The sequence below is a fragment of the Gorilla gorilla genome, chromosome 9, assembly GCF_029281585.2.
Source record: "Gorilla gorilla gorilla isolate KB3781 chromosome 9, NHGRI_mGorGor1-v2.1_pri, whole genome shotgun sequence".
Lineage (NCBI taxonomy): Eukaryota > Metazoa > Chordata > Mammalia > Primates > Hominidae > Gorilla > Gorilla gorilla.
The window spans coordinates 120,071,273-120,214,734 of NC_073233.2; the positions used below are offsets into that span (position 1 = coordinate 120,071,273).

Here is a 143,462-nt window from a genome sequence, read left to right on the forward strand (position 1 = left end):
CCATTAAAAATAATAACAGCAATCATGATAATAAGGAGGAGGAGATAAACACAGTGGACAACTCTACATTTTACCAAGTAAGGACACTAAAAATGTAAGAATTTTTAATCTTTTTATTTCATAAAACTTATCTCACCTGTGGCCCCAAAATTAGGAAGGACATGGTATCAGAATAAAGCACAGTCACTTTAAAGTGAATATATTTGACTTGATGAAAACTTTATACTGCTCAAGAGTCTGAAACAATAAAAATTAAGGCAAACTAAAACTTCATTCCTTTTCCTTTCATTTTACCACAGAGGGTAAAAATTCAACACAGATTGCTATTGTTCTGGGACAGTGTTTGAGACTCCTTACTTCGCCATAGTTATCTAGGCTAGTATTATGTGGCCTATATTTCACAATATTAGCAACTCAGATTAAACACATTGAGCGCTTATTTTCTAGGAACTTATTTAAAACAACTGGCTTCTTCACAAACAGCAAATAAATATACGCACACAGAATACTTCCAAGGCTTGATGATAACTAACATTTAATCAAGCAAAAGGAAAAAAAAAAAACCTTAGTAATGTATGTAAATGTTAAATATAGTTCTCTAAGATGTAAGATTTTGTACCTGGAGCTTATGGATGTGTGTTATTGACCTTTGTGTTATGAGGTAATTTGCTTTTTTTTTTCTTCCACATCCACTAACTGGGCATAAGCTTGGAATGTATATCTTTGAAATTGCAGGTCAAAGCCTTCCCATTAAAGCACCCGATGAGGCAAAGCTACAATTATGTGAGCCATGTGTGTTATGCAACACTTTTTGATAGCTGTGGCCAATTAGACTTAACTTATTGACACACCCGGGGAAGAATTTTCTAAGAAGGTGTGATTCTGAAAGTTTGGTTGCACCAAAGAGGAAGAGGGGGCAGTAACTGAGGCTCTGGATCTAAAAGCCTTGCTTGTGGACCAGGGGAACACGTGATTAAAGCCTTCCTGCAAACAGAGCATCTGCAAACGCGGTTTAAAACCCTTCCTGCAAACAAACCAAGTAAATTTTACTCGAAAAGAGGCCGTGGATGTGCTATTTTGTGTTCCTTTGCTGAGATTCTAAGCTGCTGGGACACACCCCGGCCTTGCTTTGGCAAGTCTTCCTTGTTCTTTCTTGACCAGTTTCAGATTTTTTCCTGATTCAAACACACACACAGTGGCAGGGAGAGATTTTTGTTTCACGAGTATTCCAAGTGGAGGGGAAAAAGCGGGAGAAAACCGGGAAAAAGCTGCCTTTCCGTGGGGCCTGGCTCTGGGAAGCTGCGGTGGGGAAGTGGGGAGGGTGGGGGGGGGTGGGGGGAGGGGTGGGAGAGCTGTCACGTGACTCGTGCGGGGGCTGCTGGGAGTGCGGCGCGCTTCCCACCTCCACCGGCGAAGTCCGAGCACCCCGCGCCCGGCGTCTTCACTCCCTCGCGTTCGCTGACGAGGAAGGTCCCCATACCGCGAAGTACATTGGCCTTGGGGTGGGGCTGGAGGGATGGGCGCCTGTGAGAATGTGACGGACTGTGACACAAGGAAGGGTGCGAGGATGGAAGCTTCCTCTGAGGGGCTCTAGTGAGGCGGAAACAACAGTAGGGAGGAAGTGGGGAGGGGCGGCGGGAAATGAGGGAAAATGGAGGCGAAATGGCCTGAGGGGCTAGGATCGCGTTGAGAAGAGGGAGAAGACTAGAAGGAGACAGCTGCATGGGGCAGAGGGGACAGTGCTTAGTAACAGCCAGGTCACTAAGCCTAAGATGGCAGAGCCAGGGCAGTGGTCAGTGTTTGGCACACGACGAAGACCAGCCCGTCCACCAGGCCTGGATCTGTTGAGGCCTTGAGCCATGACAGGAAAACGAACTTATTTTTGCAGAAACAGTTAACTTGATTATAAGTTTTCATTTGACATAGGTGCACAGTGTTACTTGGGGAGAGAAGAGAAGGGGGTGAAGGGGAAAGGGAAAATTAGAAGGGGAAGGGAGGAGAGAAAAATCTGCCTGTTGGCTTCTCTGAAGTATTTTCCAACTCCCAAGGCAAAGTTAGCACTGCCATGCATGTGTAGTATTTTCTAGATACTATTAATACTATTACAGCACGTAAACTTACATACTATAAAGGTACCGGCAGGAATGGAGACGTACGATACAGAATTTACTTAACAAGCATCTTTCATATTTGTTGTTGCTCTTTCTGTCTTCTATATATGCATATTTTATAGGACTAATCAAACAGATGTGTTAGTTACCCAAATCAGCATCGTTTCTCAAAAACAACAAAGTCAATTGATAACTTGAATATGGACAGGGCTCCCCTCATCTCAAAGACACAGAGACTATACCCTTCCAGGTTTCAACATTTGGACTCCTAGGGAAAATGCCTTCCGAATTTACGGAAAAGTAAAAGTAAAATTTGAAGCTACTTTAAAGTAAGGTTGGACAGTGGGAATAACCTCAGACTCGAAGAGTGAGATCTTGGTTCTAGTTTAGCTCAGTTTTACTGGTGTCACTTGATCCACCATCACTGTCCCTGTTTTCTCACTTGTAAAAAGTGAGATTGAATTAGATGAGCTGTAAGACCTGTTTAAACATTAAGATTTTGTGAAGATAGAAGAATCCTTTTTTTTTTTTTTTTAGGTGGAGTCTCGCTCTGTTGCCCAGGCTGGAGTGCAATGGCACAATCTCGGCTCACTGCAACCTCCCTCTCCTGGGTTCAAGCGATTCTCTCGCCTCAGCTTCCCAAGTAGCTGGGATTACAGGCGCCTGCCACCACGCCCGGCTAATGTTTGAATTTTTAGTAGACACAGGGTTTCACCATGCTGGCCAGGCTGGTCTCGAACTCCCGACCTCAGGTGATCTTCCTGCCTCAGCTTCCCAAAGTGCTGGGATTACAGCCGTGAGCCAGTGCGCCCGGCCGAAGATAGAAGAATCTTAACTGAGCCAGTCCTGAAACAAGGCAGAATTGCCAGAGAGACTCATTTGGCTAAGTACATAGAGAGGAGTAGTTGAAAATGATGGGACTAGTAGGCTTGCACCAGATAATACAGGACCTTGAAGTCCATATCATGGAATTTCAACTTATTCTGGAACAATGAAAGTTTTTGAGTTAAAGGAATGCGGTAATCAAAGTTTTGAAAGATTACCCAAATAGCAGTTGATAGAATGATTTAGAGGAGGGAGAAATTGAGTTTAGGAAAGTGACAGATAATGACAGTCTAAATTAACATCAGCAGTAGAAGTGGGAAAAAGGGAAGGATTCCAGAGAGCTTGTAGCATGGAGTTTGTACCTAAATCTGGCATTGTTCTAAGCTTTGTAGCTGGTGCCTTCGGAATATGATGGCAAATCACCTTGTAAAGCCCGATAATAGAAATTGCAAGAGGCCAAGAGAATTGGAGGTAAGCTGTATGCCTATGGAGCCTTAATCTTTTATTCTGTTTTACATACTACTCAAATTTCTTCCCTTTAAGAAAGCTCTATAGATAAGTGGAATTTAATGTATTCGTATGCCCAGAGCTAGGATTGTCCTACAACATAGGAGGAACTATGTTGATTCCAGTTGCTTTTTCACTAAGTATAGGCCTCCAAGAAACTATTGGGAGATTTCTTTTTGGTAGCTTGAGATCTAGAGACAGAAGTGAGTCTGTGCCTTTATGATCCATAGGATTTTACGTAATTATTTTGCTGTGATAAGTAAGATAACTAGGTACTATAGTTACTGATCTTTTTAAAGAGCACAGTATCCTGTCTTTTACTACTGCCCCCACCAATTGACCTTTTGCATTTGGGGCATGATTCGCTCCCTTGAAGATTATATTATTTAGCAAAATTTCGCAAGCATTTGGCTACTGTCTAAATTACAGTTTAGCTTCATTGCTATGAAAACATCTACTGGTTCAAGATACCAGACGCTTTTTCAACAGGAGTTTAAAACCACATTTAAAGTCTAATTTAAGGCTGGGAGCATTGGCTCGTGTCTGTAATCCTAGTGCTTTGGGAGGCTGAGGCAGGAGTATCGTTTGAGGCTAAGAGTTTCAGATCAGCCTGGGCAACACTGCAATACATTGTCTCTGAAAACAAAACAAAACAAAACAAAATTAGCTGGGCATGGTGGAATGTGCCTGTAGTCCTAGCTACTCAGGAGTCTGAGACAGGAGGATCACTTGAATCTAGGAGGCTACAGTGAGCTAAGATTGTGTCACTACACTGGCCTAGGTGACAGAGCGAGAACTTGTCACAAAAACAAACAAATGAAAAGCAAATTCTAGTTGAAAACCAAAATAAAATTTAATATATTGAGCAAGGTGTTTCTTGGGCCTGTAAATTTCCTTAATAATAAAAACTCAAATGACTAAGTCATATGCTTTCTAGCATGTTTGCCTTTTTCTGAAAAATGTTTTATTTGCTTTTTCTTAATAAACAAAATGTATATGTCCTGAAGATCTTATTGACTGTACCTGTTTTCTTTATTTTGTCCTGTTAGTCTTCAGTGCCAGATAGTCCACAGCTGTCCTCTCTTGGAAAATCAGATTCATCTTTCTCTGAAATTTCCGGACTATTTTATAAAGATGAAGCCTTGGAGAAAGATTTAAATGGTGATGTATAAAATGTTTATATTTCTAAACATCAGTCTTATAATGCAGAAGGTTTGTTATATTTTATAACTTACATGATTTTTCTTGAACAGATGTGAGCAAGGAAATTAATCTAATGTTGTCTACCTATGCAAAGCTTTTAAGGCAAGTACTTATAGTATATTCTCTGGGGTCTTTATGTTAGTTTTCTTCTGGAAACTCTGTATTGGGAAGTTTAATTCTGTGGCTGCCAAACCTCTCCAGTAATTAAAACTTTGGAATTTTTTATTCTACCTCAGTCCCTTATAATAGATTAGTTGGTTATTTTCAGGGAATAGCGTCAACTTTTCCACTAAAAATCCTTTCTTTTTTACTCTTGCCAAGCTAATACTAGACTGTATATATCTTGGTCTGTAATTAGATGACATTACATTTTAAATTTTATGTAAATACCTCTTTGAGAAAAATGTTTGATGAAATTAATGATAACAGACTGATATTAAAGATAAATATTTATGTCATAGAGAGTCAGCCTTTCGTATCCATGAATTCTGAATCTGTGGATTCAATCAACCACACATTGAAAATATTTGGAAAAAAAGGGTGGTTGTGTCTGTACTGAACATGTACAGACATTTTTTTCTTGTCATTATTTTTCAAACAATACAGTATAACAACTTTACATAGCATTTACATGGTATTGGTCTTATAAGTAATCAAGAGATAATTTAAATTATATGGCAGAATGTTCTTAGGTTATATGCAAATACTATGGCATTTTATATAAGGGACTTGAATATCTATGAGGGATGTTCCTTTGGTATCTGTGGGGGATTCTGGAACCAATACCCCATGGATACTGAGGGATGACTGCATTTATATTTTACCTATATCTATTTTAAGACCAAATTTAAATACTTTATTAGCCTAATATGTTTTATAAAGTGTTTTTTTTTACACTGCCGGACAGTCATTATACTTGGATAGTGGTTTGTGTGGCTGTAAAAATAATGTATGTAATTGAATATTAGTGTTATAATGTGTAAGATACACTTCCTGTTGTGTCAGGAGACCTTTTTGAGTAGTCAAAAATATTTGTGGGACTAATTTTTTTTTCTGAAGAGTATTAGTAAATTAATGAAGTTTTGTGGCACATAAAGCCATTTAAATGAAATAGTTAACAAATATTGTGTAATGAAGAACAACATAATGATGTTGTTTATATCTACTTAGTTTAATACACAACTTTTTTTCCTATTAGTGAGAGAGCAGCAGTAGATGCATCTTACATTGATGAGATAGATGAACTCTTCAAAGAAGCCAATGCTATTGAAAACTTTCTAATACAAAAAAGAGAGTTCCTGCGACAGAGGTTTACAGTGATTGCAAACACATTACACAGATAAAATATATACTTGAAATAAGCTGAGAATTTAAACCTATTATTGTTATAATGAAAGAATGACATTTATGCTTTGAAAGCTCTCGAGTTGTTAAAGAAAATGTACATCTCGAATAGAGAAGGGGAAACTCCTTGAATTTCTAGGTTTAAAAAGGAACTTTTAAATTCCTTAATGTTAATATTAATGTTCATGTTAATGTCCTAAGCTGGCCATTAACATGAACTACATCACTTTTCTTTTGAGGGTCAAATATTTAGTGCATTTTATAGAAGTGTAAATTATTTAAATCTTATGTGGATTCTTTTATTTTTTCCTTAAACTTCTTAGTGTTTCTTAAACTTCTAAAAAAGGATTCAGTTAATTTATAATGTTTAATAATATTATACTTTTAGAATATTTTGTTTAAATATCAGATAGTTTTGGAGATAATTTTGAAATTTTTTTTATGGTCAGGATTATAAAAGAAGATTAAAACCTTAGAGGTGATTTTTCCAGTTTCTTAGAATATAATGACATAACTGTGTGCTATTTCCATTTGATTACTTTCACTATTAGTTATTATGTATGACTAATAAAAGCTCTTGGCTTAAAATTATTTTCTTGTGGTAAAAGTAGTAAAATAAAAACCAGAAATTACTCACCAGAACCTTGTATGAGTTGGCTTTTTTACACATCAACCACATCAACATGTGCAGTTAATGAATTATATTTAGAAACATTAGCAGCAGTGTGGTATGGGATAAAGATTAGTGATCCAAAAGTAAATAGATTGGCTTAAACAACAAGATGACTTTGGGAGGTCACTTCAATTGTATTATAATTGAGAAATTGAATTTGGACTGGAGGATCTATGCTACTCGTCTAGCTAAAAAAATTATCCCTTTAATGTGAAGTACTACTATGATTTTACTGAAAACTTTCTATATTATATATTACTATATGGGATAGCTATATTAACCAGATTTTTAAACAAAATAGCACCCATTTTTCAATCATATAGGCAGTTCAGTTTATTACATGTATATTTTTCCAATATAAGCAGTCAGAAAATTGCAAATAGTACTACAGGGAATTGTTATTCCTAAGGGAGACTGCACATTTGCCTTGCTGCCTTCTAAACTCTAAAATAAAATCTCATTTTATCACATTACTATTTTAAGGCATAAACACCACATGATGTAAATACTCATATAAGAAAAGATGACAAAAGTGAAATAAAATAATACTTGCTAAAGAAAATTGGTTAAGTGGAAAAAATTATTGGGTTGATAGAGGTGGTGGCACAGAATAGGTTGGAGGTCAACAAAGTAATTATTAGAAATGAATTTTTTTCTTTTTTGCCACGTGCAGTGGCTCCCATTTCTAATCCTAGCTACTTGAGAGACTGAAGTGGGAGGATGGCTTGAGCCCAGGAGTCTGAAGCTGCCGTGAGCTATGATTGCATCACTGCACTCTAGCCTGGGTGACAGAGTGACACTCTCTCTAAAAAAAGAAGGAAAGGAAATTTTTTCAATTTTTTCTTTCTTTCCTTTGTTTTTTTTTTTTTTTTGAGACAGAATCTTGCTCTGTTGCCTAGGCTGAAGTGCAGTGGTGCGATCTTGGCTCACTACAACCTTTGCCTCTTGGGTTCAAGTGATTCTCCTGCCTCGGCCTTCTGAGTAGCTGGGATTACAGGTGCCTGCCACCACACCCGGCTAATTTTTGTATTTTTAATAGAGACGGGGTTTCGCCATGTTGGCCAGGCTGGTCTCGACCTCCTGACCTCAGGTGACCCACCCACCTCAGCCTCCCAAAATGCTGAGATTACAGGCATGAGCCACTGCGCCCGGCCAAAAGGACATTTTTTAAAACTAAATACAACAAGAAGATTTGTGAGTTAATATGACATGTCATCTGGATTTCGACCTACCATCATTAAGAAATGTTCTTTTTCTAAGCATTTATTACTAATATGAAAAATAAGGCCGACAGATTGTTTCAGGCTAGATTTCATAATATACTTGTTATATCCTGATGGTATCACCATTGTTTAACATCTAGTTCTTCCCTTTGCAGGTTCAGAAAATTGATTTGATCATTTCATTTGATATGATTAAGACTGGAGAACTGATTTTAAGTCACAATGTGTTTACTGTTCAGCACTGTTCAGAATTGTTATACCTTGTAGTATAAAGGTGCCTGAAAGCCTAATCATGAAGGCTTATTTTTTAAATCAAATTTGGATGGCTTTGGTACCATCCACGTAGACAAGAGTAATTATCTTGGCCAGGCATGGTGGCTCACACCTGTAATCCCAGCAGTTTGAAAGGCTGAGGCAGGCAAATCACTTGAGGTCAAGAATTCGAGACCAGCCTGGCCAACATGGCAAAACCCTGTCTCTAATAAAAATTAAAAAAAGTAGCCGGGTATGGTGGCATACACCTGTAGTCCCAGCTACTCAGGAGGCTGAGATAGGAGAATCACTTGAACCCGGGACGCAGAGGTTGCAGTGAACCCAGATTGTGCCACTCTACTCCAGCCTGGGTGACAGAGTGAGACTCTGTCTCAAAAAATAATAATAATTATTATTATCTCACAACTGGAGAAATGCTATTGCGGGAATACTATTGCCCTTTAATTTACACTTGTAATGTTACTCTTTACTATTTCAATAAAATATCACAAATTTATAAGTTATTTTTCATTGATTACTAATCAAAATATATACCGAACCATCTTCGTACTCTGCTATATGTATTAAGACACTCCCTTCTGACAATTTTAACCACGTCTTTCTTGAAATACAATTTTGCTAGGAAAACATGATATGTTAATGTTAAAAGCAACTCTGTGGCAGTGCTGTGGGAGTTACTAGAAGACCTTTTGGTAAGGGAGTCAGAGAGGTAGATTTTAAATTGGATTTTTGAAAAGGAAAGGGGATATTTCAGGCAGGGAAAAAGTTTCTTCAGTGGCACAGAAGAACAAACATATCATGGTATGTTAGTCACTTTGCTGGGATGATAATTCATGAAGGGGAATAGTGTATGGTCTAAACTCCTGGAGAGCAGGGACAATCTTGTTTCTTGGTATTCTTACTTTGTAGCACAGTATTTGCTACATTGGTGCTAAAAATGTTAAATTAATAAAGTCATATACATTTTAAGGGCATACTTTCACTCATGCTAGATTGTCAGAAAATGTTCTGTAAAATTAATGAATAGAAAAGAAAAGGAAGGATGAAGTGATTTAAAGGCAGAGAAAAAGGAAATTGTTGCCAGATTGTAGCGTCCTCTAGTGGCAGTCTAAATTCGGACTTTATTCTGTGTCAGAATCTTCCAGAAGAGGAGTGGCATAAAAAAATTGATGCTGTGCATCAGGATAAACGGACTTAACTGTAGTGTGAGAACAGGTATGAAAAAGAAAAGTTTAGGGAGGGGGAGACCACTATTGGTGGTCTAATTTTAATATTTCAAACAGCTGCGTATTATAGATAGGGTGTTTGGACGGTTGTCATGGAAATAAGCCCCGCCCCTTAAGCTGCGTCCTCTCTTTGACCTGTCAGTGAGGGAGGGACAGTCCAGGCAGTTCTGTGCGTGTTCACTGTTTAGTAGTACTCAAAACTGCCAGTGTGAGAGGATTTGGAAATCACGGGATCTGCTCAATACAAAAATGTTTTTTCGAGTCTTTCTCCATTTTATCAGGAGTCATTCTGCCACTGCAGTGGATTTCCTTCCTGTGATAGTGCACCGGCTCCCAGGTAGAGGGTTTGCCCCTTTCTCTTCCTCATCCTCCTCTTCTTGCCAGTCTGCGCTTAGAATTCTGTGCCTCTTTCCTGAAGATTGCTGGGAGCTTCTGAAGCTTTGTGTCCTGTGTGGCTCAGATGAGATAGCAATTCCGCAGAGTCCTGGAAGTTAAAGAAGGCTGAGTTAGGACTGTTTCCTCATGGTCAGGGAAACAGCCTTCACATTTGTATATTTTATGCAATATTTAAGGCAGGATTCAGGGACTTGGTATTCTTTGGGATTTGCAATAAGAAGAATATTCAATATTTAGGCTTTTCTAAATTGAAAAATCACTGCCACACGTTCTAATGTAATTGTTTGGTTTCTCTATTTGCATTTTGCGGGGACTGCCTTAAAACTCATTTATGTTTTATAGCCTTCTATTATAGTTACCATTGTTACATGATTTTATGTATAGAAATTGGCTGATCTAGAGCTTTCAGAAATCATACTAATATGCACTATAAATTTTAAAATTACTTAATGTAGTAATTTAATGTTTGCAGTATGCAAGGGAATGTATTACGTACTGGAAGGAGAGGGGAGACAAACACCAGACCCTGCACTCAAGGAGTACTGGTAGTATCATTTATCATACAAGAGAGATAAGATAAGGTCCATATGAGAGCTATAAACAGATGCTGTGAGTTCAGACTAAGGAGAATCAGTTCTTGCTGTAGGTAAGGGGAATGCTGTGTTTATAAAGCAAATGACATGGCAACTGGATCTTGAAGGATGAGTTAGGTGAGTAAATTTCATCTGAAGGAGTTGGGAAATATCCTAGATGAAGAAAATTGATTGGGGGGGGGGGGGAAATTAAACATTCTATTTTGACATGTTGAAAGTCACCTGCAAGAAGTAATTGATGAAATTAAGAGACTAGATGAGATTGCCAAGGGAGAGTGCTGAGATTAAAGATCCAAGGTAGGACTTTAGGAACATTCATGAAGTGGTAAGGGGGATAAGGAGCCCATAAAGGGAATTAACATTTGGAAAGCATCCACTATCTTTATATTTGATTATGACAACAGACATAAACAGGAAGTATTAACCTCCTTTTATTTCCATTTTATCATGGAAAAACCTGAGGCTCAGAGACATTAAGTAACTTGCCCAAGGTTGTCAGCTAATAAGTAATAAAACTAGCAGAATGCAGAGAGTAGTTATAGGGCAGCAGGAAAGTTAGAATAGGACAATGTCTCAGAAGCTATGAATAGAAAGGAGTTTAAGAAAGTGTTAATGTCAAATTCTATGGAAACTTTGAAGAGCATGTAGCAGATTACCAACAGCATGCAATAGAGTATACAACATATAGACATGTAAATATTTTTTACAATGTAAAATGCTTTAAATTCGTGTATCTCTACTTAGACAAATGCCCAATCAGGCCATTCAATTTACTTAAAAAAGTAAGATGAGTAAAATTACATACCTGACCTTAGGGAATTTATTTTAATCTGAGAATAAGATAAATACGCATAATGTTAATAAAAGTAGAGTAACATAAATACCTGAGAGTTTCCTTCTCTATCTTTTCAAAGCATCCTCTTTGTACTTCTGATACTGTAGTTCCCAGATTTTAGTATGCTTAAGAATACCTGCTTGTCCTTCCCCAGAGATTCTGATTTATTAGGACCAGAATGGAGTCCAGGAAACTGCATTTTAGCAGTAACACCAGGTATTTCTGTTGCAAGTAGTCCTCATACCAGACTCTGAGAAACAATGCTGAAATAAAACACAGTGTCAGTGATCTGTTTACTAGGCAGTCAGTTCTTTTATTTCAGGATTCTAATGCTTTTTATCCTCAGCAGTACCAAGTACTTTGTCAAATGAATAAAATAAAGAAGATATTACACCTTATTGGACTGATCATTAAAAGCTATGTAAATATAATAATAGCATTTTTTGAGTATTCTGTTCTAAAAGCTTTACATAAACTAACTCATTTATTACTTATAGCCTTAGAAGTAATATGAATTATCATCATCACCATCTTAGAAAAGAGGAAACAGACCACAGAGAGGTGATAAGTGTCTTTCTCAAGCCTTGTTATTTAGGAGAGGGCATATTTGAAACCAACCAGTCTGGAGCCAGGTAGAGCCCCAGCTCACACCCTTAAATATTACACTGTGCTGCCTCTTAAGGGAAGTACTGTAACACTGGAGATAGACCTTGACCAGTTAATGGAATTTGCTTTTTTTTTTTTTTTTTTGAGACGAAGTTTCGCTCTTGTTGCCCAGGCTGGAGTGCAGTGCTGCGATCTCGGCTCACTGCAACCTTTGTCTCCTGGGTTCAAGCGATTCTCCTGCCTCAGCTCCTGAGTAGCTGGGATTACAGGGGTCAGCCACCACACCCGGCTATTTTTTTTTTTTTGTATTTTTAGTAGAGATGGCCTTTCATTATGTTGGCCAGACCGGTCTCGAACTCCTGACCTCAGGTGATCCACCTGCCTTGGCCTTCCAAAGTGCTGGGATTACAGACTTGAACCACCGTGCCCCACTGGAATTTTCTTAGAACTAGAGAAAAGGACGTTGGGAAAGACATTCAGGGTGAAAGAGAATTTTATGTGAAAAATCAGTAAAGAATTAGGTTTGACTCATTTGTTACATGTCATATAGGGGAGTAGAATGTCTCGTGTGCTTCAAGCTGATTTTTTGAAAGATTTGAAAGAAATGGGATAGTAACAACTTGCTAAAAGAATGCAAATCTCACTTCTTAAGAGTAATAGTGTCCCTATATGTTAGCTCATTTTTCTAGCCTAGATTTCTGAATCACTCTTAAACTTTTATGAGATAAAGAATTCTATTTTATAGCACTTAATTATTTATTTGACCACCCCTCTATGTTAGGCAGTACTGCCTTGTGAACACTCAGTAATGTTAAAATAATAGGGAAAATTTCAGTTCCTTATTATACAACTATGATTTTTACTTCTTGTGCCTTTTGCACTTTAGGTAATTTCGGACTGGATATCACTGCATAATTTAATTTTTGACACCCTTCTACTGGAAAATGCCTTGTATTTTCATGTATATGCCATTAAAATAAAAGGAATTAAATTTAAGATCTTATTAAATTCACAGGAATCGCTATGAAATCTTTGGAATCACATTCTGGTATATCTAAATTACTGGGGTCAATATAATTGGATAATATTGAATGGTGGTCATTTTTATAACAACGAGGTTGCTCTTAGCACATCTGGGGTTGGCATGTAGATTTATTCTTGTAAAAAGACAGGCATTGTTCAACTATGAGAAATGATAAAAATAGTAATTGAAGTCCTAAGTTAGTTCTTAGGCAGATTAGTACTACAAAAAATAGAAGAATTGTTGTGGGTTGAAAATGGAGAACCAAAGCGTTGATAGTCTAGGAATGAGGAAGGAGAGGGAAGAAATTTGGAGACTGTATTTGGTGTTAGGTTTATGTTTCCCTCAAGCTGCCAGTTGATAAGATTATTGTCTGTGGGAAACAGGCAAGTTTGTAGAAGATTTGGTAAAATATTTTTTGTGCTTTTGGTTTCCTCTGCACAGTTTTCAAAAGGTACATGGGAAATACTCCTCAGAAAAAAGCCGTCTTTGGGCAGTGTCGGGGTCTGCCATGTGTTGCACCACTGCTGACCACAGTGGAAGAGGCTCCACGGGGCATCTCTGCTCGAGTCTGGGGACATTTTCCTAAGTGGCTCAATGGCTCTCTACTTCGAATTGGACCTGGGAAATTCGAGTTTGGGAAGGATAAGTAAGTCTTGATTTTGGAGAACAACTTGGATTTCTTGGCATGGGCTGGTTCTGTGGAATATGCATTAATATCTGCTTCCTCTGTGAGGTTAATATTGCCATTCCATCCCTTTGATTACAGATAAAGAAACTGTAGCCTAGAAGAGAAAAAAGGAGACTTTTTAAACAAAATGTCCTGCTTTTTCTGCTCTGTAGACTATTGTAAATTTGAAGCCCTCTGTGGTTTGTACCAAAAGAAGAGAGGTGTCAGAAGCTGTCAGTGTGGTGACTGAGCTGTTTCCCCACAAGTTCCTGAAGGAAGGGCAATGACTCCTCATACCACTCTCTCCCTCACCCAGCACTTGCCAGACACATGGTCTCTTTCAGTTCCTCAAACTGGGCACAGTTGTATCTTCTCAGCAACTTAGCATTAGTTCTGTCACCTATGTTCCCTAATCTTCCCAAGACTGGTCTTTTCATTCAGATGTCAACTCAAATCTCATGTCGTTTGAGCCTTTCCTGATCTCCCAACATAAAAATGCCAGCACAGTCATCCCTCAGTATTCACAGGGAATTGGTTAGAGGACCCCCTAAATACCAGAATCCAAGTATGCTGAAGTCCCTTATATAAAATGCTTTTATTTGCTTTTAACCTACATATGTCCTCCCATTATCTTTTAAATCATCTCTAGATTACTCTATAATACTTAATACAATGCTTACACATACTTCATTCCCATGGATTTGTCTTAGTACTCAGCAAATTCAAGTTTTGCTTTGCAGAACTTTGTGGCATTTTTTTCCCACAATATTTTTGACTCAAGAGATTGGTTGAATCCACAGATGTGGAATATATGGATATGGAGGGCTGACTGTATTAATTACAATTACCTGTTTTAATTCTCTACACAGTGTTATCAGTGTCTGGTATTTTTTATTTGTTATTTGAGTGTTAAGCTCTGTTCCCCTACTAGAATGTAATTTGATGAGGGTAGAGACTTTTTCTAGTTCATCCTGTCTCCCCACTACCTGTAACAGTGGTCTGCACCTAAATAGCATTCAATAAATCAATGCCAATAAATGAAAAACCCAGGCAGGCTGAGGAGCCTAGAAGCAGGGTGGGAAGGAGGACTGGCTGAGCCCTGGGTGTGGGACAGAGTGCATGTGTGTGGTGTGTCCCCAAGGGCAGAAAGATGGCGAAGGGAGGCGAATCCAAGTGGGTGGAGGGGGGGAAGGGCGGGAGGAGAAAAAGGTGGGAGGAGGACCAGGTGGGAGGGTGGCGGCCCACTTAGGACCCAGTGGGGGCAGCGCGATGAGGCGGATGACCCTGATCCTGAACGGCAGCCCCAAGAACGGAAAGGTGGTTGTTGTATATGGAACTTTATCTGATTTGCTTTCTGTGGCCAGCAGTAAACTCGGCATAAAAGCCACCAGTGTGTATAATGGGAAAGGTGGACTGATTGATGATATTGCTTTGAACAGAGATGATGATGTTTTGTTTGTTTGTGAAGGAGAGCCATTTATTGATCCTCAGACAGATTCTAAGCCTCCTGAAGGATTGTTAGGATTCCACACAGACTGGCTGACATTAAATGTTGGAGGGCGGTACTTTACAACTACACGGAGCACTTTAGTGAATAAAGAACCTGACAGTATGCTGGCCCACATGTTTAAGGACAAAGGTGTCTGGTGAAGTAAGCAAGATGATAGAAGAGCTTTCTTAATTGACCGAAGTCCTGAGTACTTTGAACCCATTTTGAACTACTTGCATCGTGGACAGCTCATTGTAAATGATAGCATTAATTTATTAGGTGTGTTAGAAGAAGCAAGATTTTTTGGTATTGACTCATTGAACACCTAAAAGTGGCAATAAAGAATTCTCAACCACCGGAGGATCATTCACCAGTATCCCAAAAGGAACTTGTCTGATTTTTACTAGCAACTCCAACCAAGTCAGAACTGTGATGCCAGGGTTTGAACTTCAGTGGTGCCGATCTTTCTTGTTTGGACCTTCGATACATTCACTTCAAAATGGCCAATTTAAGCCGCTGTAATCTTGCACATGCAAATCTTTGCTGTTCAAATCTTGAACGAGCTCATCTCTCTGCATCAGTGCTTGACTGTGCAAATATCCAGGGAGTCAAGATGCTCTGTTCTAGGCAACCTACAGAATGGGAGAAAATTTTTGCAATCTACCCATCTGACAAAGGGCTAATATCCAGAATCTACAAAGAACTTAAACAAATTTACAAGAAAAAAATCAAACAACCCCATCAAAAAGTGGGCGAAGGATACGAATAGATACTTCTCAAAAGAAGACATTTATGTAGCCAGACACATGAAAAAATGCTCATCATCACTGGCCATCAGAGAAATGCAAATCAAAACCACAATGAGATATCATCTCACACCAGTTAGAATGGCGATCATTAAAAAGTCAGGAAACAACAGGTGCTGGAGAGGATGTGGAGAAATAGGAACACTTTTACACTGTTAGTGGGACTGTAAACTAGTTCAACCATTGTGGAAGACAGTGTGGCGATTCCTCAAGGATCTAGAACTAGAAATACCATTTGACCCAGCCATCCCATTTCTGGGCATATACCCAAAGGATTATAAATCATGCTGCTATAAAGACACATGCACACCTATGTTTATTGCGGCACTATTCACAATAGCAAAGTCTTGGAACCAACCCAAATGTCCATCAATGATAGACTGGATTAAGAAAATGTGGCACATATACACCATGGAATACTATGCAGCCATAAAAAAGGATGAGTTCATGTCCTTTGCAGGGACATGGATGAAGCTGGAAACCATCATTCTGAGCAAACTATCACAAGGACAGAAAACCAAATACTGCATGTTCTCACTCATAGGTGGGAAGTGAACAATGAGAACACTTGGACACAGGATGGGGAACATCACACACCGGGGGGCCTGTCATGGGGTGGGGGGAGCACGGACGGATAGCATTAGGAGATATACCTAATGTAAATGATGAGTTGATGGGTGCAGCACACCAACATGGTACATGTGTACATATGTAACAAACCTGCACGTTGTGCACATGTACCCTAGAACTTAAAATATATATATATATAAGAAAAGATGCTCTGTTCTAATGCAGAAGGAGCATCCCTGAAACTGTGTAATTTTGAGGATCCTTCTGGTCTTAAAGCCAATTTAGAAGGTGTTAATCTGAAAGGTGTAGATATGGAAGGAAGTCAGATGACAGGAATTAACCTGAGAGTGGCTACATTAAAAAATGCAAAGTTGAAGAACTGTAACCTCAGAGGAGCGACTCTGGCAGGAACTGATTTAGAGAACTGTGATCTGTGTGGGTGTGATCTTCAAGAAGCCAACCTGAGAGGGTCCAACATGAAGGGAGCTATATTTGAAGAGATGCTAACAGTACTATACATGTCACAAAGTGTCAGATGAGAAATTTTAGGGACTGGAGGAAGATCTACAAGATGAAAATATTTTCCTTATCACTTTTCTTTCTCCATCCACTCAGTTGTCTAGAAGAAATAACACTATAAGGAAATTTTAAAAAAACATTTAGAGGATTATGCTTGTTCTCAGCGGTGCATAATGGAAAAAACTGACTTTTTTCCATCTTCTGATTTTTAACAGAAAAGCACTCATTTAATAGATATAGGGAAACTAGATATTGCTGCTTTTTGAACGGGGTAGGAGGGTTTACCTAGTTTTATGACCAGGAATAGTATCTATTATATTTGCTTTTAAATAGGCATGATGTGGAAATACCATCTTGGTTTGAGATGCATTGGAGGATTTTAATTTATGGAAAGCACAACATATGCAATTATATTTATTGAATACCTAGATGCAGTATGGATATTTAAATTGTTAAAACTTTATGAAAACTTGGTAAAGGTTGTTTAGGTTTACAAATAGCTTTAGTGATTCCTCCCCTCTTTAAATACCTGTCACACTGTATGAATATGGTGAGATCAGACTCCCTAAGACTCTTTTCAGGTTCATTTTTACAATGTTTACTTTTTAGGACAAAACAGTAGCTAAATTAAAGTAATATCCAGTTCTTACTGATTGAAACAGAGTGGAAAGAAAGACATTGTTGTACATCACTGTCATTCCAAAGGTACAGTAGAACTCTGGATGGAGGAAGAACTTACCTATCACTACAACACTTACAAATGAGAATTTCTCAGAATTTCATTCTAGGCAAGTTCCACTGAACACCAGACCAAGCAATTCTGTCTGTTTACACTATTAGCCTAGTTTTCTCATACAATCATCACAAGCATAGGAAGATACTTCAAAACCAAAAAACCAAAGTGCATCATTAATATTCATTTAATTCAAATACCAAATAGTTTACATAGGGCCAGCTTAGAAATAGATACTAAATCCAGAGCTACTGCAATCAAAGCTTATATGAATGAATATGGTAGAGTTGTCTGCTAAAAGGCAATGTAATATAATTGCAGCTAGAACCCTACAGTGGGGAATGAGGAATTTTTTTTTTTTTTTTGAGACAGAGTCTCGCTGTGTCGCCCAGGCTGGAGTGCAGTGGTGCGACCTCGGCTCACTGCAAGCTCTGCCTCCCAGGTTCACATCGTTCTCCTGCCTCAGCCTCCCGAGTAGCTGGGACTACAGGCGCCCACCACCACGCCTGGCTAATTTTTTTGTATTTTTAGTAGAGACGGGGTTTCACCGTGTTAGCCAGGATGGTCTCGATCTCCTGACCTCGTGATCAGCCTGCCTTGGCCTCCCAAAGGGCTGAGATTACAGGCATGAGCCACTGCGCCTGGCCTGGGAATGAGGAATTTTAAACACACATTTGATTACAGCCACCAAAAAATATATATAAAGTAAAAATAAAGGCATTTGGCTGGTCAAAGATGTAATACCAATCAGTCAGCACCTGTGATTCTTTTACTTATATTTTTTGTTTTTTTTTTTTAAACAAATTTTAGCCCAATTTTCTTGAGTCATTATCTTTCTGCAGCAGCAGAGGAAGGGCCTGTACCTCCCTACCAATGACCTGGTGTCCTTATTTCTACCCCAAGTGCAGGGATATTAGCTGTGTCCAAATGGGTTCTGAATTCTACAGACTCATCAACATGAGGCAAGGAATCATTGAAAACCACCTGTGTCTCCTTTGGGGGAATGACATATCTTTAGTATTTATGTAGCTTATTCTTCTGTATCTACATATGCAAAGCTTTCCTTAACAGTAAAGGGTACATATGCATAGTGGGAGGAGATCAGACCTTTACAAGTAAAGGAAAGCAACTTCAGAAATGAATTATTTTCTTTGCTTTATTATTTTTACCAAGACAGAGAAGTATTGTATTGAGAAATAATCTATTTTCATAATCAATATGTGCCTAAATTATATTTAAATCATTTCACTCTGTACTATATTTTCAGGAATTATAGAATGTATTATTCATTCACTTAAAGGTACTTCTGTAGAAATAACCTAAAACTGCAGAACAGTCTGAAAGATCTAAACATGGTGTGCTTAGAAACTGCAGATTTTAGATCTAATGTATACTGCATTAATAAACGATATAAAGTGTTGAAAAAAATGAAAAACCAATAGCTCTTCAGTCTAAATTTCTCTCATTGTCTACTAGGGATGTGAAGCTATGTGACAAAACCTCTATGGCCAGGAAGGAATCTGCTTTGTTTTAAACATTTTTAAATATTAGAAACAATTTATTATGAAAGTTTTACCCATAAAAACTTTTTAAAATATAGAAGAGAGAGGCTAGGGGAAGCATGTACCACCTGACACATCCTTTATTAGCACTTTGATGTATTTCCTGCCAGTTTTCATCACTATTTCTACGGATTTGTTTTAAACAATTACAGTTGTATGTAGTATTTTTTGCCCCACTTTAATAAAACTTCACACTATCGTAAGCCTTTTTATCCATGTTGCTACCAAGTCTGAACGATCATTATTTTTAATGGCTAGATGAGTTCCAGGAATTATTGTTTTTTAAAAAAATATTGTGGTAAAATATAGACAACATACAATTTACCATCTTAACCACTTTTATATATAGAATTCAATGGCATTAAGTAGATTCATACGATTGTGCTACCATCCATCCACAGAATTCATTTTACCTTGCAAAACTGAAACCTTGTATCCACTGAACACTAGTTTCCCATTCTTCCCTTCCTCTAACCCCTGGCAACCACCATTCTAGTTTCTGTCTGGTAAATCATCATGCCCTTTCCTCTGGGCCTGGTTGGAATTTGATCATGGTCCTTCTGTGCCTCTCATGGTCTGTTGTTGGAAACAGACCAAGAATTAGGGATGTTTAAAAAAGATTATGAGGCAAAGAGAAGTAGAAGAGAAGGAGGGCAAAGGGGAGAAGGAGGAGAAACTTCTAATCCAGCTCCCAGAGAATAAACAGCCTCTTACAGAGGGTATATGGTATTTCACCTGCTGCAGAAGGAGACGCTGCAGTATATTGTTCAAACCAAGTAGCAGAACCACTCAGGGCCCAGGCTTGCCCCACAGGCCTCCTTGAAGATAAGCATCTTTGTGGGAGAAGTGGATGGCATGGCTGGCCCTCACAAGTGTCTACTTTGTCCTCAAATCAGTTTCTTGAGAGCCAGTGGTGGGCATTTATAGCAGGAACAAGGTCTTGCCTTCCCCTTGGACAGATATCTTTAGGTCAAAAGGAGATAGACACTCAGTGTAGTGGTTGACTCCCCAGATAGGACCTACAGGGAGAGGCAGTAACCTAGGGAAGGGCAGTGTAACCCTTCACCTGTGGATAAGAATAGCCCTGCTCACTTGTGAATCTCTTATCACTCTGTTAGATGCCATTTAACAGATCCATGTCAGCATGCAGACACAGTGATGACATGCCAAAGGTCTATCTTCAATTAAATTTTTTTCATCAATGATTTAATTGAAGACATACTAGTTTTTAAAGTTATGTGAAGGCTGGGTGTGGTTGATCACACCTATAATCCCAGTGCTTTGGGAGGCCAAGGCAGGGGGATGGCTTGAGGCCAGGAGTTCAAGGCTAGCCTGGGCAACATAGCAAGACTCCATCTCTACCAAAAACAAAAATTAAACAGAAGTAAAAAGAATAAAGTTACATGAATCTGGGCAGAATACTAAATAGCGTCAGCACCTTTAGTCTCTACCATTCTCTAGACAGGATTTCAGGATCCATAGTCTAGGCTCCCAGTTCCTGGACTATCGCCACTGTAATGATTGTCCCCCTCCACGCCACTTCGACAAGGCCACATACTAAGGCCACACTTGGAACTTACTCTACAGAATTTCTCCACCCCTGAAATCTTGAACTCTGAAACTTTACTCTGCTCAAAACCCCAGTTTTCATAGTCCTACATTCCCATTAAACTTACTTTTTTCATTCCATCAAGTTCTCCTTTCCTTCCTGTCCTCTACCTTCTTAAGGCTTGTCCACCGTCTCTTAATTTCTTCTCCCTGGCCCAGACTTTACCGTCAGTCACTTCAAGCACTTTCAACACCATGCTCACTTCCTTTGCCCTGGTGGTCACTGCCTCTCCTCTGATTATTTTCAGTCCTAGATTAGCCCATCCTTAGTTTCCCCTGCTCATGGCCCAGTCCTGTGGAGTAGGTCTAGAGCAAATCATACAACCTTGCTGATTGATTCAATTATAAAATGATGATTTCCAGTCCTAGCTGAGTGCTTGGTGCTGCCAGGAATCTTTAGCAGTCAGTGTTCTTTCCATCTTCTCACAGGGTCTGCCGCAAGTCTCTGACCCTTTCCTGAAGCCTCCTTCATTCTCCCCGTCCCTTTCACCCTCAGCAGATAAACTGGCCTACTTCATAGGAAGGAATGACTTGAGGGACAGCTGCATTTGAACTCCTTCAGCTTCCCTCTTCCCACCTCCGCACTTCCCCACACTCCTGATCAGAGGACGCAGCTCTTTTCCTCTTCTCTGAAACTTTGATGCATCATGATCCCTCCCATTTCCTCATCTGCCAAATAACTCTTAGAGCTCACCTTACCTTTTGGGATGCTGTAGAGCCCAGGATTTAGTGTCATCACTGAATTCAAACCCTTGTTCGGTCACTGAGCAGCCCTGCAACTGTGCGCATATTCCTCTGAACCTTGGTTTCCACGTCTGTAAAATGGGAAAAATATTTCCTCGCAGGGTCAACGTGAAGGGAAAATACATGTATAAGGGATGTAGCAAAGTGCTTAGCACAATACCTGGCATGTAGTAAGTGCTTGGTAGATGGCAGTTATCTCATTGGCAAACTTATCTAGATACTCTCAAACATGGATCTCCCACCCCGCCCCCAGCTCTTGGGCTCTAGACCTGTGTTTTGCCAACTGGCTGTGGAACATCTGTACTCTGGTGTTCTACAAATAGTTCAGACTCTCTCAAAACCGAGCCATTGACTTTTCCCCAGTGCTTGTTCTTCATGTCTTCTCCATCCCAGTTAAAGCATCACCAGCCAGCCAGTCATTCGGGTCCAACATTTTGGACCCTCTCTTTGTCGCTGCCTACATCCTATCAGTCATCTCTGACTTGTTTCTGGAGTTTGTCCTTTGCTCACTGGTGCTGCTTCAGTTTAGGTGCTTATCTTCTCTTGCTTGAATTATTGCCTGGGCTCCTCGTTGGCTTCTTCAATCTGCATGCTGTTCTTTGTATTCCAGGATGCCGGTCACACAGTTTCACTCTCCTGTTTCACAACTTCACACTTTCCTGTTGAAGGTCATTAAGCCTTAGTCTCAGTGCTGGTGGTCGTGGGCAGACCTGTTTCTCCAACATTATCACCTGCTCCGCCCACATGCTACCCCCTCAACTGGCTGTTCCTCTAAGATACTATATGTCTTCTGACCCTTCCTCCTTCCATCACCTCTGCCCTTGTCCTCTCTGCAATTGGCAGACATCCGTAAAGAACCAGCCAAATGTCTCCTTCCCTCTTGACCTTTCCCTGATTCCCCCAGCTTTCCATCCTATTGCTCCTTCTCTGCATAAATAGCTTTTTTTTTTTAAAGTTTCTCCCTTGTAGCAGCAATCACTTTGTATCCATTATTTATGTGCCTGTAAGTGCTGACCTTGGCACAATGCCTGGCAGATAGTAGGGACTCAAGAAGATGTTGACTTGAATAAATGAATGCATGGAATGTCAGGATCTCTTGAGACACAATCTAACTCGGTGAAATATATTAAGTAGCAAAAATTCTTGAAATTATTGTAAGTTTTTTTGAAAAATGCTACCAAAGTAGACAAACCATTAGTTAACATGATCAAGAAGAAAAAAGGAAAAGGCACAAACATACAAAGTATGAAATGACAATGGAGAAGAAATAATTGAAGCAGAAAAAAATTAATTACAAGAGACTTTGAAGGCCTTTATGCAAATACATTTGAAAGCCTTGATAAAATGGATAATTCTATAGGGAAAGCAGATTACCAAAATTGATGGAGGCCAGGTGTGGTGGCTCATGCCTGTAATCCCAGCACTTTGGGAGCTCAAGGCAGGATAACCTCAGCACTTTGGGAGGGTGAGGCAGGAGGATTGCTTGAGGAAAGGAATTCGAGACCAGTCTGGGCAGCCTAGCCAGACCTTGTCTCTACAAAAATAAAAATAAAAAGAATTAAACAAAATTGATAGAGAGGGAAGTTTTTTTTTTTTTTTTTTTGAGACAGAGTCTCACTCTGTCGCCCAGGTTGGAGTGCAGTGGCACGATCTCGGCTCACTGCAAGCTCCGCCTCCCGGGTTCACGCCATTCTCCTGTGTCAGCCTCCCAAGTAGCTGGGACTACAGGCACCTGCCACCACGCCTGGTTAAATTTTTTTGTATTTTTAGTAGGAGTTTCACCGTGTTAACCAGGATGGTCTTGATCTCCTGACCTTGTGATCTGCCTGCCTCGGCCTCCCAAAGTGCTGGGATTACAGGCGTAAGCCACAGCACCTGGCCTCAGAGAGGGAAGTTTTAAGTAGACCAGTTTCTTTAGAAGAAATAGGAACCTTATTAAGGAAATGTTTCTCAAAAAAATTACCAGGCCCAGATTATTTCACAGATGAATTCTACCAAACCTTCAAATGTGAGATAGTCCCAATACTTTATAAATTATTTCAGAGCATCAAAAATGAAGGAAACTTCCCTATTGTTTTTATAAAGGAAGCATCATATTAATATCTAAATATGACAAAGATCATGGAAAAAAGTAAACTGCAGACTAATATTATTTACGAATATCCACGATAAAGTACAAAATAGGCCAAATATCGTGGCTGACACCTGTAATCCCAGCACTTTGGGATGCTGAGGCAGGAGGATTTCTTGAGGCCAGGAGCTTGAGATTAGCCTGGGCAACACAGTGAGACTCCATCTTTACAAAAAAATTAAAAAGTAGCCAAGTGTGGGGGCGTGTCCCTGTAGTCCCAGCTACTTGGGAGGCTGAGGCGGGAGGATCACTTCAGCCCAGAATTGAGGATGCAGTGAGCTATGACAGTGCCACTGCACTCCAGCCTGGGCCACAGAACAAGACCCTGTCTCTTAAAAAAAAAGTACAAAATATATAATACTAATATAACACTAATAAATACTTTGTTAAGAAACAGAATTCAATACCACATTAAAAAATAAAATTAACTTTGATCAGGTGGGATTAATTTCAAGAATACAAGTTAGGCTTATTATTAGTAAATTCATTAATACAATATAAATACACCATATCAGTAAGTTCCAGGAAAAATAATCACAGAATTATCTCCATAGATGTTGAAAAAGCTTTTGTGAAAATTTAACATCCATTCTTCCTAAAAATTGCTTAAGAAAATAGGGTTTGGCTGGGCACAGTGGCTCACGCCTGTAATCCCAGTACTTTGGGAGGCCAAGGTCGGTGGATCACAAGGTCAGGAGATCGAGACCATCCTGGCTAACATGGTGAAACCCCATATCTACTAAAAATACAAAAAATTAGCTGGGTGTGGTGGCACGTGCCTGTGATCCCAGCTACTCAGGAGGCTGAGGCAGGAGAATTGCTTGAACCCGGGAGGCAGAGGTTGCAGTGAGCTGAGATCGTGCCACTGCACTCCAGCCTGGGGCGACAGAGTGAGACTCTGTCTCAAAAAAAAAAAAAAAAAAAAAAAGAAAAGAAAACAGGATTTGTAGGATTTGTTGGATAGTTGCTAAATATGATTTTATATGCATGTATTTCTTAATATATATCTCTTGGTATATGTATATAATATATATTATAAATATCTTATGTATCTCTATCTATTATATCTTGGTGCTACAAGCAGTAATACTACATTGGAAAATATACCAGTATTTTCTTCAAGTCCAGAAACAGGAAAGGATGGTCAGTATCTTCACTACTGTTCAACATTGTACCAGATGTAAGCAATGCAATTAGATGAAAGACATTGACCGGAGACACAAGGACTAGTAAAGTAAAATTATCTCTTTATGCAAATGATATAATATTACTATTATATCATATTACTATAATGTATTAATCCTGGAAAACCATAGAGGATCAATGATAAAACTAAATTTAACAATAAAAGATAAGGTCATAGGATGTAAAATTAACACACTGAAATAATACCCTTCATATATGCAAACAATAATCAGAGAACATAATGGTAGGGAAACTTCATTTACAATTGCAACAAAGAAGATTAAATACTTAGCAATGAATTTAGAAATATGCAAACTTTAAAACACTCTTGGAAGACAAATTCAAACAAATGTAAAGACCATCCCCTGTTCTTGAATAGAGTGATTCAACATCATAGAGATGTCTCAGTTCTCCTGAATCAATTTATAAATCTAATACAATCTTAATAAAAATTCCAACAAGCTGTTTAAGAAAGTTGGACCAATTGATACTAAAGTTCATATAGCACAATAAATATGTAAGAATTGACAAGAAAACAAAAAAATTTTTTTCAGAGGGAGCAACTAGCCCTACCAGATATTAAAATACACCATGACACCTTTACAATTAAAACATTGTGATATTGGTGCAAGAATAGACCAATAGATGAATGACATAGAATAGAAAGACCAGAAGTAAACCCAGGAACTTAGGGAAATTTAGGTATCTGATAATAGTGGCATCTCAAATCATTGGGTTAAAGAAGGACTTTTTCTTTTTTCTTTCCTGCAATTTAAAAAATTCTGGTAAAATACATATAACATAAAATTTACCATCCTAACCATTTTTAAGACAACAGTTAAGTAGTGTTAAGTATATTCATCTCGTCATGAAACAGATCTTTAGAACTTTTTCAATTTGTGAAATTGAATCTCTATACTCATTAAGCAGCAACTCTTTATTTCTCCTTCCTGCTTCCTCCTGTTAACCACCATTCTACTTTCTGTTTTTATGAACTTGACTACTTTAAATACCTTATATGAGTGGATTAACAAGTGGAATCATACAGCATTTGTCTTTTTACGACTGGCATATTTCATATCGCATAATGTCCTCAATGGTTCATTCATGTTGTAACATGTGACAGGATTTCCTTTGTTTTAAAGGATAAGTAATATTCCAGTATATGTTTGGGGAGGAAAAATTTCCCCTCTTACCTCTTAGGGTCTCCAGCTGAACCCAATAATTAAACTGATTAACATGTGTTAATCAGTTAATCAATGTGTTAAGCATATGAAAGAAGAGACCATATAATAAACCATTTAAAAAGCGAAGCCACAAACTTTTCCTTACAGTTTTTAATGTTTAACTATTTAAGTAGATCATTTCTAGTGTAATCATATGGACAAAAATGATTAGGAAGGACAGTTATCTTATTTGTCTACTTTAGCATAATCTTGATAAAGCTGAAAAATTGTAAAGTAAATGGAAACTTTAATACATACAAGATATGAAGATAACTATTTCTAAAAGCTTAGGAACTCGTTCTTTTTCTTTCTTTCTTTCTTTTTTTTATGAGACGGGGTTTTGCCATGTTGCCCAGGCTGGTCTCAAGCAATCCACCTGCCTCAGCCTCCTAAATTGCTGGGATTACAGATGTGAGCCACTGTGCCCGGCCTGGAGCTCATTCTGATTTGTTAAACATCAGGCATCCCATATCCTCTCATGCTATTCTCTTAGCCGTGGAGTAAAGATTAGAATTTTCTTAGGATTCACCACAATAGGGGTTTTCTAAAATGTGAGGTTTTTTTTTGTTTTTTTTTTTTGACAGGGGTAAGGGTCAGGAGAATGTAAATTATTCTTTTTTTTTTTTTTTTGAGACAGAGTCTCCCTCTGTCGCCCAGGCTGAAGTGCAGTGGCGCGATCTCGGCTCACTGCAATCTCCGCCTCCCGGGTTCACGCCATTCTCCTGCCTTAGCCTCCCGAGTAGCTGGGACTACAGGCGCGTGCCACCATGCCCAGTTAATTTTTTGTGTTTTTTAGTAGAGATGGGATTTCACCACGTTAGCCAGGATGGTCTCGATCTCCTGACCTCGTGATCCACCCACCTTGGCCTCCCAAAGTGCTGGGATTACAGGCGTGAGCCACCGCGCCCAGCCTATTCTTTCCTTTTATACCTAGGATATACCCAAAATGCTATCCTCCCACAATTTCAAGTTCTCTGACTAATCAGGTTGTGCTGGGAACCTGTCCCATTTCCTTATCTTTATATTTGAAATGAAGATCTATCACTCTGTCCCTCATTTTTATCTCATGTTTTCTTACTAATATTTATTTATTTTCTCCTGTTTGAAGGTACAATCATTGGTTTGATGGGATGGCGCTGCTTCACCAGTTCAGAATGGCAAAGGGCACAGTGACATACAGGAGCAAGTTTCTACAGAGTGATACATATAAGGCCAACAGTGCTAAAAACCGAATTGTGATCTCAGAATTTGGCACACTGGCTCTCCCGGATCCATGCAAGAATGTTTTTGAACGTTTCATGTCCAGGTTTGAGCTGCCTGGTAAAGCTGCAGGTGATAGTGATGATTATTTAAACTATTATGATATATAACCATCTATACAAACATAAATCTTGAAAATAGATTTTTTTGTGTATGTGAGAGGATGTTGAAACTGCTTTCTCCCTTTGAGTGTGTGCTTAGCATCGGCTACAGTAAGCTGTGGTACTTAAATAACTCTAGGGTTTGGTTTCAGCCATGACTGACAACACTAATGTCAACTATGTGCGGTACAAGGGTGATTACTACCTCTGCACTGAGACCAACTTTATGAATAAAGTGGACATTGAAACTCTGGAAAAAACAGAAAAGGTAAAGTACAGGAAAAAAAAATGAATAAAATAGATCCTAACATTTCTTTCCATTTGAAATACTTTTTAGAGTAGTATATATCAAGAAGAAATTGAAGCCTTAACTACACAAAAAGAAAGTTATTCATGATGCAGGTCACCTTTAATCTCTGGCCTGATGGCTTCTGGGTTGGTTTTCCTTAAATATAATTCTAAACTCCTTCCTTAGTCCTAATATCTGAAGGCTAGGGTAAAGGAGAAATAGAATAGTACTGATCTACTTTGGCTAGTTGGGGTGTTCTTCCTAGCTATGGTTAGTATTGGACTGGAGGTTGTCTATACCTGTATTTCCTTCACATAACATATTAATTAAAAAGAAAATTTTAGACTAGATTTTTAATTTTAATTCTTATGCTTCTTTTGAATTTTCCTGTGATATTAGGCAAATTTATTCAGGGTGGTTTTGTTGTTAGTAGTGGTGATGTGTTTTTGTTTGTTGTTTTAATCTTGATTTCTTTTTTTTAGTGGGAAAAATAATTTTTATTTCTCAGAGGCAAGAAATTAGGGCTTACATTGCAGTTTTCATATCATATTTTTAAAAACATTAGATATTTCTACTATTTATGCATGTGAATAGAGATCTGCCCATTAAAAATCTCCAGTGGTCTCAAATTTGCAGGTAGATTGGAGCAAGTTTATTGCTGTGAATGGAGCAACTGCACATCCTCATTATGACCCGGATGGAACAGCATACAATATGGGGAACTCCTATGGGCCATATGGTAAAGTTGCAACAAAGGTCTTTTTAGAAATAATTGAGACCAGGCACGGTGTGTATATAAAGATGAATACTACAGGTTTGTTTTTTACTGGCACAAGTAGAGAGAGGGTGCTCTGGACACCTCTACACCCAGCTCTCTCTCCTCTTTATTACTTGATCTCAGATAAGGAGGATTCTTCAACGCTGTTATAGGAAACAGCAAACATCCTTCTAAGTAAAATATTTCAGCAAAATGGATCCATGAACCCAGCAGTTTTTGGTCCATCTATCTTATCTTGATCATTAAAAAAAACCAATTTTATAATAAATTAACTCTGTTAACCAAGTAGATAACTTTGTAACTCATTCATAATATGACAGATACTATTTCACCATTCTAAACTACATTTTTTTTTTTTTTTTGAGATGGAGTCTTGCTCTGTTGCCAGGCAGGAGTGCAGTGGCGCAATCTCGGCTCACTGCAACCTCTGCCTCCCAGGTTCAAGCGATTCTCCTGCCTCAGCCACTGGAGTAGCTGGGACTACAGGTGTCCTCCGCCATGCCTGGCTAATTTTTGTGTTTTTAGTAGAGACGAGGTTTCACCATGTTGGCCGGGATGGTCTTGGTCTCCTGACCTTGTGATCTGCCCGCCTAGGCCTCCCAAAGTGCTGGGATTACAGGCGTGAGTCACCGTGCCTGGCCAATTACACTTTTTTTTTTTTTTTTTTCCGAAGGCTCGCTCTGTTGCCCAGGCTGGAATGCCGTGGCACGATCTCAGCTCACTGCAACCTCCACCTCCCAGATTCAAGTGATTCTCCTGCCTCAGTCTCCTGAGTAGCTGGGATTACAGGTGCTTGCCACCATGCCCGGCTAATTTTTGTATTTTTAGTAGAGACGGGGTTTCAGCCATGTTGGTCAGGCTGGTCTTGAACTCCTGACCTCAAGTGATCCGTCTGCCTCGGTCTCCCAAAGTGCTGGGATTTCAGGCGCGAGCCACTGCGCCTGGTCTGAATTACATATTCTAAAATTAAAGTAACTAGATCTGTGATTTTTCAACCTTTAATGTGCCTAACAATAATCTGGAATGTAGATAGAATCATCTGGATTTCATTCATCTTCAGGGATTCTGGTTTAGTAGAACTGAAAAGGGGCCAAGAATTTGCATTTTAACATGGTCTCTGGGTTATCTTGGTGCAAGTGGCCCCTGGATCTCACTGATTAACCCAGCCACCAATCATGAGAGCCTGTGCTTGTTACTTTGCCTCAGTTTGCTCCTTGTACAAACTCCTGGAGAGTCTCCCAGAGTTCAGCTGACAGTATTGGGCAGGTCCAATCTTTCTGGACATTCCTCTGCTGGGTGTTTCCTGGGTGTCTGTTTGTCTTACCTAATGTCTTCAAGACTTGCAGTTAGAACAGTTCATTAACTAATGTGTTTAAATTCCGTGAATTGAGTAATCCAGTTGTTGAGACAGGAAATTCATCTCTTTATCTTCTCCTAATCCCAACGAACACTGAATCTACTTTTTTTTTTTCTTCACTTGATTGTTTGGTTCAGTGAGAAGTTTATGAACTGGAACTCAATGTGCAGGCAACTGCAGGGAGCTCGACTACTTGATAGACATTTGGGGGAAGCTTAGTGATTCTCATTGTAATACAGTAAAATGCTTGCTAGTAATTGCTACCTTTAGGAAGTAAAAAGCTTTGGTTTTAGCTTTTCTAGATATTTTTTAAAGGCTTTTTAAAATTTATAAAAATCCTGTAAACATTAATCAATCCAGTCGGTTTTTAATACTTATTTAAAATATGTTCTTCAGACTAATATTAGAGACAATAATAGAGTACTCTTGGACTATAGAGCTTGTCTAATATTTCTTTCATCACTGTACAAAGCATGATGTTTTGTATATAGTGGGTTCTCAAAACATATCTATATCCCCAACCTGGACCTCCGAAGTATTTTATATCCAATTGCTTACTCAGCATTCTTCCTAGGATGTCTAATAGGCATTACAAAATTAACTTGTCAAAAACCAGACTCCTGATATTTTCCTCTAAACTACCACCACCATCTCCTCCTTTCCTCCTCCTCCTCCTCCTTCTCTCTCTTCCTTGTTCTCCTTCCTTTCCTTCCTTTCCTTCCTTCCCTTCCCTTCCCTTCCCTTCTTTCCCTCCCTCCCTCATTGCTCTTTCTTCTTCCTTCTTCTTCTTTTTCTTTCTTCGATTAGAGATGGGGTCTTGCTATGTCGCTTAGGCTGGACTTGAACTCCTGGGCTCAAGACATCCTCCCAAGCAGCTGGACTATAGGCATGCACCATTGTGCCTGGCTTATTTCTTTCTCTCCTTAAGATGAGTCTTCCCCATCTCAGGAAATACTAACTCCATCTTTCCAGTTGCTAAGGACAATAACTGTGGAATCATCCTTTACATTTATCTCTTACATCAGTTGATCAAAAAGTAATTTCAGGGTCAGGTGCAGTGGCTTATGCTTATAATTCCAGAACTTTGGGAGGCCAAGGCGGGTGTATTGCTTGAGATCACGAGTTGAGACCAGCCTGGACAATATAGCAAGACCTCATCTCTACAAAAAATACAAAAATTAGCCAGGCATAGTGGCATGTGCCTGTGGTCCCAGCTACTCAGGAGGATGAGGTGGGAGGATCACTTGAGACCAGAAGGTTGAGGCTGCAGTGAGTCGTGACTGCACCACTGCACTCCAGCCTGAGTGACAGAGTAAGACCCTGTCTCAAAAAAAAAAAAAAAAAAAGAAGTAATTTCAGCAATGCCTTCAAAATATATCAAAAATCCAACCACTTCACACCACCTCCATGGCCACCACTCTACTTTGAGTCACTATCCCTTCTCACTTGAATGACTGCAATAGCCCCTCAACTAGTTGCCCTGATTCTGCCCTTGCCCCACTTCAGTTTCTTTTCAGCACTGTAACACCAGAGTTACCAGAGTTATCCTTTTAACCCACACCCACTTCTCTGAGCTTACCTCCTAGACTCTCCTTTTCGCTTGTCATGATAGGGCCACACTGGCCTCCTAGCTGATACTTAAACACTCCAATCATGCTCCTGGCTGAGAACTTTTGCATTTGCTCTTCCCTCCACCTGGAATGCATTTCTCCCAGATATCCTCAAGGCTTTCTTCCTCACCTCGTTTAGGTCTTTACTCAGACATGACCCACTTAGTGAAGCTTTTCCAGACCAGCATATTTAAAGTTGCAAACACTAGCCCCTACTCGTCATATGATCACTCCTGATCCTTATTCCTTGGCTTATTTTCCATTATAGTTCTCATTGTCATCTGATACATTGTATTTTTACTTATTATATGATTTAAAAGAAAAACAATAAGGCAAAATAAGAGATTTTGTCTGACCACAGTGGCTCACACCTGTAATCGCAGCACTTTGGGAAGATGAGGTGGGAGGATTGCTTGAGACCAGGAGTTCGAGGCTGCAATGAGCTATGATCACACCACTGTACTCCAGACTGGGTGATAGTGCAAGGCCCTGTCTCTAAAAAAAATGAAGAAGAAGCTGGTGGAGGAAGCGGGGGGATTTTTGTCTATTTTGCATATTTCTGTATACAAGTGCCTAGAATATAGTACTAAGAACACTCAGAATGGTGTCTGGAATATAGTAGGTGCTCAAAAAGTAGTAGTTGCAGAATAAATAAATAAAGAACTGTACTGGAAAGCAGATAAACAAGCAGAAAATTGTATACAATGAGATATGTGCTATGACTACGAGGATGTAATGAGGACATACAATAGGGGCACCAAGTGCCTTTGGGGTGGGGAGGAGTCAGGGAAGACTACTTGAGGAGTGGATATCTGAGTTGATTCTTGAAGAGCCAGTAAGCAATAGCCAGATGAATGATTGCATGAAAGAATGTTGATGAGAAAGGATGGGATGGAACCCAGAGTGACCCTAGGGGTCCAGAGGGTTGGAGGGAAGGAGTTGGACATGAGTGCAAATGGAGACTGTAGTTGTTGGAATAGGGGAACGGAGTAAAGGAACAGAATTTGAGGATATTCCTGGCTGCTATCTTTTTTTTTTTTTTTTTTTTGAGTTTAAGAACTTCAACTCTATGACCTGTCTATTCACCATACATATGAGACAGGTCCATTATAATCCTTACCTCGTTATATAATAGCTCTTTTTTATTATTATACTTTAAGTTCTGGGGTACATGTGCAGAACGTGCAGGTTTGTTACATAGGTATACACATGCCATGGTGGTTTGCTGCACCCATCAACCTGTCATCTACATTAGGTATTTCTCTTAATGCTATCCCTCCCCTAGCTCCCCACCCCCTGAAAGGCCCTGGTGTGTGACGTTCTCCTCCCAGTGTCCATGTGTTCTCATTGTTCAACTCCCACTTATGAGTGAGAACATGCGGTGTTTGGTTTTCTGTCCTTGTGTTAGTTTGCTGAGAATGATGGTTTCCAGCATCATCCATGTCCCTGCAAAGGACATGAACTCATCCTTTTTTATGGCTGCATAGTATTCCATAGTGTATATGTGGCAGATTTTCTTTGTCCAGTCTATCATTGATGGGCATTTGAGTTGATTGCAAGTCTTTGCTATTGTGAACAGTGCTTGGCTGCTATCTTAATGTTTCCTACGAATTAGAGATGAAGTTAGCATTATAGTACAATGAATCATTGGTTGATCACTTTGGATGTGCTGTTTCAAAACCTTAGCTAATTATTTTCATAGAGCTAACATTTTTAAGATCCAGATCTTTGTTTGAAATAACCCTTCAGGAAATAAAAGTGTCACTCATATTGCATAAATCTCTTAATTGCTTTTGGCAAGTCCACAAGTGCAAAGGTTGTCTTTTAATCTGGAATATATGTAAAACAGGTAAGATAGGACTTTTCATTTTTCAGGTTTCTCCTATAAGGTTATTCGGGTTCCTCCAGAGAAGGTGGACCTTGGGGAGACAATCCATGGAGCCCAGGTGATATGTTCTATTGCTTCTACAGAGAAAGGGAAACCTTCTTACTACCATAGCTTTGGTGAGTCCAGAGATAAGGCAAATTTCAGTGGGCTCTGCCTTGATGTTGCTGTAGCAGAAGGACTAGTTTGGCAAATGTTATGTTAATAGTTTATCACGCTATGGTGATAATGAGACCAAGGTTGCATTTTGATGCCAGGTAAGGTTATTCTGTTTAGTCACATACTCCTGACCCTAGCCAGCTGACTGCTTGAAAAGATATACTGTAGTTGCTTTAGTATAAGCAATTACTAAAAAATTAATTGATATAATTTAAAATTTTAGGCAACCTTAAAGCCCACAAATAGTAATCATACATGAAAATGTTGTCTTGACTATATTTTTTGGGGAAATTCATATTCTATATAGGTTGATTCAGCTTTTACTCAGAATATTTATTTTCTGTACTTTAAATCATTATAGCCAAACTGCTTCTAGATTCTTACCCCCAGTATAAGCAGGAAAAGGATTAAAGGATACATGTAAAGATCATAAAGGACACTTTAATACTATACTTTTTTACTTTGTTCCTAAACCAAATAATTTAAAAAGAAAAGAAAAGGAAAAAAAGATAAAAAGCAAGCTGAGAACATGCAACCCAAGCTATTCTAAGCAGTTCCCTTTTTTATAAAGGAACAGGAAATATGTATAGTAAAGCTGGGAGACAGTAAACATGTATTTCTGGCTGGCATTTGTTTAGGGCATCAGTAACGTGTCCAGGCATTCAGACAAGTCCCCATAACTGGCACATTTCAGACAACTCTAGTTTGCCAAATAACATTTTTATTGTTTGCTGGAACCTTTTAGGAATGACAAGGAACTATATAATTTTCATTGAACAACCTCTAAAGATGAACCTGTGGAAAATTGCCACTTCTAAAATTCGGGGAAAGGCCTTTTCAGATGGGATAAGCTGGGAACCCCAGTGTAATACGCGGTTTCATGTGGTGGAAAAACGCACTGGACAGGTGGAGTATTTTGAGTATATTTATCATGAAAATTGTTGGAAACAAAGGCAAATTTCCATATAGTTGATTTTTTTTAATCTTCCCTGGTTAAAAGTGCGTAAGACACTTTTAATCAAGGATATTACCTTCTTCTATAGGTTGAGCTAGCTACTTATTAATTAGTACGATGGATTTTGCATATTAGAGAATTATAGGAAATGATTTTATCTTTTTAATGATCTGATTCAATTAAAATGGCATCCAGGAAACTCTCTTAGCATGGATTTTTTCCATATCATAATAGTTGCTAAAGAGGGTGTTGTTCGTGCAGAAATCTTCTGTAATTTTTGCAGTAATACTTTAATTAGTTGATTCTCTGGCTTCTTTTTTCTTTTTTTTTGAGATTTTTTTTTAGATGGAGTCTTGCTCTATCACTAGGCTGGAGTGCAGTGGCGAGATCTCAGCTCACTGCAACCTCCACCTCCCGGGTTCAAGTGAGTCTCCTGCCTCAGCCTCCCGAGTAGCTGGGACTACAGGTGTGTGCCACCACACCCAGCTAATTTTTTTCTATTTTTAGTAGAGACAGGGTTTCACCATATTGGCCAGGATGGTCTCGATCTCTTGACCTCGTGATCCACCCGCCTCAGCCTCCCAAAGTGCTGGGATTACAGGCGTGAGCCACTGCGTCCGGCCCAATTCTCTGGCTTCTTAATATGTGACTATGACAATCCTACTAAAGTCCAAGCATGTTGGTTGAATATCTTTTTATACTCTTGATTCGTAATGCTATTATATTTGCCTACTTTTTACCTCTCTAAAGAGATAGTATCTTAAATTTACTCTATCTGGATCTCATTACAAAAAAAAATTTAGTAATGACTGCACCTTAAAAAAAATTAGTCTTTGAATTTATCATCAGTGTACTGAGTAGCAATATTTTCTATTTAACCATGCAATTAGAGTCCAAGATTTACATATCACTCAAAACATTGGGCTATATTTCATGAGGGATTTTAAGTTCGTTATAACAATTGATTGGTCTATATCAAATAGCCCCAGTTCATTGTTTAAGCAAGCAATGTTTAAATCAAAGCATATTTGCTTCTACATTCTGTATTCTACTTTTATATATACTGGACCTGCCACTTCAGAGGGGAAAATCCTTCTAATTTTCTTATTTTGAACTTTTTGGACCTGTTTCCTAAAGGAAAGGGAAAAAGAAGAAAACTAAAAAAAATTTTTTTCATTGTTTGTGTTTTCCCCTGCAGCTCCTTCCAGGGAGATACTACAGCAAACCTTTTGTTACATTTCATCAAATCAATGCCTTTGAGGACCAGGGCTGTGTTATAATTGATTTGTGCTGTCAAGATAATGGAAGAACCCTAGAAGTTTACCAGTTACAGAATCTCAGGAAGGCTGGGGAAGGGCTTGATCAGGTAAACATTAGAATTTGTCAAGAGTCATCAAAATAATTTTGAACTCCAAGATCTGGCTTTGGCTTTGGAATTACATGTTTCTCTCTCTCTCTCTCTTTTTTCTTTTGAGACCGATCCTCGCTGTGTCACCCAGGCTGGAGTGCAATGGTGCAATCTCGGCTCACTGCAACCTCTACCTCCCAGGTTCAAGAGATTCTTGTGCCTCAGCCTCCCGGGTAGCTGGGATTATAGGCACGCACCACCATGCCCTGCTAATTTTTAATTTTTTTGTAGAGATGGGTTTCACCATGTTGGCCAGCTTGTCTCGAACTCCTGACCTCAAGTGATCTGCCTGCTTCAGCCTCCCAAAGTCTTGGGATTACAGGCATGAGACACCATGCCTCACCTGGGAATTACATGTTTCTCTTGTCTCCTTGTGGCAAATAATGAGAGAGAGTAGTTTTAAAGCATTGAAGACATAGCTTCATCATTTATTTAATATTAAAAATAATTTGAAATAGCTTATTTAATACCTAATAAGTAAGAAACATGGCAAAGAGAGCCAAGACATGTGTTTAAAAGCATATGTGGCTGGGCACGGTGGCTCACGCCTGTAATCCCAGCAGTTTGGGAGGCTGAGGCAGGCAGATCACTTGAGCTCAGGAATTTGAGACCAGCCTGGACAACCAAAATGGTGAAACCTCGTCTCTACTAAAAATGCAAAAATTAGCCAGATGTGGTGGTGGGCGCCTGTAATCCCAGCTACTTGGGAGCCTCAGGCAGGAGTATCACTTGAACCCAGGAGGTGGAGGTTGCAGTGAACCAAGATCGCACCACTGCACCCCAGCCTGTGCAACACAGTAAGACTCCATCTCCAAAAAAAAAAAAAAGCATATGTGATAGTTCCTATTTCCTTATTACACTTAAGCACCAAAGTTTGCTAGAAGGAATAGCAAAGTAGACCGTCAATCAGTCCACCTAGTTGAAGGGATTCACTTTTTCCTGATGCTGAATCCAAGGTAAAGTTTTTCCTTGAATTATGTAATATACATTGTTTCTAGCTGTAGCTTTATTTTTTAGCTATAATCGTCTTTTTAAATGTTTGTAAAATAGTACTTAATTAAGTTTACTTATGCCTTACTAAGCTTACTTATAGCTTTATGGTAGGTCTTGACATCTGTGGTTGTTTATCTCTTTTCTGTTTTAAGATTGCCTGGGTTTTTCATGGCCTTTTGCATGTCTATAAATTTTAGAATCCATTTATCAGGTTTTGTTTTTGTTCTTGTTTTAAAAATAAAATTCATTGTATATATTTGAAGTTTACAACATGATGTTATGGGATACATGTAAATATTAAAATGGTTAGTATAGTGAGGCAGATTAACATATCTATCATCTCACATGTTACTTTTTTGTGTGACAAGAGCAGTTAAAATCTACTTGTTTAACAAAAATCTCTGATAGAATACAATCTTATTAACTTTATTTCTTACGTTTGTACATTAGACCTCTAGACTTGTTCGTACTACATATCTACTGTTTGGTATCCTTTGAGCTACATCTTGTCTTTGCCTTCCCCTCCCCTCTGGTGGTAACCACTGTTTCATTGTCTTTCTCTGTGTATTTGAGATTTTCTTTAAAAAATTCCACATAAAAATGAGATCATGCAATTTTTTTTTCTTTTCTTTTTTTTTGAGACGGAGTCTCACTCTGCCACTCAGGCTGGAGTGCAGTGGCGCGATCTCGGCTTACTGCAACCTCTGCTCCCGGGTTCAAGTGATTCTCCTACCTCAGCCTCCCGAGTAGCTGGGACTACAGGCACACACCAACATGTCTGGCTAATTTTTGTATTTTTAGTAGAGACCAGGTTTCACCATGTTGGCCAGGCTGGTCTCTAACTCTTGACTTCAGGTGATCTGCCTGCGTTGGCCTCCCAAAGTGCTGGGATTATAGGCATGAGCCACAGCGCCCTGCCTCATAGAATATTTTTCTTTCTGTGTCTGGATGTTTCACTTAACATAATGTCTTCCAGGTCCATCCATGTTGCAGCAGACGTCAGGATCTCCTTTTCTAAGATTGAATAATACTCCATTGTGTGTATATATCACATTTTCTTTATCCATTCATCTGTCAATGGGTATTTAGGTTGTTTCTGTTTCTTGACTGTTATGAATAATGCTGCAATGAACGTAAGAATGCAGCTATTTTCATGAGGTGGTGATTTCATCTCATTTGAGTATATGCCCAGGAGAGGGATTGCCGGGTCATATGTTGTACAGTTGACCCTGAACAACATGGATTCGAACTGCATGGGTCCTTATATGCAAATTTTCTTCTACCTCTCCACCCCTGAGATAGCAAGACCAACCCCTCTTCTTCCTCCCCCTCAGACTACTCAATGTGAAGACAATGAGAATGAAGACCTTTATGATGATCTACTACCACTTAATGAATAGTAAATATATTTGCTCTTCCTTATGACTTTTAGTAGCATTTTATTTTATTTTTTTTGAGGCAGAGTTTTGCTCTTGTTGCCCAGACTGTAGTGCAATGGCGTGATCTCGTCTCACTGCAACCTCCGCCTCCTCGGTTCAAGCAATTCTCCAGCCTCAGCCTCCCGAGTAGCTGGGATTACAGGCATCTGCCACCATGCCCGTTGTATTTTTAGTAGAGATGGGGTTTTGTCATATTGGCCAGGCTGCTCTCGAACTCCTGACCTCAGATGATCTGCCCACCTTGGCCTCCCAAAGTGCTGGGATTACAGGCTTGGGCCACCACACCCGGCCTTTAATAACATTTTCTTATTTTCTTTTTTCTGGTTTGCTTTATTGTAAGAATACAGTATATAATACATATGAAATACAAAATATGTGTTAATTAACTGTATGTTATTGGTAAGGCTTCCAGTCAACAATAGTTTATTAGTAGTTAAATTTTTGAGTAGTCAAAAGTTATGTGTGGATTTTCGACTACGTAGGGGGTTGGCACCTCTACCCCGCTCCGTGTTGTTCAAGGGTCATCTGTATTTTTTATTTCTTTAGGAACTCCTATACTGTTTTTCATAATGGCTGTACCAATTTATATTCCCACCAACAATGTACTAGAGTTCCCTTTCTTCTACACCCTTGCCAACATTTGTTATCTCTTGTCTTTTTGATAATAGCCATCCGTATGAGTGTGAGGTTTTATATAGTGGTTATAGTGGTTTTAATTTGTATTTCCCTTATGGTTAGTGATGTTGAGCACCTTTTTATATACCTATTGGACTTTCAAATTTTATTTTATTTTTTATTTTATTCTTTTAGGGACAGGATCTCACTCTGTTGCCCAGGCTGGGCGCAGTGGCATGATCATAGCTCACTGAAGCCTCAAACTCCTGGGAACACGTGATCCTCCTGCCTCAGCCTCCCAAGTAGCTGGGACTACAGGTGCGTGGCACCACACTCAGCTAATATTTTAAAAACTTTTTTGTAGAGACAGGGTCTTATTATGCTGCCAAGGCTGCTGTCAAACTCCTGGGCACGCATGATCCTCCTGCCTCAGCCTCCCAAATAGCTGGGATTACAGGTGAATGGCACCACACTCAGCTAATATTTTTAAAACTTTTTTGTAGAGACAGGGGCCTTGTTATGTTGCCAAGGCTTTTCTCAAACTTCTGGGCTCAAGTGATCCTCCTGCCTCAGCCTCCCAAAGTGCTGGGATTACAAGTGTGAACTACCACACCTGGCCTCTATTTTTGGAGAAATGACTGTTCAGGTCCATTGCCCATTTTTTATTTTTAATTAATTAATTTATTTATTTTTAACTTTTAATTAAAAAGTAAACTTTAATATTAAAAATGCAAACTTGGGGAAGACAGAAAAGATCACACACAAGGCTGTCACTTCACACTTGGAAGGTTGCACAGTGGCCAGGCAGAGGCGCTCCTCACATCCCAGACAGGCAGCAGCTGGGCAGAGGCGCTCCTCACTTCTCAGACAGGGCGGGGGCCGGGCAGAGGCGCTCCTCACATCCCAGACAATGCGGGGGCCAGGAAGAGGCGCTCCTCACTTCCCAGACTGGGCGGCAGCTGTGCAGAGGCGCTCCTCACTTCCCAGACAGGGCAGCAGCCGGGCAGAGGCGCTCCTCACTTGCCAGAGGGTGGGCGGCTGGGCAGAGGCACTCCTGGGGCGGCAGGGGCGGCAGCTGGGCAGAGGCGCTCCTCAGTTCCCAGACGGTGGGCGGCCGGGCAGAGGCGCTCCTCACTTCCCAGATGGGGCAGCGGCTGGCTTTTCCCATTTTTTAATTGGGTTATTTGTTTTTCTGGTATTGAGTTGTAAGAGTTCTTTATAAATTTTAAGGCCGGGTGTGGTGGCTCACGCCTGTAATCCCAGCACTTTGGGAGGCCAAGGTGGGAGGATTGCTTGAGCCCAGCAGTTCAAGATCAGCCTGGGCAAGATGGCAAGACCTCATCTCTACAAAAAAATTTAAAAATATACAAATTTTGAGTATTAATTCCTTATTAGATATGTGGTTGCAATTTTTTTCCCCAGCCCACAGGTCGCCTTTTCGTTTTGTTGATTGTTTCCTTTGCTGTGCAGAAACTTTTAAATTTGATGTCAACTTGTCAGTTTTTGCAAGGAAAAAACCTGATACAATATTGCAACTGTAGATCAATTTGGAGATAACTGACAGCTTTACAATATTGAGTCTTCCAATCCATGAACATGGAATATCCATCCATTTGTTTGGGTCTTTTAAAATTTCTCTCAGTAAAGTTATAGTTTTCAGTATAAAGATATTACATTTCTTTTTGTGTGTTTTGAAATTATTGTAAATGGTATCTTTTAAGCTTTCATTTTCTGTTTGTTGCTCTTTATAGAAATGCAATTGATTTTGTATATTATCTTCATATGCAGAGATCTTGCTAAATTTACTTATTAGTTCAAATAGTTGATCCACAGATTATTTTGGATTTTCTATGTGCACAGTCATGTTACCTGAAAATAATGACAGCTTTCTTTCTAATACTTAGGGCTTTATTTCTTTTTCTCGCCTTACTGTACCAGCTAGGACTTTGAGTTGAATAGAAGTGCAAGATAGTGAATAGAAGTTGAATAGGTAGTGTTGAAAAATGTTTAATAATTCATTATTAAATATAAAATTGCTATAGGTATTTTTCTAGCTATCTTTATCAGATTATCCTAATAGTGCCTTTTAATGAATAAACATTCTTAACTTAATATGGCCCAGTATACAGTCTTTTCCTTTATGACTTATATGTTGTACATCTTGTTTTAGACATCTTCTCATGGCAAGGTAATGAAAATATTATCCTATGTTATCTTCTAGAGAAGTCAAGTATCTGTATATGCATTATTCTGTTTCTGGACTGTATATTCTGTTCCATTGTTTCTACTTATGATTACTTGTGCACTGCATTAAAAAAGTCTTAAGGTTTAGTGTCAAGTTATCCTAATATTTTTCTTTTGAAAAGAGTGTCATGGCCATCCCTGGCCCTTCACGTTTTTGTATAAATTTTAGAATCAGCTGTTAGTTCCCCACACAAAAATATGGTCACATTTTAATTCTATTTGCCCTGAACCAATGTATCAATTTGAGAGAGGACTAACCTCTTTACACAATGTTGAGTCTTCCAGTACGTGAACACAATATATCTTTCCATTTATTTGAGACTTCTTTAATTTCTTTCAATGTTTATAGTTTTCTGGTTACAGATTTTCTGCATCTTTTGTTAGATTTATTCCTAGGTTTTTTTTTACATTATTTTAAATGTTGTTTATTTTTTGCTTTCATTTTATGTTAGTGTTGCTATATAGCAATTTTTTTTTTGAGACAGGGTGACAGTCTCACTCTGTCACCAAGGCTGGAGTGCAGTGGTGTGATCTCAGCTCACTGCAACCTCTGCCTCCTGGGTTCAAGCAATCCTCCCACCTCAGCTTCCCGAGTAGCTGGGACTACAGGCACGTGCCACCATTCCTGGCTAATTTTCATATTTTTTTGGTAGAGATGGGGTTTCACCATGTTGGCCAGGCTGGTCTTGAACTCCTGACCTCAAGTGATCCACCCACCTTGGCCTCCCAAAGTGCTGGGATTACAGGAATGAGTCACCGCACCTGGCCGGCAATTGATTTTTGTTTGTTGATTTTATATTCACTAATATAGTAATTACACTTACAAATTCTAATAATTATAGATTCTTTTAGATTTTTACATCTATAATATCATATGCAAGTAATGATAGTTCGTTTTCTAACTCTACATGTAAGCTGTATATTGGCTTTTTTTTTTTTGTCTTATTTCACTGGATCTTCAGTACAGTGTTGAATATAAGTGATGATAATGGCACCCTTAACTTGTTCCCAATCTGAGAGGCAAAGCTTGCAGCATTTTACCATTAAGCATGCTGTGGCTGTAGATTAAAAAAATATAATAGAAACTGTCCCTTCTCAGGGGTCATGATGGGCAGCAAGATGCATCTGCTAGCAGGGTCGTTCAGGTAGTCAAGCCACATGCTCCATTAATAAGCTTCCCTGCTGGAAGAGACAATCCTAAACCCAATGTACCAGAAGCTTTGAGATCAGCAGGGCAACCATCTCATGATTCTGCAATTTCCCAGCATTCTAAGGGAAGTAAATTACTGGATTTATGGATGTACCAGACACTGCAGAAGTAATGAAAACATTACCTCAGAAATATAGAAGTAAACTTGTGTCTCAAGAAGAAATTGAATTTGTCCATTGTGGAGATCCAGAATAATCACTGTGGCTGCTGTTTGTCATCAGACAAAAGAATTACCTTTACAATAAAGGACTTCCAAAAAAAAAAATAGACTGTTTTTTAGAGCAATTTTACTTTTAAAGAAAAATCAAGCAGAAAGTATGGAGAGTTTCCATATTTCCCTCTCCTGCTAATGGTACATTTGTTACAACTGATGAATCAATGTAGGAGTGTTACATTATTACTAACTAAAGTCCATACTTTACATGATGGTTAGGTCTGTGTTGTACAGTTCTACCGGTTTTGAAAAATGCATAATGTCATGTATCTACCAATATCGTACAGAATAGTTCACTGCCCTGAAAATCTCCCTGTGCTCCACCTATTCGTCCCTTCCCCTTTCCTCCTCTCAGCCCCTGGAAACCACTGATCTTTTCACTATTTCTGTAGTTTTGACTTTTCCAGAATGTCACATAGTTGGAATCATACAGTATGTAGACTTTTCAGACTGACTTTTTTCACTTAGCAATATGCATTTAAGGTTACTCTGTGTCTTTTGTGGCTTGAGAACTCATTTCTTTTTGTCGCTGCAATGTGTACCACAGTTGTGTATTCATTCATTTATTGAAGGACATCTTGGTTGGTTCCAATTCTTGGCAATTATGAATAAAGCTGTTATAAATATTTGTTAGCAGGTTTTGTGTGGACATCTTTTTAAAAAGATACATTTTATTAGATTAGGAGAGTTCCCTTTTACTCCTAGTTTACTGAGATTTTTTGTCATGAATGGATGTTGGACTTTATCAACTGTTTTTTTTTCTGCACTATTGAGATAATCATATAACGTTTATCCTTTATTCTGTGAACATGGTGAAGTACATTGACTGATTCTTTAAAAAATGTTCATAACAGCCATTGATTGATTTTTGAATGTTAAGCTACCCTTCCATTCCTGAAGTAAATTCCAATTGGTCGCATTTTATTTGCTTTTAAATATATTGCAGGATTTGCTTTGTTACTATTTTGTTTAGAATTCTTTGTATCTATGTTCATGAATAAAATTGCCCTTTAATTTTTTTATTTTCTATAATGTTCTTACTAGGTTTTGGTTTTGTGTTTTTTCTAGTCTCATACAATGAGTTGGGAATTGTTCTCTGTTTTCCTTCTTTCTGGATGATATTGTATAGGATTGATATTATTTCTTAAATATTTGGAATAATTCAACAGTAAAGCCTTCCAGGCTTGAAAATTTCCTTATAGGCAGATCTACAGTTCTGGAATATTGATTTGGTTCTCTTTTCCAATTTATAGTTCTCTACCACAATTCTCAGTTTAAAATAATTTCCTTAAACATATTTAGAATAGTTAAAGTCTGATGACTATTATCTGAATCTTCTGTGATTCTGTTTCTGTTATCTGTTGTTTATTTTGGTTTTTAATCATGTTGCCTTGTCTTTTCATGTGCTGGTTATTTTCTTTCATTTGCAGAATATTGTGTTTTAAAAATTGTGGAAATATTTTGAGACACAAGATGATGTTATTTTCCTCTAGAGAAGAATTTCACTTGCTTATATAATTTGAAGCAGGATTCAGTCCATGCAAGAGCTGGACTATTTCTTGTTTATTCTTATTCATAGGGTACAGACCTATGAGGTCCCAACCCAAAGGACTAGAGGTTTACTAGGCCTTCCTCTTCTTGGAAAATCGTAAATTCAAACTTTTGTCACTCTAGCCCTTAAAACTATTGAAAAGCCCTTCTCTTTAAGGTTAAGGGGTAAGCGAGTTGCTATGGCTATACCCTTATCAAAAAGTAGCGTGAAGGATCCTTGTGGTGATGGATCTGTTCTGTATCTTGAGTGGGGTGGTGGGTACATGAATTTACACATGATAAAATAGCATAGAACTAAATACACGCACACACACACACACACACACACACACACGAATGCATGTTAAACTAGAATAAGGTTGGTGGATTGTATCAATGTAAATTTCCCAGTTGTGATATTATATTATAATTATGCAAGACATTCCCACTGGCAAAAAAGGATGATGAATATATGGGAAATCTCTGTATTATTTCTTTTTTTATGGTGTAGAAAGTATATATATATAACATTAAATTTACCATTTTAACCATTTTAGGTGTTCAATTCAGTGGCATTAAGTAAATTCACAATGTTGTGCAACATCACCACTATCCATTTCCAGAACATTTTCATCATCTCAAACAGAAACTCTGTACCCATTAAACAATAATTCCCTGTTCCCCCCACCTCCAGTCCCTGGTAACCTCTATTCTACTTTCTGTTTCTATGAATTTGCCTATTTTAGGTACTTCATGTAAGTGGGATCATACAATACTTGTCCTTTTGTGTCTGGCTTATTTCACTTAGCATAGTGTTTTCAAAGTTCATCTATGTTGTAGCATGTATCAGAATTGCATTCCCTTTTAAGGTTAAATAATATTCGATTGTATACACACACACACACACACACACTATATTTGTTCATCTGTTGATGGATACTTGGGTTGTTTCCATCTTTGGAGTATTATGAATAATGCTGCTATGAACATTGGCATACAAATATCCAAGTTCCTTTTTTTAGTTCTTTTAGGTATATATCTAGAAGTGGAATTGCTAGATCATGTAATTCTGTGTTTAACTTTTTGAGGAGCCACCAAACTGTTTTTCTACGGTGGTCACAGCATTTTTCTACCATCAGCAATGCACAAGAGTTCCAGTTCTTCACGTTTTTACCAACATTTGTTATTTTCTGGGTTTTAAAAAAATAATAACCATCCTAATGGGTGTGAAGTGATATCTCATTGTGGTTTTGATTTGCATTTTCCTAATGACTAATGATGTTGAGCATATGTTTAAGTAGTTAGGGGAAAACTTGCCCCAGTATCTAGTTGGTTTCTGTGGGTTTCCTTTTCATCCCAAACCTGGCCCCTTTGTTCTTCACTGTCTTTTTAGCTCACCAATGCCTTCAGGCATCTGTTTTAAACATTTTGTCCATAATTTCTAGTTGTTTTCAATGGGGTAGTTGATCCATATGATGTAATCTACCATTATTTGAAGTGTCTTTTGGGTTAGCTATGGTTTTGCAAGAGAAAACAATTGTAAATATAATTAAAAGTCATTTTTAAAAAGTTGGTAACTTCTGAAGCCATGGTGACCTTTTGTTAAAAAAAAAGCTAATAACTCTTTATGAATCTTAAGAATAGCACTAAATCTTTACTCACTAAAAATATTTCTGCATGCTACAGAGATCATATAGACTAGGTATATGGGAGGAAATGGTGCAGTTTGTTCTCCATCCTACAGTATTTCAGGAGAGGAAAATGGGCTTAAAGCACTTACTGTCAGGAAAAACACACTTACTTTATTTGGGTCTCCTGCTTAAACATCATCTCTACGGAGAAGCTGTGTTGGGAGTTCCCAGGATCACCCCTAGGTTTGATAATTCATTAGGAGGATTCATAAGACTCAAAATAGGTCAGGTGAGGTAGCTCACGCCTGTAATTCCAGCACTTTGGGAGCCCAAGGCAGGAGGACTGCTTGAGCCCAGGAGTTCGAGACAAGCCTGGGCAACATAGTGAGATCCCATCTTTATTAAAAATTTTTAAAAAGACTCTATATAGTCATACTCATGACTCATGATTACAGTAAAAGGATACAAAGCAAAATAAGCAAAAGGAAAAGGCACATGAGATGAAGTCTAGAGGAAACCAGGTACATGCTTCCAAGAGTCCTTTCCCAGTAGAGTCACAATGGACATGCTTAATTCCTCCAGGAACTAGTGACAATATGTGTAAAATGTCTGCCAAGGAAACACACCCAAGCCTGCTTGTCCAGGGTTTTTATTGAGGATGAATCATATAAGCATAAAACCCCTACATGATGACCCTCAGTTACTGATGTTCCAGATCCTCAAGGGAATGGAGGTGTTCATTATAAGTCACATTGTTAGCATAAACTATCTGGACAAACTACTGCAGAGTCACTTAAGGACTGGCACATGCAAGAACACTCTTAGACAGAACATCCCAAGAGCTCAGTTCCCAGCAACCAGCCCAAGGTCAGTCATGAAAACAAGTCTTTCTTGAAATAGTGCAGGGTTTGAGCAACCCAGGCCTACTAAGTTGATCCTTTTCCACACAGAGGTCTACCTGATCAAATCTGAAGAAGGAAAGCACCCTTTGTTACTCTCTAGTTTCTTACTCTTTGTTATATAATCATTTGTTTATTTGATGCTAATTAAATAACACTTTTTTTTTTTTTTGTGACGGAGTTTCACTCTTGTTGCCCAGGCTGGAGTGCAATGGCATGATCTCGGCTCACCGCAACCTCCACCTTCCAGGTTCAAGCGATTCTCCTGCCCCAGCCTCCCGAGTAGCTGGGATTAGAGGCATGCGCCACCATGCCCGGCTAATTTTGTATTTTTAGTAAAGACAGGGTTTCTCCATGTTGGTCAGGCTGGTCTTGAACTCTAGACCTCAGGTGATCCGCCTGCCTTGGCCTCCCAAAGTACTGGGATTACAGGAATGAGCCACCGCACCTGGCCACAAATATTTTATAATTTTTAAATTTCTTTATTATCATTCCTTCACTAGAATATAAATTATATGAGGCCAAAGACTTTGCTTTATTCGTGACTGTATCTCCAGTGTCTAAAACTGCTTGGGCTATAGTAGGTACTCAACAAATATTAAGTAGATGAATGAATGGAAATTATCATTTATTTAAATATTTAGGAATGCCAATGATGTTGACTGGATCTAAATTATTGGGACATAATGTTACCATATGAATGACAATTTTCATTGCTTTCTTCTTCCCAAACAGGTCCATAATTCAGCAGCCAAATCTTTCCCTCGAAGGTTTGTTTTGCCTTTAAATGTCAGTTTGAATGCCCCTGAGGGAGACAACCTGAGTCCATTGTCCTATACTTCAGCCAGTGCTGTGAAACAGGCTGATGGAACGGTATGCTATGAACAGATATTGGACTGAGACTTTGAACTTTAATGGTGTTACTTTATTCTTTAGCTGTTTTCCAAAATGTTTGGTACCCAATAACTTTTATAACATTCATCCGAGCAGGGTAAGGTCATGTAACATCGCTTGCACAAGAATTGCAGAAACAGTGGGAATGAACACAGTGTTTATCTATCCTTCCTGTGCTTTGAAACAGAGATATGGAACTGTCTAATGGTTGTGGAATGTCTATTCATTTGAGCTTGGCATTAGCAATCCCCACCTTTTATTTTTTATTTATTTTTATTTTTTGAGATGGAGTCTCGCTCTGGCGCCCAGACTGGAGTGTAGTGGTGCCATCTCGGCTCACTGCAGCCTCTGCCTCCTGGGTTCAAGCAATTCTCCTGCCTCAGCCTCTCGAGTAGCTGGGATTACAGGCACCTGTCACCACGCCCAGCTAATGTATTTGTATTTTTAGTTGAGATGGGGTTTTGCCATGTTGGCCAGGCTAGTCTCGAACTCCTGACCTCAGGTAATCCGCCCGCTTTAGCCTCCCAAAGTGCTGGGATTACAGGCTTGAGCCACCGCGTCCAGCCGCAATCCCCACCTTTTAGATAATATGTGCTTAGCACAGGCCTATCATTGTGTAGCTGTCAATGCCTTAGCTTTAGAAGAATAAAAAGCATATCTCCACCTCCTATGTCATTTGATAGCTTATTAATAAAACTTGATAATCATTATGCATCCACACATATGATGGAAAGAGGAACAATATTAAAAAATGACATAGAACCTCAGTTCCCAAGCCCTGTCACAAACCTTTATAGGGTATGAGGCTCCTCACTGACCTACATAAGAGGAAAATAAGAATTAAGCAACCACTACAAATCCTTTTGAAATCTCTTTTAGATCTGGTGCTCTCATGAAAATCTACATCAGGAGGACCTAGAAAAGGAAGGAGGCATTGAATTTCCTCAGATCTACTATGATCGATTCAGTGGCAAAAAGTATCATTTCTTTTATGGCTGTGGCTTTCGGCATTTAGTGGGGGATTCTCTGATCAAGGTTGATGTGGTGAATAAGACACTGAAGGTGATGAAAAACTCTTTCTTTTTTGAACTTTTCAGAGACCCGTTCTTCCCTTTGAATTAGTTTGTTTTATTTAAAGTAGCTCTTAAGATTCTTCAGTATTTAAGCAGCTGAGCCATTTTCTTTGAGAACTATGAAATCATCTAAGTTAGGGGTATGTTCCTTCCTTCTAGGGAATCCAAATTGACCCCAGGCCCAGCAAAATAATTCTATGTTTGATTTTGATGTTATTTTGGGAGCAATTGTGGGGTTAGGGTTGTTGGGACACCTATATTTAAAGTTGATGGCAAATTATAGTTACACAAATTGTGTTTGATGGTGATGGAATCTGGGACTGCAAAGACTCCCTCTCTTTCTCCCATATTCAACTCAGTAGGCCTGATTCTTTTACTTTTGGAATATTCTATTGACAGCCTGTGTTAGTCTGTTCTGTGTTGTTATAAAGAAATCCCCGAGGCTGGATAATTTATAAAGAAAAGAGGTTTAGGCCGGGTGTGGTGGCTCACACCTGTCATCTCAGCACTTTGGGAGGTGGAGGGGGATGGATCACAAGGTCAGGAGATCAAGACCATCCTGGCCAACACGGTGAAACCCTGTCTCTACTAAAAATACAAAAATTAGCTGGGCGTGGTGGCACATGCCTGTAATCCCAGCTAATTGGGAGGCTGAGCCAGGAGAATCACTTGAACCTGGGAGGTAGAGGTTGCAGTGAGCTGAAATTGCGCCACTGCACTCCAGCCTGGCAACAGTGCGAGATTCCGTCTCAAAAAACAAAACAAAACAAAACAAAAAAAAAAAAAAAAGGAGAAAGAAAAGAGGCTTATTTGGCTCATAGTTCTGTGGGATGTACCAGCATGGTACCAGCATCTGCTCAGCTTCTGATGAGGCCTCAGAAAGCTTAGAATCATGGCAGAAGGCAAAGAGGGAGCCTCATGTCACATGGTGAGAGAGTAGGAGCAACACAGAGAGGAGGAGGTGCCATGCTCCTTTAAAACAACTACCTCTCAGACGAACTAATAGAGCGAGAGCTCACTTATCACCAAGGGGATGGTGCTAAGCTATTCATGAGGCAGTGGCCCCCATCACCCAGCACTTCCCAGTAGGCCCCACCTTCAGCACTGGGCTCAGCACTTCAGCATGAGCTTTGGAGGGGACACACATCCAAACTACATCACAGCCAAATTCATGCTTGGAGTGACAAAAGCCATAGAAAGCTCCCTACTTACTACTTGCCTTTTATCAAATGCTTTTTTTGGGACTTGCAGGTTTGGAGAGAAGATGGCTTTTATCCCTCAGAACCTGTTTTTGTTCCAGCACCAGGAACCAATGAAGAAGATGGTGGGGTTATTCTTTCTGTGGTGATCACTCCCAACCAGGTAAATATATTTCCCTATCACCAGTCAGAAAGAAAAGTAGCACTGAGTCATCTGATAAATCAAGGATGCACACTCATCTGTCGATAGTTTACTTTGATTCCTTTTCCCTTCTCTTCCCCTCCTTATTATTTACATACCCTTTTATCTCAATCCATATTTTATTGTTTTAAAGTTCTGTTTGGAAGACCATAATAACAATTTGTATTTGCAAAGGAATTTGTTATTTACGAACTACTTACACATATTTAGTTATCAAAACAACTTTGTGGGATACCATTTTATACATGTGGAATTTGTAAAGTAAAGAAGTTGAAGTAGACTTGCATCAGATCTCCTGGTGGTAAAGCCAGTATTTAAATCCAAGTCTTTTGACTTCCAGTCTAATGTTTATATCATCATGTGTGCTGCCAATTTCAATGAACTGACCTCCAAGTCCAATGTCATCAGTCCTGGTCCAGTGTCCCAATAACACTATGCACTATCTGACTTCTTGTCTAGGGCAATCTTATGGCAAATAGGTTCACTTTGAGTATCAACTTTGATTAATTATTAGTGGCTGCCTGGGGTGCAGGGCTCTGAGGCCTTTTAAGGGTTCAGTAAGAAAGGCTGTGATCAATTAGCGATATCTGCCATGGGCTTTAGGAGGACTTTGTCCTCATGCCATGCACTTGCCATTCCTGGAATTAGATTTGGCAGATCTCAATCTGCCTTGCAATGCTGGCCTTTGAACTGCTCCAAAGTAACACAAAATGGAGGCATTTCTAACTTGGAAGAAAGAGTTTCTGTCTTTTAGAAGATTGGAAAGGCGCAAGCAAAAATATTAAATTCAAAGAAATTCTGTGAAGGTGATTGATAGAAACAACTTAATTTCTTTGCTGTAGGTATGAACTTCTTTAGCCATGATATCCTTTCCAGTCCAGTTCAGCAACTGAGGAAACAATTTGTGAGTGTATAGGTGAGGCACTGTGCTAGGTTCTGGGGAGAGATATGAAGATGTGTAAGACATGGTCTTGCTCTTTCTCTCTCTCTCTCTCTTTTCTTTTCTTTTCTTTTCTTTTTTTTTTAAAGACAGGGTCTCGCTCCGTCACCCAGGTTGGAGTGCAGTGGCACAATCTCAGCCCACTGCAACCTCTGCCTCCCAGGCTCAAGCGATCCTCCTGCCTCAGCCTCTGAGTAGCTGGTACTACAGCTGTGCACCACCACGCCTGGTTAATTTTTGTATTTTTTATAGAGATGGGGTTTTGCCATGTTGCCGAGGCTGGTCTTCAACCATGATCTCAAGCAATCCACCCACCTCGGCCTCCCAAAGTGCTAGGATTACAGGTGTGAGCCACTGTGCCTGACCAACATGTTCTCTCCATTAGGAATTTTACAGCTTAGTGGAGGAGACAGGCAAATTTTTGATGAAAAAAAGATAATTTTCAATATTGTCTTTTCTTTTCTAGAATGAAAACAATTTTCTCCTAGTTTTGGATGCCAAGAACTTTGAAGAGCTGGGCCGAGCAGAGGTACCTGTGCAGATGCCTTATGGGTTCCATGGTACCTTCATACCCATCTGATGGGACAACCACAAGGTCTGGAAACTAGGTTTAAAATAAGTGTGCACTTGGACATAAAGACTGGAGAAATAAACACTGAGGACTTCAAAAAGGGGGCAAGGAGGAAGAGGGGCAGGGGTTAAAAAGCTACCTATTGAATACTATGTTCCCTATTTGGGTGATGGGTTCGTTAGAAGTCCAAACCTCAGCAGCACACAATATACTCATGTAACAAGCCTGCACATGTACCCCAGAATCTAAAATAAAAATAAAAAGAAAAAACAAAGAATGTACTCTATACAAAAGACAGAGCATAAAGGGCACCGTACCTCCCAAACCAATGTCCCAAATAGACATTTAGTTTAAAAATTTCTGTTAAAAACAGAATTCACTATTTCCTTGCCACTGCCAAGTCACGCCATGGCAGAGGCTCGAGTGCATACAAGCTTCAGTTTTACCCTTAATACACCATCATGACCAATGGAGGCATTGCTGCTGGAGGTGTCATGGCCATTAACACTACTTTATAAGAGGTGCGGAAGACTGCCCTCACTCATCATGGCCTAGCATGTGCAATTTGTGAAGCTGCCAAAGCGTTAGACAAGCACCAAGCCCACTTTTGTCTGCCTGCACCCAACTGCAATGAGCCTATGTATGTCAAGTTGGTGGAGTCCCATGGTGCTGAACACCAACTCACCCTAATTAAGGTTGATGACAACAAGAAACCAGGGGAATGGGTAGGCCTCTGTAAAACTGAGAGGGAAACCCCCGAAAAGTGGTTGGCTACAGTTGTGCAGTAGTTAAGGACTAGGTCAAAGAATCTTAAGTCAAGGATGTCATCGAAGAGTATTTCAAATGTAAGAAATGAACAAATAAAACTTTGGCACTCATGTTTCTTAAGAAAAAACACCACAAAGCAGAATTCATAATATAACTATGGTTATATATATATATTTTTTAGGGCTTTTACTTGAAATAATTAAGAAAGTATTGATACAATCTTTTGAAGAGGGTTTTAAATTTCATTTATTGGATATATCTTCCTCTAGGTAATAATAAGAATACACGAAAGAAAAATTCATGTATTTTGGTCATTACTGCAAGAATTAAAGAAAGAGGAAAGAAACATGAAAGGTGGCTTGCCAGTTAAGACAGGTTTATTTTAGAAAAAACAAACCCGAGAGGAGCCTTTTGGCTGAGTTAGATTAGAGGCACACTTTTTTACAGACTAAGAGTTTTTAAGGATTCAGGGTGGGAGAGTTTATTAGAGGCTTGGACTGCTTCTGTGTTTCTTTGTTGTGTTTATTTGGGAGGGAGAGTTGTGTGTTTGTTCCCATACATATTTTTTCACAGCTGCAGGCATACCCCCCAAAGTCTGCTTTTAGCTTCCCTATCTTAGTGCACCTGAAGGGAGAGGAATGTCCTTATTAAGGCCCACTGTTTCACTGGGGCCCATTATATGAGGGTGAAATTTGGCAGTTACCCAAGAGACTTTCCCCCTACTTCCCTCTGTGCCCGTGCTGTTTTATTTGTGTTTTACTGTCTGCTTTTTCTGTTTGCTTGTAGTTAGAAGAGAAGTGATTTCCTTGAAATGCATGAGGCTAGAAAGGGAGCTGGAACTTAAAGTGGCGGTTTGTCCAAAATAAAGATGCTCCTGCTCTGTCAATTACCATCATCGGATAGGTGGATGACAGAGGTCCTAGGAGAAGAAATACAAATGATCATAGATAGTAGACTTTGAATATAAATCTGAAAAGCACCTTGTTCTTTCCATCACAGTCTGCCTGTTACCATTGGTCCTAAGGTACTCAGAAGACAGGAAGCTGGCTATATCCTGCATGGAGGCTTCTTCTAAACTGTTTTTTTCTCTGCTGTCCACAGCAGATGCTACTGCAATTGCACAACCCTCCTATGGACCACCCACTACCCCCACCCCACCCTCAGCTCGGCTTTGGGAGCTTATTTTGAGGAACATCACTGAAATCAGGCATTTATTCTAATCTCTACGTGTATAGTTCTCACGGATGGATGACAAGCCAGTAGTGCTTCATTTAATTGGACAGCAGGTGGCACTAGAGACCATATAATCTTCACATTTCTAAACCCTGCCTGTTCTTACGAACAGCCGTAGGCAGGCAAGGTCTGTCACTTAAACGACACTCTTGCCAACACCCCCAAAATCCCTTGTTCCCTTTTCCTTCAGTTACACTCCCTTCCTTCCACTGAACTCCATTCCAGGACCAGTTAAACTGTTTATGCTCCTTCTACATGGTGAATGCTCTGGAGAAGACCCCCAGACATACAATATGTGGCACCTGTGAACTCATGGTTAGGCTCTCTGCACCGTCCTGGACTAACATAGTTTCCTGTCTAATTTTCCTTAAGAGTCACTTCAAACTTCACAGACCCCATCTTCTTTAGTAATGTGTTCCATACATGCAAATGCCATGAGTGGAGCTTTGCACTATGGCAATAAAGTAAAAGGGCTGAGTTCCATGTCTGGGTTTGTGAGATGCAGAACACAGCAGCAGGTTTAGAATGGCAAGAAGATGCCTAAACAGAACTAATACAGCAGAGGCAGGAGCAAAGAGCCTCAGGTAACCATGAGAGTGTAAGTCCCCCCGTGTTTCCTTTCACAGAAGTCCCTGAAAAGGCATTCATTGTACTTCCTCAGACAAAACATGGAGATTTGATTGATCTTCCTAGATCTGAAGGGTGAAGGAGACTCTGGATGACCTCTGGCAAGTCCATAGATCTGTCACATCTTTCCTCTGTTTATAAATCTCTATCTTAATACACAGGGAATGAAGTTCAGACATATGAAGGATAGCAGTATAATCATAAGATTTTGACCTAAGGATACCTGAATTCTGCCTTGGCTCTGCTCTGCTCTCTGTTTCTTGAAGGAGAACACAAAAAAGGATCAGTGGCATGTTATAATCTAGGCACATATGCCTGGTAATCCAAGGGAGAAAGTTCTGGTAAAATTGAGTGAGCATATGACCAAGGCCCAAAGCATAGGCTGGGCCTCTTCCTCTGCCTAAGCCCAACTCTTACCACTAGCCAGTGTTTGAGGATTCAAGGAAAGGGAGTAAGTGGTGCACAATTGAGGGGAAAAGGAAGAGGCAAATGGGCAGGTTGGGTCCTCCATAGGAGGCAAGCAGTAGAAAAACATATGAACCAGCCAGCTAGGCCTCCTTGGGGCAGGGTGGGAGTAGGGGAGAGCTTTGGCTTGATTTTTTTTTTTTCCTCTGAGCATAGCTCTGGAGAGTAAGCAACACCATGTGTGGTACTTTTAACACATTGTAGGCCTGCCTGTGAGTCAACAAGGCCCAACCAGTGCCTGGAAATGTGATTTAAGCAGATGAAAATTCCCTTTTTGTGGGGAGCTAGAAGGGAGATAAGGGGGTGAAACCTCCTTTCCTTTATACTTAAATGACATTCAAGGCTTTTCAATAATTTGGTCCCCAATCAATGTTTCCAATCTTACCTCTCACCTATCTCCCCATTGTAGCCAAGAGCTCATCAATATGCAGTAAACAAGCTGTACTTTTCCACATTTCCTTTGCTTACATTCTCTTCCTGGAATTCCCTTATCTACCTGGTGAATCTTAAAATCCAGCTCAAAAGTCATCTCTTCTTTGAAGCCTTCTTTTACTTCCCGAGGGAGAATTAGTGTTTTTTTTTTTTTTTTTCAGTTTGTCATGATTTATTTCTGTGTTTAGCTCCCTCACTAGCTTGAACTGTATGAGGACAGGAAACGTGTTTATTACTCATACTGCGCCCCTGGCACTTAGCAGTGCACTTGGCATTCATTAGATGTTAAATAAACACTTTTTTTTTAAACTTAATAAGTGAATGAGGACCGGAAGGTGATAGATATGGGGCCTACCTTTCCAGTATATGTCCATTGGAGTACCGTATGGGATCTTTTTTTTGGGGGGGGGGGTTGGGGGTATTTATTAAGTGATGCTTTAGTCTCAGTCTCTGCCAGCAACTGGGGTGTGGGTTGACTCCACTCGCCCCAGGATTTCCCAGACTTGCTGTTTTAGAGGAGAGAGGCAGGAAGCCAACTATCCTCTAAGCCCCAGCTTGGGAAGCTAGGCTAGTACTGGGGTGGGGGCAGCAGAGCTGAGACCCTCCACCCCCAGCCCCCAGCCTGTGCTGTCCTCCCAGCCTGAGGGGGAGGAGCTGAGGCAATTTTGGCCGCAGCCTCCCACACACAGCCCTGCCCTTGGTGCGCCATTCACTGCCCTGAGTTATTCATGATCTCTGCTCCCACATATTCACCTTGACACTCCAAAAGCCAGCCCCACACCCAGCCCCTTCAGGTCTTTAGTCCTGGGGAGAGCAAAAGGAGGGACAGGGGCCCTTTGACTGAGCAGCTTCAAGGGGCCTCTCCTTTCTGTTACCCACTGAATGCCAGCCCCTTGTCTTCAGCCCTCCCTTAGATAGGAAGGAGGGTGGTGGCCTCAGACTGCACCCCCTTTCTTCTTCTTCTCTTCCTGGCATCCCATTCTGTCCCAGCACAGCAGCCAAGAGCACAAAGCACAGCACCTGTGAGGCTGGTGGGCACAGGAGCCCGTGCTGGCACAGGCCAGACTGCCTGCAGCCCTAGGTGGGGCCTGCTCCTACCCTAGAAGCTAGACAGAGGGAGACAGAAAGCAGAAGTGGGGCAATGGGATGTGCGGCCCCTGTGGCAGGAGGAGGAGCACACGAACCCTGACCCTGCTTCTTGGTGCAGGCCACTCCAGGCCTTGCTTCTGTAAGAGACTCTGTGGCTGGCTCCAGAGCTGCCTGGCCCCCATAAAGGGGGCTGAAAGGAGGATGGGTGGTCCTTGAGGAGGGGAAGGGTCTGCAGAGAATCACTCAGACACCAGGTATTACCCAGCTATTCCCCCAAGACCTGGAGGGTCCAAACTCCTGGCCCCAACCACCTGCATCTTGGGTGAGGAAGAAGGGCCTCTTCTGCTGTTCCTTCCCCTCAGAGATCCAAGAACCCACTCCAGTGAAATGCAGGTACCCATGCCTGCCACCTGCCCCTGGAGACAGCAGGGGAGTTGAGGCAGGAAGGCTGGCCAGGGGCCCTTATGGGATCTTTTAGTAGAAGCTAGCCTTCTGAGACAACGCAGCCAAGTACAAGCCAGTAAATGTTGCAAGAGTGAAGGGAGAACTATACCTAAATGGCTGTTGATCTCAAAGCACTGAAAGCTAAGTTAAGAGGAATGTTATTTGCTTATTGGTTAGTGTGTTAGTCTGCTAGGGCTGCCATAACAAAGTGCCACAGAGGTCTTAACAGAAATGAATTGTCTCACAATTCTGGAAGCTAGAAGTCTGAAATCAAAGTTGTTTTTTTCCTTCTGAGGGCTTTGGAGAAAGATCTGTTCCAGTTCCCTCTCCTGGGCTTGGAGATGGTGTTGTCTGTGTCTTCACATGATCTTCCCTCTGTATGTGTCAGTTTTTGAGTCCAAGTTTCCCCTTTCTACAAGAACATTAGTCATGTTGGATTAGGTCCCATCCTAAACACCTCATCTCAATATGTGTGCAACAATCCTATTTCCAAACAGGTTAAACTTCAACTTTGCAAATGCAGTGAAATATTTTACTAAAACAAACAAGTATTATTAATAAAAATAATTTTGCAGAAATTTCTCTTACTCTTTCACTTTATTTTGATTATTTAAGCTGGTTTTGGAATGAGCAACTATTTGTGTAACCACTGACTGTTAGAGAGTATTTATCACTGAGGCAGTCCATACCTGGGAAATAATGTTTCTGTTCTGAGTGATCTCGCAATAGTAATTCACTTATCTGTGGCTGTATTTTCTTATCTGTAAAGTGAAAGTATTGAACTAAACAGTCTCTATCTCGAAAATCTCTAAATGTTATTTGAAGTTTTTTCTTTACAGTACAATGGGGTAGATGAGACAAACATCTGAAAATGTATGGAGAGTGTTTGCTAAATAACCTGTTAGTAGTTTAATGCAGAACAAACAGAATATATAGCTGTAAATAGGAGATATTTGAGGGAAATCACCATTTGAGCTTATTTCTATCGCCCCCATGATTTTATCTTTCTTTTTACAGGAAACTTTTCCAAGTCTGTTATTAATCAGTGACTTGCCCTGCTTTTCATCATATACAGTGATGATTTTTCTCATATAGAGTGGAGCTGTCCTCTCCAGTACCTGGAACAATGCCAGCCACATAGTAGATGCCCAATAAATATTTAGTGAAAGAGTGAATGGAAGCAAGAGGTGACATGATTCTGGGAACTGTGTGTAGTTTGGTTACTCTTGTGAGTAGATGTGAGGAAACAAGATCCTTTCACTCTCAATGTGTCTACACTGGCAGAAGAATTGCTAATATGTGTTTAGGGGTGTCTGTATTCACACTATGCCAACCCAGAGTAATAAATGGGTCCATACATGCTTGTGGATAAGAATGGCTTTAGAATTTCCCTTAGTAAGAATCATTACACAACAGTCCAAAGGACTGTTGTCACGTGGTCCTATTTGTGCTCTCAAATTCTTGCTCTTTAAAAATTTTTTTTAAAGAAACCGTATTAATCCTAAGCAAAAAGAACAAAGCTGGAGGCATCACTCTACCTGACTTCAAACTATACTACAAGGCTACAGTAACAAAAACAGCATGGTATGGGTACCAAAACAGATATATACACCAACGGAACACAACAGAGGCCTCAGAAATAACACCACACATCTACAACCATCTGATCTTAGACAAACCTGATAAAAACAAGAAATGGGGAAAGGATTCCCTATTAAATAAATGGTGCTGGGAAAACTGGCTAGCCATATGTAGAAAGCTGAAACTGGATCCCTTCCTTACACCTTACACAAAAATTAACTCAAGATGGATTAAAGACTTAAATATCAGACCGAAAACCATAAAAACCCTAGAAGAAAGCCTAGGCAATGCCATTCAGGACATAGGCATGGGCAAGGACTTCATGACTACAACACCAAAAGCAATGGCAACAAAAGCCAAAATAGACAAATGGGATCTAATTAAACTAAAGAGCTTCTGTACGGCAAAAGAATCTACCATCAGAGTGAACAGGCAACCTACAGAATGGGAGAAAATTTTTGCAATCTACCCATCTGACAAAGGGCTAATATCCAGAATCTACAAAGAACTTAAACAAATTTATAAGAAAAAAAATCAAACAACCCCATCAAAAAGTGGGCAAAGCATATGAACAGACACTTCTCAAAAGAAGACATTTCTGCAGCCAACAGACACATGAAAAAATGCTCATCATCACTGGCCATCAGAGAAATGCCAGTCAAAACCACAATGAGATACCATTTCACACCAGTTAGAATGGCGATCATTAAAAAGTCGGGAAACAACAGATGTTGGAGAGGATGTGGAGAAATAGGAATGCTCTTACACTGTTGGTGGGAGTGTAAATGAGTTCAACCATTGTGGAAGACAGTGTGACGATTCCTCAAGGATCTAGAACTAGAAATATCATTTGACCCAGCCATCCCATTACTGGGTATATACCCAAAGGATTATAAATCATGCTACTATAAAGACACATGCACCTGTATGTTTATTGTGGCACTATTCACAATTGCAAAGACTTGGAACCAATCCAAATGTCCATCAATGATAGACTGGATTAAGAAAATGTGGCACATGTACACCATGGACTACTACGCAGCCATAAAAACGATGAATTCATGTCCTTTGCAGGGACATGGATGAAGCTGGAAACCATCATTCTCAGCAAACTATCACAAGGACAGAAAACCAAACACTGCATGTTCTCACCCATAGGTGGGAATCAAACAATGAGAACACATGGACACAGGGTGAGGAACATCACACACCGGTGCCTGTCAGGGAGTAGGGGGCTGGGGGAGGGATAGCATTAGGAGAAATACCTAATGTAAATGACGAGTTGATGGGTGCAGCAAACCAACATAACACATGTATACCTATGTAACAAACCTGCACGTTGTGCACATGTACCCTAGAACTTAAAGTATAATAATAATTAAAAAAAAAAAGAAAAAAGAAAAAAAGAAACGAGGGTCTTGCTCTATTGCCCAGGTTGGACTCCTGGGCTGAAGTGATCCCTCTCCTTCTCAATAGCTGGTGCTACAGGAGTGCGTCACCATGCCCGCCTGGCTCAATTCCTGCTCCTTTTGGTCTATAAAGCGGACTGTGGCCCTGGGGTTCATCCGATTGAGTCACCAGTCACTGGAGCTTTACAGGAGAGAGTGGGAGAGGAGGCTCAGAGAGGTCACTCAGGACCCAAAGTGTGCCCAGACGGGCCCTAACTACGTGGCGTGACCTCAGGCGGGGCAAACAGATCAAGGACACAGGGTCCCCACCCACCCTGACCACTCCAGGGTATGCTTAGGTATCCCAACTCTTGCTCTCCGAAGAGATTCAGATAGCGAGAGACACCCTTAACTGTCTCCCGAGGCCGGGATTGGCCAGAGCGGAAGCGGAGACGCACTTCCTAGGGGCGCGTCTGGCACGCACTGCGCAGCCGCGGTGGGAGGAGGCACCGGCCGCGCGGCGGGAGGAGGTGGCGGCCGAGCAGCGCAGACAGCGCCGGGAAGATGAGCACGGCAGGTGGTGGCCGTCGCTGCCAGGCACAAGTGTCCCGCCGCATCTCCTTCAGCGCGAGCCACCGATTGTACAGGTAGGGTGTGCACACAGGTACAGCGGCGGGCGGCGGGCGGTGGGCGCTGGGCGCCGGGTCCCGGAACGTCACCGGGGCGGGGACGGCGGGCGTGCTGACGTCGGGCCCGGGAGGGGCGCGGGGGCTGCTGGGGCGACGCGCGCTGGTCGGCTTCGCGGGGTTTCGGACGGCCTCCAGCATCCTGATGGGGGCTGGAGTGTCCCCAGCCCTGGAGGGGTGGGGGAGCTTGATGGTTAACGGAGCCGACTGCGGAGGGCGATGGCCCACGTCTGGGTGCGGGGCCCACACCCGGTTCTGCGACTCGAAGAAACGTCTCTGCCCCTAGGAGTCCCTTGGTGTAGACCACAGGGTTGCTGTGAAACTCAGCAGTGTTAAACTCGCCTATGTTACACAGTACCTGGCGCGGCGTAGACACCCAGTGAATGTTAGCTAATCTTGTATGCCAGGAGCATTGGCGACCATATCTAATGTAATTACAAGGCAAATTTTAGCCCCTTTTTTACCAAAGACGGAATGAACCCAGTCCCTGGTGGTCTAGTGGCTAGGAGAAAAAAAAAAAAAAAAATGAGCCCAGACGTTCAGTTTCCGAAGCAGCATAGTTGGGATTTGAATCCCGATCATACATACTGCTTGCATGCACTGACGAGTTGATTTTGAGGAATTTTACCACGCACTAACAAGCTCCACCCTCTGGCCCTCTGTATCGTCGTCTGTGAAATGAGGATGACCATTGCTATCTAACAGGATTCATCCCTCCATTCGCTAAACCAGGGTTTGTTTCGTGCTTGTCAGGGCTTGTGCTAGGTAACGGATGCATCAGGGATCTTGTATGGGGTTTCCAATCTGGCCTATTTTGTGGAGGGTACACTGATAAAATTTTGTGCAAAAGACTTTAGCACTCTAAATACAAGAAGTGGCTGAGCAGGAGAAAGTGGGGGTGTGTTATTCCATTTTGCATTGCCACAAAGGAATACTGAGACTGGTATTTTATAAAGAAAGGAGGTTTATTTGGTTCTGCAGGCTGTACAAGAAGCATGGCACCAGCATCTGCTTCTGTTGAGGCCTCAGGGACCTTGCACTCATGGTGGAAGGCGAAGGGCAAGCAAGCAGGCAACTCACAGGGCAAGTGAGGGAGCAAGAGAGAGGAGAGGAGGTGCCAGGCTCTTTTTAACAACCAGCTCACCCATTAACTAATAGAGTGAGAACTCACTCATTGCTTCAGGGAGGGCACCAAGCCATTCATAAGGGATCCACTTCCATGAGCCAAACATCTCCCACTAGGCCCCATCTCCAACATTGGGGATCACATTTCGACATGACATTTGGAGGGGACAAACATCCAAACTACATTGGGGGGAATAATAAAGAGGATCTCAAAGAAAAAGGGGTTGTATAATAAGAAGCGTAAACACCTGAGGGTGGTAAGGCCTCATAGACGATGCAAAATTGAATGGATGGGTATAAGTATAAACATTCATTAAGCAATTTGTTTTCTGTCTGAGACGACAGCCAAAGATTGTAATTTTAAAAATTCACCTGCTTTGAATATTCCTCAACAGATTGGTAAAGTTCTCATGAGGCAGTAGTTGAGACATAGTATAAAGCAAGATTGCTAAATAGGAGACTTACCAGGTCATGTAATTTTTTAAAATTATTTTTTCTGGATGAGTAGTTTAGCTTCTGAGAGAAATGAGATGGTAAGCCACTTTGCGGATCACCATCTATGTTTATCATTATATGCTGTTATTTCATTCAGCACTTGCCTGTTACATTGTAGGCACTCAGTAATGTTGAATTGAAAAGTGGAAGGCCCATGAGCAGATCAGTTGCTGTGGAACAAGGGGGTTGAAGTTAAGGTTTGTTTGTGCTAATTTGTATGGTACAGTCTTCTAATTAGGGAATATGCCATGGTTTCTGACATATACATAAGTAATACAATCAACATGATTTCTGACTCTCCCTTTGGTGAGCTAAAGTAATAAATTGGGAAACTTTTCAAAGATCAGAGCAAATAATAAATATAAGGAACAGAGAAGGGGGTTTGAATGTGATACTTGTGTCATGCTGACTTTTTTTTTTTTTTTTTGGTCAGTAAATTTCTAAGTGATGAAGAAAACTTGAAACTGTTTGGGAAATGCAACAATCCAAATGGCCATGGGCACAATTATAAAGGTGAGAGAAAAACTGATGACATTTCAGCCCTTCAATAAGGATGAAAGAGTATTCAGCAAATGTAGACATAAAGAATGGGAAAACTTAGGGACACAGTGTGAATGCTTTGAGCCTTGAATGAGAAGTTAAATGGGAGTTCGGAATGAAAGGATCTGTTGTCTTGGTTGGGTGTGTGTTAAGTTTTACCTTGCAATGTCAACTCTTACAAACAGTCCAAAACAATGAATGGTTTAAAGCATTTTTGTTTGTCCTAGAGTACACAATAAATTTCTTCCTGATTAGGTATGGCCGAGGCTAATGTTAAAATTAGATTTTATTCTTTGAGTAAATAATGACTGACAAAAGGGGAATGTTGCCTAGGAATGTAATGTATGGCAGAAAAATAGGTTTGGTCTAAAGCTTTGCCAGCAGTGTTCCAAGAAAGTAGGTAATTTGTTCAAGGATAAGAGACTTGATTCTTTGAGGTACAGCCTGCCTTAAAAAACAGGTACGTAAGTCGTAGAGTATAAAACAGTATGTGTGTGGTGGCATAAAAAAAAACCAGACAAGGTGTCAGGAGATTAGGATTACTGGTTTAGCTACAGCCTCTTCCTTAATCTATGGTATCTCAGTCTCAGTGTACTCACTTATCATGTAATATCTAATGGTATTTGTACAGAAATAAAATACATAAATTCATAAAAGTTATTAATGTGTAAAGCACTGATAAAGTTTTTTGTTGTTGTTGTTGTTGTTTTTTTTGAGATGGAGTTCCGCTCTTTTTGCCCAGGCTGGAATGCAATGGCGTGATCTCCCGTCACTACAACCTCCACCTCCCGGGTTCGAGCGATTCTCCAGCCTCAGCCTCCCGAGTAGCTGAGATTACAGGCGCCCGCCACCATTCCTGGCTAATTTTTGTATTTTTAGTAGAGATGGGGTTTCACCATGTTGGCCAGGCTGCTCTCAAACTCCAGACCTCAGGTGATCTGCCCGCCTTGGCCTCCCGAAGTGCTGGGATTACAGGCTTGAGCCACCACGCCTGGCCAAGATTTTTCAAATGCTTCTCACAAGCACTTTTTAATTTAGAAAGCATTACTTTAGACTTTGTATACATTCATGTGAGTAAGGGGACAAGAATTTAAGGCCCAGTAGTATTGCTTGTTCAGAAAGGTACTGCTCAGTATTGGACCAGCTTGCTGTGTAGCTGGACACCTGCAAGACATTTTCTACTTCTACAGGCAGAGATTGAGCAGCATCTTGATGCTCCCTAGTGCGTTAACATAAGCAGAATTTACACCCTTTTCAGCCTTGGTTGAGTGCCTCTGCTTAGCCAACATTCCTGCTAAGCTCCTTTGTCTTGATTGTGTCTTGCTTTGGTTGCTAAAAAAAAATCTTAACTAAAATAACAGATGTTTTGGGGTAAATATTTAAGTATAGCTTTTGGGGACAGATCTAATAATTTATGTTGCCAACTTGTGCTTGTATGTTGCTAACTTGTGCTTGGATGTTGATCTGTTGAAAGTCATGCTGTTTTTTTTGTATTTTGTTTTCTTTCCATAGTTGTGGTGACAGTACATGGAGAGGTATGTGCAGAAAATATTTGTGTGGTTTTTGCAGATTGCTGGGCTCTCTTTCAGCCAGTGTGGTGGATTCTGTGTTGAAAACTGTTCCAGTCAGTATTGCTTCATTGTTGGCCCTTGTATATGTGTGTGTGGTGAGCTGCCGCCATTCCAGGCCTCTCCTCTACCAAAGTGTTGTCTTTAATATGCTGTATGTGGACAGGTAGAAGGGCTATACAATGAAAAGGATGTTTGAAGTACATGGTGCTTCCATGCTGAGGTCAATGATTATCTCTGGGATGAAGGCGAATGTGCAAATGTGGGCACAGTCTCTGCACATTGTATTGCCTTTAATAATTTGCCAGCCGTTTAATATGGAGAGCCTATCACAGTAATATTCACCTTTGTTTATTCTTTAGATTGACCCTGCTACGGGAATGGTTATGAATCTGGCTGATCTCAAAAAATATATGGAGGTAATGGCATGTTGGGTGCTTATTATGTGCTATTCCCTAAGTGTAATATTTGATGGCCCCCTATCTACCTCCCCAACCAGTTATCTCCTAAGGTTCCATGACTTTGTGAATAGAACTGGATGTGGGTGTTGGGGAATAGTTGGAAGAACTGTTCGCATGGCCTCTAAAGGTGTTTTGGTGACTTAACGGAAATTAGTCACAGTTGTGTTACAGCGATGGGAGGAAATATAACATGCTCACCTTGTATTCCTTGTTGGAATATCCTGATTTCCTTCAGTTAACAAATTCTCCATTTCTTTTAAGACATAGCTTTCTCCTTGAGACTTACTTTCTTTTTTTTTTTTTTTTAATAGGCACAGAACCAATGCAAACTTTCCTTTTGGTAGAGGTAGGGGTCTCACTATGTTGTTCAGGCTGGTCTCAAACGCCTCCTGCCTTGACCTCCCAAAGTGCTGGAATTACAGGCATGAGCTACTGCTCCTGGCCTTCTCCTTGGAGCTTTCTCTTCCCTCTCTGAATATTCCTTGTACCTTTGATCATAGATTTAGACACCACACCGTGTTGTTCATTCTAGCTTTATTATAAACTCACCAGAGCAGTACATCATACAGATAACACACAAGGTGTTCAATGAAGAACTTAACTGATTGTGTCATTATAGAATTCCTGCACTGTAAGAGACTTTGGAGATTATTCAGACCAACTTCTTCAACCCATAGATTAAGATTGAGAGATGCTGAACAGTTAACTGACTTGCCCCAGGTCATATGGCTAGTCATTTGCAAAGCTGGGAGTAGATTTCTTTCCTTCCAGCTGTTTTATTATGCTGTCATTTCACTTGCAGCTTAGGTTTGCTCTGAACTTTGACATTTGCTTTATTAAAATGATGTTATTAGTAATGATTACTTCTTTCACATTAGTTATTCACATATTCAACACATTTCTCTACTTTGCATCAGTTTTTGAGCTAAGTATACAAAGATGAGTGAGATGTAGCCCACAGAGTGTATACATTACTTTTTCTAGGAGGTGAAGAATATTGTTAAATAACTGTTGATTTAATAAATGAGTAGAAGAATGAGTGAATGAAGAAACAGCAGTATGCTCAAAATACTTTAGGAAAGTTATACAGATAGGGCCAGCATGCATTTATGGGGCAGGGGTCGGGGGGCAGGCGGGGAGAGAGAGAGAGGGAGACAGAGACAGGAGAAGAGGAGGGGGAGGGGAGAAGAGGGGAGGGGAAAGAAAGAAAAAGAAAAAGAAAGGAAAAGAAAAGAAAAGAAAGAAAAGAACAGCAACATGAAAGGCCTCAGCATATGACTAAATACTGGAGGAGGGCTTCTCTATGCTGTTTTCTGCTTTTGTATGCCTGAAGGACACCACACACTTTCATCAGTAAAAGTGGCTCATCATGGCATGTAGAGTAAAGTTAGAGCTCTACCGTGGGGGGAGGATTGCTTGAGACCAGGAGTTCAAGGCTGCAGTGATCTATGATTGTGCCACTTGCACTCCAGCCTGGGTGACAGAGACCCTGTCTCTAAAAACAAAACAAAAGAAAACAAAAAGCCCTGCATAAGAGGCTTTAATGGAGAAATTGGCACTGGAACTGGGATTGAAGATGAAGCAAGGATGCCTGTTTTCTTGTTATTCATGTGGAACATCCCTTCATTGGATATATTTCAACAACTGTTTGATCTAGGACTTACTCTTTTTGTATGATTCTAGTTTTTCTCAAGAAATGATTGCTGTTACTGTTATTAATGTACCCTTCTTCAAACTACATCCTATGGAAAATTACATTTTTTTCACAGATGCTTAGATTTTTTGCAATAGCTAAAAGCAAAAACCTAGAAAGAATGAGGCAATTTAATCCTTGCTGATGATGAGGAAAAACCTTATGTTAATATACACGAGCATTAGGGAGTAATAGTCTTTACATATATATTTTTTTCCTTCTATGAGCCCAAGATCATTCTTAAATTATTCCTCATAGCAAAAATTTAGAACTACTTACATAATTTCAGTCTAGATCTGCTTTATAAAATGTGGTAGTCACTGGATCTTTGTCCTTATGATATTGTGGCATTGTTCCGTAGGTGTGACAGTGTTATGGAAAAATATTTGTGCTAACTGTTTGGACAGGATTCACAAAGTGTTAAACTGAATTCTGAATTACAATGGCTTGTGTTGCGAGAAAGCTCCAGGAATTCTCTGCTTTTTGGTTTCTCACCTCTTTTTATTCAGTAACAAGGATTCCTAATCATTACCGACAGCTGGGCCTGACTTTATTTTACAACTTGAAATTTTGTAAAGTTGCCTTGTAAGACTCAAATCTAGTACTTACAAATATTTAGTTAGTGGCTAAGTGATAAGGTGAGGTTTAGAGGCATAAGTGGAACAATTTGGAATTTGAGTCGTAAATGGAGTCAATGATATTTTCCCTTGGTTTTGTCTCTAGGAGGCGATTATGCAGCCCCTTGATCATAAGAATCTGGATATGGATGTGCCATACTTTGCAGATGTGGTGAGGTGGGTGGCACTGTATCTTGCCTTATGTGGATTGTAAAACAAGAATTGATTTGAATACTTTGATTGTTGTGTGATTTCTGAAGTTTTAATTTAATGAAATCTTTCGAAACTAGAATTTCTATTTTCTGTAAATATTAAACATGAAATTTTATTGTTTGCATTTTGAATTTTTTTTGTTTTTGTTTTTTTTTTCCTATAGCACGACTGAAAATGTAGCTGTTTATATCTGGGACAACCTCCAGAAAGTTCTTCCTGTAGGAGTTCTTTATAAAGTAAAAGTATACGAAACTGACAATAATATTGTGGTTTATAAAGGAGAATAGCTATTGGGGTTAGCATTGCACAAAGCCCAATTTCTTTCTGTGTTTGAAAAAGATTTTGATGCCCTTGGAATATTAAGAGGTCAACACGTGATTGTTGTACGTACACATTGTGCTCTGGAGTGCCTATTTATTGAAATCATTGTAAGACCTGTTATAAATTTAAGTCTATTTAAAACTAAACTTGTAGTGTACATCCTGAAAATCATTTAGAGTCTTTTATTTATAAATTAAAAATCACTTCATTTTCACAAAATGTTTTGGTGTGGGATTATTTGAAAGCAAAAGAAATCTAATTTTGTTTTCTCCATTACCTCATTTTTAGTATTAATTTTTACTTGGTGTAATATACATGGTTAAAATGCTTATGTGACTTCGAGTAGGTGATCTTAAAGAAATAAAATTCAAGTGACCACAAAGTCTGGAGACAATATATATATATATATTTAATAGATTGAACTCTCTTGATTACTACTTGTTGGGTGTGCTGAAGGCATAAGTGGATTCAGTGGAAATTAGACACACAAATCATGTGAGGCATCTGTTGTGGATACACGTACAAAGATTGATGGAAATGCTGCTTTAGAGCACATCGTTCATTACAATTTTGCACAGCGTATTGAACTATGAATTGCTAGTGAGGAACAACACATTAAACATATCATGGAATATCAGTAAATTATTCAGTATACTCATCTGAATTTCTGAACCTGATGGGCACTTGAATAATTTCAACTCAGAAGACTGCAGAATAATCATATTTTAAACTCTAAAAAATAGTCAGCATAAAAAGGATCAACTACTATATAAAATATTTCCTGTATATAGTTTTTCCTAATTGATCCCATTTTGTTCTGATTATTAAACTTACTATATGCTTGGCATTCTTCTCTGGGATCTTTTCCTCATGACTAAATCCACAAGAAAGTATTTGCTTACTTTGCACAGAAGACTGTTCTGTGTTCTTGTTTGTTTTCTAAATGTCTTAAATGCAGGGTTCTGATTTTCTCTCCACATAGCAACTAGTATCCAATGAATTCCCAGAATGTTGTTGCCTGAAAATAGTAAAAGGACTTTTGCAGTGATTACTATTCTAGAAAAACTTGCAAAGAGTAGTCTTTTCTAGTGATTGCAGAAATATAAAGTTTGACAGTAATGCAAATGGCCACTGAATTATATTTGAATGTATTTTAGTTATCAAACAATTTGAATGTTCTCTATGTAGAATGTTTTGTATTGATTACTTGAAAGGCAGATAGCTGTTATTTATTAAGACACTTTATGTTTTAATTCACACAAATACCCTGCAAGGTAGGTATTCTCATTCTTTAGGTAAGATAATTAAAGTTGAGAGAGTTTAAGCTATTTGCTTTAGATCATTCAGCAAATAAATTGCAAACTGGATGTTTAACATTCAGGGTCTTTCTGACTCCAAAACACAGACTCTGAAAAGGGACAATTTGAATATTTCCAGATTTTTTGAGAGTCTGATCTTACTTATTTGTTATTCAATTTAAATTTTTTTTTTTGAGACTGAGTCTTGCTCTGTCACCAGGCTGGAGTGCAGTGGCACGATCTCGGCTCACTGCAACCTCCGCCTCCCAGGTTCAAGCAATTCCCCTGCCTCAGCCTCCTGAGTAGCTGGGGCTACAGGCACGCGCCACCATGCCCTGCTGATTTTTTGTATTATAGTAGAGATGGGGTTTCACTATGTTGGCCAGGATGGTCTCGATCTCCTGACCTCGTGATCCACCTGTCTCGGCCTCCCAAAGTGCTAGGATTACAGGTGTGAGCCACTGTGCCCGGCCAAAAATCTTATTTTTGACTGGATTCAGACTGAGAAGTAGAGGCTTGCAGTGAGGACGGTCTGTGTCTCTTGGCAATCTGTTCCTGGTGTTTTCTTTAGCCTCCTTCGTTCTCTTGGCCAAAAGTTTAGCATATTCTGGAGCCTCTTCCTTATTTTTCTTAATATACTGTTTCTTCAGAGTAATATGCTGGCATTTGTGCTGCAGGACACGTGGAGGAACAAGATGCTGAATCTTGGGTGCTTTGGTCCTAGGTTTCTTACCTTCTTTGTTTAAGTGCTTGCTTACGACATACTGGCAGACATCATCTTCTTGAGAGAGATTGAAAAGTTTGCTCATTCTTCTAGATCTTGGACCCCAAGAGATGAGACACCATAGGATCAGCTCAGGAATCTCCTTCTCTCCTTTTTTAACAATAACCAATTTGAGAACACTCAGATTGGCATCCACAATGCACGCCTGAACAGATTATTGTTTTCTTTCTCCAGTTCTCCCTGGTCTATAACAGGAATGCCCCTTACCCAGCAGCAGGCAGATACGGCCATGGGTCAAGACATCCTGCTTCATGAGGAAACCTTGTTCCCACCACTGATTCAGACTGCGTAACCCTTCCAGTGTTTACCCAGAGCGTCAGCAGCAACTTCTGTGGCCATACGCTTCTCATAAACAGCAAGGTTTGCTTTATATCTTGAAATTTTACCCATTCAGTATTCGTTCCCTCTTTTCTCCTGAGTTCCAAACCACCTTTCTCCCTACCCCATCACTGAAGCATCTTGAAGCAGCCGATCGTCTCTGAGGTGCCATGAAAAAGAGGCCTGACTTCTGCTTTCATTTTTCATTTCTATTTTCATTTATTTATTTTTTGAGACAGCATCTCACTCTGTCGCCCAGGCTAGAGTGCAGTGGTGCAATTTCAGCTGACTGCAACCTCTGCTTCCTGGATTCAAGTGATTCTCGTGCCTCAGCCTCCTGAGTAGCTGGGACTAGAGGAGCACGCCACCACCCCTGGCTAATTTTTGTATTTTTTGGGAGAGACAGGATTTCACCATGTTGGCCAGGCTGGTCTTGAACTCCTGACCTCAAGTGATCCACCTACCTCGGCCTCCCAAAGTGCTGGGATTACAGGCGTGAGCCACTGTGCCCTGCCACATTTTTTTTTTAATGCAGAATTTTGCAGATCTGATACCATATTAGAAAACATTTTTCAGAGTAACATTAACACTCCAGGTACTTGTTCATGAGTTGCTTCAAGAGAACTTTTGTTCCTATATGCCAAATGAGTAAATATTCTTAATGTAGGGAAGGAAAAAAATCATTATGGGGTGATGAGGTGTGGAGAAGCTTAGTGGAGGAATGGTACCTTCAGTGATGGGGTAGGGAGAGTGGTGGTTTGGAACTTAGGAGGAAAGAGGGAATGAATACTGAATGGGTAGAATTTCATTAGTACAGTTACTAGGGTGGGAATATACAAAATATATTTGGGTTATAGTGAATATATTGATCTTAGTAGAGTGGTAGTGAGGTGTGAGAGTGTAATGAGAAATGAACTTGGAAATACAGGTTGGGGACAGCCTGGAGGGCCTTGAATGTCAATCATTCTTTATCTTTTGAGGAATAGCAAGCTATTTGTTTTTTAAAGAAGATAACCAGGTGGACAAAGGAAAGTGAGGAAGCTATTTGCAAAGCTGTTGCAGGAATCTAGACGTGAAATGTTGGGTGCCTGGACCATGGGGGTGGCAGTGGAAATAGATGGAAGAAGGAGAATCGAGCTAATTGTGCAGTGCCCATTGTGGTGTCAGGCATTTTGCTAAATACTTCTTATATGACCTCATTTCATCCCCATAACCACCCTGCTGGGTAAATGTATTAGTTATCTACTGCTGCATAACAAATTACTCCCAAACATAGTGGCTTAAAACAGCACACATTTATTATCTCAGTTCTGCACACCAGAAGGCCACCTCTGGCTCAGAGTCACTCATAAGACTGCAGTCACCTCAGGGCTTGACCAGGAAGGATTCGCCTCCCAGCTCATTCCCATACTTGGTGGTTGGACTGAGGTCTTAGTTCCTCCCTCTGTTTCTTGCTGCGTAGGCCTCTTCACAGAGCATCTCCCAACATGACGGCCTGCTTCAGCAGAGTGAGCAGGTAAGAGGGCAAGGGAGAGTGCCACCAAGATCGAAGGCACAGTCATTTGTAAGTGAAACACTTTTTCTGTATTTTGCTCCTTCGAAGCAAGTCACTCCATCCAGTCCATACTCACGGAGAGGGGATTATACATATATTGCTGATATGCACATTTTGATGTGGAGATATCAGGTGATAAGACTGGAGAGGTAGGCAAGGAGTGTATATTATGCCCTTTTTGATGCCAGGGAAGTAAAGCACATTTCATTTCACAGGAGTGAAATATCAGAGCAGCAGCTGTTGTTTACAGTGGGAATTGTGGAGTTTATGGGTGGTAGAGGAATATAGAAATCTTGGAAACACAACTCTTGAAATTAAAACCAATTCTAAGGTGAGAAGTTAAAAAATATCACCATATCTCTGTGAACATAACGACCAGAGCCGAACGATCATTTGTATTACCTCAATTGAGGTAGGAACTACCAGCGAGTTATAAAAATAGCCAGGGTGCTTTGATCAATTGCGTACACGTGGCCACTAATAACATTAGACCTATGATAAAAGATCTGTTTGGCTTTTTAAACTCCAAACTTTTAAATTCCCTCTGGAATTGAAACTGTCTTAAAGATGGGAAACAGATTGTGCTCATTTTGCTTTTGTTATGTCTGGGATATTTCTAATCTCCCTTGCACATAGAAAAATCATTGTTAGTTTCACACAATTTAACTTTATAGCAAGGTTCTGCTGCAAGACACTTCTGGAAAGTGTCCCAGATAAACACTGTTAAAATCTCCATATAGCTGCACAGAGAACTGCTGTTGCCACAAAAGTAAGAGAAGGTGGTTCTTGCACTGGAGGGTTTTCAAAGCAGCATTTCCGCTTTCAAGTAGCTCATCAGTTGGTTTGTTCTCTTCAAAAATGGACTCACCCATTTCCACCAGTGTTTTGCAACCATTGAGACAGAAAAATTTATATATATATATATTGAGATGGAGTTTTGCTCTTGTCATGCAGGCTGGAGTGCAGTGGCGTGATCTTGGCTCACTGCAACCTCCGCCTCCTGGGTTCAAGCGATGATTCTCCTGCCTCAGTCTGAGTAGCTGGGATTACAGGCGCCTGCCACCACACCCAGCTAACTTTTGCATTTTTAGTAGAGATGGGGTTTCACCATGTTGGCCAGGCTGGTCTTGAACTCCTGACCTCAGGTGATCCACCCGCCTCGGCCTCCCGAAGTGCTGGGATTACAGGCATGAGCCACTGTGCCCGGCCAAGAATTAATAATTTTAAAAAAGAAATAGAACAGTTTCTTCCTACCCACCTTTCTTTGTAGTTCTTGGCTAAAGAAGCACCTCCCAGGCTTGTAAGCCTTGTATTCTTGAAGAAGCCCAGCAGGACGCAGTGGCTCATGCCTGTAACCCTGTATATTTGGGAGGCCTAGGTGGGTGGATCACTTGAGCCCAGGAGTTTGAGACCAGCCTGGGCAACATGGCAAAACCCCGTCTCTATGAAAAACAAAAACAAAAACCCCAAAATTAGCCAGGCATGGTGGCATGCACCTGTAGTTCCAGCTATTCAGGAGGCTGAGGTGGGGGTATTGATTGAGCCTGGGAGATCAAGGCTGCAGTGAGCCATAATTGTTCCACTGCACTCCAGCCGGGGCAACAGGGCAAGACTCTGTCTCAAAAAAAAAAAAAAAAAAAAAGGCCAAGAAACAAGTACTGAGTACTTAAGCCCATATTTGCTGTTATCAAGCCAGTTTATTATTCAGTGAAAATTCTCAAGTTAGTATGATAATAATCTGAACCAAGTTTTCAAACCCTTTTCACTTTTCACAAGTATCTTCATAGATGCAAGCACTGTGGCTACAAACAACATGAGGAAATAAAGGGATTAGTGTGTCTTTTACCTATTGAAAATTTTACTTGACCACAGATAGAGCCACTGATGGGTGTCCTGTGGGCACCTCAAACTTAACATTTCCAAACATGAATTTCTGATTTCTCCTTCAAAACCTGTCCGTCTGCCAGTCTTCCTTAATAATGCCACAACCATCCATTCTTTTTTTTGAAGACAGATTCTCACTCTGTTGCCCAGGCTGGAGTGCAGTGGCGTGATCTTGGCTCACTGAAGCCTCTGCCTCCCGGGTTCAAGTGATTCTCATGCCTCAGCCTCCTGAGTAGCTGGGATTACAGGCACCCGCCACCACACCCAGCTAGTTTTTGTAATTTTAGTAGAGATGGGGTTTCACCATGTTGGCCAGGTTGGTCTTGAACTCCTGGCCTCAAATGATCTGCCCGCCTCAGCCTCCCAAAGTGCTGGGATTATGGGCATGAGCCACTGCACCTGGCCCCATTCATTTTTTCAAGTGAGAAACCTGGGAGTTCTTTTTGACCTACTCCTTCCCCTTCCCACCTCTTACATCTAATCTATCAGAAGGTTCTGGTTCTACCTCCAACATGTATAATGGTTTTTGTCTGTCTCTCGTTTTTTAGTTCTCTTTTTTTTTTGGCGGGGGGGAACTGAGTATTGCTCTGTCACCCAGGCTGGAGTGCAGTGGCGCGATCTTGACTCAATGCAGCTTCCGCCTCCCGAATTCAAGTGATTCTCCTGCCTCACCCTCCCGAGTAGCTGGGATTACAGTTGTGTGCCACCATGCCTGGCTAATTTTTGTATTTTTAGTAGAGACGGGGTTTCACCATGTTGGCTAGGCTGGTCTTGAACTCCTTACCTCAGGTGATCTGCCCGCCTTGGCCTCCCAATGTGCTGGGATTACAGGCGTGAGCCACCGCGTCTGGCCCTGTCTCTCATTTCTGATGTCACCACATGAGTCCAAACCGCCACTGTTTCTTGCTTGGATTACTGACATGGCCTCTTAACTGGTCTCTGCCTTCCCCTTTAGTTCTCTTCCACAATCCTGTGGATCTTTCTAAAAGAGTAAATTAGATTTTGTCACTTCCCTCCCCCGTATCACCACTTGAAAGCTTCCTCCTGCTTTAGGAATATAATCCAAACTCCCCACACTATCTACCAAGCCTGATAGGATCCAGTCCCTGCCTGCTTCCCAGCCTCAAGCCCTTCACTGTTTTGGTTACATTAGCCTGCTCTGAAGTCCTCAGATGCACCAATTCCATTCCTGTATCTAGAGCTCTGCATTTACTGCCCTTCTCCCTGAACTGCTGCTCCCCTAAATCCCCTGCAGAAAAACCTAAGCATTCTTCAGATCTCAGCTTACATGTCACCCTCTTGGAGAAGCCTTCCTCAGGCCAGCCATATAGATAGAACCCTGTTGTATTCTAGGACAATACCATATACTCCTCTTTCTTGCAGTTTTAAAGTTTTGTATATTTGCTTCCTTTTGTCTTTTTCACAGTTTACTGTCTATCCCAACCACGAGGGTGTCAGCTTCACAAGGGCTGAAGCCCTGTCTGTCTGGTTCATTCTTGTCTCCCCAGGACCTAGTGTAATGCCTGCCATACAACAGGTGCTGAATAATTATCTACAGGATGAATGAATGTGCCTGCCATCTCTATAAAGAAGTGGTTGAATCTAGTAATCTGGTTTGGTAATTTTTTTGAGATTTAATAGCTAGACTACAAGTGTATACCACCATGTCTGGTTAATTTATATTAGATAGATAGATAGATAGATAGATAGATAGATAGATAGATAGATAGACGGACAGATAGATTTTTAGTAGAGACAAAGATGTTGCTATGTTGCCCAGGATAGTCTTGAACTCCTGGGCTCAAGTGATCCTCCTGCCTTGGCCTCCCAAAGTGCTGGGATTATAGGCATAAGCCACTGCATCTGGTCTAATGCCAGACTTTTGAGCATCATTCAGATAGGTGTTATTCTTTATGCAGCTCAGCTTAGAGAACAACCACTACAATATAAAATAAAATTTCATAAGTATTCCTTCAAAGCTGTTTATCTGCCCAACTTTATCTTCCTGGGAATTTTCCATTGCTATTTGTGGATACAATTTGTTTTAGTCTTCAACTACTGATTTAGGTAAAGATAAGCCAGAACTCTAAATCCCAGCCCTTTTGGTAAATGGCCATCCTCATGACCACACAAGGGGCCTCCCTTTTAGCAGGGTAAACAGTAAAGGTTGCATGTATTTGTCTCTCTCCCAGCTGTTGGAGAATAGGTTTGTCTTAGGCAGGGAGAGCCTCAGCTGATTTTGCAACGAGTGCTCTTTATCATTCTATCTGTTTGGCCGCGAGAGCAGGATTCCTTCTGGAATGTGGAACTGACCTCATTTGTGGTAACACTGAGGCAATATTTATTTTCTAGCAAATATGAGCCTCCTAATTTGTTGCCGTAATAACCCTCAGTAATTCCCAGATTACTAGGAGGAGAGTCAAGGCTCCATTCTTGAAGGGGAAAATGGTGTTTGTAAAAGAAAAAAAATGCAACTTAACCAGATTGTGGGGTATAGCATATTCCACCCACATGTGAGAGCAGGTTGATGTCTGTGTGTTTCTGTAAAGGGGTCTCAGACCAGACCCAAAGAGCGGATTCTTGGACCTCACACAGGAAAGAATTCAGGGTGAATCACAGAGTCTGGTGAAGTTAAGATGGTTTATTAGAAACTACTCTTATTAAAGAGTAGGATGTCCTCAGAAAGCAAGAGGAGGAACACCCCTACCTCAAACATGATGCTTGCTTATATAGGATATTAGTGTAACTGAGTACTCCCGTTTGTCTAAGAAAAAGAGTTATTTTTAAAATTATTATTATTTGTTCTTTTTTCTTCCTGCTTTCCCCCTGCTCCCAACTTCCTACTTAGCTCTTCAGAAATGCAATTATAACCTTTTACCTCCCCTTCACTAGCTACTCCCTACAGGGCAAGTTCATCTAACATGCCAAGTCCCCGTTTAAAAGCACCTGCTTTCTGCTCCAAAAGGGAAGTGGTACCCTGAAAGGCAGGAGCCTTTACGTCTTCCTCTAAGCTAGCTTTGGAATAAAAAGTCACTTTCTTTTTTCTTTTTCTTTTCTTTTTTTTTTTTTGAGGTGGAGTCTCGCTCTGTCGCCCAGGCTCGAGTGCAGTGGCGTGATCTCGGCTCACTGCAAGCTCCGCCTTCCGGGTTCACGCCATTCTCCTGCCTCAGCATCCTGAGTAGCTGGGACTACAGGCAACCGCCACCACATCCTGCTAATTTTTTGTGTTTTTAGTAGAGATGGGGTTTCACCGTGTTAGCCAGGATGGTCTTGATCTCCTGACCTCATGATCCACCCACCTCGGCCTCCAAAGTGCTGGGATTACAGGCATGAGCCACCGTGCCCAGCCAAAAGTCACTTTCTTTATACCAGACCTTGCTCTTGTTAACTGGACTCTGTAAGTGGCATGTGACTGAACCTGATTTTTGATTACATAAGGGCTAAGAATAATGTGCTTTATCATATGTTTATTGCAGCATTATTTACAATAGCAAAGACTTTGAACCAACTCAAATGCCCATCAATGATAGACTGGATAAAAAAAATGTGGCACATATACACCATGGAATACTATGTGGCCATAAAAAAGAATGAGTTCATGTCTTTTGTGGGGACGTGGATGAAGCTGGAAACCATCATTCTCAGCAAACTAACACGGGAACAGAAAACCAAACACCACATGTTCTCACTCATAAGTGGGAGTTGAACAATGAGAACACATGGACAAAGGGAGGGGAACATCACACACTGGGGCCTGTCGGGGGGCAGGGGAAGGGACAGCATTAGGAGAAATACCTAATATAGATGATGGGTTGATGGGTGCAGCAAACCACCATGATACATGTATACCTACGTAACAAACCACATTCTGCATGTGTATCCCAGAACTTAAAGTATAATAAAAAAAAATGTGCTTTATTAAAAAGACTTGGGATCAATTTACGACAGGCTATTAGTATTGTTATTCTCTTGTGTAATTATTGATTTCAGCAAGAATTTATGCGTGTACTATGATTTTTAAAGCAAAACCTATTCTTAAACTAAGAATGCTTTTTGTCCCCTCCCCCATCCTGCCCTTTTTCTTTTGAGACAGAGTCTCACTATCTCCCAGGCTGGAATGCAGTGACACAATCATAGCTCACTTCAGCCTTGATCTCCTTGGGTTCAGGTGATCCTCCTGCCTCAGTCTCCCAGGTAGCTGGGACTCAAGTTCACACCACCACACCTAGCTAAATTTTTGCATTTTTTTGGAAGAGATGGGGTAAAGTATCTTCTCTGAACGTAATGTAATAAAACTAGAAATCAATAACAAGAGGAACCTTGGAAAATATGCATACACATGGAATTAAACAACATGCTCCTTGACCAAGGGGTCAATGAAGAAATTAAGAAGGAAATTTAAAAATTTCTTGAAGCAAATGAAAATGGAAATACAACATACCAACATCTATAGGGTATGGCAAAAGCAGTACTAAGAGGGAAGTTTATAGCAAAAACACTTACAACAAGTAGAAATATTCCAAAGAAACAACCCAATAATGCACCTCAAGTAACTAGAAAAGCAAGAACAAACCAAACCCAAAATAGGTGGAAGGAAAGAAATAATAAAGATCAGAGAAGAAATAAGCGAAACTGAGCCAAAAAATACAGAAGATCAACAAAATGAGAAGTTGGTTTTTTGAAAAGATAAACAAAATCGATAAACCTTTAGCTAGACTAAGAAGAAACGTGAGAAGACCCAAATGAATAAAATCAGAAATGAAAAGAGACATAACATCTGAGACTTCAGAAATACAAAGACTCATTAGAGACTATTATGAACATGCATAAACTAATAAATTGGAAAACCTAGAAGAAATGAATAAATGAAGAAATGAAATTATACTTTTCGTCTTCTATTCTATGTACAACATCCCAAGAGTGAATTGTGAAGAAATAGAAAACCTCAACAAACCAATAGCTAGTAATGAGATCAAAGGTATAATAAAATGTCTTCCATCAAGGAAAAGCCTAGGACCTGATGGATTCACAGGAGAATTCAAACTAACATTTAAAGAAGAGCTAATATCAATCCTACTCAAACTCTTCAAAAAAAAAAAAAAAAAAAAACTGAAGAAGAGGGAATACTTCCAAACTCATGAGGTCAGCGTTACCCTGATACCAAAACTAGACAAGGACACAACAACAAAAGAAAACTACAGACGAATATCACTGATGAACATACATGCAAAAATCCTCAACAAAACACTAGCAAACTGAATCCTATAGTATATCAAAAGGGTCATTGACTATGATCAAGTGGGACTCATCCCAGGGATGCTTCAAAAATGATTAAATCGACAGAAATAAACGTGATGTACCATATTAGCAGAATCAATAACAACCATATAATTTTTTCAATAGATGTCAAAAAGTATTTGATAAAATTCATCCCTTTATCATAAAAACCCTCATCAAAATGGATATAGAAGGAACATACCTCAAGTTATTAAAGGCCATCTATGTCAAACTCATGGCTAACATCAGACCGAAAGGGGAAAATTTGAAGGCCTTTTCTCTAAAGACTGGTACAAGATAAGAATTGCCCACTTTTACCACTTTTATTCAACATGATACTGGAAGTCCTGGTCAGAGCAGCTAGGCAAAGAAAGAATAAAAGGGCATCCGAATTGTAAAGGAAGAAGTCAAGTTAACCTTGTTTGAAGAGGACATGATCTTATTACTTAGAAAGACCTAAAAACTCCACCAAAAAACTGATAGAACATAAAACAAATTCAGTAAAGTTGCAGGTTACAAAATCAACATACAAAAATCAGTAGCATTTATATGTGCCAACAGTGAACAATCTGAAAAATAAATCAAGAAAGTAATCCCGTTTACAATAGCTGCAAAAAATATAAAATACCTAGGAATCAATCTAACCAAAGAAATAAAAGTTCTGTACAAGGAAATAAAATTCTGATGAAAGAAACAGAAGAGAACACCAAAAAGTGGAAATATATTCCATGCTCATGGATTGGAAGAATAATATTGTTAAAATGACAATACTACTACAAACGACTTACAGATTCAATGCAATCCCTATCAAAATACCGATGACATTCTTCACAAAAAGAGAAAAAAAAAAAACCTAACATTTATATAGAACCACAAAAGACCCTGAATAGGCAAAGCAATCCTGAGCATAAAGAACAAAGCTGGGTTGGGCACAGTGGCTTATACCTGTAATCTCAGCACTTTGGGAGGCCAAAATGGGAGAACTGAATGAGGCCAGGAGTTCGAGCCTGCAGTGAACTATGAGTGCACCACTGCACTCCAGCCTGGGCAACAGAGTGAGACCCTTCACACACACACACACACACACACACACACACACACACACACACACACACACCACACACCACACACACAAACACACCCTGAAACACAGAAACCCCCAAACCAAAAAACAAAGCTGGAGGGATCACAATACCTGACTTCAAAACTTATTACAAAAGCATAGTAACCAAAACAGCGTGGCACTGGCATAAAAGCAGACGCATAGACCAGTGGAACAGAATAGAGAACCCAGTTATAAATTCATGCATTTATAACCAACTCATCTTTGACAAAAGCACCAAAAACTTACAATGGGAAAAGTACAGTCTTTTCGAAAAAATGGTGCTGAGAAAAACAGCATAACTATGCAGAAGAATGAAACTAGACCCCCATCTCTCACTATACAAAAATATCAAATCAAAATGGATTAAAGAGTTGAACCTAACACCTGAAACTGTGAAACTCCTAGGAGAAAGCATTGGGAAAATACTTTGAGATGTTGGTCTGGGCAAAGATTTCTTGTATAAGACCTCAGAAGCACAGGCAACCAAAGCAAAAATAGACAATTGGGATTACATCAAGCTAAAAAGTTTCTGTACAGCAAAGGAAACAGTCAACAAAGTGAATAGACAATCCACAGAATGGGAGAATGGGAGAAAATATTTGCAAACTATTCACCTGATAAGGGATCAATAATAAGAATATATAAGGAGCTTAAACAACTCAGTAGTAAAAAAAAAAATCCAACTTAGTAATGGGCAAAAAATTTGAACAGACATTTCTCAAAAGGAGACATACGAATTGCCAACAGGTATAAGAAAAAATGTTCAGTATCACTAATCATCAGAGACATGCAAATCAATATCATAATGTGATATCATCTCACCCCAGTTAAAATGGCTTGAATCAAAAAGACTGGCACTAACAGATGCTGGAAAGGATGTGGAGAAAGGGGAATCCTCATACACTGTTGGTGGGCATGTGAATTAGTACAGCCACTACGGAGAACAGAATGGAGGTTTGTCAAAAAACTGAAAATAGAACTACCATGTGCTCCAGCAATTCTACTACTAGGTACATATCCAAAAGAAAGGCAGCATGGTGCTCAATAAGTATTTATTGATAAATTAGCCTGAAGCAATGAGGGATAGCCATTACCTAGATCAGAAAGGTGTGTTTTTTATGGATTACACTGTGGTAAAATTCCTTTTATATATATTTTTGAGGAGAGAGGGTGGAAATGTTAACAAAAGCAGGAACTTTTGGAATACAAAAATTAGGATCTTACTTATAGTACTTTCGTAGCAACATTAATGAAGCATAAGGTAAATGCTTAGTAAATGGTCATTTGTAGGCTTTTTCTCATCCCATAAAATTGCTCAGCCTTTTTGGGGAGCCACCTGTTGTTCTTGAATCAGAGCTGGTGTGGAGTCAACCTAGGAGTCAGCATCTTAGAAGAGATTAGGAGCATGCTACTTCTCTGAGCCCCCAAATTAGTAGATGGGTAATCTTAGGAAAATTGGTTGTTTAGTTCCTTCTGGTGAGTATTTTTGGATGCTTGAAAAGAATCGTAGCCAACCCATCTCTTTGGCAGTTAAGCAAGCATATATGACTAAGCAGATTGTGTATTTACATAGGACACGTATTACATTTCAGTTACAAACACCAGGGAGTGATAAATATCATCAAGGTGTCCTAAGTGGAGAGGGAAGAATAGAGTCGGAATTCTTACAAGGTGCACAATTTTAGGGATCAGCAAAGAATGTTGGCATCCTGGAATTTAGCATCATTATTAAAAGAAAACTTTGTTGCTTATTACAAGCTTATTACTGGACATACCATGTTTCCTTCTGGTTGTACATTGCGTTATATATATTATAAATAGGGTGTTGAATCCAATCTGTCTCCTTCACTGCAAGACCCTGTTGCAGTGGTCCCTATGCACAAATATATGTGTATATAGGTGTTGTTACCCCACATCCTTCAGCCAGTTAAGGGCAGGGCTGACTCTGAGGCATTGTGGGAATAACAACACTGCCTATATACACAAATATATGTTGTATATATGTGTGTGTATATATATAGGTGTGTGTATATATATATATATATATATATATATAAACACACACATACACACACTCATATATTTTGCCCATTTCTTAACGGAAATTACTATTAGGGGAAAAATGACCAGTTTGCACTTGAGGGAAATGAAAATTGAGATAGTTTTGCCCCAAAGTCTGGTCTTGAAAACACACATACACTCACCATTTGATTCGTTCTTTAATACCCACACACAAGTAATAAAATTCGACAAAATTCTCTGTGTTTTAACTTACTCATTAGAGACATATTTGAATGGAACACATTCATTATTCTTGTTTAAAGTATAATTTATTTGTTGTGACAAAAATGTTTTTATAGCATAGTTTTTTTCTATATTGGCTGCTCAGACATGGTTCATTCCTGTTCTCTTGCCCTTCAAAACCTACTGGTGTGGACAAATGGGAAGCTGCCAGCAGCCTCAGAGCTATTTCTCCTTTCTCCTTTCTTTCTTGAGTCACATGAGTCACAGAAGTTCCTTGTAACCTGAATGGGTTTGGTCAGAAATCTGAGATCATCTTGAAAGCAAGGAAGGATTCTTCCCACAGAAACTCAGAGGTTGCAGGGGAATCATTTGGCAATGAACAAAAGTTGAGATTGGCTGTGGAATTGGCTGCCAACCTGTTCAACCAATAGGGAGAACTCAAGGTGACTAAGTTCCGGCCAGTTCTAAATATTTACAAAAAGTGTAATATGTGTCCTGAAAGATCCAGATGAACATCTATGTGACCCAAGCCTGCCAATGAGTGCCTCCAGATCTTCGTTTTGGTCTGAAGCCGTGGCAGCAAAGTTGCACATTTGAGAATGTAAAGCCTTCATTTACACACATTCGGTTCCCAGCACCAGCTTGGAACTGAATGTAGGAGAATGCAGTGGAGGCAGAAACAATTGTTTCCCTGGCTTCCCTTTAGGGAGAAGTGTGCTGGTGAGAAAAGCAAGCAGGATATAAATGGCATCTGTGATGGGGCTGCTGAAGACTTGGTTGGCCAAGCCTTCGAGTCTGATACTCTTGGGTGTAATCATGAAGAAAGGCTTGAAGGCTGAGCTCTGGGGAATCTTGGCAGCTAAGGCTAAGGTTGACACTGGAAAGGTGGTTGAGGGTGCGGTTGGCACTGGAAAATGGCATCGGAACCTCTGTTGGGTGGTGGGTGGGCACTCGAGAAAGGAGGGTAATCTGATGGAATGCTAGAGCCAGATTCATGAGCAAAATTCAATCAACCGTTCTCCAGTGCCAAGTGTTTTCAGAGGAGGGGAAAAGCTGGGGGTTAAACACACAGGGTTAAGTAACAAAAATAAGGAAGAAACACTTTCTACCCTTAAGGTCTGCATAGTTCTATGAGATGAGGTGGAGACCTATTGAATTTATACAACTGCTGCATTTGTTGTTGGGGTGGGTAGTCTCCTCCTGAATGTAATCTTGTCTTTAATAGATTAGGTTAATCAGTGCAAATATGATCCAGAATGACACAATGTTATTTTCTTCTTGTGAATTTCAAGGGCTTGTAAGAGCCAGATCCAATCCAGACCCGAGGACCGCCATCCCTGCTTTAAAGTTAATGGAAAGGTGCCCAGTCCAAAGCCCCGACTCTGTTTCTGTGATTTCTGAGGCACTGGTCAGTTTTATATGAAGGGACCTGATCCCACATTGGTTCTCTGAGGTTAACTTGCAGAGAAGCGCAGAAAGCTAGGCCCATAGTCCTGAGGGGTTGTCTGATCCTGGACAAACTGGAGGTTGGCGGGAATACCTCCAAGACTCTGAGTGGACGGTAGGGAGGTCTGTAAGGAAGAGGAAGAGACCAGATGTCTGTAATCCCAGCACTTTGGGAGGCTGAGGTGAGTGGATCACTTGAGGTCAGGGGTTCGAGACCAGCCTGGCCAACATGGTGAAACCCTGTCTCTACTAAAAATACAAAAATTAGCCCGATGTGGTGGCAGGGGCCTGTAATCCCAGCTACTCAGGGGGCTGAGGCAGGAGAATCACTTGAACCTGGGAGGTGGAGGTTGCAGTGAACGGAGGTTGCGCTACTGCATTCCAGTCTGGGTGAGAGAGTGAGACTCTGTCTCAAAAAAAAAAAAAAAAAGGGAAGAAGGGGAATGTCCAGGAGTCGACTCAGGCCTGTGGAGTCTTCTTCCCACCTGGAGGGTGCCTTCCAGTAAGGTGGCATTGTCTAATCTTTAGCACTTCCCCAGGCCAAATGTTTCTCTGGCATCCCACTAACCCAGACAGTTGGAATGCAACTACTTTCTTTTTCTTTTTTTTTAACTGGATTTTGTTAGCCTGGAGCTAATGAGTCCTGACTAGAAACAAACCTTTTTTTTTTTTTTTTTTTTTTTCCTTTTTGGCATTTATGTCAGGGAAGCAGGAGCCTAGGAGAGTCAGAGTGACACCATTTAAAAGTCAACTACATCTTGCAACTAGCAAGCACATTCCTTGCCAGTCACAGCCCATGGTCCTAAGATGTTTACAGTTGAGGAAACAGACTGAAGATACCAACAAGGACACACTCCTATAACAGCGGAAAGTCCAGATGTCCCAATACCCTTAACAATATATGCTTTCAAGATAATTATAGTTATGCTTTGATGGACTTACACACTAAAATGTCAGGGATAGTTTTCTTTACATCAATAAAGTAATAAATTTTGTCATGCTGTCAGCCCACTCACACACAGGCACAGCTTAGTTTAGTCTTTACATAGACAAGGCCCCTATACAAGAAAAACTTAAAGACAGTGTGTTCCTCCACCTGCTTTCTGAGGACACCCTACTCTGTAATAGAGTAGCTTTCAGTAAACTATCTCTTTTCACTACAGGCTGCCACTCACCTTGAATTCCTTCCTGTGTGAGATCCAAAAATGCTCTATCGGGATCTGATATCAAGACCCCCCTTTTCCAGTAACATTTACACAAGGGTTCATCTTGGCAATGGCCTTGAGGAAAAAACTACTCTCTGTTTTCTTGCAGAGGGAAATCCACCAAGGAAATAGTTAAGACATTCATATAATAGTTTCATTAGGCATAATCACTTTACAATTTGTTATTGAATATAATTCTCCCTTTGAACACATTTTGCAACGCATAACTGGCGGGAAAATAGGCAGCATGCTAGGTGTCTTTCAGTGTCTGGGGGCTCGTGAGGACCATCTGTTGTTGGATAGTGAGAAAGGCTAATGTTTCTTGTTCTTGGTTGAATCTTGTATTTTAAAAAGTCATTCAAAAACAATGTATTTTTATAGTTTTGATGTAAGTCTAAGAAAAGTGGAAAAATATGATACGGAATAGGAGTCTTCTTTTGGCCATTTACTTTCTGTGTGGCCTTAGACAAGTTACCTATTTTTCTGAATCTCCTTTCTTGAACCTTTTTATAAATTAAAAAAAAAATTAGGCTGGGCGTGGTGGCTCACGCATGTAATCCCAGCGCTTTGGGAGGCTGAGGTGGGTGGATCGCTTGAGGTCAGGAGTTCAAGACCAGCCTGGCCAATATGGTGAAACCTCATTTCCACTAAAAATATCAAAATTAGCCAGGCATGGTGGCTCATGCCTGCAATCCCAGCTACTTGGGAGGCTGAGGCAGGAGAACCCGGGAGGCAGAAGTTGCAGTGAGCTGAGATCGCACTACTGCACTCCAGCCTGGGCAACAGAGTGAGACTCCATCTCAATTAAAAAAAAAATTAAATAGAGACAAAGTCTCACTGTGTTGCCCAGGTTGGTCTTGAGCTCCTGGGTTCAAGGGATCCTTCTGCCTTGGCCTCCCAAAGTGTTGGGATTACAGGTGTGAGCCACTGCACCCAGCCTTAAATTTGTTATATATAGCTCCTTAGAGGGAGGTAAGAGAAAAGAAAGGGAATGGGGAAGAAGGTGGGCGAGGAACCTCAGGGAGGTGCGAAGCTGGGGGCGACAGCCTGTGAAAAGCTGTGGAAATTCCTAGTGGAGTGGTGGTGGCCACAGGCCACTTTAAGAACTAAAGACATTATTGCTATTTTTATGATATCAATCCTTCTTTGTGCAACTCCCCAGCCTCCACCCCCAATCCTTTTAAAACCCTTTGGTTAAAGTCAACTGTATCCATTAAGGCTTTGTGTGAGTGGGAATTATTTGTGGAAATTGAGGAAGATGTTTTCACATTGTGTCTATGTGGTATTGAACAGAAACAGCTCCTATGGAAGCGGCATTTGGAGCCACAGATGACCCTGAGAATATAAGGACCCTGGGAATTTGCAGAAATCTTGGGGGAGGGCTTTTGTTTTCTAAAGGGCATGGGACAACGGGTTGGGCAAATCTTCTATAGGTCTCAAGGTGCAGGGAGACTCAACTGATAGCTGAGTGATGCGTGGTAAGAAGACCCTCTTTTCTAGGGAACCCACAAGGTAATTTTCCAGGCTGACTGAGTTCATTGCCAGACTTGCAAATGAGCTGCAAAGGAACTCACGTTTTTCTCTTAGCTTCAGAGTAGAAAGTATAGGCAGCGCTCTGATCTGGACAGTGAAAGCTCTGTGGAGGGCAAATCAATGAGAGATAATGCTGAGGACCTCATGCGGAATTCACAAGTTCAGCTCACATTTCTGACTTCCCCGCCCCTTAATTCCTTTTGTGCTTACTTTGTGTATGGCACAATGAGCAGATCATTAAATACTGGTCTGCTTTTGATTGATAAGATCCTCCACAATCTTGGTCAACTTCCACACAGCCTCTCCCATTCCGACGCCCCTACCAACATCACCACCCTGGACTGCCCACAGGCTGGTACACATACCTCTGGTCTTTGTTCAAGCCAGTCCCTCTGCCTATAATACCTGTCCTGGTCACATCTGCTCATAGACTCAATGGTAACCTCTATGAAGTTGTTTCTCTCTATTGTCACTAAGCTAGGCAGGATGCTCTGTTGCACTGACTTGCTAGGAGCCTCTGTCCCCATGGGAGGACCGACTTTATAAGGCAGGTTCTGTTGTCAACAGTGCCTGACATATCATAGGTGCTTTATGTTTGCACTGGTACCACTTGGTCTGTTATCCTATCAATAAACCCATTATTATATGAGTCCCTTGTTCATACATGTGTTAGATCATTAATGAAAGGACACCTCATTTCAGTCACTGTGCCTGGTGCTGAGGGGGCAGTGGTTGAGCAAGACAGGCCTGGTTTTCACCCTCAGGGCACTTACAGTCTCTTCAGAGGGATAGATTTTAAACAGATTATCATTTACCTAGGTAAAGAATTGATCTGTGATGTACGCTGTGATGAAGGGGAAGAAATTCTGAGAGTGTGTAACTGGGAGCTCATATTTGATTTGGGAGTTCAGGGAATGGTTTATTGAGGAATTAACCTCAGTCATTATTTCTACATAGGCCTTGCCTCCCTAACCTCGCCTCCCTAACCTCATTGTAACAGTCCATGAGTAGGGACCTCTTCCCATCCCTTTTGTGCCCAGCCTACCATTGTGGAGTCCCCTGCTTTCTGCATTCCTCATAATATGTGGCTCCACTCCCCTTGACTCAGCCTCGCTGATCAAGGCCATGTAACGTGGTATAAACAAGCAGGGAGGCCAGCGTGTTATCGTGGGTGTGCAAGTTAGGAGAGGTCTGGAGACCATGCTGTCAGTGGGATTGGGCCGTTTGTCTTGCGGATGGTCACTGTTTGGTCTTTCATCTCTTGTTGCATGGAATGTGGAGGCTTTAATGATGTGAGATGAAAAGAAAGCCCTTGCCCTAATTGGCCTTGGCTAGCTTCTAAGCAACTGCTGTCATTGGGAGGCTGGATTGTAGTAGCTCCCATTGGGTTCTACTCTTGCAGTCACTCTGTGGGCACAATAGTCCCTCCTCGAAAGCCAATTAGGTCCAACCAGGCCCAGCGCATGGAGGGAGAGGGCAGGGTGGTTTGACAGCATAGTCATCATTACCAGCTTCCAAGTAGAGACATGGCTGTTCAAGCTGACACAGCCTGAGGGTCAGACCGGCCCTTTCAGTACAGAATGGAATCGGAAAGCCTTAAGTACTTCCCAACATGTGGTTCCTGAAGTAAACCTAATGACAGATCCTAGCTGGGAGGAAGGTTTGTTGTTAAAGTCTAACGCGATTCCAGGTGACCTTACCTCAGAATCTGAGTGTGTCCATTTTGTGTGACACTAGCAAGCCAGTTTTATTACACAATCATCACACTTTCTGTTAGCGAGCCATTTCCAAAGTGAATCCATGTTTTAAAAAATGATTCTCCAGTTTGAACATAGGGAATATGAAACAAAGAGGGTGCTCAGTTCTTTCTGAGGATGTTGAGCGTAAGTGGTGTGTGTATGTGTGTGTGTGTGTGTGTGTGTAGAAAGGGGGTATGTGTGGGAATGTGGTCTGGTATGTGCGTGTGGTGTCTGTAAGATGTGTGTAGTGTGTGTACGTGTGTGGTGTGTAGTGTGAGTAGCATGTGGTGTGTGGGGGTGGTGTGTGGTGTGTGTGTGTGTGTGTAGTATTTGTATGGTGTGTGTGGTGTATGTGTGGGGTGTGTGTGTGGTACCTCTATGGTGTGTGTATGGTATGTACGTGTGTGTGGTATGTACGTGTGTGTGGTGTGTGTGGTGTGAGTGGTGCATGTGGTATGTATGTGTGTGTGGCATGAGTGTGTGTGGTATGTATGTGTGTGGTATGTGTGTGTGTGTGGTGTATGTGTGGTGTGTGTGCTGCGTGTGGTATGTATGTGTGGCATGAGTGCATATGGCATGTGGTGTGTGTGTGGTGTGTGCTGTGTGTGTGATGTGTATGTGGTATGTATGTGTGTGTGGTGTGTGTGGTATGTATGTGTGTTGTGAGTGTGTGTGTGCTGTGTGTGTGGTGTGTGTGGTGTGTGTGGTATGTATGTGTGTGTGGTGTGTGGTGCGTGTGTGGTGTGTGTGGTATGTGGGGTGTATGTGTTGTGTGTGGTGTGTGTGTGGTATGTGTGTGTGGTGCATGTGGTATGTATGTGTGTGGTGTGTGTGGTGTGTGTGGTATGTATGTGTGTGCTGTGAGCGTGTGTGTGGTGTGTGTGATATGTATGTGAGTGTGGTGTGTGTGTGATATGTGTGGTGTGTGTGGTATGTATGTGTGTGTGGTGTGTGAGGTATGTGGTGTGTGTGTGGGGTGCGTGTGGTATGTGTGTGTGTGTGGTGTGTGTGGTATGTGTGGTGTGTGTGGTATGTATGTGTGGTGTATGTGTGTGAGGTGTGTGGGGTGCATGTGGTGTGTGTGTGGTGTGTATGTGGTGTGAGTGTGTGTGTGGTATGTGGTGTGTGTGTGTGAATGTGTGTGTCTGCAAGCGCCTATAGATGGAAGGGATGGTAGAGCACTGTGAGACGGTAATGAAGTGCGGCTGCTGAGTTCTCCATATCACGTCTGGATTGTATTTTAAGTCCTCCTAGCTTAGTGTAAAACTGCGTAAACCCAATATGAAAATTTCAAAGCCCAAAGCAAAGCAAGCTAGGTTCTTACTGTATCTCCACTTCAGTTATGTTCTCAGGTTCAGGAGCTTGCCACTGTGCCTCTAAGACCGTCGTGTATTGATCTTTCACGTAATACGTGGAGTTGCTGTAGCAATTTTCATCCGCTCTTTGCCAGAGGCCCGCTGAGTCACTGTTCTCGTCCAAGGTTTTCATAACCACAGCATAGACGCTGTCATTCACGGGAACAAATACTGGGAGGAAATGATGAAGAAGCAATCAGCCATCTGTTCCCTGTGAGCCAAGCTCGAGGGATGAGGGCAGTGAAATCAAAACAAAGCGTGAAACAAGAAAGTTACAAAAAATATGCACATCGAGTATATGGTCTCACTGTTGTAAAAGAAGTTGAAAGTCTGGAAGGAAATACATCAAGATATTAATTGTGGTGATTTCTTGGTAGTGGGATTACAGATGATTTTTATTTTCTTTCTAGTGCTTTTTGGTGTTTTCCAAATTTTCTACAGTAAAAGGCAGACAAAAGAAGACCCATACTCAGCTCTGGTTTTGCTACACACGAGGGGTGAGATTCTGGGAGTGAATCTCTTTACCTCTCTGAGCCGGGTCCCATTTCTCAGATGAGAAGACAAGCCTGCTTGGTCCTCTTCTTAGGGGGAGTGTGGGGATGGAAGAGGCTGATGCACGTGGAAAGGTCAGGTGGGCCAAGTAAAAGCAAAACCCTTTTTGTGGTCCCAGAAATGCTGATTCTCTTGGTCTCTGTTGTTAGGGTGTGGGAAGGAGTGCCTTTGAGCCACAGGGACCCTAACTCCTTAGAGGGTTACCCTCAGTAACTTCTTAATTCCACTTGTTAATTTCAGCCTTCGGATGTGTAATGGAGAGGGCATTTAAAGAAAATATGTCTCTCTCCATTTCTTCCCTTAGGAGATCTCTTCTGAGTGAATTCCTCAATGCTAGAGTATTGTTCTTTCCTGGGGCCTTTCAGCCACGCAAAATTTCTTCAAGGCTTCTCCTTAACCAAGTGAAGCAAATTCATCATGCAACACAAAAGGATCAGATAGTCCTGGATCTGAATTCTGACTATAGCACTTAGGAGCAAGTCATTTCACCTCCGAGCCTCAGTTTCCTTATTGTTCATCATTCACTCCATAAATATTTCTTGCGTGCCCACTTTGCACCTGGCCTGGTTCTAGGTCTGGGGATAATGACATTATCCTTCATTATCTGAGATCATGATACCTATCTTGAAAGGTCCCGGAGAATAAAGAGAAGAATGTGAAGATTTTAATACATGGGGAGTACTGGATAAATTGCAATTGTTATTATGTGACTATATGCACACTACAGTTCTGTGTTCTGGTTGTTAGTTTTGCCATTCACGGTTGTGTGATGCAGATCCCAAAGACCTCGACTTGCCCAGTGAGCACCTGACATCTGTTCTAGATCTGTGCGTCAGGTGCAGTAGAAGGTGAGCAGAGACAGTGTCATGCAGATAGTCGTCAGTGTCAGCTCTGCACGGGTGTGCCCTGTCCTGCTTTTCCCCTTCCATTCTGGTTTAAATCCTCTTTCTTCCTTCCTAGGCACCTATATTTTCTGGATTTCTGGCCTTAGGTTCTTCTCCTTCAGGTGGCCTTGCAACGTGCTGCGGCCACACCAGTCTTCCTTATGCAACAGGTCCATCAGAACACACTCCTGTCCAAACCTTCAAAGGGTCCTTCTTTCTAGAGCATGTCAACATTTCTGCTTTTATATTTCTGCCTCTGATCTGTTGATTACAGTATCCAACACATGTTTTTGGACTGTAAGAACCTAGTCTCAGCCTGCTGTTTGTATTCCCACTCTAAGGGCAGCCAGCCTTTCCCTTTTTCTGCAAATGCACCTGCGCCTGATCCTTGCTCACCTCTGGCTGCCTGCCTGAAAGCCTTCCTTCTCTCTCATCATACATCACATCCCCTCTTCCACTCCAACAGCTTGCTTATGTCCCACCTCTGGACCAATTTATCCCTTTTTAACTCTTGTTCCTTTTTTTTTTTTTTAAACTGTTGAGTTCTTAATCATATTCTACTTTGTGCTTTGTGCTATGCGCTGTGGTTTCATCTGTGTTGGTATCTGGACAGCCCAGTGTTGGGCCTCTGGGGGGCCCTAAGTAACTACTCATTGGTTGATTTTAAAAGTCATGCATCCAATGTTGTATAGTGCCCTTAAGGCTTAAAGTTCAGCAAGAAAAGCAAGCAAATCACATCCCTCTTGCCCATAGAAGTTTTTTTTTTTTTTTTTTAAAAAGGTAGATCCTTGCTCAGCACAGTCTTAATGTAAATGTCACTGTATTAAGGGTTTCTTTCACTGATATCAAAACAGACCCAGGAAACCTGTTCTAATATGTTGCTTGAGCTGCAGTTGTCTCTTGGGACCTGCCAAGCCACTTATACACGGTTTACCCATGTTGACATCACCCCAAAGTTTAAAAGAATTTCAAAACCAAAATAAGGAAAAGTGATTGGCCTGGGTGGCCATTTACTCAGAGTCCACAGAAGTCCTGAGTTCTAGCAATAACACCTGCAAGGCAATCGTGGAGCCTGCTGTGTAACCACGGGTGTGGGATCTGGCAATTTACATCTCCGTCGGCGAAGATTTTGACCCTTGACTTAAATCATTTGTATCATGAGTCAATTTACCACAGAGCTTTCGCAGCACATTTCTGTTTTAAAATGGAATTGGATAAAGTTTGGGGGTACATGGCATAAGTAGGCATTCAAGGAGCCTTAGGTCTTCTCTTTCGCCGTTCCCTTTCCCTGCTCCACCTAACGTCTCTGTGACTGCTGTGATCCCCTTCACCCCAGTGGATCATGTTGACTCATCTTTCTCCTGTCTTTCTGCTTTCAGAAGGCTCCCATGTTTCCCCCTCCATAGCATCTTCATATGATAGATTTCTTTCTTTTTTTTTTTTTTTTTTTTGAGATGGAGTCTTGCTCTGTCACCTAAGCTGGAGTACAGTGACGTGGTCTCAGCTCACTGCAACTTCCACTTCCTGGGCTCAAGCCATCCTCCCACCTCAGCCTCCTCAGTAGCTGGGATCACAGGCGCACATCATCACATCTGGCTAATTTTTGTGTTTTTTGTAAAGACTACGTTTTGCCATGTTGCCCAGTCTGGTCTCGAACTCTTGAGCTCAAGCAATTTGCCTGCATTGACCTCCCAAATTGCCGAGATTACGGGTGTGAGCCACCATGCTCAGTGATAGATTTCTTTCCTCCATTGCATTAGCAAAATCTTTCACCTGGAGAGGTATTATCTTAAATGCCAGAGGCTCGTGATCTCTTTTGCAGTACTGCCTCTGACACCTCAGGCTCTCCTCCAGGTTTCACATATGTCCACCTGTGCTCATCTTGAATTACAAGATTATCCTCCCTGCCCTGTCAGGACAATATCCACTGCCTGAGGGAGTGGGACATAGCTGGCCCCATCACAACTGAAGCACTTAGTGTCAGTCCTCATTTAAAAGTAAGACAAAAAATAAGCAAGGTGAGCGCGTGAAGGCATCCCATGATTGTTCACGTGCTGAAGTCTGAGACCTAGACTATGAGTGTGGAGATCACCCTGGTGGTCTTTGCAAAAGTTAGACTTTTAAGAAAGGCAGAATAATACAGTAGATAAGAAGAAAGGTTCTGAAGCTGGACAGCTGGCTGGACAAAAAGCTGTACGAGTTTTGGTTGTGCTATTTAGATTCAAATCTTAGCTAAGTTACTTATTAGTGTAAATTTTTAACCTCTCTGTGCCTCAGTTCTTGTCTATAAAATGATAACAGCATCTTCTTCTAAAACATGCCCAGCACATCGTAAGAAGGGTTAGCTCTCACTACTATAAGGAAGAGTATATAGTGGTTAAAGGCAGAGTCTCTGAAGCTGGAATGCTGGTTCATATCTTACCTTCACCATTTAAGTAGCTCCGGGACCTGAGCAAGAGTCACTTAGCATCTCTGTCTCTGTTTCTCATCTACAAAATGGGAATGATAATGGTATCTCCCTAATAGGTCACTATTACATGTTAAACACCATAGGAAGTGTTATTATTATGAAATGAATTAGAAAGCATATTCCTTGACTTTTAAGTTTGGCTGATTCAAAAAGGGCTATATAAAAAATATCTACTGGACACCTCTAAGAAAAGCATTGGATTAAGAATGAACAGACTAAGAATCAAGAGCCAGTTCTATGACTTACTGGAAGGGAGACTCTGGGCAGGTCATTTAATTTCCCTTGGTCTCAGGCTTTTCATACATAAAGTGGGTTAGTAATACTTCCCCTGTGTTGTTTATTAGATTTTTTTCACCCACGGACTAAATGCAGTATACAATTATCCCCAGAGGCATCATATTGTCAAATAGATATGAAAAGATTACACACTGGAGGCTGGTTACAGTGGCTCACACCTGTAATTCCAGCACTTTGGGTGACTGAGGTGGGTGGATCACTTGAAGCCAGGAGTTCGAGACCAGCTTGTTCAACATGGAGAAGCCCCATCTCTACTGAAAATGCAAAAAATTAGCCAGGCGTGGTGGTGTGCACCTGTAATCCCAGCTACTTGGGAGGCTGAGGTACAAGAATTGCTTGAACCCAGGAGGCGGAGGTTGCAGTGAGCTGAAATTGTACCATTACACTCCAGCCTGGGTGACGAAGTGAGACTCTGTCTCCAGAAAAACAGAAACAAAAAGAGAAAAGATTACACACTGGAATGCAATGATTATCCCTTAAAATGATAAAACTGCCCATTTTATTTAAATCAGATAATTTACCCCAAGTGTGCTCTTGCCAGGACTCAATGAATCTGGGGTTGGGGCTTTCTCACTCCTGTGGCTTGAGTTCACAAGGAATGTGCAGAAATAGCCCCCCAGCCCACTCCCTTAATTCTCGTTCTTTCTCTTCCTTCCCTTGCTTCCCATTTGGTTCAGAAGACACATGTTTTGTATAATTGAGAGTAGCGATAGAGGGGTGTGTTCTGAAATTCAGGTGAATTTCCCTCAGGGAACAAAGGACAGCAGAGAGCATGGCTTCTACTCATCAGAATAGACTGCATTGCTTTCATAGATATGTGAACTGGCCTTGATGTCTAGGGTTACAGGGTCGTATTCATCAAAGGTGAAGCAGGTGCTACTGTACCTTATAAAGGTGGCAGAAGAAAGCTGCAGACTGAGGCACAGAAACATCCCCAGTGGCTGCAGCAGCATGTCATGGAAGACTGCCATGGTCTCAATCTGTTTGGAAAGTGCTAGGTCTGGAATTGGGTAAAACTGACAACTCACCTCTTGTTTATATGCCAGGGCTTCTGGGTGAAGTCATACATGCAGATCTTCTCCCTGCCCCTTCTGAATATACATTGGTTCTGGAATTTGGCCCAAGACATCACCAGGAATGAATCACCAGTCACCATTACCTGCCACCGACGATTTAGCAAATTACAGTTTTGATCAAGAAGGGGGATGTCCTGAATATGGTTTTCTTTTATACCTGTCATTTCAGCATCTGCTGTTTGAAGAAAGCCATTGAGAAGATGTGAATACCAGCAAGTGAAATTCAGAGTTGTGTAAAATGTAAAATAAACCCCTGAGGAATGAGATGTCTGTAGGGGGTTTGAAAAGCTTGGACAAATCCCTGGGAATCTAAAAAGCCATGTGCATGTGTAGGGCTACACACATTCCCAGGAAAGACCTGAGGAGGCCCTAATCGCTCACCTCTGGCTGACCTTGAGGCTCTGCACAAGTAAGAAGTAAAGGCTAAGGTAGAGCTGTAAACTGCCTATCTGATCACTGAAGGCATTCCCCAAAACACACATGCAGAAGTGCTTGGCAAAGACTGGGAGACTTGTTGGTTCCAGAGTTATTAGTTCAAGAAATTACAACAAAATCTATTTATTAGCTGGTCAGTAAGCAAACAGAACAGAGACTTTGGCGGTTACACATGATAAAGAATACAGACTTCACAAAATTAATTTAGGAAAGTCATAAAACAAACAGCAGCAACAACAACAATAAAAAAGAACAATAAACAGCAACAAAAACAAACTCAGGGAGGAGAAGGGAGTCTGGTGTCCAAAGTTGTCACATTGTGTGTGTGTGTGTATTTATTTATTTTTTTGAGACACAGTCTCACTATTGCCCAGGCTGGAGTGAAGTGGTGCAGTCATAGCTCACTGCAGCCTCAAATTCTTGGGCTTAAGTGATCCTCCTGCCACAGCTTCCCAAGTAGCTGGGACTATAGGCACGTGTCATTACACCTGGTTAATTTTTATAGTTTTTGTAGAGTCAGGGTCTTGCTATGTTGTCCAGACTGTTATTGAACTCCTGGGCGTAAGCAATCCTCCTGCCTTAGCCTCCCAAAGTGCTGGGATTACGGGCATAAGTCACTTTGCTTGGCTTCATGTTTTTTAAATGTTTGGTTTTCAAGAAAAATTATAAGATATACAAATAAACAAGAAAATATGGCTTATACAGAAGAAAAAAATCCCAGGTAAACAGAAACTGTCCCCGAAGAAGCCCACACACTGAACTTAACAGGACATAGACATTAACTCAGCTTTATAAATACATTCAAAGAACTAGAAGAAATCATGTCTAAAGAATTAAAGTAAGAGATTGATTTTGGTGATTGTCCCACCAAATAAAGAATAGTAATAAAGAGATTAAAATGATAAAAAGAGCCAAATAGAAATTCTGCAATGGAAAAGTACAATAACTACAATTTTAAAAAGTCACTAGAAGAACTCAACAGCATATTTGAACTGGTAGAAGAAAGTATTGGTGAACTTGAAGATAGGTCAACTGAATACATTTAACAAAAAAAGTGCAAGACTTGTATACGGAAAACTATAACAACACACTCAGGATAGTCAAAATGATCTTGAAAAACAAACAAACAAAACTCAACAAAGTTTGAGGACTTACACTTCCCAATTTTAAAGCTTACTGTGTAGCTACAGTAATCAAGACCGTGTGGTACTGACATAAGGATAGACATACATCAGTGAAATAGAACTGAGATTTCAGAAACATACCCACACATTTATTATTAACTGGGTTTTGACAAGGGTAACAAGACAACTCAATGGGGAAATAAATGGTGTTGGGTCAACTGAACATCCACATGCAAAAGAATAAAGTTGGAGCCCTACTCATACCATATACAAAATTAACTCAAGGTGAACCAAGGGCCTAAATGTAAAACTATAAAACTCTTAGGAAAAAATATAGGTATAAATCTTCATAACCTTGGTTTAGGCAACGGTTTATTAGACATGATGCCTGAGGCAAAAATAAGTAAAGAAAAAATAGATAAATTGGACTTCAAAACTAAAAGCTTTTGTTCTTTGAAGGCGACTATCAAGAAAGTGAAAAGGGCTGGGCACGGTGGCTTACGCCTGTAATCCCAGCACTTTGGGAGGCCAAGGAGGGTGGATCATCTGAGGTCAGGAGTTCGAGACCAGCCTGGCCAACATGATGAAACCTCATCTCTACTAAAAATACAAAAATTAGCCAGGCGTGGTGGTGCGTGCCTGTAATCCCGGCTACTCAGGAGGCTGAGGCAGGAGAATTTCTTGAACCCGGGAGGCAGAGGTTACGGTGAACCAAGATTGCACCACTGCACTCCAGCCTGGGCAACAGAGTGAGACTCCATCTTAAAAAAAAAAAAAAAAAAAGAAAGTGAAAAGATAATCTACATCATATATCTGAAAAGGGCCTAGTTTCTAGAATATATAAAGAATACAACTCAACAACAAAAAGACAAATATCCCAATTTAAAAATGGGCAAAGATTTGAATACTTTCTCCAAAGAAATGTACAAATGGCCAATAGGCATGTGAAAAGGTGCTCAACGTTATTAGTTATTAGGAAAATGCAAACAAAAACTTAATGAGATACCTCTTTGTAGCTAGAATTACTGCTATCAAAATGACAGATAATAATAAGAGTTGGTATGGATATGTAGAAGTTGAACCCTCATTCATTTCTGGTGGAAATATAAAATGATGTAGCCACTTTGGAAAACAGTTTGGCATTTCTTCAGAAAGCTAAACATAGAGTTACTACTATATGGTCCAGGAACTCCACTCATAGGTATATACCCAGGAGAATTAAAAATGTATGTCCACACAAAAACTTGTACATGAATGTTTATAGGAACATTACTCATAATAGCTAAAAAGTGGAAACAATCCAAGTGTCCATCAACTTATGAATGGATAAACAAAATGTGGTATGTTCTTACAATGGACTATTGTTCAGCTATAAAAATAAATCAAGTACCGATACATGCAACAACATGGATGAACCTTGAAATGACTGTGCTAAATGAAAAAAGCCAGACACAAAAGACCACATATTGCATGCTTTCATTTCTATGAAATGAAGTGAATGAAGTGAAATATCCAGAAGAAGCAAATCCACAGAGACAGAAATATGAAAATCCACAGAGACAGAAATGTGAAATATTTAAAAAATGAAATATCCAGAAGAAGCAAATCCACAGAGACAGAAATATGAAAATCCACAGACAGAAATATGAAATATTTCAAAAATGAAATATCCAGAAGAAGCAAATCCACGGAGACAGAAAGTGATTGCCAGGGACTAGGGATGGTGCGGGGAATGGGAAATGACTATGACTGCTCATTGATTTGGGGTTTCTTTTGGGGATGATGGAAGGGTTCTGGAAGTAGACAGTGGTGATGGTTTCACAACCTTGTGAATATACTAAAAACTACCAAATTGAATTTTATGGTATGTGAATTATATCTCAATAAAATTTTTGTTTACATAATATGCTATGTAGGCAAGTTGGGGTAGCAGAAAGAATGTGACAGAACTTTAGTATTGGGTCTTGTTCAGAATCCTTGCTTTGGGAGAGTTTTTAAACTATCTGAGCTTTAGTCTCCACTTCTAAAATTAAGGCAATAATATCAGTCTTACATACTTTTATGTATATTAAATGAAAAGTGTATGTAAGCTGTTTTGAACTGGGTCTGGTGGTGTGCCCCTATAGTCTCAGCTACTTGAGAGGCTGGGATAGGAGAAATACTTGAGCTTAGGAGTTTGAGTCTAGCCTGAGAAACATATTGAGACCCCCATCTCAAAAAAGAAAACAAAACAAACCCCAAAACCATTTTAGGGAACAGGGTGGGCCTGACATATAGTATACATTTTTAACAAATGTTAATTAGTTTCCTACCTTCCTTCCTTTCTTCTTCCCTCTTTCCTAAATTTATACAGATTAGGATGGTAGAAAATAAAATATAGGACTTCTGCTATTGATATGGGGATGATGGTCTAATCTCCTTATGAACTGGGGGACATGGGATTGGGGGGATGGGAAACGACTCAGAAGGGAACACTCTGATTTATGTGGAATTGTTCCATGCATTTTCTGCAAGATGGAGCTCAGCCCGATAGAGGGCCTGTGTGAGGACCCTGGCATGTCCTCTAGGGAGGGGGGCGTGTCTACTGGCCTGTAGCCCTACTGGCTATGGGGACAGCTGTTCATAAAACAAAATTGTTCTTTGAATCAAGCTGGAAAGGACTTGATTTTTCTTGAGGACAGGAGACCAAAAGAAAACAAGTTTTAAAATAAAAAACACATATTTGGGGCCTCCTTGTATTTCTCCATCCCCTTTTCTACAATTCTGGGCTGTAGTTCCTGGAAATTCACACTTTCAAAAAGCCCCATCAATGATTCTTGGATGGAGCTTTTAGAACATGCATGTGTGTTCAAGTCACCGGAAGCATCTTGCTAGTACAGTTTCCGATTCAGTGCGTCTGATATGGGGTCTGAGATTCCTCATTTCTAACAGGCTCTTGGGTGATACAAGGAAGTTGCTGATCCATGGACCACACCTTGAATAGCAAGCGTTTAGCAGCTGGTTTGAGTAAACCAGGTTAGAGTTGAATGCCGGACTAATCGTTAAAGTTGGAAAAGCTAGGTTCCATGACTGCCCTGTGCACCCCAAGCCTGCCCGTCTGCCTACAGCTTATATGCAGAGGCTCTTCATGCTGTAGAAAGTCTATTGGGTGCTTCAATGCCTTGTTGGTCTCCCTGGGAAGGAGAGCTGTCAGAGAGTAGAAAGCAGTTGGCCTTCCAAGGTCAAAGTGTAATGGGAGATTCTCTGAAATTCACCAGACACGACCACTGATGGATGCAGGGATCACTAGTCTGAGGAGCCCTGGGGTTTTTGATGTGTCTCCTGGGCATGTCAGAGGTGTGACAGATGCAATATGGAGAACATGAGAAAGGGCACAGATGTTAGAGTCCAAGAGGCCTCCATTGGAATCTTCCTCCTCACATTGTAACCTTGGACTGTACTTAACCTACCTGAGCCTCAGTTTTCTCATCCATATTATGGAGAGACTCCGACCAACCTTGCAGGATTGTGTTAAGGTTTAAAAGAGGTAATGCATGTAACATGCATGCCACAGAGTCAACCCTCTAAGAGGAAGTTTTTACCACTGATGGCAAGTGTCTGTGTTAACTCGAGGGACAAGGGCGTCCAGGGAGCTGGGGGTAGCTGGAGAAGTTTTACTCTCATTTGTTGACCCACAATGGATGTTCAAGTCCGCACATGTTGATTTATGAGCTAATTGGGTTGTGCCTCTGGCTCTTTGGTTCAGCATTGTGGGTGTTATGCTTTTGAATAGCCCAAAGTGAGAGTCCCCATGCTTTAGGGATAGCCCGTGGTCAGCTTTTGAGAAGATGCATACCATTCTTCTCATTCCCCGAGGACTTACAAATTCTCAGAGAGAGGGAACACGCTACTATGTATTACATTAAGAATTTTCAAGCAGGACTGGCCCTAACAGATGATTTTAATCTAACTCCCTTATTATGTCTGAGAAAACTGAGCACAGAAAAATTAAACAACTTGCCCCAGGCTTAAGAACCACTTAGTGACAAAGTCAGGGCCAGATCCCGGCCTCCTTCCCACCGGCTGGGGATTCTCTCCACTGGACAGCTTACTATCTAGGGAATACATGTGTGCTCTGCTTAGCATTTCAGATTCAGACATATTCCAGATACAGCACATGTTAATTTTAATATGCCGTGTGTATATTTTGTTGTACGTGTGGGACACGTGCCTCATCTACTTACATTTGATAGAACTTGGAGAAAAGTTTATCACAGCAATAGTTAATTGTTCTATCTTTGCTCAAGACTTTTTGTTGATCATATTTTTGTCTTCGTTTAATCCAAAATTGCATGTTGAGAGCACAGCTGGATCTGCACTGTGCTTTACTTGTGTTGCCTCATTGGCCCACTGTGGTCAGTGGACTGGGGTTGGATGGTTGAGCTGCTCCAGGTCACATGGCCTTCTGGGAAAATAACCCCTGCTTTATAGCAATTATTGCCAAACTCCAGGCTGGCAATGATCTTGATCAACTGTTTACCTGTTTTCATGGAATGACAGAGATGAGGGCAAAATTATGACATTTTTAAAAAGAAAGAAACATTGATTTGGTTTAAAGGCCTGCCTTTTATTTTGACATTATGGCTTTCTGATGTTTTGTTGTTCTTTCTTTTATGAAACTATGGTCATTGTAGATTATAGATGGTAGATTTTCCCCTCCTTCACCTATTTATTTACTTACTTTTTTTTATGTTTGCCTCGCACTAATCAACTTTTATTTCACTCAAATTAGAGCAATAATCTTCCATACATAAGTATCTTCCCTGCCCAATAATTCAAAGAAAAAAATCCAAAATGATTAGTAAAGAAAAATATAAGAATTAACAGTCCCTTTAAATTTGTTTTAAATATTTTTAAGGTTTAAAAAGGGTTTAAAGTTTGTAATTCCTAGTAGGAAAACATCTGAATGAATACCCTAATGGCAAACCACGGTAAACGCTTCAGCTGCATTTGAGGGAGAGGGATATGGATTATCTTCAAAGCACCCCAGCTCTCTTGTTGAGAAGGTCAGAGGTACACTGGCTTGTATTATTGCGACATCCATAAGGTGATCTAGGTTGCTTTTCCTTCAGCAAGGTCTTTATCAGAAGGACATTACGCTTGACCTCCAAATTTGGCTGACAATTTACTGATAAGATTCATAACCTTTGGGTTGCTCTGGTATTGTGACATATTTGCTGGGTTCTGAGCCACATCCTGGAAGAGGCCACCATAACTTCGGGATCCTGCATGGCTGCAAGAACCTCTGGATCACTAAGAATTTCATTGAGTCCAGTTATTCTGGCCATCCCAGGCATGCCCCCTCCCATTCCAAGCATTCTCCCAGGAAGTCCATCTGGAAAAGAGCCATACTGAGCTCCTGACTATCGTCTGGCTTCTTCCTCCCTCTGGGCTCTCTCTTGCTCTTCTCGAGCCTTCTTAACTCTTTCTGTTCTTTCTTTGATCTCGCTCTTCACGTTTTTCTCATACTTTCTCTTATGTTCCGCAATGTCTGTGCCCTAGGCTGAACTTCTTTCAGCATTGCACTAGCATTTTCATCATAATCCAATTTACAGGCAAGGGCAAGATCATGGGCTGCTTCTTCCCAGTGGCCTAGAAGTCTGTGTGCTTTACCTCGCCACTTGTAAGGCTGAGCTGAGTCAGGATTCATTTCAATGGCTCTGCCACAGTCTCAGATGGCAGCATTTGGCTTCTGTAATTTGACGAAGACACTGGCCCTCTTGGCATACAAAATGGCCAACTGAGGATTCAGCTTGATGGCATCTGTGAATAAGTCAATGGCTTTCTGCAGTTCACCATCATTTAGGGCTTCAATAGCAGGCACTTTCTTATGATTTGCCTGATCCATCATCTCCTCTGTTATCTCTGCATTTTCATCTCCCATTTCTTGAGGGCATCAGGGTCTGGTTCAATCACACCTTCATTATCAATTAATAGATTACTTTCCTCACTTGATGGTTCGTCTGCCTTTAAGTCTTCCTCCACCTTCTTACTATCAGGTTTTTCTTCCTTGGTATTTTCTTCTGATTTAACTTTCTGAGTAGCAGGTGATAGTTTACCCCCAATGCTCTCCACCCACTCCCTCAGGAAGTGCATTTCCTTGGTGTGCAGAATGCTCAGATCCTGCTTACACATTTTCACAAAAGCCCGAAGTGCATTCACTTTGCGGGGGTCCATGGTCGGGAGGTGGTGGATGAAGCTGAGGGGCTGTGGCCCGGTTCCAGGCCTAGGCGCTGGCTCGGTGTGACCGCGCAGAAGGGGGCACCTATTTATTTTTTAAATGTCCTTATTTAACAAAATGAAAACTTAGCACCTATCTAGGTGCCTAAAATCCAAAGTTTTGAAACCAGAGATCTAAAAAGATTTAGTTTGCATCGTAACTTCCAGAAATGCCTTGCATTACTGTGGCAAAAAGCAGGAATTGCTAGCATTTAAGTAGGAGTAGGGAGGTTACGTCTCAAGAAAGGTGTTCAAGGACCCCTTTCTCACTGAGTGGGAGGTCAGATCTTTTAAGCTCCTCTTCCCAACATTAGAATCAGTCATCCCCCCAAAATTGAACATTTATTTCAGTCACTTTTAGGCAGAGATCAGTGTTGAGGGCACTTAGTGGTTGAGTGAGAGCAGGGGTTAGTGGGTGAGAAAGTGAAATTGGACAAGAGAAGTTGGGACTCAGAGCTTCCCAGTCCCCAAACAGAAGAGGAACTGGGAAGGTATCTCCAGCTGCGGAAGAGGAAGGTTTGGACACTCTCTTTACATGGCCAGTGTGGCTTCTTCCTTTGAGAGGCAAGAACTCTCTGCTTGAGAGGAAACCCACTGCAGGAACCCTGAAGAGAACTAAGCCCACCTAGGTCAGTAACTGGAAACAAGTGGCTCTTCCTCTGTCCTGCATAGCTACACTTAGAAATTTCATGGAAAGGTCTGACATTTTATCAAGACATTTGGCTGCATTGCTCCTGCGGTTTAACCAGAGGATTCAGCAGCAAACAAAACAAGACAAAACAAAACAAAAAAACCAGGATGGTTTAATGAGTGGGACATGAATTGGAACAGGCAGGATGAGCTGTGGGTTCCTGTGGTGGTCTGACAAGGATGTGACGAGGACATCTTTCCAGGGGCAAAGTCAAGGCCACGTGCTCTCACAGGAAATTCCCTTCAGTTAAGTTCCTGAAGAGTGTATTGATTTTCTGATACCCTGCCTTATTCAGGTAGGACTTAAAGCAGCTTACAGAAAAACAAGATTTAAAATGTAAGAAGTTAAGGATATAGGGAAAAGAAAGGTAGAACAGAATGATAAGAGAAAGGTGGGGTTTGTGATCGTGGGAATTTCCGTGCTGGCATCTCCGTGTTGGGTCTGTTGTTGCAGGTACTGGGAGGAGGAGATGAACCCTGCTCCTGTGGAGGCTATGAGGTATTGACGTCGTGTACACGTCCAAGGGGTGGCCTAATTATTTACAACTAGGCTCCTGAAAATCAGCCCTGAATCCAGCTTTCTACCTTCTCTTTTCAATATCATTCAATTAATTGAGTCACAGAAACGGCCTTTAATTCATTTAATTCCCTTACATTCTTCTAACTTCTGCCGTATATCTCGTGATCTGTGATTTTTCCTTTTGCACTGATTTGATACTATGTAGTAGCAACTAAATATCGTTATTTATACCATAGCAGCTAATCTTTCTTATCAACAAAAACAAATAATGTCCACATTCCTGAAAACAAATAGGCTCTATTTCTAGCCTTGTGAACAAATGCAATTTTGTCACTTACATAATTTGTTATTGATAGAGTAACTTCAGAATTATTTGTAGTACTGCTTCCTGAGACATATAAAATCATATTAATGATTTTTAATAGCGATCAATAACATTTATTAAATACCCACGGTGCTTCGAATCTTTCAGTTGGTCAGTCAGCATTTATGTTCTTAATATCACTCCCAAAGCGTCATATAAACAACTTCTTTTTTTTTTTTTTTGAGAGGGAGTCTCACTCTGTCACCCAGGCTGGAGTGCAATGGCACAATCTCGGCTCACTGCAACCTCCGCCTCCCAGGTTCAAGCGATTCTCCTGCCTCAGCCTCCCGAGTAGGTGGGATTATAGGCGCCTGCCACCACACCGGGCTAATTTTTGTATTTTTAGTAGAGACGGGTTTTCACCATGTTGGCCAGGCTCATCTCAAACTCCTGACCTCAGGTGATCCGCCCGCCTCAGCCTCCCAAAGTGCTGGGATTACAGGCGTAAGCCACTGCACCCAGCCCATAAAAACAACTTCTAACCTCAGGAAGCCTACACTCCAATGGGAAACCAAGGGTGACCCCAGACCAATTTATGCGACTGCTTTATTTCCTTATCCACAAAGTGGGGAGAATGACAGTGCCCAGCTCGTAAGGCTGTTGGGAACTTTTAACGACATAATACTTGTGGAGCGTGATGGCTGGCATAGAGAAAGCACTGGATAACTGCTTGTTTTCCTTCTTGTTGTTATGATTGGAGAGATTCTGCGGAGGTGGTGCCTGGGAGCTGGCCACACCTCCCCCAGAGGGGATTTCCGGGTTTCACAGGTTTCTTCTCTCCCTTCCTGAGCAACGGCAGGTGAGTCAGGGTGGCTTGTGCTCCCCTCCAGCGAGTCTCCATCGCATCCGAGGAAAAGTGGAGCTGGCTGAGGGGAGGTGGAAAAGAAAGGCAACAAATTCCAGTTTCTTGTGAAACTTTGTAAACGTAAGGCTCTTATCTCAGTCTGCAGAGCAGAAACAGGGTGAGGGGCCATGGATCTGAATGTCTCCACCTGTGCATAAAACATATGATTAGAGCTGAAGACCTAGAAGTCCCTTCCCCAGGCAGGGGATGAACTCTTCTGTTTCTAGAACCATTTAGGGAGGTGACAACTTGGCTTCGTCCCAGAGATTCAGGTGAGGACAGAACAGAGGGCAGGGTGTTCTTGCCCTGAGTTCCCTGCTAATGAGCTAATCCTAGCCCTTCACCTTTGTTTGGCATGAAGTTTACCAGAAAAGGGCATCCTGCCTTTATCCTTGGTTCTCTATACACTTGCTACTTTTCCTGTGTTTTGTAAACACGGGATGGTGTATTTAGCTTTCTTTTGCTGGAATTATTTTCACCCCATGTCCTGTGTCTTCCTTGTCCAGAAGAAATCATCTTCTAGCCTAAGAGCTCCAGAGAAGGGTGTGCAGGGGATGGCCATGTTCTGATGCATGCATTCAGCTGTGTCGAACAGTCTTCCTGTTTTGCTACTGTCTGAGAATATTCTTTTCATTCTGTGGGCTCCTGGGCCTGGGCTTTCCTTGGCTTATCTCATGAATCTGCCTCTTGGTCCCTTTCATTGTCTGCCTTCTATGTTTAGGTTTGTAGGGGAAGGCCCCTGGAAGGTGGGTGGGAGAAGAGGCACCTCTCAGGAGAGGCTGAGGCGCAAAGATGCTCTTGTCCACTCAAGTCCATATTTATTTATCTTCTAATATACTTTGTTAGTTTGTTTGCTTGTTTGTTTTGAGGGTCTCCTTCTGTTACCCAGCCTAGAGTGCAGTGGTGCTCACTGCAACCTCAGTCTCCGAGCTCAATTGATCCGCCTGCCTCAGCCTCCTGAGTAGCCAGGACTACAGGTGAATGCCACCGTGCCTGGATAATTTTTTTTTTTTTTTTTTTTTTTTTGTAGAGGGTTTTTTCATGTTGCCCAGGCTGGTCTCAAACTCCTGGTCCCAAGTGATCCGCCTGCCTCAGCCTCCCAAAATGCTGGGATCACAGATGTGAGCCACCCTGCCTGGCCTTCTAATATAATTTGGATATTCCATGGATATTCCCACCTTGATCTACATTAGGAACTTCCTGGAGGCTTGTGCTCAAGAGAGGTAGTATCTGCTTGCTCAGCAAGCAGAGGCTGAGTAAGTGCAGGACTCTGAATATGGTTGTGCAGCAGAGTTGTGGGTATTTGTGGGGACGTTGGCCTCAGGCCCAGCATTTAGATTTAGCTAGCAGACATGCCTGGGCAGCTAAACTGGCAATGTCAGACCAAACTGCCTGGCCTGATATTGCCAGGCAGTTTAGCGTATCAGGGCTCTGCTTAGAAGCCACAATGCCAAGGCCTCATGACCATATTCTTCCACCCTTGAGAATCTTGTCCACTTTCATATCCCTCCATTCCTCACGCATCATGTCCTGGGTGGGTGCCCCGACACCTGATTCTCACCTCCATCTCCTTGCTCACTCATGTCTTCCAGGTTGTACTTGAGAGAGCCTTGGCCTTAGCGGTAGAGTTGGTTTCAAATTGCTGCCCTCCCATCTCCTGGAATGTAACTGGCTTTCTGGGTCTTAGTTTTTTTCATTTGTAATGCCTGCCTTGTAGCTCCATTGTGAAAATTAATCAATAATTTGTTTTGAGGGCCCAATATGTGGCAGGCATTGTGGTAAGCTTTAGGGCAGGGGCATAAAGACCAGTTAAGATTTCTCCTTTTTAAAACTTTTATTTTTTTGTAGAGATGGAGTCTTGCTATGTTGCCCAGGCTGATCTTGAACTCTTGGCCTCAAGTAATCCTCCTACCTGGGCCTCCCAAAGGAATTACAGAATGAGCCACCATGCCTGGCTGATCCCTCTTTTTGAATAGCTTTTGGTTAGTGTTGAGAGGCAGGTTCATAAACAGATAATTTCAAAATAATGGGTAAATGCTAAGATAGAGGTAAGCCTTAGGAGTACAAAAGAAGGGAAAGAATGCTTTTTGGGTAAATGGTGGATGAGCTGGTTTTCTTTCTCTTTCTTTCTTTCTTTCTTTCTTCTTTCTTTCCTTCCTCTCTCTCTCTTTCTTCTTTCTCTCTCTCTCTGTCTCTGTCTCTGTCTCTGGAGTTCAGTGGCATGAATCATAGCTCACTGAAGTCTTAAACTTCTGGCCTCAAGCAATCCTCCTGCCTCAGCCTCCCAAAGCACTGAGATTACAGGTGTGAGTCACTGCAGCCATCCTGGATGAACTGTTTTGAAGGTTAGGGGTAGGTTGGGGTGAGTGTTCCTGGAAGAGAGAAGTGTGGAATTACAAAACAGTGTGATGTGAGCAGGGAACAATGAAAAGGTAATGTTCAAGAAAAAGAGTGACAGATGCTGTTGCTGGCAAGTAAATAGGGGCCAAGTCATGCTAGGTCTTATAGGTCATGCTAAGCATTTTGAATTCTATCTGTAGGCAACAGAGTTTTATTTTTATTTGTTTATTATTTTTATTTTTTTCACCCGGAGGTGAAACAATTTTATTTCACAGTTGCCTTTAAAACCTCAAAGATACTATTTTCTTCATATAAAAATATTAGTACTGGGGGGAGAGGCCAAGATGGCCAACTAGAAACATCTGTGGTCAGAGGCTCCCACTGGGAAGAACCAAAATGGCAAGTGAATCCTGCACCAGCAACCAGGGTATCCAGGTTCTCTCACTGGGACTGACTAAGCAGTTGATGTGACCCACGAAGAGTGAAGAAAAGCCGGGTGGTGCGACAGCCCACCTGGGAGCCACACGGGGAAAGGGCAGCTCCCACCCCAAGCCAAGGGAGATGGTTAGGGATCATGCTACCCTGCTGGAAAACCGTACTTTTTCCACGGATCTGCGCAACCCACAGATCAGGAGATCCCACTTTTGAGCTACACTACCAGGGCCTTGGGTCCCAAGCACAGAGCTGTGCAGATTCTCAGCAGCCACTTGACTGGAGACTGCCTAAGACCCCAGTCAAGCGGCTGCTGAGAATCTGCACAGCTCTGTTAAGTTAACTCTGCACAGCTCTGTTAACAGCTCTGTTCTGTTAACTCTGCTAAGAGTTTCCAGGGGGGTGGGGGCGGCCATTATCACTGCAGCTGCCTGCTGCCTAAGATGACTGAGCTCCCCTGAGGAGGGGTGGTGGCTGTCATTGCAGCTCATGTCTGCCATTTTTCCCCTGCTGGTTTCATCTAAGCTCATAAGGGAAAGGAAGGAGTGGAAGATGTAGGGGAGCTCACTCAGCAGTGGAAGTTTTAAGTGGCAGAGAGGGAAGGTTTGCAATGGAGAGAATAGTGAGAACGGGAGGAGGAGGTTGGAGGAATGTTCTCTGGAGGACAAATGGTGAGACGGGCTTTCTCTGAGGACAATGGTTGTGGTGTGACTAGACTGGCTGGTCCTAAGGGTCCAAAGGGAAGCCACTAGCCTATTAGGGCCGGGCTGGAGCATACAGGTTCTGGATCTGTAGGTCAGAGGGGGGCGGTCCAGGAACATGCATTTTTTTTTTTTTTTTTTTTTTTTTTTTTTTTTTTGAGATAAGGTTACACTCTATGGCTCAGGATGGAGTGCGGTGATGCAATCACAGCTCACTGCATCCTCGACCTCCCCGGATTCAGGTGATCCTCCTGCCTCAACCTCCCTATAGCTGGGACTATAGGCATGCACCACCACACCTGGCCAGTTTTTGTATTTTTTGTAGAGATGGGATTTCATCATGTTGCCCAGGCTGGTCTTGAACTCCTGGGCTTAACTGACCCACCTGCCTTGGCCTCTCAAAGTTCTGGGATTACAGACATGAGCCACCGCACCCAGCCAGGAACATGCATTTTTAATAAGCAACCTGTGACAGTGATGCAGATGCTGAAGGCCCCACAAGATGCTTATTTAAAATGCATGTTCCTGGACCCCACTCCAGATTTAGGAGCCATAACTTTTCGTGTCATTTTAACCAGCTCCAAGGTGATTCTTATGTGCCCTCGAGTTTGAGATCCCTGGCTGGAAGTCTTCGTGGTCTTGGGCACATAGTGTTAGGTGGCATTCACTGAGGTAATGTAGGTACAACACCTAGTACAGGGTCTGTCTGGTCAATGACAGTTATAATGCACACTGGGACCCTTGGTGACATTGGTGGCTTACAGGAGGGTATGCAGGTCCAGTTCATTCCAGTAAGAGACTCTGATTATTAGCCGATGCACACAGCATCCAGAGGATGGGGGAAATATTTCTTCACTTTCTTGGAATATTTCTACTCCTTCTTGGTCACACCTCTGGGGGGCTGTCTTGCTCTGGTCTCCCTTCCTCTTACGCAGTCCTCTTCATCTTTCATATCTGCTGGCCTTTCTAGGTCCTACTGCAGTTCTGAAGGGGAGGATCATCCTGGGAGGTCCATGTGTGCTCAGGGAGCTCAGGCCCTTCAGTATCTTTGGTGTAGACCGTGAACAAGACACACAGCAATGACTACCTCTACTGGCACCTTCAACACTATTTTGTGAACAGTTTATCTCTTTTCTCTGTCTTTTTCTCTGTCTTACTGATGGCTCCTCAGAAGTGAGTAGAGGGAAAAGGAAAGAAAGGGGTGATGGGATGAAGTCCTTTCTGCTCCCATTATCATTCAGATTGAGATTGAATCAGTCATGTAAATGAACGGGCAGATGGACATCCTGCATACCGACCTTATGTATTATTATTATTATTTATTTTTTTTTGTAAAGATGGGGTCTCCCTATGTTGCCCAGGAGCAAAGACCATGACTTATTTGGGCTAAGGTCAGTTCCTTTCTTCTCTAACCATTCACAGTTAAAGACATTGATGACCTCCTCCCATAAACCTAGGCTAGCTCTAATTTTTTTTTTTTTTTCTTTGAGACAGGGTCTTGCTCTGTAGCACTGTCTCAAAGCCTGAAGTGCAGTAGTGAAATCACAGGTAACTGCAGCCTTGAATTTCTGGGCCCAAGGGATGCATCTGCCTCGGCTTCTTAAAGCACTGGGGTTGTACTTAGATTTTAAGTCGGGTTTAAATCCTACCTTTGGTAGCCAGTCCTTCCCATTTCCTCCAGGGCACATGAATCTGAAGCTCTTGAAATTCTAATCAGTGGCACAGTAGTCAGAGTTTGAATTAAGCAAATGTTTATTGGGCTGTGCTGGTTCTAGATGCTTTGGGCAGTCCACATAAAAGACCTCAGTGACTAGTAAATGGAAAACTCAGGAAATGTCAGTGGTGTTGAGACATACCTTAGAGAAAGGAGAAAGGAGACCTAGGAGGGGCTGGTGTAAAACCTCTCTGAGCAAGGCGAGAGGGAGAGAGCCAGAGAGAGGGCTGGAAAAATCACAGCAAGTAAAAAAGAAAAATGAGAAGACAACTGCAAGTGAAATGAACTTGGTGAGCTTATGTGTGAATGGCCAGGTTTCTAAGCCAGGGGAATCAGATCAGGTGGCGGGTGATGATCTTATGACCTGTGGATCCTGGAAGGGCAGCGAGGAGAGGTGAGCATCAGTAAGTGAGGAGAAAGAGTAAGCAGACAAACAAACAAACAAACAAAACCAAAACCCTTGAATCAGTCATGTAAATGAACAGTCAGATAAACATCCTGTGTACTGACATAACCAAGGGTCGCAGTGCATGCCCTGTCAGACTCTGACAGTTTCAGGGAGTGTGGCTGGTTATTGAATCCAACCAATAAATGAATGCTGTTAATGTTAACTTAATGTATATGCCTATGACCTTGTATCTGAGTACTGGCCCTGTGTTTCTGATGCCTGCGGGGGGTGGGCGGTAGGGAGTGGCTAGGGGATGTGGCAACCTGTTGCTAATTTACAACCCTCAATCATGAGGTAAGAATTGGAAAATCATTCCATCATTCCAGGATGTCCGTCCATCATTCCAGGGTGTCCATTTGACCGTTGAGTAAGAGCCCATCTCTGCCCTCTGGAGCTCCCACGTGATCCAGGAAGAGAGGTATGTGAACAAGCCACAATGGTTTGAGGTTTACTGAGCAGGCCATAAAAGGAGGTGGAAGCTCCAGTCCATGAAAGAACAGATAAAGAGGAATTAGGCTCAAAACACCTTCTTGTGTTGGTTTTTCCCTTTCTCAACTAGATTTTGGGTTCTTGGAGGATAAATGTTGTACCTTCTTTTGTCTCTCCTATGACACTTAGCATGTCTGGTGTCTTGGAGCATACAGCAGGTGCTCAATAGTTGCTTGTGCTTACTCATTTGAATGCCTGCAGGGCCTGTAACATGCCTTGCAGAAGTTAGGTATTTGGTTTTTGTTAAATAAATGAAATTGATACTCTCTCCTTTTGATCCCATTTCTTCATTTTCCTCCTGTCTTCCAAGGATTTGTATATAGGTGCTTATTAAAATGAATCATGAAGTGGTTGATGACTTTAGAACAAAATTTAACTACATTAACAATCAAGACATTTCACCTATAACATCAGCTAAGATGAATAAAAATGAGATCACTTCCAACATTAATGAGGTTGCAGGCAAATTGAACTTTCATAAATTGTTAAAGGGAGAATAATTGTTCGAGTTTTTTGGAGGGCAATTTGACACTATTTGTCAATAGCCTTAAGAAAGTGCATACCCATCCTGGCTAACATGGTGAAACCTCGTTTCTACTAAAAATTCAAAAAATTAGCTGGGCACGGTGGCGGGCGCCTGTAGTCCCAGCTACTTGGGAGGCTGAGGCAGGAGAATGGTATGAACCCGGGAGGCGGAGGTTGCAGTGAGCCGAGACCGCGCTACTGCACTCCAGCCTGGGCAACAGAGTGAGACTCTGTCTCAAAATAAAAAAACAAAAGAAGAAAGTGCATACCCTTTGATCAGGATGTTCAACGTTTTTATCTTAAGGATGATTACTGCTGAGTAGAAAGAATTATATGGAAGGAAGATAATCACAGCATTGTCTATGATAGTGAAAACTGAAAACATCTTAAATGCTAGCCAGTAAGGGATTATGTGATTAATACCTTGAACCACTTACAATAATGTGTTAGAAAAGTAACTGAAAAATGGGAACATGTTAAAAATAAGTAAAAAAAAAAAAAGTCACAAGACAATGTAGACCATTCAGGAAGCTGGTATGGTAGGAATTCTGCTCTGTTCCTCACAGTTATGTGGCCTCAGGCAGGTTGCTTGACTTTTTGTTGCACAGAAATTTTCTTTTCAGTAAATTGGAGACATTGGTGTCTCCCCTGCAGGTTGCTATAAAGATTGGTGAGATGTTTGTATAGCACTTGGTCCTGTGTCTGACAGGTAGTAGATGTTCAGTTAGCAGTGAATATTATTACCTGATTTCTGTAAAAAAAAACCCTCATATTTATATTAGCACAGTAAAAGAAAGGTCACTGGAAATTACAGCAAATGTTAGCAGTGTTGTCTCTAACTGGTGACATTGCAGTCATTTTTATTTCCTTCTTTGAGTTTTTCCCTTTTACTAATGAACATAGATTAATATTACAACCAGAAATTAAATACTGTACTTAGAAAAGAAAAGGTGCTAGGCTTGTATTAAAAATGAAAGAATTAAAGAGATGAGTTACTGATTCCTTTCTTTGAGAATGATAACCTTACCTGGGTTATCAAAGATAACCTTATGTTAGGGATGATCTGTTTAACATCATTTTACTGTTGGGGAAACAGAGGCTCTGAGAAGGAAAGTGACTTGTCTAAAGTAATAAATCAGTTAATAGCAGGTTTCACATTCCTTGAACCAGTACTTTTTCAATCTACTAGTCTCTCTTTGAGGACACGGGGCTCAAGAGAGGGGCTGCTTTAGTCCCGGATAGGCCCCAAACCACTAGTGTCATCAGTAGAATGTCCCTTCCTGACTCTCCCAGGAAGCAACTTTTGCTTCTTTTTCCCTCCCAGGCAGTACAGTGCTAACCTAGGAGAAAAGGGTCATGGGGACCTGCACGCGTGTTCCTGGTCCTGTCTGTGAGTGGACCCCAAGGGGTGCTCCTCAGAAGGCCAGCGGCATGTGCTATTTGGACATTCACCCTGTGTGGATGACAGCATTATGCTTCCTTTTTCTCTTATCAGCCTCAATGTATGCATGTATGTCATGCTGCTTCTGAATACTAATTTTATCTGGATTGATTCATGTTCAGAGTGTTGGTGCTGCTGGCTGCTAGGCTTAGCATGAGGTTCTTCCTGTGTTTTGTAATTTTGGATTTGCAGGCTCATGTGGAATGGGAGGCTTTTGGATTTTTTCTTCTTTCTCTTCTCATTGTTCAACTGCACCTGTCTAGAGGTTTTGCAGTTGCTTCCTCCTGTCCTTCTGAACCCCAGGTCTAGAAACGCCTCATGAAGGTGGCTGGTGACAGGAGATACTGGAGACAGCACAGTGGGTGGCTTGTCTCAGTTCCTGGAAGGGAGGCTTTGTCCTTCCCCTCCCCGGGCCCATGGCTCCCCAGGAATTTGTAACCCCAGGTAGCACTGGGCAGCCGTCCTGGAGCTTCAGCCTTGCTCACTGCTTTGGGTTTATCTTCCTTTTCTGATCCAAAGAGATATTCATACATATTTTTTTTTCAGCTCAACTATATCCTTTTTTTTTTTTTTAGAGACAAGTTCTCATTCTGTCCCAAGGCTGGAGTGCATTGGCATAATCATAGCTTACTGTAACCTTGAACTCTTGGGCTCAAGCGATCCTCCCTCCTCAGCTTCCCAAATAGCTAGGACTGCAGGTGCTTGCCACCACACCTGGCTTTTTTTTTTTTTTTTTTTTTTTTTTGTAGAGACGGGGCTTTGCTGTGTTGCCTAGGCTGATCTCAAACTCCTGGCCTCAAGCAATCCTCCCACCTTGGCTTCCCAAAGCGCTGGGATTACAGGTGTGAGCCACGGCAGTGGGCAGGAACTATATCTTTTGGTTTTTTCTTTTTATACTTTACGTACTATTGCAATGTGTTTGGAATAGCGGAGGTGCAACCAATCCAGATTCATTGTGCTATCCCGACCTAACAGGTGGTCTTTTGGTTGAGGGTGGGCACTTGGCTCTCAGGGATTGGTTCTGAAACCTCAGTGGTAAGGCGTCTTCCAGAGCAGCGGCGCCCCCTGGTGGCACGCGGTAGGATGGGCGGCAAAGAAGCACTCGGCGTGGGCGGGGCGGGTGGGCGTCGCAAGGCCACTTCTCTCCTTCCTGCAGGTTCTCAGAGATGGAACGTGTCTTAGAGGCGGTGAGACCAACTGCCCACACAGTGTGGTTGCCCATCTATGCCACACCCAAAGATGGTCAGTGTCAGCTGGATCCACTCCACAATTTGGTCAGCTGTGTTTCCAAGGAGCCCTTCTTGTACTGAGTGGTTTCTCCTTGTAGCTCTCAGCCATGGGCCCTAGTTCCGCCATTTGAAGCCGCGCATAGCAAATGTGGCCCTTCTCCGTATTCTCTCAGCTGTTTGAGGGCAGCATTAGACATTTCTTCTTCCGGCTCTGTTTCAGCCGGCCCCTCCAGACGATGGCCATTCCTGTTGCCTTGGTCCGCAGGAACGATGGGTTATGCATGAACTTTGTAGAACATGGCCTTGTCTTCACCAAGGCGGAGGAGAGCCCGTTCGGTTCCAGAGAGGATGCTGCCTCATCTCGTCTCTAAAAGAGGAGGAAGGGGAGCAGGTCCCTTCACGTTCTCTGGTCTCAGCTGAGAACTCTCCCTGGAAGTAGCGGGCCGTGAAATGTTTCACAAGGTAGCATCTCCCTCTAGTGGCCACCATGGTCTATTTCAAGATGCTTTCCTCCCTTCCCCTAGCTCTCGCTTCTCAAGGTTTTTTTTTTTTTTCCCCCCACCTCAAAAAGATCCACTGAGATGTGACAGGGTGAGCTGTAGCTTGCAAAGTCCCCTATCTGGCCTTCTGACAAAAATGAACTGATTCTTCAATGGTGACTGGTGAGACAGAACTCAGATTCAATTTCTATGTTTCTCATGATTATCCTAAGCCAAAATTTGCAAATGGTTATACACATGTTAATTAGTATTATTCCCAGAAACTGTAAAATAATTGTTCTTCTTTTAGGTGGTTTCCTTATTGATTGGCTTTTTTTGTGTGTGTGACTTTCTCTGTCCATCTCTACTTGCTAATGGTTGAACTGAGGTGGGTTTTTTTTTTTTTTTTTTTTTTTTTTTTTTTTTTTTGAGACAGGGTCTCACTTTGTCATCCAGGCTGGAGTGCAGTGGCATGATCTTGGCTCATTGCAGCCTTGACCTCCTGGGCTCCAGCGATCATCCCACCTCAGCCCCCGAAATAGCTGGGACTACAGGCATGTGCCACCACACCTGGGTAATTGTTTTGCATTTTTTGTAGAGATAGGGTTTCGCCATGTTGCCCAGGCTGGTCTGGAACTCCTGAACTCAAGCGATCTGCCCGCCTCGCCCTCCCAAAGTGCTGGGATTACAGGTGTGAGCCACTGTGCCCGGCCGGGTTCTTTAAGCGGCAATAACCAGATGCCTTCACACACCAGTACAAGTGAAGTTGGGGAGGTAGCTGGAAGGAGAAGGGAGCAACAAGGGAGCAAGAATGTCCACAGAGCCTGCATTTGGATCTGAGGTTACACTCCAGCAGGAGTCCTGGATCTTTGCTCTGGCTCTCCCCCAGTAAGGCGACCTGGCTTCTGTGAGCAGGTCCTCCATTCTCCGCTTGCCACTGGCAGCTCCCTTGCCTTGTTTTCTGCACCTGCCTCTTCCCTGCATCACAGCTTCTGCTGATTCATAACTTTGGTTTACCCTTCACTCACTGTGGTCCCTTCAGCCTCTCTCCACTTGCTGCACTCCAGGACATTTCAGCCTTGGCTCCCGCCACCAACGGACTGATTTTCTTGACATTTTCCAGTTTTGCTTTCTGAGATAGAAATCTAATTGACACACCCTTCCCCCTTTTCAGGTGCTGGGCCACATCGAAAGTCTCTAGCCAGCCAATGAATGAGCTGTTTGGGAGTCTGCTTCCTGTTGCAATTAGCTGGGCAGGGGAGAGTGTGCCATAAAACAGAACTGCCCTGCTGGGAAGTACCTGTGGCAGGGGATGAGGGCAGGCGGTTTCCTTTAAATGGGGATGTAGGTGCGGCACATTATAGAGCTATCCCATCTGGGAGCTCACATGTAGCAGCTGTGAGTTGGAACCCTTGTCTGGGAGCTGGGTGATTTGGTCTGCATTGAAGGGGGCTAGGAGCTCCCAACAGCATGGAAGTTTCAGGACATCTTGTGGTGGGATTCATCTTCTCCATTTGTCCTGCTGTGTTCCTCATTTTCATTGTATGATCAGTTTCAAGGAGAGGCACAAAGAATGGCTTGTGTGCCCCTGAGAGGGGCGTCATCAGGACTTACTTTGTGGACAGGTTGGTTGGGTGATGAGGTCCAATGTCATATTAAGGCAGAGGAACTAGGGAGTGGGGATGGCAGCCTACAGGTGGTCAACAGGGCAAATTTGGTTGAATTTGGAAAATGGTACCATTTCTTTCAGACACCCCACTGACATCTTCTAGAAAACTGCTGTAGGAACTAGAAAAACCTGTGATGACCATGATGTGAAAGGAGCCCAACAGTGTTGTGCAATGCAAAACTTGCACGGCTGTTAGTAGCTGCCTTACCAGGATCAAGCTGCACACCACATCCATCTCAGCCTGCCTTGCATCTGCGAGTGTCCTGCAGAGATCTCAGGTGGCCACTCAATAGGAGTCCCTCACATGCCTTCCATTCAGAGGACACAGATGCATAGGTTTGGGGATATAGAAAACTTTGGGGGTAAAAGTGGGAGAAAATTAGCATTTCTTGAGTATTTATATATGCTAGGGGCTATGCTAACTATTTTACTTACATTGTTCATATTTTTGCATGAAAGCTGTGTTGTAACTGTTACTACTTTCATTTTACAGCTAAGAAAACTAGGCACTGAGGTTCAGCCCCAGCTGCTGCTTTGGGCTGCACAAATTGCATGTTTGTAATCAGGAAATGCTATTCACCTGTAATTCAAGTGACCATGTTGGTTACAAGGGGAGCCAGTATATCACTTGCCCAAGTCACATGGTGAAGGAGGAGCAGAGCTGGAATTCACACCCAGTCTGAATGACTCCAAAGCCCATGTTCTGTCTGCTACACAAGTCTTTTGAAGACCCCACAGGAGTAAAAAGTGACCAAACTTAGTTTTTTTTGTTTTTCTTTCTTAGAGAAAAGTTCCATTCCTGTATTCTGAAATCAAATGCAGAAAACATGGAATTTTATCCACAATGACAGCAACCTCTTAGAAGGAAAAGTGAGCATCTACTATGTGTGATACCTGTGACTGTCCCAGGTGTTGGGCTATAAATAAGACAAAGTCCAGCGAAGGCTACATGAGCTGGATTGTGACCAGAACAGCACCATTTGATGAAATTAATCTGGGAACCGGATTTAGTTTCCGAGTTAAAGGTTCTCCACCCCACAGAAATTTGGTTTTAGTTGGTCTGATGAGGGACTCAGCATTTCAATATTTCAAAGGTCCCTTGGTGATTCTAATGCACAGCTGGGATTGAAAGCCACAGATCTAGTCCAGCCCTTGATTGAGAAGCAGGTGTCAAGGTCACTCAGCTGGTTAGTGTAGCTGTTGAGTGTGGGCTGGTCCCTCATTGGATTTGCTGTTGTGCCTTGAAGGGCAGGGGAGGGGGATGCAAAAAGTGGGAAGAAAGAAGTGATTAAGCTGTTGGAACAAAGAGAAAGGCCCCATTTGTCTCTACTAGGTGATGTGGAGGGAGGCCCTGAGGACACTTTCTTATTCACTGGGAGTGCCCAGTACCTGCTCGGAACAACCAACTCATATTAAGTTGATTCTTAGAGGGTATTATCATCATAGTCATCCCTCAGTGTCCACAGGGGATTGATTCCAGGACATACTCCCTGCCTGCAGATACCAAAATCCACAGATGCTCAAGTCCCTGATATGAAATGGTGTGGTATTTGCATATAACCTACAGTTCTCTCATATACTTTAAATCATCTCCAGACCACTTATAAAACCTGATGCAATGTAAAATGCTATGTAAATAGCTTTTTTAGTGGGTTTTTAATTTGTATTTTCTTTTTCTTTTTCGAGATGGAGTTTCACTCTTGTTGCCCAGGCTGGAGTGCAGTGGTGCGATCTTGGCTCACCGCAACCTCCGCCTCCCAGGTTCAAGCGATTCTCCTGCCTCAGCCTCCCTAGTAGCTGGGATTACAGGTGTGCGCCACCACGCCCAGCTAATTTTTGCATTTTTAGTAGAGACAGGGTTTCTCTATATTGGTCAGGCTGGTCTCAAACTCCCGACCCCAAGGTGATCCACCTGCCTTGGCCTCCCGAAGTGCTGGGATTACAGGCATGAGCCACCGTGCCTGGCCTGTGTTTTCTTATTGTTATATATATTTTTGGTTTGTTTTGGAATATTTTCTATCTGCAGTTGGCTAAATCTTCAGATATGGAACCCCAGGATTGGAGGGCTGGCTGTCTTGTGAGCTGAAATCAGATGTGACTCCTGCCAGGAAATTGCCTGCTCTTGTTATTTGTTAGGGTGCGAGGCAAAGCTGTTGTAAGAAAAACATCCAAGAATACAGTGGTTTAAAAAATGTTGTGGATTACTTCTCTCCCTCATTTAGCAGCCTCTGGGGAGTAGGTGAGCTCATTGATTCCACAGGGTCACTCAGGAACCCAGCATCATCCCCCAAGACCCAGGGCCGTAGGCTAAGGGGCAGCCACATCTCCCTCGGATTCAGGCTCCAGGGCGTGAAGGTGTCAGCTATTTCTATGGTGGGAGATGACTGACCCCTGGCCCTGTGAAGCTGGTGGGCATGAGGTACGAGGCAGGTGGGTCAGGGGCTTTAGGCTGCTCTAGGCCCCACGCAGGTTCCTTCTGCCGCCTCCAATTCTCCAGGAAATTCAAGGGAAAAGTGTGGCACCGGGGAAGGGTGGATCCCATAGTAAGGACTGAGAAATGGGGGTCAGGGCAGGTCTTCCTTAGGCGCCAGAGTGGCAGTGGTGGTGAAAGCCGTGCCTTGCAGATGGTGAGCTCGTGGGTGCCATAGTGGCAGCCTGAGATGGGGGCCGCAGCAGAGGGAATTCCGCTTCAGGGCTGGCTCCTGAGTCCCTGAGGCCATGCTGCCTCTCAGAGAAGGCTGCGGGACCTGCTGCCACAGCTTGGTGAGAGCTTAGATGATCACAATTTGGGAACTGAATGTAAACGTGGTCTGACTTTGTGGTCTCCAGGGGTGAGATCTAGAACATTCTGGTAATGATTTCATAATCCTCCCCCACTCTCAGGGAGGCCCCTCACTCACTAATGGTGAAAACTCCTTCTGTTTAAAAATTCTTTTTAAAGTTGTCAACTTTTGTCTCTGCTTTTGTGTTTGTGTCTGTTTGTCTATCCCTCTCTCCTTGTTCTCTCTTTTTTTTTGAGACAGAGTCTTGCTCTATCGCCAGGCTGGGGCGCAGTGGCGCGATCTCAGTTCACTGCAAGCTCTGCTTCCTGGGTTCAAGGGATTCTCCTGCCTCAGACTCCCAAGTAGCTGGGATTAAAGACATGTGCCACCACACCTAGCTAATTTTTGTATATTTAGTAGAGACGGGGTTTCACCGTGTTGGCCAGGATGGTCTCAATCTCTTGACCTTGTGATCTGCCCACCTAGGCCTCCCAAAGTGCTGGGATTACAGGCGTGAGCCACCATGCCCAGCCTGTTCTCTGTCTCTTGTATCTCCCCATGACCTTCAGTGTTCAGACACTGGGTCACCTCTCATTTCCTAAATGTCTGTTCTCTTTCTCGCCTCTCCAAGTTCAGCTGCAGAGCAGCTGCATTCCTCAGCAGGCAGTGGGGGAGACTCTTGTCTTTCTCCTGTGCTGCAGCCCGTCTCATCACAGGCTTCAGGTGGTCCCTTTGGGCTCCCACAGCAGTCAAGCTTCCTGCGCATGATTAAAGGGATGCTGGTGCTTCTGAAATAAAGCACCAGGGGCAGAGGCTGATGGCTCAAGCCCAATCCCCAGGTTTCCCAGAGCTGGCTTCCCTGGCAGGCAATCACAGACTTTGCAGGGAGGAGCCATCTCCTTTGTTCTTATGTGTTGCTTCTTTCTTGCTACCCAGGCTCATGTTAATTGCTTTTCTGACATTTTTTCTGGCAAGTGATTTTTGCTGCTGCTTGTGGAGGTGACATGGCAAGCCCACAAGGGAGCGATAACAATGACCTGATGCAGAGCTGAGGAGGCTGGGGCTCCTATATGGGGTAGAAGATAATGAAGTTGAATCATGAACAATTTGTTCTAAATGGTCAGTGAGATAGGCTCAGAGCCTTCAGAAATGAGAGTAGCCTGTGGCCAAGGCTTTCCTGAGAAGTTGTTCCCTTGGCCTTTGTAGTTCTGGCAGACCACCCTTCCTGGTGCAGGGACCTCAGGATGTGGGAACCTGTGCACAGGGCTAGATGATTCCTAAGGTCTTCCAAGAGCTTGTGAATGTCGGCAGCCCAGAGACCAGAACTATGATGATCCTATCTTCCCAACTACCTGTCAGAACACATAGTCTGGTAATCCAGCAACTCCGTTAGCCCAGATATTTATTCCACTTACTCTGTGCCAGGCATGGTGTTAGCTGGAGATATGACAGTAAATGGGTCACAGTTCCTACCTCAGTTCAGCTCACAGCCCAGATGGGAGACAGACCCACACTTAGATAATTATAATGCAGCAGGGCGAGTACCAGGATCCAGTGATGTATGGGGGTTATTCTGAGCACAGAGGAGAGGTCTCAGGGGCCAGGACAGGCTTCCCGGAGGCAGCACCAACACTACTGAGTCTTGAATAAGCAGAAGTTATAGCTGGGCCAGGCCAAGCGGAGTATAGGGGTGAGGAGGGAAGAGCTGATTTCTTTTCCTGCCTGAACCACCTGTTTAAAAGCAACATGGGGAAACAAAGCCATATGAAGAGGGGAAATTGACAAGCACAAGTCCCTTGACTTTACAGAACAAATTTTAATCTCCCTTTCTTTGTACGAGGGTCTCCAACTCAGTGTCCAGCCACCCAAGCTCTAGCCTGTGGGGACCCTTCATAGCTCCTCCCAGGGGGTCAAGGCAACCCAGCATTTCCTGGGGGATGCAGATGAGTGTGGCCTGATAATCCTTGCTCCAATCAGCGACTGTCTAAAATGTGGGCGACCTGATCACCCAGTGCCATCCAGAGCTCAGGGTAGGTGCTCATCATGTCCTTGATTGCAGCTGCGTGTGTGTTTGCCTCTTACCTGTCATGATGATCAACAGGAGCTCGGCAGTTGTAATCAGCAATGAGAGTTACACATGTCATTAGGTTTACAGGGTAACATGGGCCAGGCCAGAAGATATGTCTGCAAGAGGTCTCCTTGGTATGGCCAGCTATGGCCAGAGGAATAATAAAGGCAAGGCCTTCCCAGGTGGGCACCTCTGCTATTTTCTACTGGAGGCAGGGGCTGAGTCCTCGAGTGGGGAAATGCCGATGTGGCCAGTTTCTCTAAGGACTCTGGGGCTCTGTTGGCCCCTAGGCTACATTTCTTGACTTTGCCATTGTTATTATTAGCTTTTCTAGGTGGATAATGGGATAATGGGAGGCAATGTGGTTAAAATTTTTTTTTAAAAAAATAAATGTTGGCCGGGTGCGGTAGCTCATGCCTGTAATCCCAGCAATTTGGGAGGCCAAGGCCAGTGGATTACCTGAGGTCAGGAGTTTGAGACTAGCCTGGCCAGCATGATGAAACCCTGTCTCTACTAAAAATACAAAAATTAGCCAATGTAGTGGCTCATGCCTGTAGTCCCAGCCACTTGGGAGGCTGAGGCAGGAGAATCGCTTGAACCCAGGAGGTGGAGGTTGCAGTGAGCCGAGGTTGTGCCACTGCACTCCAGACTGGGTGACAAGGGTGAAACTCCGTCTTAAAAAAAAAATGTATTGTGTATATCGAAGGTATCCAACATGATGTTAATGTGATTTTATGAAAAGCAGCCTTTGCAGTCAAGTAGACATAAACTTGAATCTTAGCTCTGCCACTTCAGCTGTGCAGCTTTGAACACTTAACTTCTTTGAATGTGAGTTTCTCATCTATTAAATGGGGTTAATCATGTCTATTTGTATCTATTTCCAAAGAGTGTTGTGAAGATCCAAGGGGATAGCACGTGTAAAGCACATTCTTCTTACCTTTTATCTCCCTGAGCTGAGTGTAGAGGCTGCAGTCATTCATTGAAAAATTGTTTATTGTCTACTTATTGCTAACCATTGTTCCGGGTTCTGGGGAAACAGTAATGAACAAAAGTCTCTGTTCTCATCAAGTTCACATTCTGGTGGGGAAGCTTGAAAATAAGTAAGTAAACTAAGCAGGATAACTTCAGATAGTGATAAAAGCTATACAGAAAAGGAAACAGGCCCATAGGATAGAAGTGATTTGGTGGGAGGCCTGAAGAGGCTTTAGGGAGCACAGTGGTCTTTGAACCAAGACCTGGAGGCCAAGAAGGAGCTGGGCCTGCGGACACCTGAGGAAGAGCATTCCAGGCAGAGAGAAGAGCAAGGGCACAAAGTGCTGAGGTGGGAAAGCATTTGGCAAGAAAGAAGATGCTTGCAGGAGGAGCACTGTGAACCCTGGGGAGTGTGGGATGAGGAGAGGAGCAGGAGCGAGTTCCATGCATGTTCTCAAACTCTGTGCTGAGGTGTTCTTGGAGCTGCTGTGGATTCAGAGGGGCTCTTTGAGATATTTTAAAGGCCAAAGGCAACACTCAACTTTTGTTGGGCTCCATGCAAACTACTAAGTAGTGCAGGATAGCTTGAAGACTCAATATTAGATTGCCCTACATTTTTTTTTTTTTTTTTCCTTGAGATGGTGTCTCACTCTGTCGCCCAGGCTGGAGTGCAGTGGTGTGATCTTGGCTCACTGCAACCTCTGCCTCCCAGGTTTAAGAGATTCTCCTGCCTCAGCCTCCTGAGTAGCTGAGAATACAGGCACATGCCACCACGCCCAGCTAATTTTTGTATTTTTAGTAGAGATGGGGTTTCTCTACTACTACCATGTTGGCTGAGCTGGTCTCGAACTCCTGACCTCAAGTGATCCACCTGCCTTGGCCTTTCAAAGTGCTGGGATTACAGGTGTGAGCCACCACGCCCAGCCTGCCCTACATGTTTTTTGATAAAACCATATTTTTCTGAAGCTACATTTTCAGTTTTTGTCATTTGCTATAACATAAAACACGTACCATGGGAAAATCAATATAGAATAGGAAATGAGGGTGGCAGCGTCTAATCCAATTCCAAGGTTTGAGAAGTTGCGCAGTGCTCAACAAGCACACACATCCCGTTAGTGAGAAGTTGTGGCTAAGAATGAGTTAAGTTTTTTTTTTCTAGTTTATATGCATTATTTTTTCTAGTGGCTACTAAGTTGTTAGGACAGAAATACTTCTTACTTGGGTCTAGCTACTTAATACACAGAACAGTCAGGTATTTCTTTAGGCCTAGGGTTACTGTAAAAAAAAGCATTGAGACATTAAGGGCATGATAAACAGACAAGGTTAGAAACTCCCGGGCTAGGTGATGAGCTGTCATGAAATCTTTCTCATTTCAAGCGCACAACCTCATATTGTTGCCTTTTCATAGACCCAGGGGTGTGTGTTTCTGTGCATGTGTGGATAACCTGAAAAGGTCATCTAGATTTTGTAACTGGGAGGGTCCCCAACCTGCCTGACCATTAGGATCACCTGGGGGAACTTTGCAAAAATAGTTCCCTGGCCTCTGCCCAGGGGATTCTAATTCAGTGGGTCTGACATTTGAATCTGAGTTCAAAGATCTCTGCTCCAACTCGCATTCTTTCAGGCAGCCAGGATGGCCCAAGTGGAGCCGGCCTGCCCAGATTTGGGGGTCCTAGTTGTTATACGTTGTGCCTGGGGCCAGGCTGTGTGGCTTTTTCGGATCCCCAAGACTGGGAAGGGGCGTGGAGCACGTGTCCGTTGGAACCCTGGGGGAGGTCGGTGCTGGAAGCGCTCATCTCCACCTCCAGTCTGGGTGCGCGGCGTGAGTGACCCGAAAGGAAGACGATTCTTTCCGTAGGAAGCCCCTGCCAGGACAGTCACCACCTCCCAGGCCCAGTGGACTCGGACCCGAGCGTCCTCCGGGAGGGTTTCTGGGGCGTGGCGGCTGAGCGCGGTTCGGGGAGACGCGGCCGGGAGGTGGCAGCAGCGGCCCTCTGGCAGCCACGGTGCGTGCCGGGGGGCGGGGACTCGGGCGGCTCCGGGCGGGCGTGGTCCCTCTTGCGGGCGCCTGGGCTGGCCGGGCGGACCCCGGAGAGGGGGAGCCGCAGGGACGCAGCGACAGACTCGGGGTGCTGGCAGCGGCAGCCCACGCCTCCCAGGGGTTGCAGGCCTGGGCGCCGGGGTTGGACCAGTCTCCCGGGCATGGCACGCCCTGGTTTGGTCTGTACCCATGGTTTGTGGCGGGGCAAGACGTTAAGTTGGGTGACACCGAGGTGAGCCACGGTCCTCGGCACCAGATGAGGAACCACTGTCTCAATAAGGTGTGACATGGAAAATGTGTGTGTCTATGTGTGACTTAAAAATATCTCCTTTGCTGACGTCTAAAATTTCACTATTAGAGATGCATTCTTTTGTCCTAAAGATTGTTCTCTATTCAAGGCCCTGGGAGGGAGCAGTGCATTAGAACTTGAACTCTTTAGGGTGAGAATGATTTAATCTTATCTTTGTCGGCAAGGGAAGGGTTAGCCCTCAGTGCTCAAGACACAAAGAGGACTGAAGGCGCATTAATTGGTACTTGCTAATCAAGCCTTAGAGACCAGAGCACTCCCTGGGAATTTTACTTTAGAGAGAAATCTCATTGGCCCTGGAGCAGCCCTGTATCCACTCTGTGAATGTTTTAGAGAGGGTTAATGGGGTACTAGCACAGTGTGATTAGTTCAGTTCATTGGATTATCATTTTGTAAAAGAGGCAGCATCTTTACTAGTACTCTAATAAATTATAAAATTATTATATCCATTTCTGTTCCTTGTACCTTCTTTCTTTGAATTAAGAAAATGGTGTGGTAAGGTACAGTGAACTTTTGAGCCAGAAATTCCTGGCTTGGAGACCCCTCTCTGCCATCTGTTGACTGGCTCTGTAATTCTGGAAAACAGCCTTTCTAAACTTCAGTTTTCTCATCTGTAAAATGGGAAAAATGCTGCCTACTTGGATGGTGATTGTGAGCATTAAATTAAATTCTGGAAGGAAAATATCTGGTATTTGTGTACTGATTTCAGGTCTCAGTGCTGTGTGTGTAATGGTTACAGTGAGAGCTTCCCTGCAATCCGAATTTGTGTGTCTCATTCTCAGTGACACCAGTGATGCTGTTAAACAAGGACAATCCGGTTCATGGATTGTGACAACGCATGCTGACATCAAGCGGACCCTGCCGTCAGGTACAGAGGGCACCACAGTGACCAGGAACTGCTGTCCTTTCATACCAGGTTTTAGGAGGCTTTACCAGAAGGAATGGAAAATGCTGGTGGGCAGTAAGATTGAAACAGCATCTGAGGACTGGTTCTGCACAAAACCTTAAATTCTTCAAGGACTTTGGCATTTGTTTATTCTTGTAACAAATTAAAACCTATCCTGTGTGTTGGTTAGAGATCTTCAAACTGTAAATACCTTGAGGCAGGAGTGAGGTTTTTATCTTTTAAAGGACAGGCCCCTACTCTCCTACGTAATGAGTTTCTAAAAATGGATGTGAGCACCAATCAATATTTCTCTGGTTGTTAAAGTCAAGAATAAAATGGTATTTTTAAGCTCGCAACTGTGTAGGATGAATTCTGTACACTTTTATTTCCCTCTGTTCTCCTTTCCTATTTGAAAGTTTATTAGTTTGTGGACTTGGGATCGGATTATTCATGCATTATTTTTTGATGTTGTATGTCTCTTGGTTCTAGGGTATTTTTGACACATATTCTGTCTTGTAACCATAGTTAAACAATTGTTTTAGACCAACTTTCTGTGTGTAATTGGCTTCAACACTCACTGCTAGTCCTTTGACGCTATGTTTTTTTCCACTCTTGAGTAATTTTAAGTCATCACTTGGGCAGTTGAAATATATTTTAAAGTGATTTAAAGAATATGTGAGTGGCAGACATTCTGAACTCTTTTGGTTGTCTGTCCTCAAAAACTAAAACTTATTTGTGAGTAAAATTTTCATCTAAGTGTTTTCCATATAAAAACTCTGTAAGCTACTGCTCCATTGTAGTAGACACAAAAAAGTCAGCACAATTTTCATCCCTCCCTCCCTCCCTTCTCTTCCCCTTCCCCTTCTTTCCTTCCTTCTTTCCTTCTTTCCTTCCTTCCTTCCTTCCTTTTTCTTTTGGTCTGAATGTACAAAGAAAACACTTAAAAATTTGCTTGTAATTTAAAAACTTGTCAGGATATTTCTGGATTTGAGTGTTTCTTGGTTACTTTTACCTGGAACCTGGTGAACTGAGTCCATTCCTCTGTTTCCCCTTTCTGTACTTTTTTGGAAAGTTTTCTTTAATTATATCTTCAATTATTGTTTCTCTTTTGATTGTTCTAGATTCTTCTTCAGAAACATAACTCTTAGGCTCAATCTCTATTCCTGGTCTTCCATAGCTATCGTCTTCTTTTTAAAGTACTGTATTTTATTGAATCTAAGCTAGTATTTGTTGTAAGAAGCACTATTATTATATGTACAACTAAGGAAGAAAAAATGCTGCCAATTAAACTGTGACATAATGCCATGATTACAGTCCTGTGAAATTGGTAAGTTGCTCACACCATTCTCTCTCTTATTTTGATAGACTTCATCTATTTTGAGGGACTTGGCAGTTGCTCCTGCCTTTGGTTGCATTGTTTGGCATGTGACAGGCAATTCTTTTTGCATGAGTCTCAGTTACAAAACATAACACAGTTTCTACTTAAGGATACCTTCTTTTCTTGGGTCCTGTCAAGCACTTAGTTTAAAAAAAAAAAAAAGAATTGCAGTGGTTGGTCCAATAATAGACATTTGCTTCAGTAATATCAAATTACATCCTGCTGCTTGAATTCCATGCCTTTCTGCATACATAATAACTTCTCGTTTCAATGCCAAACCATAGTGTAATCTTTTAAAAGACATTTTAAATGGCAATTAAACTCACATGTAATTGCAACAATGTATACAACTCAATTAAAGTGCTAACAACATGAACAGCTGAGACCAAGTTCACCCATGCCCAGGTCTTGATGACCTCACCATGGCAGCTCCCTGGCCCAGGGTGATTATAAGATGCCAGTGATTGCAAGACTTGGCCTGATTTCAGAAGTGATGATGTGGCAACACAGACATCTTAGAATTAAGGAAATAGTTTTAATTCTTGGTGCTCTTTCTTGGCATTCTGAAAGTGTTCCTCCAGTTTGTCATCTATAACACTTCCTTAGTTTTCTGCTGTGTCCATTTCACTCATTTACTCCTTCCTATATGACTTTTAATTATTGTTTAATAATTTAATTTTCTTGGGAATATCTTTCTCTTGTTACAACCAGTTTCCTTTATATCTTTTCTTGGACTCCATTGGCCAAATTCTCTTTCATAAGCCTGAAGCCCCTAATATTTACCCTGAGACTGTATTCTAGTTAGTAGAATGTGAATGGAGGTGATGTGTGTGACATATAGGACTTCCCCATAAGAGCCTTTAATGAGTTGTCCTCTGTTCTCTTTCCCCTCTTCCAGCTGAGTGCCATGAGAGGACAGTGACAACCTTGGGGCCTCATGGTGAAGGTGGCAGAAACTTTGTTAGCCTGGGTGCTCAGGGTGGACAGCTGCTCTTGCCAACCGGGAACATTTGCCTTGAGCTCTTTTGTAAGTGACAGATAAGCTTTTATTGTACTTCAGCCAAGATACAAACATTGGACGTATTTGTACAGCAGCTAAAGGTACTATAATAATACGTATTCTGAAATCACTATGTACCCTAAAATATTTTAACAAAATTCTTGCAATATTTGTATGAGAACTGCTGGATTTTGCTTTCTTACCAAATTTGCTGTTGCTACTGAAAAAAGAGAATAACTTGGACAATGAAATGATCTCAAATGAGGTAATAAAATCATTACTGAATTTTAACAGTCCCATCATTTCTGCCAAAAAAAAGAAGCAGCTTTAGAATGCCATTCTTCTCCAGTGGGTGTGTGCTGGTCTGATTTGCTCGGACATTTGCAGAGGGAAGAACACTTACAAGTAGTAAGGGGCTGAAGTCTGAGTGGATCATATCTGAATATTGTTTAATATTGTTTTAGATGACATATTTTTTAAAACTCCACTCTTCTAGCTAACTGCTTTCTCTTGATATCCTAAAAGTTTTGCTTCACTGTTTATTTTAAAAGAATCACAATTAGGTCTAACATAACAAGGGAGCCGGCCCCCCATCACACTTTTGTAAGAACCTAAAATGTCATCTCAGATGCCAGTCTTTGAAGCTTATCCTGACATCAGTTTAACTCAGCTTGTTTTCTATATCTATATATCTATATGTATTTGTGTGTGTGTATATATATATGTATGTGTATATATATGGTTTTCAGTTTCAATTTCATAGGGCCATATTATGTTTTTATATTATAAATGCCAATTTTAAAACATTTTCTTCTGGTTTCTATAGTAAGTTATCTTCAGAAGTGTGCTCTTTTTCTTAGTCTTCTGGGTGAGGCTCTGTTTCCCTTATTCTCTTATGGTGAATGCTGTTTTTCCATAGGCCTCCTGAGGGTTCCCTCCCCTATATCCCCAATTCCAGCCTGGTACATTGTTTACCTTTAAGCAAGTAGAGCTCCATGGAGCCTTGGTGCTTGCTTGCTAAAAGAGGAAGTGTAGACTGTGCAGATTGTCCTTGGCTTTGCTCACTGCCTTATTCCTAGGTCTGTAGCTGAAGGTCAGTTGTGGTGCACAGCTCCCCAGAATTGAAGGGCATTCATCTTGTGCAGCCCCGCTGAACTGGCGTGGGATCTCCCCCTTCCTCTTCTGCCTATTCTCTAACAACCAGAACTGATGGGGGATGTGAAAATCTTACTCTCCAGCACAAACTACCTTTGTGCTTCCTATAAGGCATGCTGTGTGGAAAAAATGCCTTCCAAAACATGACGTGCCATTGCTAATCCTCTTCCCCTTCCTGCTCTGTGGTTTCCCAGTAATTGCATTCTATGAATGGATGTAGATAGAGGGAGAGGGAATAGTTCTCCGGCTCCTCCAAAGAGTAGCAGTCATAATAGAGAGTCAGGTTTTCATTTGGCTTGGTCCTGGGTCTCTGAACTGGGGGTAGACAGTAGGAGAGAAAGAAAATGTCTATCTTTCGAGACAATGTGCTCTTCTGTTTTCTAAGGCAAAGCATGGACTGTTTGTCTCAATGCAGCTCAGCTTTAGCAGCTTTATTTAGTTGGTAGGAATTCCTTCTAGATTCTGGTAACAGGTTGTTAGTCTTCATTTTCATTATTGTTGTGAGTTTTTGTCATTTTTCTGTATAATAAATAATTTAGGGAGAAGTTTGGAGATACTTTGTCAGGAACTTCTATCCAAATGCCATTTTAAACTCTAAGTGGACCTGATTTTATTTTACTTAAAAAAATTAGGTCTGGGAATGAGTTCAGTTTACTTATTCGTCATGTTCTGTTTGCCTTAAACCACTTATGAAGTGTCCGCAGCCTCCAAGGTTGCCTTCCAGTGCTTTTCTACATCTCATTGCTGCCTGCACCTTTGGAGGAGGCAGGGTGAGTGAGACCTTTTTTGGTAGCTTGTAGCCATGCCAAGCAGTCATCAGATGGTGGGTAATTTCTTTTACCTAGGGTCTCATTCGAAGTTCTTTGGTTGTTAATAATAGAAACCAACTACAGCCAGTTGTGGGGTAGGGGGGTGCGGGAAGGGGAAAGAGTACATTGTGATACTGGGATATCTTACAAGATCCAGGACAATTGGGCCTTTTAAGAGGTGGGACTGGGAGCTCTGAAGCTGTTAGGAGCCCATAGTCCTTGTTCATTCGCTTCCTCTGCATCCCTGTAAAAGAAACATTAATTGCAAACAAAGTCCTGTTCAGGGTGTACATGTGACTTTGCTCCTCACGTGCATGGTGTAAAATGGATGCCCCATAGCTCCTGAGTTTTCCTCTTGTTTATCCAAGTAACCAGCTCAGATTGACTGGATGGCTCTAAGTCCTAATTTCAGACTCCCAGGGAGAGAGAGAACTGGATGGTCTTGGGTCACGTGACCACCCTAGTCCAGTCGGTATGGATGTGTGTCTGTGTATGAGATGGTACAAGCATGACTACTGGCAGTTGTCAGAGAAAGGGGCTTATTTTGAACTCGGCAAGTCCCTGCCACTCTTGGCTTTTGGAATCAAACCCCCTAGACCCAGTCCTAAGGGGAGCAGGAGTTCCTGGCCATGTGTTCCTTGGGCAGAGTGGAGCACTCGTCTTCCCACTGTGCTGTGGGGTCTTGGGGGGCTCTCCTGAAGAACTGTTGAGTAATTTATAAGACTGCACACCTGCATCTCCAGCTGACTCCCATTACATTTTCCTTGGCCTTGTTCCCACTCCCCTCTAATCAGAAAGACTCTTTAATGAGAGATCCACATTTTGCAAACTTTCTTTCTAGCAGAGACATTATTTGGAAACCAAAGTCTTCCTTCAGTTCCAAAGTGGGACCAATCAAAGTGGATGTGGCCCTTCTGCCACCGTTACTTTTTTCTATGCAGGTAGAAATGGAAATAGGTTTTTCACAGATACATGCAATGGCATTCCGCTGAAGTTAGCAGTGTAGGGAGAGCACTGACCTAGGGGTCAGAAGTTCGGATTTTGTTCTTGACACTGCCTTTCATGTAAAACTTAAGACTTTGGGCAATTTTACAAATCAACCCAAATCTCAGTTTTTAAATTAATAAAATGGGGATAATATTTTCTTTGTTTATCATCTTATCAAGTGCTTTAAATATGATCAAATTTCTATAAATAGAAGACATTCTTTATTACATGCCTTTGCATGGACTATTCATCACTTTCTAACAAAATTCCAATGGTTAATAGAGATTTGAGGTTTGACAGCAGCAGGAGAGGTGGGAACATAGAAAGAGTGATTAAATAATCCATCTAATCATATAAGGTAAGTTAGAGGCAGAGCTGGGGTTAAGCCTTAAAAACAGGTCTTCTCCAGGTCCTGTTTTTTCCCAGCAGACCCTCCTGTCTCAGTCTGCAGTTGGCCCATCCTGATCTGACATAAAAGAAGAGACTCCATGTTGAGATCCAACCAGAGCGCTAGGCCCTGCCCACATGATAAATGTCTGCGTATCCTGAACAAGACTTTTAGTTAAAAGTGCTGACTGCTTTGTAAATCTCTACGCCTGGGAGATCAGACCTGTTGGCGTTTTCTCCTCTTCCTGCAGTGTGTCACGTACCATGGTGGGTGGAGGAGGAGGTGAGAAGAACTGCAGTAGGCAGGGACTCAGCAGAAGTAAGGCAGGTCTAGGGGGTGATTTTCTCATCTGTGCCTTCTGCGGACTTTGTGGGATGAAATAGGGTTAAACTAAATGACAAAACCTGAAGAAATGAGGCCTCACTTCCTTTGGTTTTGAAGCAGCAGAGGAAATGTGACAGGAAAAGCAAAAGGAGTAGGTACCACTGTTAGAGCACTTTATAGTTTACAAGGGCGTTCATGGGTGCTGGGCCACTGATCTTCACAAGCAACCCCGTGGGCCGGATTTTGTTATTGTCACTGTAATCTGGACAAGGATCTGGATAACCAGTCCAGCCAAGGTTAAGAACCACTGCTCTCTGCTTTCCCCAAATTCATGGCAGGGGACCAGTAACCTTCTGACTTATTGCTTCTCCAACTTTAATGTGCATAAGAAATACCCGTGGCTGTTGTTAAACATCAGATTCTGAACCAGAAGGTCTGGGAGGGCCTGAGATTCTGCATTTCTAATCAGTGACCAGGTGGTGCTGCTGGTCCTGGAACCACCTTTGAACAGTAAGGTAATCTGACCAATACACCTCCCTGATATTGACCACCTGCAGGGCTGGGTGTCACCTGACCCAGGATCCCCAGCTGTGCTCAGGTGGACTCTCCCCTTTCCACACGGCCCCCCTGCTTTCTCCCCACCCTCTTTGTATTAGGGTTCTCCAAGGGTCCCATGACAGGCCTTCTGCAAGATGGGGAATGAGAAAAGTTGGTAACTTGGCTCAGTCCAAATCTGAAATCTCAAAACCAGGAATGAGCAGGCAGGTGAGCCCACAGCGCAGCCCCAAGTCTGAGGCTGAAGACCTGAGAGCCCCCGGCAGGCTGATGATGCAAGTCCCAGAGTCAGAGGCCAAAGGACTGGTATCTGATGTCCAAGGGCAGGAGGAGAGAAAGCAAAGCATCCCGTGTGGGAAAGGAGAGAGAGAGGGGATGGGGCGGCGGAGAGGAAACTCAGTAAGCTGAATATGCCCCCCTCCTCTGCCTGCTTTGCTCTGGCCATGCTGACAGCCTACTGGATGGTGTCCTCCCCACTGAGGGTGGGTCTTCCTCTCCCAGTCCACTAACTCCCAAGTTCACATCGTCTGAAAACACCCCCACAGACGCACCCAGAAACAATGCTTCACCAGCCACCTCAGCCTCTCTCAGTCCAGTCAAGTGGACAGCTGATATTCACACTCACACTCCCCAGCCATGCTGGTGTGGGACTCCGCCCGTTTGTGTGGTTGTACCCTGAGCCACGGTGCCCCTTCCCTCCCACCACTGGATTTGCTCCTGTGGCTCCCAGACTGGGCTTCCTTCCAGCACTGCTTCTGGTGCCAGGGCTGGTGCCTTCCAGTTGCCCCATTTGTCGATGTCAGCCCAGTTCTAAGGTCTGCCAAGGCAGGAGGGAGGCTGTGCTGTGAAGACCAGAATGTCTGGTGTTTGGGATCAGAAGATTTGAGTCCTGCTGTGCTACTTCCTGGCTGTACGACCTTGAGCAAAAGTTACCTGACCTCCCTAAGCCTTAGTCTCCTCACATGTAAAGGGATGAAGATTGCTGCCTTATAGGTTTACTGTGAGATTAAATTAGATGATGTAGGTAAGGTACCCACATCAGAGACTGGTATGCTCAATAAGCAATCATTCTATTATCGAGGAGGTTGGAACTAAGCGTTTATTGAATATCCAGCATGTGCTGTACGTGGCACTAAGTGATTTATAGACATCATCTCATTTGAGCCACAGAACAACCCTGCAAGGTACACATGATTTTCTCTATGGTACCGGTTAGGTAATTGAAATCAGAAAGGGTAATGACTCACCCAAGAATGCACAGCAAGCAGGCTCTAGGACCAGAACTTGCATTCCTATTTGTTGAACTTTGAAACCTTTTTCAGGTTTCTTTTCTTTTCTTTTCTTTTTTTTTTTTTTTTTGAGATGGAGTCTCACTCTGACGGCTGGAGTGCAGTGGTGCCATCTCGGCTCACTGCAACCTCCACCTCCCAGGTTCAAGTGATTCTCCTGCCTCAGCCTCCAAAATAGCTGGGACTATAAGTGCATGCCACCATGCCTGGATAATTTTTGTATTTTTAGTAGAGATGGGGTTTTACTATGTTGGCCAGGCTGGTCTCGAACTCCTGACCTCAAGTGATCCACCTGCCTTGGCCTCCCAAAGTTCTGGGATTACAGGCATGTGGGCCCCTTTTGCAGGTTTCTTTGAGAGAGTTATTGCTGGTTTGACAGAGAAGAGGGGCTCAATGAACACCTGTCTTCTTAGATGTTTAGGGGAGGGAAAGCAGCACCCAGAGGGCTGAAAGGCAGCCTCACTGCTCTCCATTTGCCGTTGGAGGACAGACTGGCAGACAGGAACAGGCAGGTTAGAGATGAACAGCCAGGTCAGAAAGTGACTTTGATGGGAGACACTAGCAAATGCTGCCTGTCTAGCCCCTGCCCTGTGAGCGAGGGAATGTGGGGCCTGCAGGAACTATAGGCTTTTGCATCTTCCTCAAGAGCAAAAAGCAATTTTTTTTGTGCCCTAGTGGATCAAGAAGGAGCTGGTGGCAGCAGGGTGAGTAGAGTGGTTGGGGAATGAATGAGATTTCCCTATGGTTGAGGCGTGGGATGGAACGGGCACACCAGCAGGCTCCCACCGACTCTCCATGCAAAAGAGTCCTGAGGGGCCCAAGCTCACCCATCTCATCATCTGCCAGACCCAGGCACTGCCCATCATGAGTCTCTGCCTTTGCTGCCTGTGGCACTAGGTTGTTGATGTGTAATGTAAATCGTGCCTCTAGTAAAGCAGGCTGACAGCGGGGAGTATGCTGATGAGAACGTGGAAGTGGACTGGGGAGGCTGCAGGGAGCTGGCAGCTTGAAGTCCCAAATAACAGGCTGTGGAGCTTGTCTGGTCCCTTGTGGTGGACTCTTGCCCATCCCACGCCTTGCTCAGTGGGATGAGGAAACCACAGGGTGAGGGATGGAGACTGAGGCTAGAGACCTTAGATACGGCTGTCCCAGAGACTGGTTACTTAGCCCACTGTCCCCTCCAACCAGGCAAGCTGTGGCACAGTGCCCGACATGCTCCTTAGAACGGTGGCAGCATTGCCATGCGCTGCTGTGCAGTAGGAGGACAGTGATGCTTTTTGCACTGCCCTTTCACATCTCTTAGTGCAGGCATTAAGATGAATCCATTTCACGGAGGAAGAGACGGAGCTAAGAGAAACTCAGCCAAAGTCTCCTGGCTTCCCAGTGACGGTGTTGGCCCTGTCTTACCGGGTGGGAAACAGCACTCCACCTTACTTTATACCAGCTCTTGTAGCTCTAAAGCTTGTAGCTGTGTATCTCGAAAAATTTGCAGATTTTACACAATTACAGGGGAAAAAAAGAACGGTGACGTATGCTGCTTTATATAGCTAGATTTATACATTTGTGATAGTTCTATTATGTCTCACAGTTACCAACATTCTTTTTATCTGAGAATGGGGAGTAAGGGCTTTGCAGAAGAAGAGTCCTCTCCCCTCATCCTTATAACTGCTAAATTGAGATCCTCTAATTCACTTAAAGCTTTATTTATTTTTAACTTTTCATTTTGAATTAATTTCGGTTTTTTAAAAAAAGTTGCAAAAATAGTACAAAGAATTTCCATACACTCTTTAACCCAGATTCCCCCAAATGTTACCATCTTATATAACTTAGCGTATGATGATCAAAATCAGGAAATTAACATTGATAAGATACTATGATATAATCTGTAGCCCTAATTCGAGTTTTGCCAGTTTTCCCAATACTGTCCTTTTCTCGTCCAGGATCCAGCCCAGGGCCACACATTGCCTTTGGCTCTCACATCCCCTTAGTCTCCTATAATCTGCGATAGTTCTTTAATTTTTCCTTGTCTCTCATTACCTTGACATTTTTGAAAAATACTGCCCAGTTATCATCTAGAATGTCCTTAATTTGGGTTTATGTGATGTTTCTTTGAGATCTAAATCCAGGTCATACATTTTTGGCAAGAATATCACAAAAGTGATGTTGTATCTTTCATATTAAGGAGCATCATATTAAGGAGCACATCATCGATTTGTTTTATTATTGGTGATGACTTTGACTTCCTGTTTAAGGTGGGGACTGCCAGATTTCTCTACCATAAAGTTACTATTTTTACTTTAGTAAAGCATTTTGTGGAGAGATGCTTTCTAGATATCCTGTTTCTCATCATATTCTGCCCTCTGATTTTAGGATTCTTTAATAATTCAGCCTAAAATAATTATTTATTTTTATTTATTTATTTTTTGAGACAGGGTCTCACTTTGTCAAACAGGCTGGAGTGCAGCGGTGCAATCAGCTCACTGTAGCCTCGACCTCCTGTGCTCAAGCGATCCTCTTACCTCAGCCCCCCAAGTAGCTGGGACAGCCAGGCCCACGCTTGGCTAATTTTTTTTTTTTTGTATTTTTTTTAGAGACAGGGTTTCATCATGTTGCCCAGGCTGGTCTCAAACTCCTGAGCTCAAGTGATCCACCCACCTTGGCCTCCTAGAGTGCTAGGATTATAGGCATGAGCCACCATGCCTGACCTGAAATAATTATTACTGTGGAATTTAATTCATATATAAATATAAAGACAAATATAGGTATAAAGCAAAACTAACAGAACTTTGTAGGCATATTGGCAGGATTGTATCACTTCTTACATCTGGAACACTATTTGCTTGGTTCTCTTCATATTTTGGTCTCATTTAGTACAGTTTAGTCAGTTGTTAAGTACATAAAATGTTGAACGCCACATCTTTGCCACTGTGTTTACTTTCAAGAGTGACAATATTTCAGCTGCTGCCTGATCGTTCCATCTGATTCATTCTTGTCTTTCAGAGCAAACAGCCCCACTGGAGCTCAGCACTGCCTTCTAAATTTGATCTGAACTTAAGCTCTGTCTCCTCTATTTAGGCTGAAGATATGTGGTATTGCTCTGTGTGCCCCAGCAATTCTAATTTCCACTCAGGACCAGGCTTTTCTTGGTGAATGACTCAGCATTTTACAATCTGACATTTTAAGAGAAGCACTTTGCTATTAAACTGAAGCCATATATTAAAGTTAAACCCCGAAGCAAGCATGGGTTCAACAAAGGTTAGACAAAGATAAGACAATTTGTCACACCTACCAGCCTGCAGTGCACAGCAGGAATGAAATGAGATTCCTAAACCCGAGCAGACTGGGCCCTTTCACTTCTAATTCTAATGTGAAGAAACTCTCCTCTGAGGTGACTGTCACTCTGGAATCCAACAGACCCTCTCTTGGCTGCATTGATAGACTTTGCAGAGGGATTCTGTGCTCTAGATCTGAGGCCCTGGTTAGGACAGAGTATTTTAAGTGTGTTTAAAAGTTGAGCCAGGCGCGGTGGCTCATGCCTGTAATCCTAGCACTTTGGGAGGCTGAGGCGGGTGGATCACCTGAGGTCAGGAGTTTGAGACCAGCCTGGCCAACATGGTGAAACCCTGTCTCTACTAAAAAAACAAAAATTAGATGGGCGTGGTGGTGTGTGCCCATAATCCCAGCTACTCGGGAGGCTGAGGCAGGAGAATTGCTTGAACCCGGGGGGCAGAGGTTGCAGTGAGCCGAGATCATGCCACTGCACTTCAGCATGTGACAGAGTGAGACTCTGTCTCAAAAAACAAAAAAATGTTGAGCTTTGAAATTGGGAAAGTTATAAATTACAAGTGAGTTGTTAATGATTTTTGTTTTGTACTGAATAAGAATTGATGAAATAGAAAAGAAAGTCTAAAGAAAGCCTTCCTATATGAGCATCGAGAGGGTTCTTCCCATCGAGTGATGGTTCTTCCCGCATCACGTATTTCAGGTGTACAGAATTGTTGATGTCTTCCCTGCCTGCAGAAATCCTGGCCAGGAGGGATGGCCATTTGAGTATATCCCTTTTTTGTCTGTGTTCTACCTATACAATAGTAGTGATCCAGGGCACTTTTCTTTGTTAGGCTTGCTATGTCTTGCTCTTCCTGAGTATGGGAGGAGAGGAAGAGGTAATCAGAAGGAGAAAAGGAGAGGAGAGGGACATGAATGCCAAACGGGGAGAAAGTAAGGGAAATGCAGCTATTTTCTGTCTCTGTCCCTTTCCAATATCCTACCATCTAATTCCTGATACTTTAGGTCCTCTGAATCCTCCAGTGAGGCCCTAGTGCCCCTGGAGATTCAGGCCCACCTCTCCTAGCCCACTGCAAACTTGTTTGTCCCTTACCAAGCAGTCTTAAAGCCAACCCACAGCCTCAGGTCCTGTCTTCCACAGGCTTGCCAGAGCTCTCTGCTTTTACCTAGAATCTGCATCATTTACTGATTCATCCAGCAATCATTTATTGATGCCTATTCTAAGCCAGTCTAGGGGTTGTGCTAAGTTCTGGATATATTAAAAAAAAAAACCTAGACATGATTCTTACCCTTGGGGCACTCCTGGTTTAGTGGGGGGATGAGTTTTTAAGTAGATAATCATAATGCAATAATAAGATAGCATTCCCTAAGTACCATGTATCCTTTCAAAATCACTCTACTCATTTGACGCTCATGATCACCCTAAGAAGCAGGTGCTGTTTTATATAGTTTGCTGCAGATGAGGCACAGAGAGGTTAAATAATTTACCTAAGGTCATACAGCTGATAAGTGGCAGAGCTGAGATTTGAACCCAGATGAGCTGGCTCCAGACGTCAGGCTTATGACTGGCGTGCTTTACTGCCTTGAAGTGGGTCAAGCATGGTAGTGGGTACCCCAAGTGTTACAGGCATATGGGGCAGGGCCTGGTGGAGGTGTTGGGGTGGTTGAGGGAGTTCTGGGTCTCGTGATGTATAGGAGGTAGCTTGGTGGGGGCCTGGGCAGCTGAAGTTTCCTTCCCTCCCTTCTTTGCTTTTCCTGCCTTCAATATTTCCTGAGCATGTGTTATGTGCTGGGCAGGCTGCTAGGTACTGGGGACCAAGGATGGGCTTAATGTAGCCTGGGAGAGCCTTGTACATACCCTACTTGCCAGAGCCACGTGGTCGGTGTTCTACTAGCAGCATGGACATGAGTGGCTGCGGGAGCAGTGTGGAGGACTTCCTGGAAGAGGTGAGGAGCCCATCCTGTGGGAAGAAGGGGAAAGTTGTACTTGGTATGGCTGCTCCAAGATGCTTAAGTATAGATTTTTTATTTTTATTTTTTTGCGATGGAGTCTTGCTCTGTCACCCAGGTTGGAGTGCAGTGGTGTGATCTTGGCTCACTGCAACCTCCGCCTCCTGGTTTAAGCAATTCTCCCTGCCTCAGCCTCCCAAGTAGTTGGGATTACAGCTGCCTGCCACCACGCCCAGTTAATTTTTTGTATTTTTAGTAGAGATGGGGTTTTACCACATTGGCCAGGCTGATCTCAAACTCCTGACCTCAGGTGATCCGCCCATCTCAGCCTCCCAAACTGCTGGAATTACAGGCATAAGCCGCCGTGCCCAGCCAAGTATAGATATTTAATCAAGTCAGTTGAGCTCTGAGTTCCTGTTAGTCAAGGTTGGTGAGAAGTCTAAAAACCAGTCATTACTTGGGGCACCCCCCTGACAAGGTTTTCCAGGAACCCCACAACGGATGTGGGTCTCAGTCTGTGGGTTCCACTCTGCAGGGATCTGAGACTGCTCTTGAAAGCTGCTCTTCCACCATCTGTCTAGCACTGTGGCACCTCCTGAACCCATCTTGCCTCACAGCCCTGTCCAGACCAGCCTGCTCTCTTGGACAGCTTTGGGGGTGGCACCAGTCTCACCACACCTCTCTGTAGCTCCCAAGGCTTGGTGGCTTCATTTCACTCAGCCCCATGCAGCCAGCAGCCTGTATAATCTGAGCCCTCACCAACAGGCTGCCCTGGAGCCCACCCTCCTTTCTCCTCATTTGAACTGAAATATAGAACCGTATTGACCACCCTCTGGTGACTGGGGAGCCTAGACCTTAGGAACAGTTCTTAATTCTTATGAGCGGGAAACATTCCTTTCCAGGGACTCTGGAGAAACAAGATATGAAGTAATTTCCCAGTAACTGTAACAAGAGCATTCCAGACAGAGCAGGCAGTGTGTGCGTCCCTGTGCTGGGTCTGTTGGGAGTCCTTGCGCAGGGGTATAGGCTGTCACTGGGGGATCAAGGGGAGAGGGTGGTTGGGGCAGCTGGTGGAGGCCTTGAAGGCCCAGCTGGTGGGAAAAAACCCAGCATTTACCCGAAGCAGGGCACTGATGTGACCAGATCTGGAGCTTAGGCAGATTGGGGTAACTCTGAGTGCATGTGTGTGTGTGTGTGTGTGCATGCGCGTGTGTGCACGCTCACGTATATGCACGGCCATGTAACAAAACTCAACTGAGAATGACCTAACCTACTGTATGATTTCCTCCAGGGTGGGCCCTGGGATTGGTGTTGTCCTGGTCCCTTCTGGAGTGATGTGCTGTGTGGGACTACACAGCCCGCGGGCCTGCAGCAAGGTGCTTGTCCCGCTTCACCTTGGCTTTTATTCCAGGCAAAGCCGAGAGCAGGGTGGAGAGATGATAGCCCATGTCCCAAGGGATAGGTGAGCAGCAAAGACCAGTCAGAGCAGTGACAACGTTAATTTTGTATTTTCATCCTTGGGAAACCAAAAAGGATGGATCTTAGAAGACTCTTCTGTCCCGGCTCCTTAGCAGAAGTGAGGGAGAGATGAGACCAGAGATTTTTCATTTCCGCACCATCTCAGCCAGATCCAGTTGCAAGGACTCGGAGCTTCCTCTCTGCACCAAGAAGATGCCCAACTCCCCCTAGTCCTCAAATGACTGCAAAGTCAGGGGGACTGCAAGTGACTCCAGAGCTGGGTAATGAGATCAGAGGAAAAAGTGCCCAGCTGTGACATTAAGTGGGATTTATTTTCATCACCTCAGGTTCCCTATTGTATGGCATACTCCTTCGCCACCTGCACATACAGCCATATTTTAGGATACAACTGCGAGGGTTTCAGGGCTCTCTGAGAAATAATGGCTCTGTGCTGTCACTGCATAGCTGTGCACTTTCAAATATACAAAACAGGAGGGTGACCTGCTGATTCAGTGGAAGGCAATAAACCACACATTCAATTAGAATGACATACATTTAATCACAATTGTCTAATGGTATTTGAGATTTCTTATTTAATCAGTAATGAGGCTATCCAGCAATTAATGTTCCTGGAATCGTGGCTGCCCTTACCAGCGCAGTGTTGATTTTAAACTAATCTTTCTATTTTATATTCTCTTTCTATTTCTGGAGTTAATAAAGGTGCTGTAATGAGTTGTATTAAAACATCAATTTCTTCTTTTGTTGCACCCACAAGTTTATCGTGGTTTTTAATCAAAATACTGAGGTACTGTAGGAAAGGGTTTTCCATGTCAGGTTTTGCCTGGATGGAGAAGCCAAGGTGGGAGATGGTGCGTCTCACTTGTTTCTGACTCTCCCAGCTGTTTGGGCCCCCTCTGGAGAAGTTTGAGGACAGGGACAGTTTCATAGGTGACCTGTGAGGTTGACCAAGGCCCTGTGCTTAGAAGGGCCCTCAGCTTGATTTGATGTTCTGCTATTGCTGTTTTGAAAGTCTGAATACCTTTTGAACAAGGGGCCCCTACATTTTCATTTTGCACTGAGCCCTCCAAATTGTGTGGCCAATGCTGTTTGAGGATCTGTGAGAATGGGTGTGTGTTGATGGTCAGAGGGCAGTGCACGAGAGGCTGCCCCCAATGCCTCACCTTGAGTTGGTGCTATGGGACCCCAGGCTGCACAGGGCAACGTGTGGCGGGCAGAAGAGGCTGATAGGGACAGGTGAGATGAGATCTGTTTCTGGGTTTCCCACATGGCTTTTTCTGTCCCCAAAACTCTCTTTTTCTTGCAGTCCTAAAGCTTAGGGTGTAGAAATATCAAACGAAAATAGATGTGAATGAAAGGGCATTTATAAAAATTCTTTTTTTGGTAGGGGAATTATGTTTTTCTCTGACATCTGTTTTTAAATAGTTATAACAATGGGTAACATTTATTGAGTACCTACCATGGCCTAGGCACTGTTCTAAGTGATTTACATATTTTATCTCATTTAATACTCACAACCATCCCATGAGATAGGCACAATGATTAATGCTAACTAAATTAAGGAAACTGAGTCAAGAGAGGTTAAGTATATTGCCCAAGGCCATACAGCCAAAGAATGACAGAACCAGGCTTACATCTAAACTTAGGTTCTGGCATGGTAGAGATGGGCTTTTGGAGAGAGGCAGATCTGAGTTTGTTGTTGCTTCTGCCATTGGTTATCTCTGTGACCTTGGGCAAGTCACTTAACCTCTTTGTGCTCCAGTTCCTCATTTGTAAAGTGGAGATAATAGAACTTATCACATAGGGCTAATTTGAAAATTAAACAAAATAGTACATGCATCTCATCTAGTCTGGTGCCTGACACAGTGACCAGCTACATGCATGGTTGTTTCTCTGCCTCTTTACAAATGTATATTTCCAGCTCTCTTCCTGCAGAAAGCCTTTCTCATCTGCCCTCATCTCACACTCCTCACTCATTTGCTCTACTATTTCCTTGAGAATCATATTCACACCATTATATTGATACATGCTTGTTTATATTAATTTATTTATCAATAATTTGTTGAGCACAAGGAATAATATGAATTTAGCAGTGATTGTGCTCCAGCCATGAGCAAGGCTCTAGGTATTATACGATGTTTAAGGCACTGCCATGATTTTGAAGTGTCCTGGCCAATTGAAGGATGCAATTCATGCCTCCAGGGACTCAGAATCTACTTGGGAAGTGCAATCCATAACAAACATGTGAGATATGAAAATAACGAACAAAACATTTTATGATTGTGTCAAAATGAGTGTATAGAGGAGAATAAGAGTGTGTGAATTCATTCATTCATTTAAATATTTAGGTGTTTGTGTTAGGTACTGTGGCAGACGCTGGGAATATAATGATGAGTAAAACCCACAGGATCCCAGTCCTCATGGAGTTTATATTCTAGTAGAGATGATAGACACTGAATAAATGGAATGGATACACATATAATTAGTTACAGTTGTAATAAGTGATAGGAAAGAAAAAGTGGGGGATGGGTGCTTAGTACTCAGAAGATGGGGCAGATTGCTACAGCCCAGGGTAATTAGAGAGTACTTTGTGGGAGAGGTCCAATTGAAGAATGGTTGATGAGAATAACTGGAGAGGAAAGATGGGGTCCAAAGGTCAGGACATAGAAACAGTGTTCAGATGTTAATAATAATAGTTTATATCTGGATTATGCTTTCAAATTTCATGGTGATTTCACATACATGCTGCATTAGTCAGGATAGATTATGTCATGCTGCAGTAACAAACAATCCCAATAGACACAGGTTTGTATCTCGTTCATCTACTTGTGTGTGAGTCTGCCCTGCTCATCATAGTCACTCAGGGATGGGGTCCATCTCAACCTGTGCTTTTAGGATCACCTGGCAGGAGAAAGGGAATGGTGCAGTGGCTCTATCTTAGTTGTCTACCACTGTATAACACAGTACCATAAAACTTAGTGGCTTAAAACAATGTGTACTTATAATGTCACCATTTCTGTGGGTTAGGAATCCGGAGGTGCTTTAGCTGAGTGGTCTGGCTCAGGGTCTCTGATAAGACTGCAATCAAGGTGTCTGCTGAGGCATAGTCATCTCAAGGCTCAACAAGGCCAGGTCAGCTTCCAAGTTCATTCACATGGTTATTAGCAGGTGACCTTCTCCATTAGGGAAGCCATGTGGAAAGAGCCAGAGAGAGAGAGAGAATGTCAGCAAGATGGAAGTCACAGTCTTTTATTACCTAATCTTGGAGGTGACATTCCATCCTTTTCGCCATATTCTAGTCACCAGAAGCAATTGGCTGGGCCTCACTTACACTCTAGAGGAAGGGACCACACAAGTGTCCACTTGCCAGGAAGTGAGTGTCACTGGGAACTGCTTTGGAAGGTGCCTAGCACAGGCTCTGTATGCTTCAACCTCCATCTAGCCCATTAAGGTGTGATACATGGCCACCCCTAACTTCAGGGGGGCAGGGGAGTGCAACCCTACCATGTGCATGGAGGTGGAACTGGTGTATTTGTGGGCAGCTCTGATGACAACATAAACGATCCTGTAACATAGAGACTCGTTTACCACTGAGAGGGTCTGTGCAGGGTATTGTCAGGGAAAAGTTAGAAAGTCAAATTGGGGTTTATGAGATTAATTGGCTTGAAGGAAATAGGCAGTCGATGAATATTTTTGAGCATGAGAATAATTTTAACCATAATTCTTAAAATAATTATTAATTGGCTTTTTAAATGGAAAGGTAGACATATATGTGCAAGGTAAAAATTCAGAGGGATATGTACTAAAAAGCAAGGTTCTTTTCCA

At 42.0% G+C, this 143,462-nt stretch overlaps 4 protein-coding genes and 5 pseudogenes across 7 annotated transcripts; 6 read left to right on the forward strand and 3 right to left on the reverse strand.

The window, feature by feature from the left end:
- The first annotated feature begins 1,368 nt into the window (after window positions 1–1,368).
- TEX12 (testis expressed 12) lies at window positions 1,369–6,662 on the forward strand. 2 transcript variants are annotated; one of them, XM_063693519.1, is made up of 5 exons: window positions 1,369–1,486; window positions 3,329–3,407; window positions 4,493–4,604; window positions 4,697–4,748; window positions 5,845–6,662. In XM_063693519.1, exons 2-5 carry the CDS (start codon window positions 3,345–3,347, stop codon window positions 5,987–5,989), a joined length of 372 nt encoding a protein of 123 aa, XP_063549589.1. In that variant the 5' UTR covers window positions 1,369–1,486; window positions 3,329–3,344; the 3' UTR covers window positions 5,990–6,662. The 2 variants fall into 2 exon arrangements, with proteins under 2 accessions (XP_063549589.1, XP_004052178.3); XM_004052130.5 differs by having other exon boundaries at window positions 1,378–1,486; window positions 3,321–3,407; window positions 5,845–6,657.
- A 2,880-nt stretch (window positions 6,663–9,542) lies between these two features.
- BCO2 (beta-carotene oxygenase 2) lies at window positions 9,543–59,548 on the forward strand. Of its 3 annotated transcripts, XM_031016059.3 has the most exons (13): window positions 9,543–9,722; window positions 13,281–13,485; window positions 27,188–27,411; window positions 27,593–27,708; window positions 28,366–28,468; window positions 33,350–33,478; window positions 34,264–34,424; window positions 35,672–35,839; window positions 47,392–47,529; window positions 48,430–48,612; window positions 49,875–49,985; window positions 51,431–51,559; window positions 57,611–59,548. In XM_031016059.3, the coding sequence occupies exons 1-12, from the start codon at window positions 9,635–9,637 to the stop codon at window positions 51,542–51,544; spliced, it is 1,740 nt and encodes a 579-aa protein (XP_030871919.1). In that variant the 5' UTR covers window positions 9,543–9,634; the 3' UTR covers window positions 51,545–51,559; window positions 57,611–59,548. The 3 variants fall into 3 exon arrangements, with proteins under 3 accessions (XP_030871919.1, XP_030871918.1, XP_030871921.1); XM_031016058.3 differs by lacking the exon at window positions 57,611–59,548 and having other exon boundaries at window positions 51,431–52,397; XM_031016061.3 differs by lacking the exons at window positions 9,543–9,722; window positions 57,611–59,548 and adding an exon at window positions 10,216–10,491 and having other exon boundaries at window positions 51,431–52,397.
- On the forward strand, window positions 13,515–19,467 carry LOC101141210 (BTB/POZ domain-containing protein KCTD9-like; annotated as a pseudogene).
- Window positions 41,442–43,163, forward strand: LOC115936201 (alpha-ketoglutarate dehydrogenase component 4-like; annotated as a pseudogene).
- Window positions 51,997–52,391, forward strand: LOC101141954 (small ribosomal subunit protein eS12-like; annotated as a pseudogene).
- A 482-nt stretch (window positions 59,549–60,030) lies between the features above and the next one.
- PTS (6-pyruvoyltetrahydropterin synthase) lies at window positions 60,031–67,449 on the forward strand. The gene is made up of 6 exons (XM_019037542.4): window positions 60,031–60,209; window positions 62,302–62,381; window positions 63,921–63,943; window positions 64,339–64,395; window positions 66,854–66,924; window positions 67,124–67,449. The coding sequence occupies exons 1-6, from the start codon at window positions 60,127–60,129 to the stop codon at window positions 67,245–67,247; spliced, it is 438 nt and encodes a 145-aa protein (XP_018893087.1). The 5' UTR covers window positions 60,031–60,126; the 3' UTR covers window positions 67,248–67,449.
- Window positions 67,450–69,059: 1,610 nt separating this feature from the next.
- LOC101147288 (small ribosomal subunit protein eS6-like) lies at window positions 69,060–69,753 on the reverse strand (annotated as a pseudogene).
- A 12,607-nt stretch (window positions 69,754–82,360) lies between these two features.
- On the reverse strand, window positions 82,361–94,198 carry PLET1 (placenta expressed transcript 1). The gene is made up of 4 exons (XM_004052143.4): window positions 94,018–94,198; window positions 88,994–89,198; window positions 85,972–86,033; window positions 82,361–82,623 (listed from the first exon to the last, which is right to left on the reverse strand). Exons 1-4 carry the CDS (start codon window positions 94,196–94,198, stop codon window positions 82,361–82,363), a joined length of 711 nt encoding a protein of 236 aa, XP_004052191.1.
- Window positions 94,199–100,940: 6,742 nt separating this feature from the next.
- LOC101142330 (hsc70-interacting protein-like) lies at window positions 100,941–102,078 on the reverse strand (annotated as a pseudogene).
- Window positions 102,079–143,462: the final 41,384 nt, after the last annotated feature.

Bases quoted from the DNA above. Each gene is read 5' to 3' on its own strand.
- PLET1 (XM_004052143.4), bottom strand. From the start codon at position 94,198: ATGGCAGTCTTCCATGACATGCTGCTGCAGCCACTGGGGATGTTTCTG. The intron at 89,199-94,017 runs CTGATGAGTAGA...ATCATTTCCTCC, and splicing joins TGAAAGCAATGCAGTCTATT to CAGTATTTGTTCCCGTGAAT. The intron at 82,624-85,971 runs GTGAGTTCCTTT...CCACCTTTCCAG, and splicing joins TCTGAAGCTAAGAGAAAAAC to TGTCAACCTTAGCCTTAGCT.
- BCO2 (XM_031016059.3), top strand. From the start codon at position 9,635: ATGTTTTTTCGAGTCTTTCTCCATTTTATCAGGAGTCATTCTGCCACT. The intron at 9,723-13,280 runs GTAGAGGGTTTG...TCCTCTGCACAG, and splicing joins GATAGTGCACCGGCTCCCAG to TTTTCAAAAGGTACATGGGA. The intron at 27,709-28,365 runs GTAAAGTACAGG...TCAAATTTGCAG, and splicing joins CTCTGGAAAAAACAGAAAAG to GTAGATTGGAGCAAGTTTAT.
- PTS (XM_019037542.4), top strand. From the start codon at position 60,127: ATGAGCACGGCAGGTGGTGGCCGTCGCTGCCAGGCACAAGTGTCCCGC. The intron at 62,382-63,920 runs GTGAGAGAAAAA...TTCTTTCCATAG, and splicing joins CCATGGGCACAATTATAAAG to TTGTGGTGACAGTACATGGA. The intron at 63,944-64,338 runs GTATGTGCAGAA...TTTATTCTTTAG, and splicing joins TGGTGACAGTACATGGAGAG to ATTGACCCTGCTACGGGAAT.
- TEX12 (XM_063693519.1), top strand. From the start codon at position 3,345: ATGATGGCAAATCACCTTGTAAAGCCCGATAATAGAAATTGCAAGAGG. The intron at 4,605-4,696 runs GTGATGTATAAA...TTTCTTGAACAG, and splicing joins CTTGGAGAAAGATTTAAATG to ATGTGAGCAAGGAAATTAAT. The intron at 4,749-5,844 runs GCAAGTACTTAT...TTTTCCTATTAG, and splicing joins ACCTATGCAAAGCTTTTAAG to TGAGAGAGCAGCAGTAGATG.